General features: G+C 44.4%; 1 protein-coding gene across 6 annotated transcripts; it reads right to left on the bottom strand.

The window, feature by feature from the left end:
* Window positions 1–57216: 57216 nt before the first annotated feature.
* On the bottom strand, window positions 57217–141390 carry SGSM3 (small G protein signaling modulator 3). Of its 6 annotated transcripts, none has more exons than XM_073549602.1 (22): window positions 141233–141390; window positions 109284–109462; window positions 102958–103043; window positions 99374–99440; window positions 99055–99263; window positions 96911–97018; window positions 95411–95554; window positions 95127–95322; window positions 94522–94667; window positions 92961–93188; window positions 91285–91339; window positions 90882–91009; window positions 87898–88053; window positions 87742–87796; window positions 87604–87653; window positions 81805–81957; window positions 78191–78261; window positions 77773–77821; window positions 77071–77156; window positions 72410–72532; window positions 70333–70393; window positions 57217–59947 (listed from the first exon to the last, which is right to left on the bottom strand). In XM_073549602.1, exons 2-22 carry the CDS (start codon window positions 109288–109290, stop codon window positions 59864–59866), a joined length of 2262 nt encoding a protein of 753 aa, XP_073405703.1. In that variant the 5' UTR covers window positions 109291–109462; window positions 141233–141390; the 3' UTR covers window positions 57217–59863. The 6 variants fall into 6 exon arrangements, with proteins under 6 accessions (XP_073405703.1, XP_073405705.1, XP_073405704.1 ...); XM_073549604.1 differs by lacking the exon at window positions 141233–141390 and adding an exon at window positions 141039–141222; XM_073549603.1 differs by lacking the exon at window positions 141233–141390 and adding an exon at window positions 141055–141222.
* Window positions 141391–144179: the final 2789 nt, after the last annotated feature.

Here is a 144179-nt window from a genome sequence, read left to right as displayed (position 1 = left end):
GTTCTCGGTCTAAACCCTGTTCTCGTTCTAGTGGGTTGCTGATGCCCTGGCCGGTGCCCAAGAGGCCATGGATCCATATCTCAATGTATTTTATTTCTGATCTTCCTGTCTCTCAGAGAATGACTGTTATCTGGGTGATTTGTGATTGATTTTCTGAAGATGGTCCATCTTGTACCACTCCCAAAGTTGCCATCTTCCGCTGAGTTGGTGCCCTTGTTTTTACAACAGGTGGTTCGGTTACACGTGATTCCTGAGAACATTGTGTCCAATAGAGGGGTCCAGTTTGTTTCCAGATTCTGGAAAGCCTTTTGTTCCAATCTGGGAATTCAGTTATCCTTCTCCTCCGCGTTTCATCCCCAGACCAATGGGCAGACTGAGAGAACAAACCAGACCCTGGAGTCTTATTTAAGATGTTTTATATCTGCTGAACAAGATGATTGGGTCTCATTTTTGCCCTTGGTCGAATTTGCACTGAACAATAGAGCTAGTTCTGCCAATCTGATGTCACCCTTTTTCTGTAATTTTGGGTTTCATCCACGATTCTCTTCAGGGCAAGTGGAATCTTTGTCCTGCCCAGGTGTGGACACTGTGGTTGTGAGAATGCAGCAGATATGGGACCAAGTGGTGGATAAGTTGTCACTCTCTCAGGAAAAGGCCCAGCGTTTTTCCAACCGGCGTAGGACCATTGGTCCCCGGTTTAAAGTGGGTGATATGGTTTGGCTGTCGTCTAAGAATATTCCTATGAAGGTTGCATCTCCAAAATTTAAGCCAAGATTTATTGGACCTTATAAGATTTTGGAGATTCTTAATCCTGTTTCTTTTCGATTGGCTCTTCCAGTTACGTTCAAAATCCATAATGTATTTCACAAGTCACTGTTGAAGAGGTTTGTTGAGCCAGTAGTTCCTGTGGCGGGCACCTCCTGATCCTGTATTGGTTAAAGGCAATGTGGAATATGAGGTAGAGAAAATATTGGATTCTCATTTGGTTAGACGGAGACTCCAGTATTTGGTCAAATGGAAGGGTTATGGCCAGGAGTAAAATTCTTGGGTTTCTGCCTCTGATATTCATGCCAATAAATTGGTTTATGCTTTTCACCGGGCCCATTCTGATCGGCCTGGTGGCGTGGATGAGGGTTCGGTGACCCTCCTCAAGGGGGGGTACTTTCATGAACTCATTTTCTGCTCCACCAGTTGAGAGTTCCCCTTCCGTTCTCCCTCTGGTGGTGACAGGAGGTAGTGCGGTTGGTTTAAGTGGTAGTGATCTGCAACCTGATGAGGAAGATAACGATCGGATCTCTGGAGTATCAGATTGGATATAAGACAGCCGACGTCCTATCCTGGTGCTGGTGATTCAGTCTGCTTCTCAGGTCTTGGACTCAGCTCTGTTCAGTCTTCTCAAGTTAAGTTTGTTTTTGCTAATGTTCACACTTGCTCTTGTTGGTCAATTCAGTTTTTTGTGTGGTCAGCCAGCCCAGCTGGGCTGTGCTGAATATCCACTCTTATTTATCTGTATTTGCCAATTTGCTTTTTTTTGTCCCTTATTAGATTGGCCTCTTTTTGCTCTGTTTCAGAGTGCTGATATAGTGGGAGAAGTCTAGTGACTTCAGTTAATTTTGCTTTCAGATGTGTTGGACATTATTTTTGGTAGGGGTTTTGGCAGATTGCAGACAGTGTCTTTCCTTTCCTGTCCTTTGTAGTTAGTTTGGCCCCATCGTTTGCTCAGTCTATTTTCCTGCCTTTGTATGTGTTTTCATCTTGTTTCACCGTCAATACATGTGGCGGGCTGTCTTTCCTTTGGGGTCTGCTCTGGGGCAGTTAGTTTTCCTCTTTTCCTGCTTTAGGCTTATTTAGCTCTCCGGTTGTGACGAGGCGTCTAGGACCAACGTAGGAACGCTCCACAACTGCTGCTAGTTGCGTGGTTAGAATCAGGGACCTGCAGTCTGCATAGTTACCAACCTCTCTGGTTTTCTGAGACTTAGCTTGTGTTTTTTTCCTCGGCAACCCATTCATAACAGGGTCCATTATACTATACAGAGGACTATGGAATGCATTATGCTGTATGAAGTATGGGATGCATTATACTATACAGAGGACTTTGGGGTGCATTATACTGTATAGAGTATGGGGTGCATTATACTATACATAGGACTATGGAATGCATTATGCTGTATGACATATGGGGTGCATTATACTATACAGAGGATTATGGAATGCATTATGCTGTATGAAGTATGGGATGCATTATACTATACAGAGTACTTTGGGGTGCATTATACTATACATAGGACTATAGAATGCATTATGCTGTATGGAGTATGGGGTCATTATACTATACAGAGGACTATGGAATGCATTATGCTGTATGGAGTCCATTATACTATACAGAGGACTACGGAATGCATTATGCTGTATGAAGTATGGGATGCATTATACTATACAGAGGACTTTGGGGTGCATTATACTATACATAGGACTATAGAATGCATTATGCTATATGAAGTATGGGGTACATTATACTATACAGAGGACTATGGGGTGCATTATACTCTAGGGAGCATGTGGTGCATTCTATTATGAAGAGGACAAAGCGATGCATTATACTGTATGGATCGTTGTGTGAGGGTCACAGTTAGGTGATCATACAATGTAGGGGACATCCATACTTTTCTGGGTGAGTTGTAGGGTGGGTTACAGTAGGGTCATCATACTGTGCATGTGGAGGGTACTGTGAAGGAATTCACTGTGGTGGTATCTTACTGTGTCTGTGGGGCCCTTTTTTGACATCATACTTTGAGTGCAATGATATGGCTCCATTTAGAGTAATATTAGAGGACACACAGTACCAAACAGGTGCAGAAATAGGGACACATACGGCAGCAGTGGCTCAGCATTGGGTTATCAGCAGGATAAGGAGTTTGTGCAGGTCCGGGTTAGATGTGGATGGTGGGTGCCAGAAATGTGAGAAATCATATGTATTTTTGTTGTAATCTCTGCAGCCGAGTCCTGGCTGGAGCAGTTGTTATGTTGGTCTGAGCCTGATGGAAAAGACGGGAAAAGTAAATGACTCCAGCAGAAAGACCGTCAGCTGTAACTCAGCATCAATAACTGTACTGTAATCCCTTATATGTTCTGCAGGACTGGTAGTGGTATCTACCACTATATACAGTGGGCGAAATCACATTGTATAATTTATATAATTTTATTTGCATTTTGCAACGAGAAATAAGTATTTGATACCCTACCAACCATTAAGAGTTCTGGCTCTTACAGACCTGTTAGACGCTCCAAATCAACTCGTTACTTGCATTAAAGACATAAAAGACTCCTGTCCACAGACTCAATAAGTCAGACTTAACCTTACAACATGGGCAATACTAAAGAGCTTTATAAGGATGTCAGGGACAAGATCATAGGCCTGAAAAAGCTGGAATGGGCTAAAAAACCATAAGTAAGACGCTGGGTGAGAAGGAGACAACTGTTGGTGCAATAGTAAGAAAATGGAAAAAATACAAAATAACCGTCAATCGACATCGATCTGGGACACCATGCAAAATCTTACCTTGTGGGGTATCCTTAATCATGAGGAAGGTGAGAGATCAGCCTAAAACTACATGAGGGGAACTTGTTATTGATCTCAAGGCAGCTGGGACCACAGTCATCAAGAAAACCATTGGTAACACATTACACCGTAAAGGTTTCAAATCCTGCTGTGCTGGCAATCTCCCCCTGCTCAAGAAGGCACATGTGCAGGCCTGTCTGAAGTTTGCCAGCGAACACCTGGATGATTCTGTGAGTGACTGGGAGAAGGTGCTGTGGTCAGATGAGACAAAAACTGAGGTCTTTGGCATTAACTCAACTCGCCATATTTGGAGAAAGAGAAACGGAGCCTATGACTCAAAGAACACACTGTCAAGTATGGAGGTTGAAACATTGTGTTTTGGGGGTGTTTCTCTGCTAAGGGCACAGGACTACTTCACCGCATCAATGGGAGAATGGATGAAGCCATGTACCGTAAAATCCTGAGTGACAACCTCCTTCCCTCTGCCAGGACATTAAAAATGCGTCGTGGCTGGGTCTTCCAGCAAGACAATGACCCAAAACAAACAGCCAAGGCAACAAAGGAGTGGCTCAAAAAGAAGAACATTAAGGTCATGGAGTGGCCTAGCCAGTCTCCAGACCTTAATCCCATAGAAAACTTATGGAGGGAGATGAAGCTCTGAGTTGTCAAGCGACAGCCTCAAAATCTTAATGATTTAGAGATGATCTGCAAAGAGGAGTGGACCAAAATTCCTCCTGACATGTGCGCAAACCTCATCATCAACTAAAAAAAGTCTGACTGCTGCGCTTGCCAACTAGGATTTTGCCACCAAGTATTAAGTCTTGTTTGCCAGAGGGATCAAATACTTATTTCTCACTGCAAATTGCAAATACATTTATATAATTTATACAATGTGATTTTCTGGATTTCATTTTTGATATTCTGTCTCTCAGTGTTAAAATTAACTGACCCTTAAAAATACAGACTGTTCATGTCTTTGTCAGTGGGCAAACTTACTAAATCAGCAAGGGATCAAATACTTATTTCCCCCACTGTAGTCATCATATGGCGGTATTATCCGTGTTGGTCTTTGTATATAGTTTTTTTAGTAGTAGTAGGGTCATCTACTGAGGTTCTCCTACATCCACTATTAGTGTACGCCACCATAGTTGTAATTTGGGTTACCTGGTTAGGGGCAACCTCCGAAGTTTCTCCCCCCATGAACCAAACCCCTAGCTACGCCTCTGGTTTATGCTGATAGTATTCCTTTATTCCTTTGAGTACTAGTATAACTTGCATAAAAGGCAAAACAAAAGCTGTTTAGTAGCTGTTTGATAATTAAATACTGATCCCTTGGTTGATCCATTGGTTGTTGGTCAGTCCCAGTCTGGCACCAGCCTTCCCAATGGCCCGGCAGAGGTTGGCATTTCCTTTCCTTTACGGCAATAAAAGAACTAAAAGAAAAAATATCAAGGCCATCATGTGATATCAATAATAGTACACTGTTCTACAGCCAAATTGGTTCAGAGAAAACAATAGGTGAACCTAATTTAGAACTGCTGAAAACGAATATGATGCTTAAATGTACTGATTGCCGCTAATTTCCAAGATCCAGAGGAGATTGTAATTACTTATGACATCTTTCATGCAGGCTTATTGAACAATTGTGTCTTTATTCTTTCATCATCATTATTGCATTGCTAGTAACTCGTCTATCACATCATCTACTTAGTCTATTGCGCATTCAATATTCTATCATCTTAGGGTGACCTATCAAAAAACGCCAACTCAGCTCTGATGACATATTCCTAATCACAGTTCCATCACCTACTTTTATAAATGCTCTCTGTGTAAGGTATACAGTTTTATGATTTCTTAGCTCAGTTTCTTAGCACATTGACATGTTTCTATGTGTTTTTTTTCAGATATGCCTTGTTCTTGGATTAACAAAGCAGATAGTCTTTGCTACATATGGGGAGAAATCACTTTTGTGTCACAAAGAAACTTGACTGCCATGATATGGCTGCCGAATTGATTTAGACAAGTGTTGGGCTCCACACATATGCTGCGATAGATGTGTATGGGAAGAGGCAATCTAGGTCTTTTGCAATCCTAAGGATCTGGAGAGAGCCAACCAATCACACTACCAATTGTTATTTCTGCTTGGCGTCCCCCATTAGGAAATCAGTTTCATGGAAGAAGACATGGACTCCACAGTATAATGGCAATGCACTAGGTCCAATTCCAGTTGGTTGTGCAGTCCATATGAAATAAACCTATGACAACATGAAACAGCTGATGAGGTGCCTGAACTATGGCCAACATTTGTGGCTCCTCACTTTAGCCAGGGAGTAAAAATGTCCTGCATTTGACCCACATGAGATTTTGTTACCACCGTTGCATATCAAGTTGGGTTTAATGAAGAACTTTGTAAAGGCAATGGATAAAAATGCAAAAGCATTCAAGTGTCTCACTGATAAATTTCCAAGGTTGAATGAAGCAACGATAAAGGAGGGAGTCTTTATTGGAGCTCAGATTCATAAGCTTCTTCAAGCTGAGGAGTTTCTCCATTTGTTGTAGGAAAGAACGCATGGGTAGCATTCACATTAGTGGCAGGCCCGGACTGCTAATCTGCCCTTCCGGGCACTTGCCCAGTGAGCCGTGGTGTGGCACTGTTTCGGGGGCCGCCAGTCAGCTTTTATGGTTGCCAGGCCCTTTAATTTGTCGGGTGCCTGCTTTGGCATAAACGGGGGCGGCACGGCGCACGTGTGTCTGGAGCCAGGAACGCACTGATTCTGTTGTGACAGCGCATTCTGTGGGCAGGGAGCGCACACTCTGCTGTCCTGCCCCCGACCTTGGTGACGCTGCAACCACGGCCCTGGTGACTCTGCAGCCACGGCCCTGATGATGCTGCAGCCACAGCCCTGGTGATGCTGCAGCCACGGCCCTGGTGACGCTGCAGCCAAAGCCCTGGTGATGCTGCAGCCACGGCCCTGGTGACGCTGCAGCCATGGCCCGGGTGACGCTGCAGCCATGGCCCGGGTGACGCTACAGCCGCGGCCCTGGTGATGCTGCAGCCACAGCCCTGGTGAAGCTGCAGCCACAGCCCTGGTGAAGCTGCAGCCGCGGCCCTGGTAATGCTGCAGCCACGGCCCTTGTATCGCTGCAGCTGCGGCCCTGGTGACGCTGCAGCCATGGCCCTGGTTACGCTGCAGCCGTGGCCGAGCCAGAGCAGCAGGGAACAAGGTGAGTGTCTTCTTTTTATTCTTTTTTTTATAAATCAAACAGTATTATGTAGGGGACCAAATGTGGGGCTAGTGTACTGTATGGGGGATAACATGTGGGGCCAGTGTACTGTATGGGGGATGACATGTGGGGCCAGTGTACTGTATGGGGCATGACATGTGGGGCCAGTGTACTGTACGGGGGATGACATGTGGAGCCAGTGTATTGTATGGGGGATGACATGCGGGGCCAGTGTACTGTATGGGGCATGACATGTGGGGTCAGTGTACTGTATGGGGGATGACATGTGGGGCCAGTGTACTGTATGGACGATGACATATGGGGCCAGTCTACTATATGGGGGACTACATCAGGATCCATCATACTATATGGGGAATGACACAGGTTGGGCTAGTGTACTACATGGGGTACAACACAGGTGGGGCCAGTGTACTATATGGGGGATGACACAGGTGGGGCCAGTGTACTACATTGGATGACACAGGTGGGGCCAGTGTACTATATGGGGGATGACACAGGTGGGGCCAGTGTACTATATGGGGGACTACACAGGTGGGGCCAGTGTACTTTTTTCGGGATGACAGGTGGGACCATCGTACTATATGGGGGACTACAGGTGGGACCAGCGAACTATATGGTGGATGACATAGGTGGGGCCAGCGTACTATATGGGGGATGACACAGGTGGGGCCAGTGTACTTTATGAGGGATGACAGGTGGCTCCAGCATACTATATTGGTGACTACAGGTGGGGCCAGCTTACTATATGGGGTATTACAGGTGGGGCCAGTATACTATTTGGGAGAATACAGGTGTGGCCAGTGTACTGTATGTGATGCCATTATATGTGGGGCCATCGTACTGTATGTGATGCCATTATATTTGGGGCTCTCACAGTATTTGCAGGGCTATTAGGACTTTTGCTTTGGGACCCCATGTAGCTCCAGACCATCAGTCAGCCGCAGTATGTTGTCGTTCCTGCCCCAATCTGCAGCAATCTGGGTCACTGGATGAGTTAGGATTCTATCCCATCCCAGAGACAAATTTAGTAAATTTAAAGAGAATGTCCACTATTTTAACATTGATGACCTATCCTTATCTCATCAATGTCTGATCTGTGTGGGTGTGACACCTGGCATCCCTGCCGATTGGCTGTTCTCGGTGATGGCAGGAACTGCTCATTTACGGCACAGCTCTCTACTGTATACGGCCACGACTGCGTACTGCACATTCGTGACCTATTCAAATCAATAAGGGGCGGATGTGCAGAACCCGGTTGTGGCCACTTTACAGTAGATTGAGCTTTGCTGTGCAGTTCTGTAACTGAGCAGTTCCCGCCGGCACTGAGAACAGCTGATCTGCCAATGGTGCCAAGTGTCGCAGCAACGCCGCCGGTCAGACATTGATCACCTGTCCTAAGGATAGGTCATGAGTGTTAAAGTAGTGGGCAACTCGCAAAAATACTTATGTTTCCCTCCTCTAGTACAAACCTGGCTCGTCGCTAACTTTTGGTGCTGATGATAATTACGCTTTCTCCCTACTAAAATGGCCAATCCTCCAACCGGTTTTGCACCAGGAGCTTATTTGGCCAAGAACATATGATTTCTATCAGTGCTGGACAATCAGTCTCTATATAAATCAGATCTTTTAGGCCAAATAAGCTCCTGGTGGAGGTCTGGCTGGAGGACTGTTCGTTTTAGTAGGGCAACAACTGCTTTAATTTTTTTGTGGTGATATGGGTCGCCCTCCCAGGGCTGTGGGGTACTCGGTACTGGGCCGGTATCAGTGGGATGTGTCACAGCAGCAGTGACCCGGACCGTGGCCCTGGGCGCCCAAGTAATGGGGAAATGTAATGGAGTTTTAAATGAATAGTTCGTGACGCCACCTGTGGTGCTCGGCAAGTGAGGTGTTAGGCCGACGCTGCTTGCAGATCCTCTGGGGCTGGTGGTATGTTGCAGCAGAGATGGTGAAACTCCCCACAGGTGGAGCTGTAGCCCCAGGGCAGTGTAGGTGTAATGGATGAGGAGAGGCACAGGCAGTGTACAAGCTGGTACCCAGATGTAGCGGTGCTGAGGGTGTTGGCGCAATAATGAATGGAGGACACCGGGGCTTGTAGTTCCAAAGCTTTACTCACAGTCTGTGGTACACACAGGTGCGTGCCTCCGGGCCGTGTCCTACGGGTCCGAGACTCAGTCAACCTCCAGGCAAGATGGAAGGCTCCCCTCCAACACTCCGCCAATGTGTACCTTTCTGAACGTCTCCTCTATAGCGCCTTTAATTGTGAAGATCTCAGTACTGAGTTACACTGGAGTTCCTCCTGACAGATGTTCCCAAGAACTCTACTTGTATGGCAGACAGCTGTAGCCTGCTTCGGGGACTCCCATCTCCTGAGTCCCGGCTCTCTATCCAAATGCTGTTGTGCCCCAAGTCTTAGACGGGAGTAGTGCATTTACAGCCAACTACTCCACCGGTGTCTGCTGCAGAACCATATGTGTCCATACAACCTCGGGGACCAGGCCCCGGCCTCGCGCTAAGAACCTTTAGGCAGGGTGCTCCCTTCCAACCCACATCCTCTCTGTTCTCTTATACTCCTTCGTTCCGTACTATTCTCTCTCTTATGGATGCTTAGGTTACAGCTCAATGTCCTTCTTCCTTCCTTTCCTGTGCCAGCTGGATCAGATCACTGAGGCAGCTGCAGCACTCCTTCCTCCATCCCTTCTTCTAGGGATCCCCACTCCTCTCCGAGTGGCTCTCCTCCTCAGACTACCCATCTGACTGCTCTCGCAGACTGACTGACCTGACCTCTCATTCTAAACCTCCCTGTCTTTTATATGTTCTCACTCCACCCACCTCCCAGCACATCTAGTGTTCCAAGCAGGGAACCACCAAAGGTGCTCTGCCACCCTCTGAGCATGGAGCCGCAATGTGGTTTTTACTCTGTTGTGTGAGTGTTGGAGCGTGGAAAGGAGTTCCCACCTTACCTGGATGGTGGGGCACCGCACCTTAGGAGAAGGTGCAGTACCTCTGTGGCGACTGAGCCTTAGGGGCGCCACATACCCCCCAATAAATACAGCACGTCCGCGGGATTCAAGGTAAACAAAATTGACAGTACAGGAACATGCAAAATTTTATAATGCTGAATAAACATTTCCTATACTAAACTTCCCAATATGAGAGGCACTCATTCTTGAACGTTGCAGCAATTCTTAATTATCTAATCTAAAATTCTATGTCGAAAAGTGCAAAAAAAAATTTTTTTAATACTATGCGTAATTCAAAGTGCTTTTATCTGTTACTCACTATCACTTCAGTATTCTGCATCAGCACACTTCTTTCTACCTTCTCTTACTTTTCACTGTCTTTTCTAGACCTAAGACGACAACTGTAAATACCTGGTCTGTATTCAAATCTCTCATCTCTTTATTAAAACATTCTTTATTCTATATTAAAGCCATTTACTCTCATAAGACACATCATTAAATACTTCACATTAAAACATCAATAATTCTTGTAAATGCTGGACACCGCTCCCAGCCGGGATCTCTTGCAGTGTCCTTTGATTGGAGTCTCGCTCCAACCGAGGTAGACGGTATCTTCAAAAAGTGTCCTATGTAAAACCAAGAGAGGTTGCAGTTCTGGATCATACAGCGTCCATGATCTCCTCAGTTCAAATGTAGAAACACTGCCAAATAAACAGGGCAACACTGGAAAAACAAACTGGACCATGATGTAATACAAAAACAAAAAGGCATAACGGTGCAAAATACCCTCCTGGTTAATGAGAGTTGTTATCAGAAGCATCTTTACTAATGGTGGCCCCTTCCTGGGGTTCTTGAAGCTGGTGAACTGCTACCAGATGAAAAGAACGCATTTGCAGTCTTTAAGTATTCTGCCTCCAGCGGGGTGAAACCTGAAGTCTTCGATACCTTGGGTACATCTTGGCACTTAGGGGTAGTGGACGGTCTCTGCCTGCGGGTTTGGATGAGATCCTCCGGGACTCGCCTAATATTCATGGCATACCAGCCCCTCAGTCCTTCGTGACTGGTGAAGGTCACGTTATCTCCCGGTTTCAGGTTCCTTGAAGGGTGTCCCTTTCTCAGATGTGGCTCTACATCCCGCCGGTTGAAGAATAGATCGGAGATTCGGCTAGGGTCATGGATGAAGCCGAACCCTCTCTCATGGTTTATGTTTAGGACATGGCCCCAACCTGCTGCATCTCTGGGACCGTAATGACCGGCTCTGACCTGCTCCTTCCGGTCCAAATCTGGGCCTAGTACCGCTTGCCGGTGCTGCTCCCTCTCCCGGTGTTCAGCTGCCAATTGCCGGATGGTAGCCTGACAACTAGCCCAGTTCTCCTCATCCTCATGTTCCTCCCGGGACCGCTCCAAGCTGGTTTTGTACCACGGTGCCACCTTCAGGGGTTCCGGTGTTCCCCCTGGGGGCAGATATCCCGGTCCCAGACCAGATCCAGCACGCCCTTGCCAGCTGCTGCAACTGTGGTACACCCCAGGGCCCTCCCAGGTGTAGGGGCATCAGACGTACCTGGGGCATCCTGGCAGTGTGGTCTCTGCTCCGGTGCAGGTGTCATGGCAGTGGAGTTAGCAGCGGCTCCGGGTCCGCCGGGGTCTCTGTAGGGACCTGCGCAGCCGCATCAGGTCTAGGCGGGAGCTCCTCTTCCTCCGCTTCGGCTCCCGGGCTCTCCGGTGACTCCTCCAGGCAGGTCGTGGCCAGCTGTATGGACAGTGTTGAAGTGTAGACTGGCAAAGCCCGAGGACCGCCCGGATCAGCGGTGACAGGTACCGGGTCGAGAGGCGCCGGTGGTGTAGGCTCCTCCTGGGCGTGCGGCCTGCTCAACCTCCATAAGGCTTCATGCCTCAGTCGCAGACGGCACATTAGCTGGGCGATCTCGTCCTCCAGCTGCTGGCGGTTCATCTCGGAGAGGGGGTCGGAGCCTTCAGCCATGGTGCCGGGGAGATCCGACTCAACCTCTGCACGCTCTCCAGGGCTCCTTCCTTCTCCTTCCAAAATGGCGTTCTTCTTCCTGCCTCGGCCCCTTTCCCGCCAGTGGCTTCTTCTGCCCCTCCTTCCGGGGGCGGCGTCTTCTTCCAGTGCCTCCATAACAAACCAGTATACAAACCACTTGGGGGGTGTGCCATGTTGCTGTCACATAGTAATTCAGGCAGGGGAGGCCCAAGACTCTTCGCGGCCTTTTCCTAGGACCTCCCATCTCTTCACGCCCTTCTCCACACTAGCGGCCTTTTTTAATGTTCCTCTCACAGTCTATTAAATTGGGTCTTCTGCACATTTTCAAAAGTTCAAAGTCCAATAAATCTTAGGCACACAGAACCCGACGGCATCGGGTCTCGTCATCCTGTTCGTGATGCCAAATTGGGTCGCCCTCCCAGGGCTGTGGGGTACTCGGTACCGGGCCGGTATCAGTGGGATGTGTCACAGCAGCAGTGACCCGGACTGTGGCCCTGGGCGCCCAAGTAATGGGGAAATGTAATGGAGTTTTAAATGAATAGTTCATGACGCCACCTGTGGTGCTCGGCAAGTGAGGTGTTAGGCCGACGCTGCTTGCAGATCCTCTGGGGCTGGTGGGATGTTGCAGCAAAGATGGTGAAGCTCCTCACAGGTGGAGCTGTAGCCCCAGGGCAGTGTAGGTGTAATGGATGAGGAGAGGCACAGGCAGTGTACAAGCTGGTACCCAGATGTAGCGGTGCTGAGGGTGTTGGCGCAATAATGAATGGAGGACACCGGGGCTTGTAGTTCCAAAGCTTTACTCACAGTCTGTGGTACACACAGGTGCCTGCCTCCGGGCCGTGTCCTACGGGTCCGAGACTCAGTCAACCTCCAGGCAAGATGGAAGGCTCCCCTCCCACACTCCGCCAACATGTACCTTTCTGAACGTCTCCTCTTTAGCGCCTTTAATTGTGAAGATCTCAGTACTGAGTTACACTGGAGTTCCTCCTGACAGATGTTCCCAAGAACTCTACTTGTATGGCAGACAGCTGTAGCCTACTTCGGGGACTCCCTTCTCCTGATACCCGGCTCTCTATCCAAGTGCTGTTGTGCCCCAAGTCTTAGATGGGAGTAGTGCATTTACAGCCAACTACTCCACCGGTGTCTGCTGCAGAACCATAAGTGTCCATACAACCTCGGGGACCAGGCCCCGGCCTTGCGCTTAGAACCTATAGGCAGGGTGCTTCCTTCCAACCCACGTCCTCTCTGTTCTCTTATACTCCTTCGTTCCGTACTATTCTCTCTCTTATGGATGCTTAGGTTACAGCTCAATGTCCTTCTTCCTTCATTCCTTTCCTGTGCCAGCTGGCTCAGATCACTGAAGCAGCTACAGCACTCCTTCCTCCATCCCTTCTTCCAGGGATCCCCACTCCTCTCCGAGTGGCTCTCCTCCTCAGACTCCCCATCTGACTGCTCTCACAGACTGACTGACCTGACCTCTCATTCTAAACCGCCCCATCTTTTATATGTTCTCACTCCACCCACCTCCCAGCACGTCTAGTTTCCAAGCAGGGAACCACCAAAGGTGCTCTGCTACCCTCTGAGCATGGAACCGCAATGTGGTTTTGCTAAACTAGTCTGTTGTGTGGGGTGTAAGTGTTGGAGCGTGGAAAGGAGTTCCCACCTTACCTGGATGGCGGGGCACCGCACCATAGGAGAAGGTGCAGTACCTCTGTGGCGACTGAGCCTCAGGGGCACCACAGATAACATTAAGGGCTTGTTCACATGATTGCTGATTTCCAGAAAATCGGATTGATTATGGTAATGACTTTGGTCACACTCTGATCCGCGTCTGATCAGTGTCAGGTTACTGTGATCTGCTTCTCTCGCATGAGAGTATGGTATCACAGGTGTGGAGGAGACGGAGAACTTAATGTCGCCACATTCTCCATTGTCTACGTCAGCTTAAATCAGACTGTAGCTGAATGATGTTAGAGTGAAGTCCAATGTGTCACATGCACCCATAGACTTGTACGGGTGATCCAAATTCCGAAGTCACTCGCAGCATGCTGCAAATTTCAGACCTATTTGGACTGAAGAAAATAACGCAGATCTGCTCTGGCCCATAGTGTAACATTGGGATGAGTACTATCTGATAAAACATCACACAGCACTCCGCCGTATTATACGCCAGTGTGAGCGAGCCCTCGCTGCGCCAAACAAGTTCTCATCTGCCTCCATCAATAGAAAAGTAAGAGAATTGGAGGAGAAGTAATGAGAATGTGTTTGGCAAATCACAAAGTTATGGTTACGTAACAACTGCCTGCACCACCAGGTGAAGCCGAATCCCAACATTACACTCTGTTAGTATTCAGCAAGCTGCACTGCTAACAACGTGCACTGGGTGGAAAACCCCTTTAACAATATTGGAGTATGGGCTGAGTGTATAAATAATATGTAGTGACGTTAGGTCCTCCTGCACCTAGGGAAGGCATTGAGGACGTTTTAATTATGATTCCCCCTTCCAAAACCAAAAATTGCCAGCGGGGTCACGGGGCACAGGCACGGTCACAGAATGCTGTATCTCCCAACTTTTAAAGAAAAAGTCATTTTTCACCTATTGAACTTCCTTGGGCCTGTTTCACACGTCAGTTGTTTGACATCAGTTGCAAACCCCCAAAGTGTGAAAAAACGGATCAGTTTCCGCTATGCAAAAAAAAATGCACGGGAAGAGAGCGAACAGAGAGGTTCGCCACTGCCAGGGCTGATTTTCAGTCCCAGTCCGGCCCTGCTGATGCCTGTAGTGACCGCTGTGGACACTGATTGACAGCAGCAGTCCCAGGCTTAGCATTTGCAAATAAAGATCAAACGACCATTGGAGTGCCAACGCTGGATTAGTAGACGAAAGAAGCGGTGAGTAGCTTTAAATTTTTACAAATACAAAAATCAAAATATCTCCACCCCACCGCCTTCCTCGGACACATCATCTTCCCCATCCCTCCACAGACTCCTTATATAGGATCTATGGCCATGTTTTGAGGGCCAACGGGGTTATAGCTTAACACTTCAAATAGTTTTGCTATTAATGGGTTGTTCTCAGGTTTTTTAATGGATAAAATTGCAAACTGCTTGGAAAAATAACCAAGTTTACTATTTACTTTTTATTAAAGAAATGACGTGGAAGTGCAATAAGGACTGCGCTTGCTTCTGGTAGAGTAAAGGGTTCTTTATTCAGCCAACGCGTTTCCTGAGCCTGCTGGCTCACTTCATCAGGGCAGATTACATTGGAAGACAGTGAAACATACTTATAGACAAAAAAGGCGCCAATACAGGGTCAAACAGAAACAGCAAAGGTCAAAAAAACCCCAAAAAAAACAAACAAACAATGAAACTTTATAACAAGCATAAAAAACACAACAATAAGAGTATATATAGAAAAGAAAGAATAAAAATATGTAAAAGTACAAAAAATTAAAATATAAAACAGAGTGCTATGGATCACGGGGTTAAAACATGGCTATAGTTAAAAAAGGTGAGTCCTCAAGGGGTATTAGAACCTGGCTCATAAAAAGCAAATGGAAGGTATTAGTCCACTAGACCATAAAGCTTGACTGTGGTGGTGTGAAGAATAAATTGAGGGGTTGTTTGTCACTTTATTTAGAAAAAAAAAAAACAATATAAGCAAAGGTCAAAAATGGTAAAGAATAAAAACAATGAAATTACAAACATAGAAAACACAACAATAAGAGTCTATATAGAAAAGAAAAAATAAAATTATGTAAAAGTACAAAAAATATGAAACAGAGTGCTAAGGATCACGAGGTTGAAACATGGCTATAGTTAAAAAAGGTGAGTCCTCAAGGGGTATTAGAACCTGGCTCATGAAGTGCAAGTACAGACTATAAAGTGCAGATGTAAGGTATTAGTCCACTAGACCATTAAGCTTGACTGTAGTGGTGTGAAGAATAAATCTTTTCCCCCTCTTCTATCAAATAAAAGCTTCATTGATAATATTGAGGCCATAGGGACCAATTGTCTTTAATTTATAAATCCAATAGACCTCTTTTCTATTCAGTGCTTGGGTTCTATTGGAAACGTGTTCAGGGATGTGTTCTATAGGAAAAATGATAGCTTTAGAAAAATCTCTTTGGTGAAATAAATCAAAGTGACGTGACAAACCGTGTTTTTGATACCCAGTTTTAGTGTTGTGTCTATGAGAGTTCATTCTACAGTGAAGGGGTTGTGTGGTTCTGCCAACATACAATTTAGGACAAGGACAAAGGATGACATAGATGACAAAGGAAGACACACAGGACAGGTGGTTAGTGATGGTGAATTTTTCTGAGGTGAATGGATGTGAAAAGATGAATGTATTATGAGCAATATTACTGCATAGGCTGCACCTGGGTTTCAGGCATCTGAAAATGCCTGGTGTCAAGCCAGTGCAGTTATCAGGAGTACACTGGGTCAATCTGCTAGGGGCCAGATGGTTTTTTAGTGATCTGGCCTTCCTAAAAGTGACAGTAGGTCTATCAGACAGAACTTTATTGAGTATTGGATCTTTTTTGATAATATACCAGAGGTCACCTAACATATTTTTTATCTCTTTATGTTGGGAGTTATAAGTAGTGATGAAGTTGGCCTGATAGTTATCATGTGCATCCTTTTCTTTAGATCTCTCACTTAAAAGAGTTTGCTGATTAAAATTTTTAAAAACATTATTAAAAGTAGAATGAACCAATTGGGAGGGGTATTTTTGAGCAAGGAATCTTCCCTTGAGGACCTCAGCTTGATTATTAAAATCCTCGTCCTCTGTGCAATTCTTTCCTATTCTCTGAAATTGATTATGAGGGATGTTAAAAAGCCATTTGGAATAGTGGCTACTCTTAAAATGGACATAACTATTGGAGTCAACTTTCTTAAAAAAGGTTTTGGTATGAATTTTGGAATTTTTTATAAAAAAAGTGATATCAAGAAAGTCCATCTGGGTATTACTAATGTGGGGGGTAAATTCCAAACCCCATGTGTTATTTTGTATAGAAGAAATAAAAGCATCAACTGAAACGTGACTGGTGTCCAGGATTAAGAATAAATCATCAATGTATCTTCTATATAAAACAATACCCTCTAAAAATGAATCAATAGTAATAAAAGCATTCTCAAAGACCCCCATAAAAAGATTAGCATAAGTTGGCGCGACCCGTGATCCCATAGCGGTGCCTCTGATCTGATGATAAAAATCCCCCAAGAAAGTAAAAAAATTATTATGTAAAATAAAATCCATCCCATTAAAAATAAATTCCTTTTGAGGGTCAGACAGTCGACTGTCAGTTAAAAGAAATTTTTTAAAACAGCTCAAACCCAGTTGGTGATCAATGTTGGAATACAAAGCAGATACGTCAAAAGAAATAAAAACATAAGAATCTTTCCAAGGTGTGTTATTAGTTAAATTGATCAGTTGTGTAGAATCCTTTAAAAAACTAGGGAGCTGTGAGACATGAGGCTGCATGATTCTATCTATGTAAAATGATAGATTACTGGTGAGGGAGTCAATACCCGAAATAATGGGTCTTCCTGGTGGATTAATAGTATTCTTGTGTATTTTGGGTAAATGGTACAGGAAGGGAGTGGAGGGGTTCTTGACTGTTAAAAACTTTTTTCATGGTCATTAAGAACCCCAGAATTAAGCGCCTTTTTAATAAAATCATTGTAAAAAACAGTGGCTTGGGGGATGGGGTCCTGGGGGATGGGTGAATAAAATTTTTTGTCAGATAAAATTCTAAAAGCCTCGTTCACATAGTCAGTTTTATCTTGAATCACTATCCCTCCACCTTTGTCTGCAGATTTGATCACGATATTAGTGTTTTTCTCTAATTTTTCCAGTGCCACACGTTCTTTTGAGGACAAATTTTGTTTTACTGGTATATTTTGGGTGGGTAGTGCATTTAGACGATCCAATAGGAGGTCAGAGCATGTTTCTATATGATGTCCTCTGCTTTCTAGTGGGTAGAATGAGGATTTCCCTCTGACATCAAGGTGGAAGGAAGAGACAACTGTAGTGTTTGAAGTGTCAGGGTTAGAGTGAACTTTTTTGAGTTCAAAATGTCTCAGTAAGGTAAGTTTCCTAATGTATTTCTGGGCATCAAGAAATAATTCAAAACCACTGCTTTTATTTGTCGGGCAAAAAGAAAGTCCCTTGCTTAGCAACCCTTCCTCCTCTGGGGACAGGGGGTGAGAAGATAAATTAAAAACATTCGATTTTATTGGCATGAGTTGTCGCTTTTCCCTTTTTTTCTTTGCTCCTTGGCCTCTGGCTCCTCTATAGGGTTTTTTCTTTTTAGTGTGACCTTCTGAAAAAAAGAAGTGATATCTTTTTTTGCTTGGGGAATGGGATTGCATGCAGCTGGTAGAAAAGAAACTGCTGCTGATGAACCAGCAGCAGAGTTGTCAACAATGACCTGGTCATTAATGATCAACCTCTTTTCTGTGGAGACAGCAGGGAGTTTATCCATGTAGGAGGTGGTAGGGTTGTCAGCATTAAGGACAATAAGATCAGTGGTGACAGGAGGGTCAAAATCAGAGACCTCAGTGGTGTCTGATTTTGCTGGGGTGAGTGGGGGATCAAAAAAAGGTAGGGGGAAGGAAGAAGATCTCCTTCTATCAATGATTAGTGATGCCATGTCATTGGCAGGATTAGGAGTAACATTATCAGTGGGTATAGTAGTAGGGATTCCCCCACTAGACTTGAAAGAATTGATGTTGGAGTCCATCAATTCTGAAAGGGTGCGTGTGGGCACAATAGTAGTGGAAAGAGTAGGTGTAATAGGTCCAGCTGGCCTAGGGGGATCCCTCGGATAGCTTCTCAGATGTTGCTTTCTCCCTCTGTTACTGTTAATGAAGACTCTCCCTGAGTTAGTGTTCATAGGGGAATGAGTCTGAGTGTTAGAAGAAGCAGGGGGGTGTTTTTTGATATGAGAAAAATTTTTGGGAAGTGCAGAGCTTTCCTCTGGACCAGGTGCCTCAGGGATAGGAGAGGAAGGGTCCTCTCTATCCCTGCTCAATTTTTTTGATTTTTTTATAATTGTGTCATGATCCAAATTTAGAGCTGCAATAGAGATGCTAGAATTAATTTTTTTAAAAAGAGGGTGATCAGAGTAATTAGATAACATGGCATTAGTTTCAAGTACCTTTTCTGCAGCAATCTGAGCAAGAATAGTCCTTTTCTTATGCAAGCAACTTAACAGTCTCTGCATGCAATCATGCTGAATATCTTCCCATTCATCTGAGAAGACAGGATCTTCTGAAAAAGGTGTCTGTAATGGGGAAAAGCGACAACTCATGCCAATAAAATCGAATGTTTTTAATTTATCTTCTCACCCCCTGTCCCCAGAGGAGGAAGGGTTGCTAAGCAAGGGACTTTCTTTTTGCCCGACAAATAAAAGCAGTGGTTTTGAATTATTTCTTGATGCCCAGAAATACATTAGGAAACTTACCTTACTGAGACATTTTGAACTCAAAAAAGTTCACTCTAACCCTGACACTTCAAACACTACAGTTGTCTCTTCCTTCCACCTTGATGTCAGAGGGAAATCCTCATTCTACCCACTAGAAAGCAGAGGACATCATATAGAAACATGCTCTGACCTCCTATTGGATCGTCTAAATGCACTACCCACCCAAAATATACCAGTAAAACAAAATTTGTCCTCAAAAGAACGTGTGGCACTGGAAAAATTAGAGAAAAACACTAATATCGTGACCAAATCTGCAGACAAAGGTGGAGGGATAGTGATTCAAGATAAAACTGACTATGTGAACGAGGCTTTTAGAATTTTATCTGACAAAAAATTTTATTCACCCATCCCCCAGGACCCCATCCCCCAAGCCACTGTTTTTTTACAATGATTTTATTAAAAAGGCGCATGATTCTGGGGTTCTTAATGACATGAAAAAAAGTTTTTAACAGTCAAGAACCCCTCCACTCCCTTCCTGTACCATTTACCCAAAATACACAAGAATACTATTAATCCACCAGGAAGACCCATTATTTCGGGTATTGACTCCCTCACCAGTAATCTATCATTTTACATAGATAGAATCATGCAGCCTCATGTCTCACAGCTCCCTAGTTTTTTAAAGGATTCTACACAACTGATCAATTTAACTAATAACACACCTTGGAAAGATTCTTATGTTTTTATTTCTTTTGACGTATCTGCTTTGTATTCCAACATTGATCACCAACTGGGTTTGAGCTGTTTTAAAAAATTTCTTTTAACTGACAGTCGACTGTCTGACCCTCAAAAGGAATTTATTTTTAATGGGATGGATTTTATTTTACATAATAATTTTTTTACTTTCTTGGGGGATTTTTATCATCAGATCAGAGGCACCGCTATGGGATCACGGGTCGCGCCAACTTATGCTAATCTTTTTATGGGGGTCTTTGAGAATGCTTTTATTACTATTGATTCATTTTTAGAGGGTATTGTTTTATATAGAAGATACATTGATGATTTATTCTTAATCCTGGACACCAGTCACGTTTCAGTTGATGCTTTTATTTCTTCTATACAAAATAACACATGGGGTTTGGAATTTACCCCCCACATTAGTAATACCCAGATGGACTTTCTTGATATCACTTTTTTTATAAAAAATTCCAAAATTCATACCAAAACCTTTTTTAAGAAAGTTGACTCCAATAGTTATGTCCATTTTAAGAGTAGCCACTATTCCAAATGGCTTTTTAACATCCCTCATAATCAATTTCAGAGAATCCGAAAGAATTGCACAGAGGACGAGGATTTTAATAATCAAGCTGAGGTCCTCAAGGGAAGATTCCTTGCTCAAAAATACCCCTCCCAATTGTTCATTCTACTTTTAATAATGTTTTTAAAAATTGTAATCAGCAAACTCTTTTAAGTGAGAGATCTAAAGAAAAGGATGCACATGATAACTATCAGGCCAACTTTATCACTACTTATAACTCCCAACATAAAGAGATAAAAAATATGTTAGGTGACCTCTGGTATATTATCAAAAAAGATCCAATACTCAATAAAGTTCTGCCTGATAGACCTACTGTCACTTTTAGGAAGGCCAGATCACTAAAAAACCATCTGGCCCCTAGCAGATTGACCCAGTGTACTCCTGATAACTGCACTGGCTTGACACCAGGCATTTTCAGATGCCTGAAACCCAGGTGCAGCCTATGCAGTAATATTGCTCATAATACATTCATCTTTTCACATCCATTCACCTCAGAAAAATTCACCATCACTAACCACCTGTCCTGTGTGTCTTCCTTTGTCATCTATGTCATCCTTTGTCCTTGTCCTAAATTGTATGTTGGCAGAACCACACAACCCCTTCACTGTAGAATGAATTCTCATAGACACAACACTAAAACTGGGTATCAAAAACACGGTTTGTCACGTCACTTTGATTTATTTCACCAAAGAGATTTTTCTAAAGCTATCATTTTTCCTATAGAACACATCCCTGAACACGTTTCCAATAGAACCCAAGCACTGAATAGAAAAGAGGTCTATTGGATTTATAAATTAAAGACAATTGGTCCCTATGGCCTCAATATTATCAATGATGCTTTTATTTGATAGAAGAGGGGGAAAAGATTTATTCTTCACACCACTACAGTCAAGCTTAATGGTCTAGTGGACTAATACCTTACGTCTGCACTTGCACTTCATGAGCCAGGTTCTAATACCCCTTGAGGACTCACCTTTTTAACTATAGCCATGTTTCAACCTCGTGATCCTTAGCACTCTGTTTCATATTTTTTGTACTTTTACATAATTTTATTTTTTCTTTTCTATATAGACTCTTATTGTTGTGTTTTCTATGTTTGTAATTTCATTGTTTTTATTCTTTACCATTTTTGACCTTTGCTAATATTGTTTTTTTTGTTTTTTTTTTTGTTTTTTTTTTTCTAAATAAAGTGACAAACAACCCCTCAATTTATTCTGCACACCACCACAGTCAAGCTTTATGGTCTAGTGGACTAATACCTTCCATTTGCATTTTATGAGCCAGGTTCTAATACCCCTTGAGGACTCACCTTTTTTAACTATAGCCATGTTTTAACCCCGTGATCCATAGCACTCTGTTCTATATTTTAATTTTTTGTACTTTTACATATTTTTATTCTTTCTTTTCTATATATACTCTTATTGTTGTGTTTTTTATGCTTGTAATAAAGTTTCATTGTTTGGTTTTTTTTTGTTTTTTGTTTTTTTTTTACCTTTGCTGATTCTGTTTGACCCTGTATTGGCGCCTTTTTTGTCTATAAGTATGTTTCACTGTCTTCCAATGTAATCTGCCCTGATGAAGTGAGCCAGCAGGCTCAGGAAACGCGTTGGCTGAATAAAGAACCCTTTACTCTACCAGAAGCAAGCGCAGTCCTTATTGCACTTCCACGTCATTTCTGCAATTCTGTCCTAGGACCCTGTGCAGACTTGCTGCTGCTTCTTAAGCGTTCATGGGTGTTGTGACTTCCTCACAACCCCAATAGGTGAGCACCTTCCTTACTGTTCCACAATTTTAATTGTTTTATACGGATTTCACACAGTGGATGCGCCCTGTATCTCTCCTTTTACTTTTTATTAAAGAGATTTTCTTGACATGCAAATTTTTAAAGCCTGTCAGAAATTTAAAAACTTCATAATTGACTTCCTATTAAAATTCTGCCCAGTTCCTGAGCAGTAACATTTGGTGATGTGACCTCGAGCTCCTTACTTCCTGCTCCATTCAAAGCACAAAATAGAGAGAATTCCTGTCTGTGCTTTGGTGATGCCATTGTGGGTGTGACCTGTGATCTTGATCAAGTTTACAGTGACTGGGGATGTGCACAGGGAGGGATTGAGAGGTAAAGTCATAGGGAGTATGGCCTATGATCCTGAGTAAGTTTACAGTGACTTGGGGATGTGTACAGGGAGGAAGAGAGAATGTAGAGCACACTGCATGCTCCGCACAGAACAAGTAATCATATTAGGTTGTGAATTTAGACCGGTGAGATGAACATTCCATAGGTTTAAGAAAGACGGGTCCATCAAGTTCAGTTTCTCTCAACCAAATAATTACACATTATACCGCTAGATCATTTATAACCCTCAATGTCATTGGCTATTAGGAAAGCATCCATACCTTTTCTAAATACTATTAAAGTGTCTGCCGCTACTACCACTATAGTACGGCATTCCATAGTCTGAAACTGTAAAATTATTCTAGAGTTCTTGGTTACATCAGAATGAATGATTCCATTATGCAATTACACACATTAGCTGAAGTGGGAGCAATGTTAGGAAGAAAAATCTGTGTGTGCAATGCTATATCCATCTTGAGACTTTATAGGAGTCTCAGTATGGTGCTCTGTAGGTAGATGTACCTTTGGGAATAGTAGTCTAGAAGAACAAAGGAAGAACTGTCAAGTTGAGGACATATACAATAACAGACCACAATGATGTCTGCTAGAGGCTCAATAGGAGACAAAAAATTGTAGGTGTGAGGCTGAGTCACTTCTCGCGGACAAGCCATGAGTCAGTGAAGTCAAGGAGTCTGGGGTCAAGAGCCAGAAGGGTACAACATGAACAAAAGGAAGAGACAAAGGCATAGTCAGGTTACAGTCCCAGGTCAAAACTCCAATGTCAAGTGCGTCAAAACAAAAGACGTAATACAAAGAGATAGACAAAAGGCACATCCAAGGTCCGGCAAGAAAGATCACAAAATGAGAGTTCAGAGCACAGAGAAACACAACTCTGATCTGAAAGCTACGGCTGGCAATAGTCCTAGCATAAGCCAGCCAGTTAAAAGTCCAAGCAATCACCCTGAAAGAGCGACACTTGGATGATTTCCAGCAGATCCAGCCTTATCGGGCTGAAGGAAATCCCATACACAAAACTGACAGCCCAGCACCCCTCTGCATACTATAGGAGGCCAATCTATCACTCACAATGCTGACAGCTCGGCACGCCCCTGCAATCCCTAGGACACCGTGAGCGATGGGATTGTGACAGCAAGGACAGCCCTGCAAAATTACAGGGACAGCCAGATAAATTAGTTTTTTTGTTCCTGGAAAAGCCTTTTATAAATCATTTGCCCTCAAGAACAGTTGTTTTTTTTATTTAATAGTTTACAGCTGCGTAGGAAACGAGGCAGTGCTGCAGCAATGGCTGGTCTCCTAGGTAAAAAGCATAGTGACTACAAGCTCTTTGCTGTAAGGATTGTAAGCGCTGCTCCAAAGCTGGCTGGAAGCGACTAGCATCGCTGACTTTGTGTTCCTCTGTTCCTGCAGAGTCTAAGCTGCTTCTGTTTGCAGCATCTGAGAAATCACCGTTCCGATTAGCTGTGCAGCCACGCCGCTAGTCCAAACTGTTAATCATTCAGTAGCGCACCGCCCCTGGACAAGCAGTAAACCTGGAGGTTTAGAAATGGTGTGTTCCTTAATTATAGCACATAAACCACTGACTTCTCACAGTAGCACACATTTCTTAGCGGTTTCACACCATGGTAAGTAATGTCATATCATTAGGATACGTTGTGACTTATTGATCAGCGGGGGTGCACGTTAGGTCCAGCTCTTTTCCAGTGTATCCATGCACAGCAGTGTCCCTTTGCCTTCTTTATTTTCATGAGACTTGCCATATTCCATATTAATGTTCAGTTAGAATAACCAAAGGACATCTTTGTACAAGAAATTTGGAAAAACATTTGCTGTAGTTCATATGAACATTACCACAACTCAGAGCAGGAATCAAGACTTTTGCCTTTTTCATCTATGTCGTACAGTTTTTGGTTTGTAGTGTCTCCAGTTTCTTTATGGAGAAACTTTGCACTGTGGTTACTGAGAGGTCCTGCGTCCTCGACTCTATCTGTAACTGTTTTTCTGCTATAGATGTAGCAGTGCTCAAATGGTGAGCCCTGTATAACCCCGCCCATACCACTGATTGGCAGCTTCTTGTGTACACTGTCAGCGAACAGCCAATCAACAGTGGGGGCCGGGTTACACAGATTAGCTGGACTGTCTGGCATGTGACACCTAGTCCTGCAATGTTAATCTCCTGCTGTTACTGATTGTATTGAAACTACAGCACACAGATCAGTAAGTGACACATCGTGGGAATCAGGGTCTCAGCCCCTACATTATGCTGCTCTCTGTTTAAATAGAAAGAAATCTGCTGATGCATTCATATTAAGGTCATGAGAACATCCAAAAGCCACAAAAATAAAAGTTGACAGCACACCATACTCCCACAAGCTTCATTACCACCATAGACTATAAATGTGCTGCTTTAACCCTATCCAAAGAGATCTCGTGTTAGCTAACAAGATCCCACAGTTACGGAATAAAAAAAAGCACTGTTTTTAATATTTTGCTGACAATTGCTGAAATCGAGAAGTGGAAGTGCTCACAATCTACCAAAAGTTGGTCTGCTCCACAAAATATTGCCATACTGCAAAAGTTCTGGAAGGGGAAAGAGGAGGTATTTGTAAAATTTACGGAATGCCTTTTCAATCAGTATTGAACTAAAAATGTAAAGACTAGTCCAAAAATATTAAGTTATTCGACATCCAGCCACCTGAAGAATGAACATGTCACTTGTTTTATCTGCTCCAGGATGTTGAACTCTTTAGCAACAAAATTTGAACGTGTGGACAGCAATTTGTCCATATTTTGATACACTGTATGCACCTGAAAAATACGTCGGGTAGATAGCCAAAGAGCGGAAACTCAAAAATTTGGAGGAGTTTTGAGATTTATAGGATAATTTGGAGAATCTCTGCATAGATTCTGCCCCAAAAATTCAGCACAAAAGACTCAGTGTGCACATACCCCTAGTGCTGTAGGGATTTACGCTTTCAGGTATGCACTAGGTAGTGTTCACACAGGCATTGCAGTTTGGTCCAAACAGGTGCAGTTTTATTGCTTTCATAAAACTCCAAGTGATTCCAAACCAAAAACATCCTCTTCTAGGCATAAAGGCATCGCAGCAAATAAACCCTTCATTTAGTAGACCCATATGTCAGTGCGGGCTCACCCAAATTGATTACAGTCCTTTCTCCCGAAGCACCTTTCATACACAGATGAGGCCCAATCCCACCAGTCTCAGTATGTCCTTCAGCCCGAGCACCAGCAGCTTCCAGCGCCAAACAGAAGTGTTCAACTTTGGGCACACGTCACAATGAACAAGCTGCAGCTTCCACACATTACTCTGCAGCTCCAACACACAGACTGTTCAGATTTCATAGCTGACCCATGCAGTCTCCATTCACAGAAAGACACTGGCTTGTCTCTCTCACCGCTACAGCTCACATTTTGGCTGGACGCTCACCAGCTTCAGCACACTCGATTCTGCTTCATTCAGCAGAATGACATACTCAGTGAACACAGGCCCTGGTTCTTAGAAAGAGATATCCAGGAGCATTTACTCAGGACCTGCAGTGCTAGGATTTCACCCTGTCCTATATACAAGGTGTGTATATAGGTATTGGGGAGAATTTGAATCTCCCTATAGATTTTAGGAGGCTGAACTATTATCTCAGGCCCAATATAGATTACACCTCAATTTAACAGGCTGAAATTGGCTGGTGTATGACAAGGTACAAGGTGTGTATATAGTATTGGAGAGAATTGGAAGCTCCCTAGAGATTTTAGGTGGCTGGCAATGATGCTCTCAGTCCAAGTATGGCAGCAGGCAGCCTAATAAGCAGGACTGCTGCACACAAAAGTGTGGAAAAATGAACGCTTGGTAACTGTGCAGAAAAGAGGAAGAAAAGTATTTTTGCTTTTAAAAAGAAAGTTTGCACAGCAGTGTGCAAACAGCAATGCAGCTATCAGGGAGCCTTAAAAGGCAAAAAAAAGACAAAAATTGAGCTTGGCTTGAGTTGGTACACATGCAGCATATAAATGCATGTTCACATGGCCAAAAAAAGCATACAAAACCTACAAAAGACAAAATGAAAAAACCCCTGCTATAATAAAATAAGTAAAAAGCATAAGTGCATTTAAATCATACAGAGTTCTTAGTAATACTGTATTTGATCAAGCATAGCATAAAAGCCATCCCACCATCAACAAGGTGACTCTGTGGTCGGGGCGGTCCTACACTGTCTAGTATTAATAACCTTATCTTGTGTCAAAGTTGACGTCTGTGTGAATAAGGGCAGACAAGGACCGGGTCACAACCAGTGGACACCAGTCAGGGGAAGCTTCTAAATACAATTTCCAGCTCAGGAGAGGGTTACTAATAGGTTATTAATACTAGACAGTGTAGGACCGCCCCAACCACAGAGTTACCTTGTCGATGGTAGGACGGCTTTTATGCTATGCTTGATCAAATACAGCATTACTAAGAACTCTGTATGATTTAAATGCACTTTTGCTTTTTACTTATTTTATTATAGCAGGGTGTTTTTCATTTTGTGTTTTGTATGCTTTTTTGGCCATGTGAACATGCATTTATATGCTGCATGTGTACCAATTCAAACCAAGCTCAATTTTTGTGTTTTTTCTTTGTATTTTTGCATTCTGTGCAAGCTGGGGTGTGGCCTCCCTCTCCTGAGCTGGAAATTGTATTTAGAAGCTTCCCCTGACTGGTGTCCACTGGTTGTGACCCGGTCCTTGTCTGCCCTTATTCACACAGACGTCAACTTTGACACATGATAAGGTCATTAATACTAGACAGTGTAGGACCGCCCCGACCACAGAGTCACCTTGTCGATGGTGGGACGGCTTTTATGCTATGCTTGATCAAATACAGTATTACTAAGAACTCTGTATGATTGAAATACACTTTTGCTTTTTACTTATTTTATTATAGCAAGGTTTTTTTTAATTTTGTCTTTTGTAGGTTTTGTAAGCCTTATAAGGCAGCCCAATAACCAACAGAGCTGATGCACAAAAGTATAGCCTCCCCTGTCACTGCACACAAACTGTTGTGTTTTACAGTGGAAATCGCTACCAGCAGAAGCAGTTTTTTTGTTCTTTTTCCCTGCCTAACGCTCTCCCTTATTCAGAATCAGCAGCAGCAACCTCTACCTAATGCTAATATCAGCAGAAGTAAGATGGCGGTCAGCGTGCACGCCCTTTTATAGCCACTTTGATGCCACACAAAGCAAGCCAATCACTTGCATGCCCTTCTCAAAGATGGTGGTGACCGATGCCCATGTCATCGCGTTGCCCACAGTGTGCATCCTCCATCATTGGCTGAAAAAGGGCACTGGAAGCATCATTTGAAACGTGACTTTGGCGCTCTGGTCGCCGACCTCGTGGCCGACCTCACGCTATGGTCGGATTTCGTTTCATGAAACCCGACTTCAGCGAAAGTCGGCAACTTATGAATTTGACCGACCCGTTTTGCTCAACTCTAAATTGAAATTAATCCCGCTAGACAGCAAATGCTGATCCTGTAACAAAGGTGTTGACCTCCCCATTAATGTGATTATATTGGTGAGGACACGGCACCGTATGACTGGGACAATGTGAAAATTTTAACAAAAAGTGTATGTAAGGAACAAAAAAAAATACATTCAATTCTGAGTTCAGTCATACATTGGCAGAGCTGTGCCCTTCCATTATTACCGTACTTACCTTCCTTGGTTATCATGGCTGAGTGCTGATGCCCAGGGCCGGACTGGCCATCTGGCAATTCTGGCAAAAGCCAGATGTGCCTGTCTGGTCATGGGACGCTTGTCTGCTATGTTGTTAACAGAATCGGTGTTCTCAAGACACCCATACTGTTAAGAGCTGTTACGAACCACACAGCAGCTGACTTCATCACTTACTTATCATTAGAAATATTGGGCTTGTAGTAAAACTTGCTTTCCTGCATCCAGGGTAATATATTCTAACTGGTGCTGGGGGATGGAGGCAGAATGGGCCTGAGTGATTTCAAATGCCAGGGCTGAATTTCAGCCCCAGACCGTACCTGGTTGAGTGTATAAATAATATGTAGTGATGTTAGGTCCTCCTGCAACTAGGGAAGTCATTGAAGACGTTTTAATTATGATTCCCCCTTCCAAAACCAAAAATTGCCAGCGGGGTCATGGGGTATAGGCGCAGTCACAGAATGCTGTATCTCCCAACTTTTACAGAAAAAGTCATTTTTCACCTATTGACCTCCCTTACTGTTCTCACCTACAAGCTGTACAGAAAAGGTTGCATGGAAGATACCGTATATACTCGAGTATAAGCCGACCCCCTAATTTTGCCACAAAAAAACTGGGAAAACTTATTGACTCGAGTATAAGCCTAGGGTGGGAAATGCTCCATAGATTATTCCCCCATATGGTGTCCCCAGAAGAAGCTCCATAGATTGTTCCCCCATATACTGCCCCCATAAGAAGCTCCATAGATTGTTCCCCCATATGCTGCCCCCATTAGAAGCTCCATAGATTATTTCCCCATATGCTGCCCCCATTAGAAGCTCCATATTGTTCCCCCATGTACTGCCCCCATAAGCAGCTCCATAGATTATTCCCCCATATACTGCCCCCATAAGAAGCTCCATAGATTATTCCCCCATATGCTGCCCCCATAAGAAGCTCCATATTGTTCCCCCATAAACAGCTCCATAGATTATTCCCCTATATACTGCCCCCATAAGAAGCTCCATAGATTGTTCCCCATATACTGCCCCCATTAGAAGCTCCATATTGTTCCCCCATATACTGCCCCCATTAGAAGCTCCTTAAGATTATTCCCCCATGTGCTGCTGCCGCAGCATGGAAAAATAAAAAAAATGACATACTCACCTCTCCGTTGCTGGGTGTCAGATACTCACCTGTCCTGAGTCCATGGCTGCTCACCGCTATCTGCCACGTCATCAGTCAGTGACGTTCAGACTGCAGGGGGCGCGGCGCGCACTACTCACGTCACCGCGCCCTCTGCTGTCTCAAGTCACTGACCGATGACAGACAGCAGCAAGCAGCCATGGACGCAGGACAGGTGAGTATCGCTATACTTACCCGTCCTGACGCTGTCGCTTGAGCCCCCAGCTTCTCCACGCTCTCTCTTCCTGCGTTTAGCGGTCATGTGATACCGCTCATTAAAACTCATGAATATGCGCATATTCATGAGTTTTAATGAGCGGTACCACGTGACCACTGAAGGCAGGAACAGAGAGCACGGAGAAGCTGGGGGCTCAAGAGACAGTGTCAGGACGGGTAAGTATGACCTGACACCCCCCGCCCCCTCTCCCCCTCCGACCCCCCGGTGTATATGACTCGAATATAAGCCGAGAGGGGGACTTTCAGCCCAAAAAAAGGGGCTGAAAATCTCGGCTTATATTCGAGTATATACGGTACATTTATTTACTATGTAAGAATAGCGATTTGCATGTGGGCTGCTTTGGTTTGTGTGCCAGGGATGATTTTCAGTCCCAGTCCGGCCCTGATTAGTGGTAACTAATTTTTTGGGAATTACAAGAACAGATAACTGTGAAAAATTGTTAGAAAACACATAAGGATCTTGGCTGTAACATGTCCTTAAAGATTATTTTCTTACTTAACCACCTAGACTTTTTCCACCAAGCAGTGAGCGATGAGCACAGTAACAGATTTCACCAAGATATCGCAGCTATGGAGAAAAGATGTCAAGGAAAATGAGATGATCTGCTGCAGGAGTACAAGAGACAAGCAAAAAATTGTCACTAAATGAAGACTAAATTTGTAGTGCAATTTCTGTAACTGCTTAGGCTACTTTCACACATCAGTTTTTTGCCGTCAGGCAGGATCCGGCTATTTTTAGAAAAAACGGATCCGGCATAAATTTTGGAGAACTGTAGAAACGGATCCGTTTTTTTGCTGGATCCGTCTAGCAGGTTATATCTGTTCCTGGGGGCTGGCCAATTGGATCTGAGCATGCGCAGACTTAAAAAAACCGGATCCGGTGGCTGGATCCGTCTTTTTCTGGATCCGGCGCATTCCGGCGCCCATAGACTTTCATTGTAGCAAAAAGCTGGAAGCGCCGGATCCGGCGCTTCCGGCTTTTTCGCCGGAGACAGAAACCGTTACAGTAGCCGTTTTTTCCAGACGCCGGAATGAGACAAGTTGCCGGATCCGGCAAAAAACGGATGAAACGCAATGCCATCCGGCACGATCCGGCGCTAATGCAAGTCAATGGGGAAAAACTGGATCCGGCATTGCATTTTGCCGGATCCGGTTTTACAAAAAAAAGCCGGATCGCGCCTGAAGGCAAAAAACTGATGTGTGAAAGAGGCCTTATAATTCGCAGCAGGGTTTAGTAATTTGAAATGTTGCCGAGTTTCCGCAGAATAAATAACACAAAAATGGCATAACAATCTTTATATTTGCAAAAATAATAATGTTTCAAAGTAATTAAAGTTTTGTGCATTAATGATATGTAGCAGTAAAAGGAAAATTCTTTGATACAGAAAAAAAGCCAACTAAAAATTTTCATAGTCAGATTTTGATTCAGGAAGTCAAAATTATTAAGAAATGGCTCATCTCATCACTGAACCTGACAAGTTTTGAAAATATGTAGAACATAATCAATGGGGCCTCTGCGCAAATGATGAAAATGTAGACTTGAATTCTGTTTCTTTCTCTAAATGTGACAGGCAAATGGAATATACAGAAATGTGAACATGGCCTTACTTTAATAAATCAATATTTTCTTAAAATACAACCCATGTTCATAGGGACTAAGGGTTTTAAATGTTGGATTCGTGGAAGGGATACGAGACAGGTTAGGGGTGCAGAATACTTGCCTAGCCCCATGCGCTAGCAGCCCACACTAGGTCACTGATGTCATCTACCTATTATCTATGGACCTTACACAAGCCTGACCTTATTACAAATATCTCCAGTCCAACCTTCCCTGAAGTGGCGGCCATCGTTATATCACTGTACAGTTTATATCTATCTTGGCTCAATAGCTTGTGATAAGTTAATTTAGTGTTATATATAATCCTCTTGCCTTCACAAGTGGATGCTCCTTTGGTCGTTTAGAACTGAACCATGCACCTACTGGATGTACCACGTTCTTTTGTCTCATTGTTTGGTAATTTGTTTCTATGGCTCGTCATTTCACTTACATTTTATCTCCTCAATTATAAAGCACTACTGTATATAAAAGTGCAATATAGATTAAAATCGCATCTCATTGATACAATATCCACATTAGAGATGAGCGAATATGTTAGGAAAACGATCACCAAACATAAATTTGGCACGAATATGGTACATTCGGATTGGTGATCGGTAACTCGAGCATTTCTCTTAAAATCGAAAAAAGTCGGTAACAGCGTAGGAAAATAATTGTGCTGACAATAAAGTAATTTAAAGTAGAGGATAGATAGAGAGAGAGAGATAGAATAAAAGCTGTAAATTCAGCAGCCGCGTAGTGTGAAATCACAGCAGGAGCCGACAGGATATAAGGGATGGATTACATACAGTAAATACACAAAGAATAGGTAGATATACAGTGTGTAAGGAAAGTATTCAGACCCCTTTACATTTTTCACTCTTTGTTTCATTTCAGCCATTTAGTAAATTCAAAAAAGTCATATTTTTTCTCATTAATGTACACTCTGCATGCCATCTTGACTGAAAAAAAAGACAAATGTAGGAATTTTTGCAAATTTATCAAAAAAGAAAAACTGAAATATCACATGGTCATAAGTATTCAGACCCATGGCTCAGTATTGAGTAGAAGCAGCCTTTTGAGCTAGTACAGCCATGAGCCTTCTTGGGAATGATGTTTTTCACACCTGGATTTGAGGATCCTCTGCCATTCTTCCTTGCAGATCCTCTCCAGTTCTGTCAGGTTGGATGGTGAGCGTTGGTGGACAGCCATTTTTAGGTCTCTCCATAGATGCTCAATTGGGTTTAGGTCAGGGTTCTGGCTGGGCCAGTCAAGAGTTCTTCTGAAGTCACTACTTTGTTATTTTAGCTGTGTGCTTAGGGTCATTGTCTTGTTGTAAGGGGACCCTTTGGCCAAGTCTATGGTCCAGAGTAGTGATAAGCGAATGTGTTCGCCACTACTCGGTACTCGCCTGGGTATCACTGTACTTAGTGTACTCGGCGAGCACCGAGCATTTCCGGGATTACTCGGTGGGAACTCGGGTCTCCATCCAGCTTTTGTGGCGGACTTTACAGAACCAATCACAATGCAAGGATTGTCTGCCATGCAATGAAACACCGCAGCCATCTTTGTTGTGGTCGTGCAGTGATTGGCTGGCCACACAGCATCATCAGGAGTATTAGAGACTGGACGATGCCCTGCTCACCGCATTCAGCTCCGGATTGAGATAGTGTAGGGAGAGCTGCTGCCGAGACAGGGTCAGAATTGGGGATTTATTAGTGAGAGTGGGGTCTACCATCCTAAACAACTCAAATCCAGCTAAACCAACAGTCCTTCTAAGGACTCCTTCCGGAGTATATTTCCAGTGTTAGGCAGGCAGGGTAGTGCACGTTGCTGTATACACATCAGTGCAAGGCCTGCAGGCACTGTATGTGTGTACATGCATATCATTGCATATATCAAGAGGGTCCTGTGTTCTAGTGCTGCTGCTGCTACCTATGGGATATATTAGCCCTATACACCTAGCCCCAGGTGTAATTGGCTTTGAAAATTTGTTGGGCCAGGGCTAATAGAGCATTTTTTATTGCAAAGCAATCCAGAGCCCTTTTTTTTCCCCCATTTGTTTTTTGACAGTGCACAATACAGCCAGATCCTTTTCCTAGCACAGAGTGAAAATCCAGCAATTTCAAAGGGGTCCCAAACATCCCTTTTGAGTGTGCAGAGAAATATTTATTGTTTATGTGGTACGGTCGAATAGGTTTTTTTTGACTGTCTTACACAATTTCTTGCAAGAACATCCGTTGAGACGGTCTGTGGGAGTGCCAGCTAGGCGTGGGTGTAAGTAAACAGATGGGGGCCCGATGCTGCTCCAGCCGGGTGCCTCAAAAGAGGAACAATTGTAGGAATGTTGCTGAAAGACCCGGTCTGCAGGGCGCAAAGGACAGGATTCTATTGATGCAAAAAATTCTTCATTTATTAAAAAAACAATAGTTATATAAAAGAGTCCACAACGCATTTCAACGGAGTATATTTGTCTTCCTCAGTTGGCATCTGAGGAAGACGGATATACTCAGATGAAATGCGTTGTTGAAGAATTTTTTGCATCAATAGAATCCTGTCCTTTGCGCCCTGCAGACTGGGTCTTTCAGCAACATTCTTACACAATTTCTTGACACTATTTTTCTGAACACCCCAAAAAATACAGACAGGCCACATATTTTACAGTGTGGTACATCTGTGACATGCCTCATACATCCGTGTCTCAAAAATTGAGGCATTTTTGGCCTAAATTCCTTTTTTTTTGCCAGTCTGTCACTCTCGTTATATCCAGCACTCTTTTCCATCCAATAAATATATATATATATATATATTTTTTTTTTTTACAGTGTGGTATATCTGTGACACGCGTCATACGTCCATGTAATTAAAATTTGGGATTTTAGGCCGGTATTCCAATGTTTTCCTGTTGGTTACTCCAGTTATATACAACACTCTGTTGCTTTTGTTTAAAAAACAGGACACATTTTACAGTGGGGATGTCGGTAAAAAGAATTCGGTTTAAAGTTGTTATAGAAGCTTCATGACTATGTTAAATGCTCCATCTACTACCACCATCATCATCTTCTGCCTAGAGGCAGTCACTGTGCAGATAGAAAGTCTGAGGAGCAGAGGGTGAATGCTTAGGCGCTGTTGTACTCTGTCTTTGTATTACGAAGGCTAAATCTTCGTGATGAAATCATGCCTGGAAGAGCCAGAGCAAGATTACGTGGAAGTGAGCAAAAGCACAAGAGGGGGCCTCAGACTGAGTCTAGGCTCCCTCTCTTGTGCTTCTGCTCACTGGGTCCCTCACAACAGTGAGGGCAGTAATGCTCTGATGGCGGTCCTGTCCACGCATAAAAGTATAAAATAAAGACTCAGACACATCATGGAAAGTTTAAATAGTGGGAAGTTTATTATATGCTTTATTATATATTATTTATTATATTATATTTATATATTATATATTTATTATATTATATATATTAATGTATTATATATTTAACATTATATTTATATTTTACATTTATTATATTATATTTATATATTTATTATATTATATATTTATTTAGTATTTATTAATATATTATATATTTAACATATTATATTGATATTATATATTTATTATATTATGTATTTATTATATTATATATTTAATATATGTATTAATATATTATATATTTAACATATTATATTTATAATATATATTTATTATATTATATTACATATTTATTATATTAAACTATATTATTATTATTTATCATTTATTATATGCTGGTTACCTTCCATCACTCACAAAGAGCATACAGAAACACTCAGGACAGGAAAAACCCCAGTGGTGGAAACCTGTAGGGAAACCATGGCTGCTGTACTACTGCCCTTCCTCTGGGCATACTAAGGGAGGTCACCACTATAAAATACACGTGTGAAAAAATAACAATTATGTGTCTAGTATATAGTGTGCTTTTGAGTACAGTATATGGGGTGTCTGTATGTTGCCTATGTACAGTGGGATGGGCTTTTTCTGTGTGTGACTATTATGCATAGTAGCTTAGTAACATAGTATTTAAGGTTGAAGGGAGACTTTAAGTCCATCTAGTTCAACCTATAGTCTAAAATGTTGATCCAGAGGAAGGCAAAAAAAAACCCATGCGGCAAGCAGTGCCACATTGGGGAAAAAAATTCCTTCCTGACTGCACATACGGCAATCAGACTAGTTCCCTGGATCAACGCCCTATCAAGGAATCTAGTGTATATCCCCTGTACACCATACCAGCATACTTCTCTACTTTCTCCAGTTCTTCATCCGTCACGTCTTCTATCTGTTCTTCTAGGACCGGCAGCCATGTTCCTCTTCCAGCCATGTTCTTCTCCTTGTAGGTCCTGCAGCTCGGTTTCCAGGCGTTAGTGGATATTCCTCTCTCTCTTCCATGCCCAGTGGTCAGGGTCTTCTGCCATGATCTAGAATAAAATAAGTGATTCTAATCAGAGTGTAAAGGGCATATGTCACCATTAATCATAATCCAATTTGCATATATTTTAGACCTGATGATACTGGTGTGATGACTGAAAATCCATGACAGAATGATGTTATAATCACTTATTAAATTTTTCTTGCTTGACATTACAACAAGCATGTCATGAGTCCAGCTATGGCTGCAGTCATAATATGCTCTGCCTAATATCAGGATTACACAACCATTTTGACATGGCTTTTCAGAGTAAGTACAAGCGCCTCATCAGGTCTAAGGGATTTACTTAAGCATACTGTTTATATTGTGATCTCTATTTACAGATCAGCTTTATATTATTATTGTCTATATTACTAACCAGATCACACGTGTCCCGAACCACCCAAGCCCGGAATCCCATCCTGGTGAGCAGAACATTGCGGCATTGTAGCAGTCGGTCCTTCTTCATCCTCCACTTCCATCCAAGGGCCCAGCGGTAGATCTCCTGTCGATATCGCACATCTTCTTCCTCAAACTGGTTGGCTAAAAAGCTTGGAGGGAAGAGAAATGAAACCAAATAAATTACAATCCACTTCAGAAGAAAATACAGACAACAACAACAAATGCCATTATCATGTATTTAGCCGAGTGGCAGAAAAGAGATTTTGGTTTTATAATAAAATAAACAATTATAGACGTGAATGTGTAATAATAAAAGAGACTCACAGAGCTGGAAAGAAGAAGGTTCCATATTCTGAAGATCGCAGTCCTGCTCTACTGAAGTAAGCAACGACCATGGCGAGGAGATACTGGAGGGAGGAGAAGCCGAGTTAGAGGGATATATAACACAGCACATATCTGTCAGTAGATTCCTAGGTTTGGTCATATCTGGCCTCTATTACATAAGAATAAGCCCTTTATTTCCCTATGATGGATCTTCTCACATCTGGAGGATTTCTTATCCTTCACTACAATAATACCTTGTCCGAAATCTTAAGACAGCTGTCCCTGGCTAGAAAACAGCTGATGTATTCTTCTTCTACAAAAATGAGGAAAAAAGAATTATGTCACTGTGAACTTTGTAATAAAATCCTTTTTAATGCTATTAATTCTAAATTAATGGGGTTGTAGGGCTCCTCATCAATGATGGATTATCCTCAGGATCGCTCATCAGTGTCAGATTGGTGGAGATTTGGCGCCTGACACCCACTGATCAGATACTGAAGAATTGTCCTAAACACATGCCATCAGTATTGAGGAGACACCAAAGCCCCGACACTGCTCACCACATAGTGTCTGCTGTATCATACTAGGTGTGACTATAAGAGGAGGAGGGAGAACACTTCCCTACATGTTTCTCCACCATAATACACATACAATAGATTAATATAGAAATACATGTCATATAATCTAACACTTTGTATCTGGAAACCTTGGAAGGTGCAATGAGTCTTACCAAGGAGTGCGGTGAAAGCTGCCCGCTCTTCCGGCTGGGGGATGTCAACTTCTGTCTTCCTCCTCTTGGCCTCTTCCTGGGCGGCAAACCGTGAGCTGTAATAGAAGAGGTAGATATTATAGTATTAGGCCTCACGCTCATGGCCGTACTGTGGCTGCACATAAGTCACATCCTGATGGGTGTTCTCCTCATGGGGATCTGACATTAGTTTGGAGCTGTACATGGGATAAATATGTGTAGTGGTGGTGTGTAATGGTCACTATGGACTTTCCGGTGTAAGTGTATGGATTGTGATGACCGCAGTGATGGAACCTCATCTACTTACCACTCCTCTTCATACAGGGCGATCAGTTCTCTCTTCCGCTTCCTCATGGCCATTCTTACTCTTCTTCCTGGAAACTACCATACAGAAAAAGGAAAACCTGAGTATGCAGAGGATGGCGCTTTCTATAGGATCTCTAGTAGAGTAATGCTATCAACCTAATGTGTAACCAAAAACGTAACTACCAAGGCCTGCATTACATGTGTTGCAGTATTGCAGCTTTATTGACTTGATTGGTATTTAGTTGTAATACCCAACATGACCCACTGACAGAAGTGGCGCTGTAGCTCGTAAACAAAGCAAACCCTATTTTCTTCTTAAAGCACCACTCCAGCGTTTTGTTTGTACAGCTGGAGTAGTACTTTAAATGTAAACCCACTGACCACGTTCTTATACCGACGGTGCTCCGCTCCTGTGGTGCCATCTTGTGCCCGTAACTTCTGACTGGCTGCAAGTGAGAAGTTACGTCACAAGATCTCAGTGCAAGTCTATGAGCGCCAGAACTAGACTCTCATACAGATGTATTGAAAAGTGACCTCTGCGCCGCTCCATGAAACACTGGCGCTGATGGTAGGTCACTTTTCATCAAGAGACTGATAGGAACAACACTGGAAAAGGATTAAAGTAGTGACAGATGAGGACGAGGCAGGGGCCCGGAGAATCACATATAAGGCACCACTCCTGCGGTGCACTAACGAGAAAGAGAACCGCTGGAGTGGAGCTTTAAAAAATATATATATATATATATATATATATAATCGGTCATCTGTGTCTAACCAGATTGATTTTATGCCCTATGGTAAGAGAAGACTACACATATCTACACTATACTGACTGCACTGTGACCCGCCATATAAACCTCTGCATATATCCGCTACCTCCCTGTATAGTAACTGATGAGCCAGTAACATATTCCTCATATCTCCACTATATGTATTATATAACTATTATATACAGGCTAATAATGGCCATGCACTTCTAAATATTAGATCTGGGAATTTCTAGGAGAAATATGTGGCCCCGTATTTTTCAGATTAATCTTTACACATCATTATCCACATTGTAAATATTTACTCAGAATCCCCATATTTTATCCATTTATCCGTTATCACCCCGTTATCTATATTTGGGTCTTTATGGTGAAATCATTTCCTTTTTTCTATGTGTTGCTTCCAGTATAGATCCCAACTGTCAGTATCCGGGATGAGATAAGTCGGCAGTTTACTCCTCACACAATGATTCTCACCTCTGTAGAGCGGCCGGTGGCGGCTGTCTCTCCCAATCAGCAGGTAACGATCCGGTATAAATGCAAAAAGTGTCGCTTCTAGGAATCAATAAGGAGCCGGTCTCTTCTCTAATAGAGCAATCGCAGACTGGCACCAACTGACGGTTTTTTTCTTTCTTTGAATTCAAATCCTGCGATGTGTTTGGTTGATGGCTGAGACACATGATGCATGCGGCGCTAAATTTAAAGGGACAGCGCATTCTAGTAATGTTATAAGGAGATGCAGTGCATGACTTTTATCTCTATCTTTGTAGTTTCCCTCTTTACTCCAATGAGTGTTATTTGGGGAAGTTGTCATGTTATTCCATTTATTAACTGATGTTTGGGAAATGGCAGCAGTGAAAGCCCCATGTAATAATGATGATACTAAAGTCATGTGATGAGAGAAGTGTGATGTGTAACATGTTCACTAGATCGTCCAGTGTAAGAGCGTAATTGTCATCTGCTTTCTTGCTCCCTGTAAAGTCATTATTCAATCTCCTTAATGACAAGATAAATTTTCATTTTTGCGTCTTTGTTTCTTCCTCCACTTTTCCAAAACTCACAACTTTTTATATTTTTCTGTCCACATAGCCATATGATTGCTTCTTTTTTGGGAGGCGGAAGTTGTACTTTTGAATGATACCATTCATTTCACCACATAGTGTACAAGAAAACATAAAAAAAAAAAAAAAAAAAAAAAATTCCAAGCAAGAAGAAATTGTAAAAGCAAAAAAGTAATTCCCACATTGCTTTTAGAACTGTAGGATGCATTATACTGTATGGACTGTAGGGTGCATTATATTGTGTGGATGACTATGTGGTGAATTATACTATAGAAAAGACAACAGGCTGCATTATACTGCATGGATTATTGGGTGCATTATGCTGTATGGACTATCTGGTGCATTATGCTGTATGGATTATGGGGTGCATTATACTGTATGGATGACTGTGGGGTGCATTATACTGTATGGACTGTAGGGTGCATTATATTGTGTGGACTATAGGGTCCATTATATTGTGTGGATGACTATGTGGTGAATTATACTATAGAAAAGACAACAGGCTGCATTATACTGCATGGATTATTGGGTGCATTATGCTGTATGGACCATCTGGTGCATTAAGCTGTATGGACTACCTGGTGCATTATGCTGTATGGATTATGGGGTGCATTATACTGTATGGATGACTGTGGGGTGCACTATACTATGCAGAGGACAATGGGGTACATTATACTGTATGGATTAATTGGTGCATTATATTGTATAGACTATGGGATGCATTATACTTTGTGGACTATGGGGTGCATTATAATATACAGAGGACTATGGGGGCATCATACTATACAGAGGACTATGGACGCATTATGCTGTATAAACTATGGGGTTCATTATGCTGTATGGACCATGTATTGTATTATGTTGTATGGACTATGGGGTGCATTATGCTGTATAGACTATGAGATGCATTATACTATACAGAGGACTTTGGGGTGCATTATACTGTTTAGAGTATGGGGAGCATTATACTATACATAGGACTATAGAATGCATTATGCTGTATGGAGTATGGAGTCCATTATACTATACAGAGGACTATGGAATGCATTATGCTGTATGAAGTATGGGATGCATTATACTATACATAGGACTATGGAATGCATTATGCTGTATGAAGTATGGGGTGCATTATACTATGCAGAGGACTATAGAATGCATTATGCTACATGAAGTATGGGGTACATTATACTATACAGAGGACTATGGGGTGCATTATACTCTAGGGAGCATGTGGTGCATTCTATTATGAAGAGGACAAAGCGATGCTTTATACTGTATGGATCGTATTGTGAGGGTCATAGTTAGGTGATCATACAATGTAGGGGACATCCATACTTTTCTGGGTGAGTTGTAGGGTGGGGTACAGTAGGGTCATCATACTGTGCATGTAGAGGGTACTGTGGAGGAATTCACTATGATGGTATCTTACAGTGTCTTTGGGGCCCTTTTTTGACATCATACTTTAAGTGCAATGATAGGACTAGACTTGGAGTAATATTAGAGGACACACAGTACCAAACAGGTGCAGAAATAGGGACACATACGGCAGCAGTGGCTCAGCATTGGGTTATCAGCAGGATAAGGAGTTTGTGCAGGTCCGGGTTAGATGTGGATAGTGGGTGCCAGAAATGTGAGAAATCATATGTATTTTTGTTGTAATCTCGGCAGCCGAGTCCTGGCTGGAGCAGTTGTTATGTTGGTCTGGGCCCGATGGAAAAGACGGGAAAAGTAAATGACTCCAGTAGAAAGAACGTCAGCTGTAACTCAGCATCAATAACTGTATTGTAATCCCTTATATGTTCTGCAGGACTTGTACTGGTATCTACCACTGTATACAGTGGGGGAAATAAGTATTTGATCCCTTGCTGATTTTGTAAGTTTGCCCACTGACAGACATGAACAGTCTGTGTTTTTAAGGGTCAGTTAATTTTAACACTGAGAGACAGAATATCAAAAATAAAATCAAGAAAATGACATTGTATAAATTGTATAATTTAATTTGCATTTTGCAGTGAGAAATAAGTATTTGATACCCTACCAATGATTAAGAGTTCTGGCTCTTACAGACCTGTTAGATGCTCCAAATCAACTCGTTACTTGCATTAAAGACAGCTGTCTTACATAGTCACCTTTATAAAAGACTCCTGTCCACAGACTCAGTCAGACTTTAACCTCTACAACATGGGCAATACCAAAGAGCTTTATAAGGTTGTCAGGGACAAGATCATAGGCCTGAAAAAGCTGGAATGAGCTAAGAAACCATAAGTAAGACGCTGGGTGAGAAGGAGACAACTGTTGGTGCAATAGTAAGAAAATGGAAGAAATACAAAATAACCGTCAATCGACATCGATCTGAGGCGCCATGCAAAATCTCACCTCGTGGGGTATCCTTAATCATGAGGAAGGTGAGAGATCAGCCTAAAACTACATGGGGGGAACTTGTTATTGATCTCAAGGCAGCTGGGTCCACAGTCACCAAGAAAACCATTGGTAACACATTACACCGTAAAGGTTTCAAATCCTGCAGTGCTAGCAATGTCCCCCTGCGCAAGAAGGCACATGTGCAGGCCTGTCTGAAGTCTGCCAACGAACACCTGGATGATTCTGTGAGTGACTGGGAGAAGGTGCTGTGGTCAGTTGAGACAAAAAATGAGGTCTTTGGCATTAACTCAACTCGCCATGTTTGGAGAAAGAGAAACGCAGCCTATGACTCAAAGAACACACTGTCAAGTATGGAGGTGGAAACATTATGTTTTGGGGGTGTTTCTCTGCTAAGGGCACAGGATTACTTCACCGCATCAATGGGAGAATGGATGAAGCCATGTACCGTAAAATCCTGAGTGACAACCTCCTTCCCTCCACCAGGACATTAAAAATGCGTCGTGGCTGGGTCTTCCAGCAAGACAATGACCCAAAACAAACAGCCAAGGCAACAAAGGAGTGGCTCAAAAAGAAGAACATTAAGGTCATGGAGTGGCCTAGCCAGTCTCCAGACCTTAATCCCATAGAAAACTTATGGAGGGAGATGAAGCTCCGAGTTGTCAAGCGACTGCCTCAAAATCTTAATGATTTAGAGATGATCTGCAAAGAGGAGTGGACCAAAATTCCTCCTGACATGTGCGCAAGCCTCATCATCAACTACAGAAACGTCTGACTGCTGTGCTTGCCAAGTAGGGTTTTGCCACCAAGTATTAAGTCTTGTTTGCCAGAGGGATCAAATACTTATTTCTTACTTCAAATTGCAAATACATTTATATAATTTTTACAATGTAATTTTCTGGATTTTATTTTTGATATTCTATCTCTCAATGCTAAAATTAACCTACCCTTAAAATTATAGTCCGTTCATGTCTTTGTGAGTAGACAAACTTACAAAATCAGCAAGGGATCAAATACTTATTTTCCCCACTGTAGTCATCATGCGGCGGTATTATCCGTGTTGGTCTTTGTATATAGTTTTTTTTAGTAGTAGTAGGGTCATCTACTGAGGTTCTCCTACATCCACTATTAGGGTGCACCACCATAGTTGTAATTTGGGTTACCTGGTTAGGGGCAACCTCCGAAGTTTCTCCCCCCATGAACCAAACCCCTAGCTACGCCTCTGGTTTAAACTGATAGTATTACTTAGAGTGCTAGTATAACTTGCTTAAAAGGCAAAACAAAAGCTGTTTAGTAGCTGTTTGATAATACTGATCCCTTGGTTGATCCATTGGTTGTTGTTCAGTCCCAGTCTGGCACCAGCCCTCCCAATGGCCCGGCAGAGGTTGGCATTTCCTTTCCTTTACACCAATAAAAGAACTAAAAGAAAAAATATCAAGGCCATCATGTGATATCAATAATAGTACACTGTTCTACAGCCAAATTGGTTCAGAGACAACAATAGGTGACCCTAATTTTGTACTGCTGAAAACGAATATGATGCTTAAATGTACTGATTGCCGCTAATTTCCAAGATCCTGAGGAGATTGTAATTACTTAGCACTTACCCTGGAGTTGGAGGCTTTTTATAGGGCTTCTTATTTTAAAATCAACTCCCAAAAATCTAAATTTCTGCCCCTTAACATGACAGACTTGGAAATGGGGAATTGAGGAATAGTACAGAATTTACCTGGGAAGCAGAGGGGATTGTATACCTCGGGAATACCATAACTAATTCAATTCAAGTCACCGTTAAAGCAAATTTAAATGGTATACTTAAGATCATCTCCTGGCATCTTTCCTTCTCAAAGATAGATCTTTCCATGTTTGGAAAAATAATGACTGTTAAGTCTATCATCTTACCCAAGATTCTTTATCTTTTTAGGACCCTCCCACTTAATATTCCATTTGTCTATATACAATATGCAGAATATTATAAACTCATTTATATGGAATGGTAGGAAGCCTAGAGTGTCAGCAGAAATTCTGTATAGACACAAATATAGAGCAGGGGCAAGCCTTCCCAATTTACATGCCTACTATATGGCTCTCCTAATTAAACAGAGCTGGAGCTGGCTCAACAATAAATCCCGCCTGGCTTCACCTGGAGAGGGAATCCAGCAATCCGGGAAGTCCTCGGGAATTACTTTTTCATTTTATGTTTCAAATGCCTCGAGGAAAATCTTCACATCCCATCTTCCAACCTATTATCTCTGCTTGGAGAACAATGATTAAGCCATACAAGGATTTCAATAAAAAAAGAACGAGCTTTGAAATTCCCTTTACAACTTGTGGCTGTGATCTTCAGTCTCCCTCTTTCTGACAATTGGCATAGCTTGGGCATCAAAAGAATGTGTGATATACATAATGGGACTAAATTTTTTACCTTAAGTGAATTGAAATCTAAAACTAAATTACCATCCTCTGAAATGATTCCTTTTTTATGCTAAAAGATATTGTACAAAAATACTGATGGGTAGAGCTTCGAATTTTGAAATTATATCTTCAATGCTGTGCAACCTAAATAATAAACGCATCTGGAGCTTGCGGAATATATATTCCTACTTTAATAAGGAGAATACCTGTTATAAAACTGCATATATGAGGCGGTGGGAATCTGAACTTGGGATGGTCTTATTGGATGACAAATGGGATAGCGCTATAAAAAATACTTATAATTCAATGACTCTCCACAAGTCTTTTTTTAAACTATCTAATAGGTGGTATTACACGCCCATAAGACTCTCTCATATTAATCAGGATCATTCCCCCCTTTGTTGGAGAGGCTGTGGACAACAGGGAAATCTTTATCACATCTTTGGGTGTTGTGCGAAACTGAAAGGTCTATGGCTCCAAGTCTCACATCATATCAATTCTTTTTCAGATAAACTTATTCTCACTCCCCAGAAAACATCACTTTCCATAGATTTAGACTGTCTGGACTTATCGGTGAGACAGGTTGTCATACATATTCTCTTAGGCTACTTTCAAAAAGCATACCAGCGCACGGACAGCGTACCCAACGTTAAATATAGGGTATGCCGGTCGCATGCAGTGTCATGCGCCCATAGGAGGCGCTGACCAGAGGAGGCATGGCCGGGGGCGGAGCTTAGCGGTGGCCCTGCGCTGCGCCTCATAGCACAAGTCTGAAAGTAGCCTTAGTTGTAAAAAAACAACATAGCATTTTGTTGAAAGAAACCTGACCCGCCTAAATTTTCCGACATCCTGGACAAAATTCACATACACAATGCCCTCGAATGGAGGTTTGCGATCAGTAACAATATTATTCACAAATATAACAGGAAGCGGATGATCTGGAATAATAAGTTTAGATAAATCTACTCTTCTTCTTGTTGACTCTAGTTAATGGCTGGTTGGTATTGCCATTTTGTACCTCTCTTCAGGAAACTGAGTTTGTATATATTTTATCTCTGGTTATAAATTACTTACTATATGATATGACCCTTCAATTGAAGATAGTTATAAGGGTTCTCTAATTTTATTACGCTTACCCTATGTATATATTCCTTTCCTTCCTTTCCCTCCCCTACTCCCCTATTTTTGGTTATAAAATTTCAATAAAAATATTTAAACAATACCCTGTGTATAATTATAACAATAATATTTATTAAATGCCCACTTAATATTTAATAATGTTTCGAGAGTCTCCCCATGTACATATTCCCTATCTACTGTATGTTGGGCCCACAGCTATACTATACACAGTTTGATGGGAACACTGCTCCATCTAAACAGTTTAAGGGTCCACACAGTAGCCCCCACACTGTATAATGACCTCAACAGTAGCACCCACAAAGCAGACCCCAAACTGTACATGGGCTCCCACATTGTATAATTACCCCAACAATAGTTCCCCACCGTATAATGGCTCCACATTAGCTCTCATTCTGTGTAATGAACCCACAGTAGCTCCCTCCCTGTATAATGGCCCATGTATTAGATTCCATGCTGTATAATGGCCCCACATTGGCTCCCATGCTGTATAATGGACCCACTATGGGTCCCATGCTGTATAATGGCTCCACATAGGCTCCCATCCTGTATAATGGCTCCACAATAGCTCTCATTCTGTGTAATGAACCCACAGTAGCTCCCTCCCTGTATAATGGCCCATGTATTAGATTCCATGCTGTATAATGGCCCCACATTGGCTCCCATGCTGTATAATGGACCCACTATGGGTCCCATGCTGTATAATGGCTCCACATAGGCTCCCATCCTGTATAATGGCTCCACAATAGCTCTCATTCTGTGTAATGAACCCACAGTAGCTCCCTCCCTGTATAATGGCCCATGTGTTAGATTCCATGCTGTATAATGGACCCACTATTGGTCCCATGCTGTATAATGGACCCACATTGGCTCCCATGCTGTATAATGGCTCCACATAGGCTCCCATCCTGTATAATGGCTCCACAATAGCTCTCATTCTGTGTAATGAACCCACAGTAGATCCCTCCCTGTATAATGGCCCATGTATTAGATTCCATGCTGTATAATGGACCCACTATTGGTCCCATGCTGTATAATGGTTCCACATTGGCTCCCATGCTGTATAATGGCTCCACATAGGCTCCCATCCTGTATAATGGCCCCACATTGGCTCTGATGCTGTATAATGAACCCACATTGGCATCTGCAAAATGGCTCCATTATCTCCGACTGTGCAATGGCCCCCACGCTGTGTAATGTCCCCAACATAAGCTCCCACACTGCGTAATGGCCCCCACATTAGCTCCCATGTTGTCTGATGGACCCTTCTATAGTTCCTATAATATATGACACCCTAGGGACCGATTTAAAGGTGGCAAGTGGCAACGTATACATACAATACATGCACATATTGAATTCATAGGTGTATACATACAGTATATACACTGCTCAAAAAAATAAAGGGAACACTCAAATAACATCCTAGATCTAAATGAATGAAATATTCTCATTGAATACTTTGTTCTGTACAAAGTTGAATGTGCTGTCCACAAAATCACACAAAAATCATCAATGGAAATCAAATTTTTGAACCAATGGAGGCCTGGATTTGGAGAGACCCCCAAAATGAAAGTGGAAACAAGTCAAAATGAAAATCAAAACAAGATAAAATTAAAGTGGAAACAAGTCAAAATGATACTCAGTATTGTTTGTGGCCTCCACGTGCCTGTATGACCTCCCTACAACGCCTGGGCATGCTCCTGATGAGGTTGCGGATGTTCTCCTGAGGGATCTCCTCCTAGACCTGGGCTAAAGCATCCGTTAACTCTTGGACAGTCTGTGGTGCAACGTGACGTTCGTGTATGGAGCGAGACATGATGTCCCAGATGTGCTCAATCGGATTCAGGTCTGGGGAATGGGCGGGCCAGTCCATAGCTTCAATGCCTTCATCTTGCATGAACTGCTGACACACTCCAGCCACATGAGGTCTGGCATTGTTCTGCATTAGGAGGAACCCAGGGCCAACTGCACCAGCATATGGTCTCACAAGGGGTCTGAGGATCTCATCTCGGTACCTAATGGCAGTCAGGCTACCACTGGTGACCACATAGAGGGCTGTGTGGCCCTCCAAAGAAATGCCACCCCACACCATTACTGACCCACAGTCAAACCGGTCATGCTGAAGGATGTTGCAGGCAGATCGCTCTCCATGGCATCTCCAGACTCTGTCAAGTCTGTCACATGTGCTGAGTGTGAACCTGCTGCCTGCAACATCCTTCAGCATGACCGGTTTGGCAGTGGGTCAGTAATGGTGTGGGGGTGGCATTTCTTTGGAGGGTCGCACAGCCCTCTATGTGCTCACCAGAGGTAGCCTGACTGCCATTAGGTACCGAGATGAGATCCTCAGACCCCTTGTGAGACCATATGCTGGTGCGGTTGACCCTGGGTTCCTCCTAATGCAGGACAATGAAAGACCTCATGTGGCTGGAGTGTGTCAGCAGTTTCTACAAGATGAAGGCATTGAAGCTATGGACTGGCCCACCCATTCCCCAGACCTGAATCCGATTGAGCACATCTGGGACATCATGTCTCGCTCCATCCACCAATGTCACGTTGCACCACAGACTGTCCAGGAGTTGAAGGATGCTTTAGTCCAGGTGTGGGAGGAGATCCCTCAGGAGAACATCCACCGCCTCATCAGGAGCATGCCCAGGAGTTGTAGGGAGGCCATACAGGCACGTGGAGGCCATACACAATACTGAGCATCATTTTGACTTGTTTCCACTTTAATTTTGTCTTGTTTTGATTTTCATTTTGACTTGTTTCCACTTTCATTTTGGGGGTCTCTCCAAATCCAGGCCTCCATTGGTTCAAAAATTTGATTTCCATTGATGATTTTTGTGTCATTATGTTGACAGCACATTCAACTTTGTACAGAACAAAGTATTCAATGAGAATATTTCATTCATTTAGATCTAGGATGTTATTTGAGTGTTCCCTTTATTTTTTTGAGCAGTGTACTTCCTACCTGAACTAATATGGACCAATAAGAAAGTATCTTAAGTGCCGGATATATTCCGAAGTCAGTTATTTGGTTAAAGCATAAAAAAAGACGCAGTTTAGGCCACATACGGCCTTGATACTGCTCCAACTTATGGCTTTTTGTGACCTAAACGTTATGCTGTTTTAAGAATATATCTGGTGCCTTGGATACTTGTTGCTGGATTGCACAGCTTTGTATAATGTGTACCAGCGTGCCTAGGAATTGTTCTACCGGGCCTCCACCGATCTGATATTGAGGCGTAGGTCAATAAAATTACATGCCCAGACATATCCTTTAACAAAAACAGTAGGGTGGTGAAACCACCTGCTCGTTAGAATAGACCGAGGTTTGACACAGTGCCATACACATGAGAAAGCAAATGTGAGCGCCCTCTACTGACCGATTACATTTTCTTAGTAAATTTATATGATGTGGTCTGAGCACCCTCTGCTGGTTAATGTTATTTCTGGTGGCTCACTTGTCATCTCAGCTTGTGTGTGCATGCAATCTGGTGGTAGGCAATGGGAAAGCCTCTATTTATTCCTCTCAGGGCAAATCATGATGTATCCGCCATTAAATCTGCAAATGTTAGGCTTTGTGCCCATGTTGCGTTTTCGCCACAGCGGAACCGCTTAAAAACGCTATTTAAATGCATGCTCATGGAACCCTATGGGATTCCGCAGTTTCTGTGCCCATGCTGCTCATTTTACCGCTGCGGAATCGCATAGCGGTAAAATCCGCAGCATGTCCATTATTTCTGCGGAATCGCTGCCATAGGATTGCATTGAAACGCTCACTTTACGCATGTGGCTATGCCTACCATGCGTGAAGTGAGCACTTCATGTGCGGATACCCAGAGTCTGGAGGAGAGGAGGCTCTCCTCCATGTCCTGGGTACCATATACCTGTAAAAAATAGAATTAAAATAAAAACATGGATTTTTGTGAGTACTCACCGTAAAATCCTTTTCTCCGAGACGCTCATTGGGGGGACACAGGTACTGTGGGTGTATACTACCGCCATCTGGAGGCTGACACTAGGCAACAACACAAGGTTAGCTCCTCCCCCGCCATATACACCCTTGCCCTGATTGCGGGCAGAAGCCAGTTTAGTATAAAAGCAGTAAGAGAACAATAACAATCAGCCTTAATGACAAAAACAATATGTCTAGCAAAGAAAAAACCACCCTGATATTCACAAAAGAAATACACATTAATTAAATAAACTAGAGACAACTTGGCTAATAGGGTGGGTGCTGTGTCCCCCCAATGAGCGTCTCGGAGAAAAGGATTTTACGGTGAGTACTCACAAAAATCTATGTTTCTCCTTCGTCTCAATGGGGTACATAGGTACTGTGGGACGTCCTAAAGCAGTCCCTGGGTGGGAGATTGACTCACCGATCCAAGCTGCATGCACCTCTTCGTTCAAAGGTGCGCCACTGCTGCTTGGAGAATCCTTCTACCCAGGCTCGCATCCGCCGAAGCCTGAGTATGGATACTGTAATGTTTAGTAAATGTGTGCAGGCTAGACCAGGTCGCTGCCTTGCATACCTGTTCCGCTGAGGCCTGATGCCGAAGCGCCCAAGAGGCGCCCATTGCCCGAGTAGAGTGCACTTTGCTCCCTGATGGAACTGGCGCGCCTATGATGCTATAGGCCTCCTGAATAGTTAAACGGATCCATCTGGCTATGGTCGCTTTTGAGGCCGCGAGTCCCCTCCTGCGCCCCTCAGGGAGCATGAACAGCGTATCCGTCTGGCGAAAAGGTGCCGTCCGCGACACGTACCTCCTGAGTGCTCTCACCAGGTCTAAGGTGTGAAGAGCTTTCTCCACACGATGCACCGGTGCCGGACAGAACGAAGGCAAGACAAAATCCTCATTGATGTGAAAAGAGGACACCACCTTCGAAAGAAAGGGGGGAGCTGGTCTAAGCACCACCTTATCCTTGTGGAAAGCGAGAAAAGGTGCTCGGCAAGACAGAGCCGCCAACTCCGAGATTCGCCTAACGGAGGTAATGGCTACCAAGAATACCACCTTCCAAGAGAGGAACGATAAGGAAATATCCTGTAGCGGCTCAAAAGGCGCTTCTTGCAGAACACTCAGGACCAGGTTAAAGTCCCAGGTGCCCATCGGCACCTTATAGGGAGGTACTAGATGAGAGACTCCCTGGATGAAAGTCTTTACCTGCATATTAGTAGCAATCTTTCGCTGGAAAAGGATGGACAACGCCGATATCTGTCTCCTAAGGGAGCTCGCGGGCAGCCCCTAGTCTAGTCCTGATTGAAGAAAGGCCAAGATGTTGGGAATAGAGAATGTCAGGGGCGAACGACCCCGCTCTCGACACCAAGTGAAGAAAACTTTCCAGGTGTGGTGGAAATTCTCGCCGAGGTCGGTTTCCTGGCGCTAACCATTGTAGCGACCACCTTATGCTCAAAACCGGCTTGAGTTGGAATCCAAGATTCAACGGCCTTGCCGTCAAACACAGGGCCCCTGAGTTCGGGTGGAAGATCGGTCTCTGGTGCAGTAGATCTGGGCGCTCTGGCAGTTGCCATGGGACATCGGTGAGCAGCCACACAAGATCTGCGTACCACGCCCGTCGGGGCCAGTCTGGTGCCAGCTTTGATCTTTCTGATGACCCTTGAAAGCAATGGCAACGGGGGAAACAGGTATGGAAGGCGAAACTGGTTCCATGGTAGGACCAACGCATCCACCCCGAACGCTCGTGGGTCTCGTGACCGAGCAACGAACACAGGCACCTTGGCGTTCATCCTGGACGCCATCAGATCCACATCCGGTGTACCCCACCATTGGCAAATTTGCTGGAAGACCTCGGGGTGCAGGGTCCATTCCCCAGCCACGACCTCTTGTCGGCTGAGGAAGTCCGCTGCCCAATTTTCTATGCCTGGGATTTAGACTGCCAAAATTACCGACTGGTTCTTCTCTGCCCAATGAAGGACATGTGCTATCTCGCGCATGGTTGCCCTGCTGCACGTGCCCCCTTGATGATTTACATAAGACTCGTCCTGCTAGGAGGTGCTGGAAATGCTGCAGCGCCTGCCAGATCGCTCGTATTTCCAACAAGTTGATCGGGAGACGAGCTTCCTGTTGCGACCACCGGCTCTGGGCCGTGTGGTGGCGAAAAACTGCTCCCCAGCCGAGCAGAAGGGAGGATCTGGTCGTCCACCACTCTAGTGATTGCCTGACCTGAGAGGATAGCCGGCACCGCTGATCGAGAGTGAACGGGTTCTTGTCCCATGCTAACAAGAGAGCGTGCAGTAGGGGTTGAAGATGAAATTGCGCAAACGGAATTGCTTCCATTGCTGCCACCATCTTCCCTAGTATCCTCATACCAAACCGAATGGTGTGAGGGACCGGCTGCTGGAGCTTCTGGACTCCTTATCGGAGCGCTAGGGCTTTGTTTTGAGGGAGAATTACCAACCCTTGGGAGGTATCGCAGACCATTCCTAGAAAAGCAATCCTCCGAACTGGGACCAGAGATGATTTCTTCCTGTTGACCAACCAACCTAAGCGGGAGAGTGTATCCAGTGTAATGCTGACATTCACCTTGCACGCCCGAAATGAGGGACCCTTCACCAAGAGGTTGTCTAAGTATGGCAAGACAACTATGCCCCGCGAGTGTAAGACGGCCATCACGACTGCCATTACCTTTGTGAACACTCTGGGTGCGGTGGCTATCCCGAATGGGAGTGCTGCGAATTGAAAGTGTCGACCACTGATGGCGAACCGAAGAAACTTTTGATGCGGAGGAAAAATGGGAACGTGCAGGTAGGCATCCTGGATGTCGATCGAGGCTAAGTACGCTCCCTGCTCCATGGCTGATATAACAGAACGGAGAGATTCCATCCTGAAATGTTTGACTCTGATGAACCTGTTTAGGAGCTTCAGGTCCAAAACCGGTCTGACTGTCCCGTCCTTTTTGGGGACCGCGAACAGATTGGAATAAAAACCCTGAGCATTTTCGTGCTCTGGTACGGGAACAATGACTCCGCTGTTTTGGAGTGAATTGATGGCTCCTAGCAGCGCTTTCGCCCGGGGCTCCACCTTGGGAAGTCGGGAGAGAAAAAACCGTGTTGGAGGGTACCTGATGAACTCTATTTTGTACCCTGAAGTCACCAGTTCTACCACTCATAAGTCGTGTGCTACCTCGGCCCAGATATGGCGAAAAAGGAGCAGGCGGCCGCCCACCCTGCTGCTGTCGCCTACCAAGGGATCCGAGTCATTTGGCAGAGGGTCTCTGGGCCCTGGCTCCTCTCGACCTGGGCTGGCGAGCGCGCATCCTTCCCACCAGAATGGGTCTATATGAGACCTGTCGCTCCCCATCCTGGTTGGAGCGAGGTGGGCCAGCCGAACTGGCTGCTGCCATCCATCCGGTGCTGCGGAAGGCTCGAAAACGTGTCGGGACCTGGCGAAAAGGCTGTTTCGCCTTTTGCTGCGGGAGGAAGCTGCTTTTCCCTCCTGTCGCATCGGAGATGAGCCGATCAAACTTCTCCCCAAACAGGCGGCCTCCCTGATAGGGCAAGGAAGTCAAGGACTTCTTGGAAATTGAATCGGCTCGCCAAGTTCTCAACCAGAGGGCTCTCCTAATGGCTACCGCGTTAGCGGCTGCAAATGCCGCACAATTAGCCGCATCCAAAGAAGCATTAAGTAGTCTCCAGCCATAGCAATCTGACTTGCGACCTCAGACACCTCCGCAGGTAGGCCTCTATCCTGCAAGGCGTTATTCAAAGACTCTGACCATGACATCATGGCCCTGGCTACCCACGTCACCGCGAACGAAGGGGCGAGCGCCGAACCTGATGCCTCAAAAACTGATCTCGCCAAGCCCTCTGAGCCGATCCGTGGGGACCTTAATGGTTGAGCCGCTAGGCACCGACAACAAGGACTTCGAGGCCAGGCGCGACACTGACGGGTCCACCACTGGGGATTCCGCCCATTTCTTATAGAGTTCCGGGGCAAATGGGTATCTTGCCTCTATAGACTTCTGGCCCGAGAAGCGCTTGTCTGGGCGTTCTCTGTGGCACTGCACTATATCCTCAAATTCTGGGTGAGTGCCAAATACTCTATGCGGGTGTTTGGCCCGCTTAAAGGCTACCTTAAGGCTCGCGGCCAAGGTAGCATCATCTTCAATCCCCAGGGTTTGATTGACAGCTTCAATGAGGCTGTCCACCGTCTCCCGACATCCCGGGGTATCTAGATCAAGTGGCTCGTCTAAGTCACGATCTAAACTCTGCCCGCTCCCTGGTGATGCTGAACTCCCCGATGCCGAGACACCGGATAGGCCAGGAGACCTCGCATGGGTTCGTTTACTTCGCCTCTGTCTGGCATGGGAACGGCCACTGCAGGCCAAAGGTTTCTGTGAGGTGGAGGACCCTTCCCAGATAAGCGAGCCACTATCCTTGCCTCCCTTTGGGGCGTGAAGGGACTCGATCGCCTTTGTAAGCGAGGCCATAGACTGTGACAATGATAGCGCCCATTCCGGAGGATTCGGCTCTCTGGATTCAGTCGCCGAGGGGGGCTTCTTTGCGCGTTTGGAGTCGCAGGCCTCGCACACTTTGGCGCTTTGTGCTCGCGGAAACGGGGCCTTACAAGAAGTGCATGCAGCGTAGAGAAAAGTGTGCGTCTTCCCTTTTTCGGTCATATTGTGCCTGACAGGCGTTTTCTACATCCAAAAAAAAATTTTTTTTTTTCTGCCTCAACGCGAGGGAGGGGTGCGGGAGGGGAGCCTCCGCAGCGAAGCTGCACTCATCCGACCTGCGTCCCCCGACTGCGCGCCCGACCTCCTGCACCTCCGTGGGGCAAACCGACCTCTTTCCTGGTCGCGGCCTACCCCGCACTGAAGACGGTGCCTGGATTTATCCGGCGGCCCGCCCCTTGAAACTTGAGGGCGGTACTTCCGCCGCGGCCTAACACGGCCAAAAGCCGGGGGCTAAATTTTTCTCCACCGCCTGCGGCGCCGCACAACACAGCGACGACGGTGGCGCGCCGCGGCCTAACACCGGCCAAAAGCCAGGGGCTCAATTTTTCTCCACTGCCAGCTGCGATGGCGCGCCACGGCCTAACACTGGCCAAAAGCCGTGGGCTAAATTTTTTCTCCACCGCACGACGCATCGGCGACGGTGGCACGCCGCGGCCTAACACCGGCCAAAGGCCGGGGGCTCAATTTTTATCCGTCTGCGGCGCCACGACGGCGAGAGTGCCGCGCCGCGGTGGTGGTGACGGCAAAAAAACACTGCTACTCTTCCTACTATGGACACGAGGAGAGCCTTAGGGGGACACACACCGCTGCCTGCCGCTGCTGCCCAGGAGCCCCCCGCACGCCCGTACCTTAAATGCGGCTGTCCAGATCACCTCCAGGTAGGCCTTTCAGGGCGAACAACAAACCAGGGAGCGGGGGGTGGTGTGGGGATCCTGGATGGTGCAGGCACCCTAACTCCGTCCCGTCCAGCTTCAGCCGAGGAGAGGGACCGTCCGCCTCCTTGCAGCACCTTCGTCTTGCGTTGGTGGAGCAGTGGGGGCCGCTCGGACTGTCTTGTGCCTCTGAATAGCTCATGGTTTCTCTACCTAGGGATGGTCAGGGCTAGGTCCGGCATCATGTCCCATGTCGCGGGAAAGGATACGTGGAGGGACACTCGCACATGCTCGAACGTTGTTGGTTTGGGGAAATCGGACCCTTTCAATAGGATCCGTTGCTCCTGTCTCATCTTCTTAGAAAAAATAAAGAAAAGAAAAAAACTAAAATAAAAAATTCTGGGGAAATTGCCCAGATTTGTCCCACGGTGCGGGAAAGGATACGTGGAGATGATACTCGACACGTTCTCGCCCGTTGATGGTTTGGGAAAATCGGACCCTTTCAATAGGATCCATTGCCCCTGTCTAATCTTCATGGACAAAAAAGTCTGGAGAAAAAAGGACCAGACGTGTGCCTCCATAGACACTAAGCAAAAAACTGACTTCCGCCCGCAATCAGGGCGAGGGTGTATATGGCGGGGGAGTAGCTAACCTTGTGTTGTTGCCTAGTGTCAGCCTCCAGATGGCGGTAGCATACACCCACAGTACCTGTGTCCCCCAATGAGACGAAGGAGAAAATAGGGATATTCTCACCTTCTGATGTCCCCGGAGTCCTTCCCGCCTTCAGTCACGCTGCCAGCATCTTCCGGTCCCAGAGATGCATTGCGCGAATCACCTGAGATGACGTCGCGGTCTAACGAGCGTGACGTGTCAAAGGTCCTTCACGCAAAGCATCTCTGGGAACGGAACGTACCAGGAGCGCCGCTGAGGAGATCGGGGGCCGTTAGGTGAAAATAACCATATTTTTAAAAAAATTTTTTTTACATTCTATCTTTTACTATTGATGCTGCATAGGCAGTATCAATAGTAAAAAGGTGGTCACACTTGTCAAGCACTATGCTTGACAAGTGTGACGAACCTGTCAATCACCTTTTCAAGCGATGCTTCAAGTCGTTTGGAAAGCGCAAGCATTCTGCAAGCTAAAAACACTTGCAAAACGCTTGTGTTTTGCGGGAATTCCGCATGCGTTTTACCCGCGGCGGGGAGTTGCGGAAATGCTACGGACATTTCCGCAGCATTTCTGCAACGCGGGCACTTAGCCTTACACATGGATATTTGTTGCAAATCTCACCCTAATACATTGCAAAGGGTGAAATGTGGGTGAAAATTGACACGGGTTACAAAATCCACACTACTGGTCGATTCTAATGCAGAATGTAGAAAATTGTAATCAGTGCGGAGAAAATGGATGGCTTTCATTGGAAAGGCTACTTATCCTTATGTCTCCTCTAGCAAATTTTACAATAGGCTTTACGCTTTCCACTAGGTACCTTTTTTTTTCTTTTTAGGCATCAACCAACCCAAAATTCATGAAACCGTTATTTAATGTAACATGATTCGTCACACCATATAGGACATCTTTCCAGTAGCAGACTTGGACTGAAGGCCCCTGTGCAAGAGCATTATAGAGGCTCATTCCAGTCTAATAACTCATCATAATGCACAATGTCACCTACTTTAGAGGTGGTAGTGGCCCCCTTACCTCTCAGGCCCCTGTGTGTTGCTGCTGCAGAGTGAAGTGGTGGCTCATTACAGCCTACGCTTGGCATTGCACATGGTGGTCTTGGGACTACGGTGCAGTTGTGCAACCAGGAATGCCTGATTCGTGAAGCTCACATCTTATAATGATGTCAATGACAAAGACAGTTTAGACTACAAGTCCCAGACTGACTGTTGTATGGTTGAGTATCATAGAAATCTATGATGCCATTAGGCCGCTTTCACAAGCCCGTGAAACAAGGATCCTACTCGGAAGGTAAGACCCAGCTCCAATGCCTGGTCTCCTAGACTGAGCTAATTGCCATGCCTATATGAAGCAGATAGGTCAGGTCGGAAGAGTCAGATCTTCTGCTCCAAGCACAGCCCATGTTTAACAACGTGTAAAATTAGCCGATCAGGCCAAGACATGCAGCATAATAACGGTACGTTCACACGAGTGGTTCGATTTTCATCCAGAAATCAAAACCGGAAGGATTTTCCATTTGTATGCCATCCATTATTATACATCAGCACTTAATAAATTTTACAAGATCACCGACCGTTTTCTATGCTAATTGGAAAGTATCCGCAAAAATCAGATGATACACAGAAGATCCGATTTCTTTTGTGCACCCATAGACTTGAATAGGCGAATCCCATCCGAAATTACGATGAGACCAACACATGCAAGCAAATTTTTTTTTCTTCACGCAGACATTACGTCCATGAACTGAAAAAGTGGTCCAAAAAAACCAGAACAACCTTACTGAATAACATTAGCCCGTGTGAGTTTGTTGTAAAGAATTTGTCCTGGATGAAGAAGTCATAACTGGTATAGACACTGTATGGCAGGTTTATTTAGGCACTGTATTTCATTAAAACAGGAGTGGTTTTGAGAGCGAAAGAGTCGCCACACATGCTTCATTTTCACATACAGAAGTAACCCCGTTTTTTTCTATATTTGGACGCTAGGACATGGGTGGCACTTCCATTACTTTCCTGTCTCAATTTTTCACAAATGAGGCCCAATGCAGTCAGATTTTTTAGTTATACATTTTTAAAAGAATAGCACTTCCACAAGTACTCGATATAAAAGGTGCAGAAAGCCAACGTCCATTTTGAATTTTGGGTTTGGAAGTCGGCTTTAGAGAATTAATATTCACAAATTACATTCACATATTACAAGAAGAGCGCAGCACCTGGGCGTACAAGTGATGCGACATTTCACCTGGCTTTCACGTTATGGAGACTTTGTAGAGAACGTTCACAAAACTAACATTTTAGATTTTGGAATTCGGATCGGATTTTGTATTTCGAATATTTAAAAAAATAGAAATGACAAAATACTGCAATATTTGAGCAATTAATTTACAAAGGGTATTTAGGTCACAGCCAACTGGTCCTTTAATACGCTACCCCAAAGTCATGGAAAGCATAAAGTTACCGACAGAGGGAACCTTTTAGCAGGGTCTTTGGGGTCTAAGTAACGTCATCACACTAAAGGACCTGTATTGATGATTACTTCCATACCTTTTCATTATAAACCCCTGTCTCCGTTGTCTTGCAATCCATTGGCAAATTCTTTTGCAAATGACTCTGTGAGTGTAGAGGCCTGATCTGCACTTATAGCTCTCCGGCCCTTTTCTCCTCTTGGCACCGGCCTCCTGCCAGTGATTGACAAGTCTCTCTTTTGTGTGACTTGTTTTCCCTGACATCTCGCTCAGGTGTCATAATTCTGGGGGCAGCACATGCAAAGTAACGCCCTGATGACATTGCAAGAGAGCTGGAATACCCATATGCGCATGTGCCGCGCCCCGGGAGTGATGGTGCCTGCAAAAAATCTCTGGCTTGCAAGCAAGTGACAAAGACAGACATATTGTGCAGGTGCTAGGAGGCGCATGAGGTCGGAGAAACCTGGAAGCTTTAAGTGCACACCAAGCACCTCCACTTCTGACCTCATTTCTCTAACAATTCCCCGATGACAAGAAAACGGTGACATGGATCTTTAATATGAAAGGTATGGAAGTAATTATCATTACAGGTACTTTACCGTGATGATTATTTAGGGTTCTAAAAACCTGACAACATGTTCCATTTAATGCTTTCATGTACGGTAATACAATTCATTGAGAGTCACAATCTCATGTTATTCAGGTCAAACTCACATTCATATATCATAGTCCGAGTACATATCGTCATTTCCAAACTAAGATGAGGCTGTTGAGTTCAGATCAGAAGAACCGCAGTCAGTTCTGAAATAAGTGACCCGTACTTGGGCCACGATAAATGGAAGCATGAATTCAGCCTTCTTCATAAATCTACGCCCCAGAACTTATACGTTAATAGCGTTTTCCTACATTGTAGTCCCTCAGGTTCACAGATGACAGGTGCGATTCGGGTCCACAGTCCTCCATATATCATTCTCATAACCAAGCAGCCTATGCAAGAACGTACATCATATGCAGCACCATTTGGGCCCTCTAGAAAGTTAGCCGGTCACTACACCATCGCGTGCGTACCAATGCATGAGCAGAATTCTTTTGTCTAACGGTTTAAGCAATCAGAAGGGGTCTGAACACCCGCAGTGCATTAGAGCAGCTGCAATAGTTCAAACCTTTTTTTTTCCGACTACTCTGACAACCCCTTCTCAATCTCTATTTTTCCCCCCAGTAAAATAATAGCACTCATACTCGCCTCCGGTGACAGTGCCATTCCAGTGGTGTCGTAACTGGCTCTAAAGGGGCTCTCGTAACAGATTGTTGCGGCCAAACAGCAGCCGCTTCACTGTCCCCCTCCTTCTGACATAGCTCTCACTATCTTCCAGAAGCCTGATTTATCCAAAGGAGAGAGTTGATAAGCCGCAGAGATCATGTGACAATTTCACACAAGCCCTGGAAAAGCCAGTGCCGACACCGCTGGAATGGTGCCCGCATCGGAGGGGAGTATAAGTGTTATTATTTTACTGGGGGGAACATAGGGATGGTCCTAGTACTGGACAACCCCTTTAAATTTTTCTGAACCGTTATGAGGTTCAGTAGTGAAAGGAAAATGAGAGGAGGTAGGAAATGTGTTGATAAAAGAAAAGTCTACATGTCCGTTTCAAAATATACACTCATATATATTTCTCTATATTTTATATGTACACAGCTATAGACTTTCAGGAGCTTGACCCGTCCACCACAGCAAACCAGACACAATTGGACTTGTCATGGGGATGAGATGACCAGACTGGTCCGGTGCATGGTAGTTCTGAAATGTGGCACAATGTCATCCCAAGTTTTCTGGTCAATGCCTAGTTCCTCCAGTGCCATTATGGTACATTCGAGGTTGCGGTCACATCCAGAGATCTTTTATACTAACAAGAGATTTTTGAAGAGAGTTCTTGGCAGTAGAGCAGTAATAGAAAAAGTGCATTGCTGGAGTGAAGTTCTGTAAGACTCCATAGGGTCAGACACTTGTTGAGTGAGAGAAGATGAACACCATCAGCCATCAATATCCCAGCTGAAGAGGTGATGTTTAACTAACATGTCTTGCACCCCTTCCTTCAACGGCTTCTTCTCCTTGTCCTGCAATATAGTAAATATGAAAAATTGAGTATTATATTTTATTAGGTTCTAGAGATGATTGAATCTTTTGAAAATTGAATTTGCCTTGTTTGGTGAATTTTTCAAAAATATTTGATTTGTGGCTAATGAAATTGCAGCAATCTGAAGGCACTCGAAACATGGATTTTTGTGAGTACTCACCGTAAAATCCTTTTCTCCGAGACGCTCATTGGGGGACACAGAGACTGTGGGTGTATGCTACTGCCGTCTGGAGGCTGACAATAGGTATACAAAAAACAAGTTAGCTCCTCCTCCGCCGCATACACCCTCGCCCCGATAGCGGGTGGAAACCAGTTTAGTGCAAAAGCAGTAGGAGAACATAACAATAAATTAGCCTTAACGCGGAAAATCATATGTCTAAAGAAGGACCACCCTACATTAAAAAAGGAATTTATAGTAATTAAATAAACAAGAGCCAACTGGCTATCAGGGTGGGTGCTGTGTCCCCCAATGAGCGTCTCGGAGAAAAGGATTTTACGGTGAGTACTCACAAAAATCCATGTTTCTCCTTCGTCTCATTGGGGGACACAGAGACTGTGGGACGTCCTAAAGCAGTCCCTGGGTGGGAGGACAACTCACCGATCCAAGCCACAAGCCCTCCGGTCTAAAGGTGTGCCACTGCTGCTTGGAGAATTTTTCTACCCAGGCTCGCATCCGACGAGGCCTGAGTATGCACATTGTAATGCTTACAAAAAGTGTGCAGGCTGGACCAGGTTGCTGCTTTGCATACCTGCTCTGCCGAAGCCTGGTGCCAAAGCGCCCAAGAGGCGCCCACTGCTCGAGTAGAGTGCGCCCCTATCCCTGTTGGAACCGATGCGCCTCTAATCCGGTAAGCCTCCTGAATAGTTAGGCTAATCCATCTGGCTATGGTCGATCGTGAGGCTGCGAGCGCCTTCCTGCGCCCTTCGGGAATCACAAACAACGAGTCCGTCTGGCGAAAAGGTGCTGTCCTTGACACGTACCTCCTGAGAGCTCTTATCAGATCTAAAGAGTGGAGCGCCCTTTCCACTCTGTGTACTGGCGCTGGACAAAACGAAGGCAGAACAATGTCCTCATTAATATGGAAAGAGGACACGACCTTCGGCAGAAAAGGCGGCGGTGGTCTAAGGACAACTTTATCCTTAAAAAAAAAAAAAAGTCAGAAAAGGAGGTCTGCAAGATAATGCTCCTAACTACGAGACCCGCCTAACGGAAGTTATGGCTACCAAGAATACAACCTTCCTGGAGAGATATGACAATGAAATTTCCTGTAACGGTTCAAACGGGGCTTCCTGCAGGACACTCAGGACCAGGTTAAGGTCCCAGGCGTCTATGGGTGCTCTATAGGGGGGGAACTAAATGAGAGACCCCTTGAATAAACGTCTTGACATGCATATTAGTAGCGATCTTTCGCTGAAAAAGGACCGACAAGGCCGATATCTGCCTCCTAAGGGAACTCGGTGCCAACCCTGCGTCTAGTCCGGACTGCAGAAAAGCCAGGATGTTGGGGACCGAAAAGGATAATGGCGCCACCCCGTGTTCTCAACACCAATGAAAGAAAACTTTCCAAGTGTTATGATAAATTCTCGCAGAGGCCGGCTTCCGGGCGCTAACCATTGTAGCAACCACTTCACGCCCAAACCCCGCCTTGGTCAGAATCCAAGATTCAATGGCCATGCCGTCAAAGCCAGGGCCCCTAAGTTCGGGTGGCAGATCGGCCCCTGAGACAGTAAGTCTGGTCGTTCCGGTAGACGCCAAGGCACGTCTGCGAGGAGCTGCACTAGATCCGCGTACCATACTCGACGGGGTCAGTCTGGGGCCAGCAGAATTGCCAGGACCCCCTCTGTCTTGATCTTTCTGATGACCCTCGAGAGAAGTGGCAGTGGGGGAAAAAGGTATGGGAGCCGAAACTGGTTCCACGGTAGGACCAACGCATCCACTGCGATTGCTCGCGGGTCCTGAGACTGAGTGACAAACGTGCCCACTTTGGCGTTCTCCCTGGACGCCATCAGATCCACGTCTGGAGTCCCCCACCGTTGGCAAATCTGCTGGAAGACCTCGGGGTGAAGGGACCATTCCCCGGCTGCGACACCTTGCCGGCTTAGGAAATCTGCTGCCCAATTTTCCACGCCTGGTATGTGAACTGCTGAGATTATCGAGTGGTGCCTCTCGGCCCAACGGAGTACATGCTCTATCTCGCGCATGGTTGCCCTGCTGCACGTGCCTCCCTGGTGATTCACGTACGCCACTGCCGTGGCGTTCTCTGACTGAACCCGGACTGGGCGTCCTGCTAGCAAGTGCTGAAAATGCTGCAGTGCCAATCGCACCGCTCGAATCTCCAACAGGTTGATCGGGAGACGAGCCTCCTGAGGCGACCATTGCCCCTGGGCCGTGTGATGGCGGAAGATTGCCCCCCAACCGAAAAGACTCGCATCGGTCGTGATCACCAACCATTGATCTGGGGGAAAGGGCTTCCCCTGACGAAGAGAGGAGTCGCGCGTCCACCATTGAAGTGCCCGTCGAACCTGAGAGGACAACCTGCACTGATGATCGAGGCAGAACGGACTCCTGTCCCAAGCTGCTAAGAGAGCATGCTGCAGGGGACGGAGATGAAATTGAGCAAACGGAATTGCTTCCATCGCCGCCACCATCCTTCCTAGAACCCTCATCCCGAACCGGATAGTGTGAGGGCCCGGTTGTTGAAGACTTTGAACTCCCTGCCGGAGCACCCGAGCCTTGTCCTGAGGGAGAATTACCAAGCCTCGGGAAGTGTTGAAAATCATCCCTAGGAATAAGATCTTCTGAGCTGGGGTAATGGATGACTTCTTCCCGTTGACCAACCATCCTAGGCGAGATAGGGTATCCAGTGTGATGCCGACATTCTCCTCGCATGCCCAAAAGGACGGCCCCTTTACTAAGAGGTCGTCAAAACCACTATGCCCTGAGAATGTAGAATGGCCATAACGACAGCCATCACCTTCGTGAATATCCTGGGGGCCGTGGCCAACCCGAAAGGTAGGGCCAAAAATTGGAAATGTCGACCCATCGATTGCAAACCGAAGGAACCTTTGATGCGGGGGAAAAATCGGGATGTGCAGGTAGGCATCCTGGACATCGATCGAGGCCAAATATTCTCCGTGCTCCATGGACGATATGACCGACCGGAGAGATTCCATGCGAAAACGCCTGACCCTGATGAACCTGTTCAGGAGCTTTAGGTCGAGAACCGGCCTTACTGTTCCGTCCTTCTTGGGGACTGCAAACAGGTTGGAATAAAATCCTTGGGTTCTTTCGCACTCTGGTACAGGGACAATGACCCCGTTGCGCTGCAGCACCTCGATGGCCCCTAGCAATGCCTCTGCCCGGGATTCCGTTTTGGTAAGCCGAGAAAGAAAAAATCGTTTTGGCGGATCTTTGACAAATTCTATTTTGTACCCGGAACACACTAATTCTGCCACCCATGCGTCGCGCGCCACCGCGACCCAGACGCGGCAGAATCTGAGCAGACGTCCGCCTACTCTGTTGTCCTCGGGTACCGGATGCCTAGAGTCATTTCGCTGAGGGCCTCTGGGACCTGGCCCGCCTTGACCTGGGCGGGAGGGCCCGCATCCTACCCAGCGGGTTGGTTTTATATGTGACCTGACGCTCTCTGTCTTGGCCATAGCGAGCTGGGGCGGAGGTACTGGCCGCTGCCATCCACCCGGGGGTGCGAAATGCTCGAAAGCGCGCCTGAGGTTGACGAAATGGCAGCCTAATCTTCTGTTGTGGAAGAAAGCTGCTTTTTCCCCCTGTAGCATCTGAAATGAGCTTGTCTAATTTCTCCCCAAATAGCCGATTACCCTGAAACGGCAGGGAAGTCAAAGACTTCTTAGAAATCGAATCAGCCCACCATAACCTTAACCACAAGGCTCTCCTAATGGCGATTGCATTTGCTGCCGCTAGTGCCGCGCCGTTAGCCACATCCAAAGATGCATTAAATAGTCACCCGCCATCGCGATCTGACTTGCTACCTCAGCCACTTCTGTCGGCAATTCTCTATCCTATAGGACCTTATTCAAGCAATCTGACCATGACATCATGGCTTTGGCTACCCACGTTGCCGCAAAAGAATGAAAGAGCGCTGATCCCGATGCCTCATACACCGAGCGAGCTAAACCTTCTATGAGCCGATCCGTGGGGTCCTTAATGGAAGAACCACTAGGTACTGACAACAAGGATCTTGAGGCCAGGCGTGACACTGGGGGATCCACCACCGAAGATTCCGCCCATTTCTTACAGAGCTCTGATGCGAACGGATATCTCGTTTCTAGCGTTTTTTGTCCTGAAAAACGTTTGTCTGGACGTTCTCTGTGCCGCTGCACTATGTCCTCGAACTCAGGATGAGTGCTAAACACTCTATGTGGTCTCCTGGCCTTCTTAAAGGATACCTTATGACCTGCGGTTAGGGAGACATCATCCTCAATACCCAGAGTCTGATTGACCGCTTCAATAAGACTGTCTACCGTCTCCCGATACCCCGGGGTATCCAGGTCCAAGGATTCCTCCCAGTCATCACCTGAACTCTGCTCGCTCCCAGAAAATGGTGACAGTGAGCGAGACGCCACACTCGCTGATGCTGAGGCACCGGAGGGGCCTGGAGACGCAGTATGGGCTCTTTTCCTATGCGTCTGCCTAGAGAGTGCGGTCCCTGCGGGCCGGAGGCTCTTGTGAGGTGGATGACCCCTCCCAAACAGGCAAGCCGTCGTCTCTACCCCTATCCGGGGCCTGAAGGGTCTCAATCGCCTTCGTGAGCGAAACCATGGACCGAGAGAGTGATAACGCCCATTCGGATCCAGACCCCTAGGCTCTGTCGCAGGGGAGGGCTCCTGGGCGCATTTGGAGTCGCAGGCTTCACATAACTTAACAGTCTGCGCTCGTGGGAACATAACTCCACAGGAAACGCATGCGGCATAAAGGAACGTGTGCGTTTTTCCTTTTCCACACATACTGCTGGCGTAGGCAAAAAAAAAATAAAGAATTTCTTTTAAGGTTCGAGGGGAGAGGAGGAGGAGGAGGAGGGTAACCCTGTAGCGCCTTAGTGTGGCTCCGGGACGGGGTCGCACTTAGCCGCTCCTGCGTGTCTCTCCCCGTGCTCCTGTAGTCCGCCTGCTGTCTCGCTCCTGGGTAAGCTGTGAATCTTCTCCTGATCGCGGTCTACCCTGTTTTGCAGCCGGGGCCTCAATTTTATCCGGCACCCGCCCTGGTCATGGGGGGCAGCGCCGGAAATGACGTCGCACCCAGGGCGGAACTTTTGCCCGCAGCCCTGCTTGCTCCCCCGAAGCCGCGGGCTAAATTAGAGATGGTCCGCCCGCCTGATATGCTGGCGGACCGCTAACCCGGCCATCCGACTCCCCATGCCCGCCCTGGTCATGGGGGGCAGCGCCGGAAATGACGTCGCACCCAGGGCGGAACTTTTGCCCGCAGCCCTGCTTGCTCCCCCGAAGCCGCGGGCTAAATTAGAGACGGTCCGCCCGCCTGGTATGCCGGCGGACCGCTACCCCGCCATGCCGCTCCGTCTGCTGGCTGTTCCCCGGCCCACTGAGTCTCCCGGACCGCCCCGGTACCAGGAGGGAGGAGAAGTTACGGCGCGAGGAAGGCTAGAGGAGCGGAGGGAGGGAGGAAAAGAGGAAAGGAAGCTATTGAAAATCTGTCCCCCCCCCCCCCTCCAGCCGGACGGCCGCCTGACTCCAGCAGCGGCCTCTCCACCCGGGGGTAAGCCTGGCCACTATCCCCGGCTCCGAAAAAAAACGCTGCCCAGGGCCCTCTCCAGCTCATACCTGAGGTATTTCCGCTTAGGACGGTGCAGGCACCCTAGCTCCGACCGCCTTGCAGGGGCGAGGAGAGGGACCGTCCGCCGCCATGCAGCACCGCCGTCATGCGTTGGTGGAGCAGTGGGGGCCGCACAGACTAGTCTTGTGCCTCTGTGCAAGCCCATGGTTTCAATACCAAGGGGTGGACAGGGCAAAGTCTGGCATAATGTCCCAAGTCGCGGGAAAGGAAACGTGGAGGGACACTCGCACGTGGTCGCCCGTTGTTGGTTTGGGGAAATCGGATCCTTTCAATAGGATGCGTTGCCCCTCTCATCTTCAAAAATAACAAACAAGGAAAAAATAGATGTCTGGGGAAAAGTCCCATAGATGTCCTTCGGTGCGGGAAAGGATACGCGGAGTCGATACTCAACGCGTGCTCGCCCGTTGTTGGTTTGGGGAGATCGGACCCTTTCTATAGGATCCGTCGCCCCTGTCTCATCTTCATGGTAAACTAGAAAAAAAATAGCCTGGAGAGATCCAGACTGCGTGTGCCTCCATAAGACACTAAGCAAAAACTGGTTTCCACCCGCTATTGGGGCGAGGGTGTATGCGGCGGAGGAGGAGCTAACTTGTTTTTTGTATACCTAGTGTCAGCCTCCAGACGGCAGTAGCATACACCCACAGTCTCTGTGTCCCCCAATGAGACGAAGGAGAAATGTTCTGAGGTGTAAAACACTCTGAGGTCTCTTAAAACTATATCCAACCCCTTTCAAGCCTTTAAATGCAAACACCGTCATAGTAATTACAAAGTTCATGAGAATATGTAGACTTAAGGGCACTACAAATGGTCTATAGGGGACTGCAGCCCACACACTTGGAAAAAGAGTGCAAAAATGGGAAAGGAAGTGTGCAAAATGGACGCGATCAACCCAAAATCAATACAAAATATTTACTATAATAAATTATGAGTTTTTATTGTTAGCAAATAGAAGAAACACACAAGTGACAAAAAATACAATTAAAAACAATTAAATAGGCCAAGAACAATTTGGCCATAAGTAACACTCCAAGAGGTTCTTAGGTAGGAACCTGATGTGTACCCCTCCAGTAAATTGGGCAAGGAATTATAAGGTTATACTGCATACCCATAAATTATTCTGGGAACTGCAAACCATGTATTGGGTTCACACCTCTAGCAATTTTACAATTAGGGTCCCTTATATTTATGGTAATCATTTTTGATCTTTTGATTATCTGATATTAGGGTCTTTTTGGCATACACTGCATTTGACTGGTGTGTTTTTATGCCCTTCAGTACATTTATTATAAGGTTGACACAGGTCTTTATTACATGCTTGCATGCACTTGGGTATGCAGTATAACCTTGTAAGTCCTTGCCCAATTTACTGGAGGGGGTACACATCAGGTTCCTACCTAAGAACCTGTTTTCGAGGAGTGTTACTTATGGCCAAATTGTTCTTGGCCTTTTTAATTGTATTTTTTGTCACTTGTGTGTTTCTTCTATTTGCTAACAATAAAAACTGATAATTTATTATAGTAAATATTTTGTATTGATTTTGGGTTGATCGCGTCCGTTTTGCACACTTCCTTTCCAATTTTTGCAGTAATTACAAAGTTAACTCCTCATAGAAGTGGATGGTGAGCAGTTAGTAACCAAAAGCCCATTTGCGAAGACAGTTTACTGACAGTTTGTTCATTTTTTTTTTTTTATGGAAAAAAATAGTGAGGAAATGATCCCTCTTAACTAATTTGTGATAAGGCAGACCATTCTATTCAGAGCAGTGACTCAAACGGATGGTGTAGCTGTCAGAAGTAACATCATCCTGCTGTGAGACCAGTGATATGCCATATATTCCATAACGCTTCCTCCCCAATGATACACTGCATTAAGAATGAAGAAAAAGTGTGCAATTGTAATTTATAAGAAACAGGACAGATGCCAACTACATTATATCACTGATCAATCACACCGTTTGGCACTGCTGCTGGCTCATTCGCTATCGCTGTCCCCCAATCAATTCAATCCCTGTATTAGGTCTCGCTAACACGTCGCGGTAACGTCATTAAGGTTACCACAGGTCATGGTAGCCTCTGTGTGATCCGGCAGATGTGAACTGCAGTGAACTCTGTAAAGTTACCACAGTTCACAGCTGGCCGGCTCGCGTGCTGTCATCTGCAGCTTACACACAGGCAACCGTGAGAACGGCCGGCTGTGACTTGTTTTACCCCCTTAATGACGTTATCGCTCGCCACTGCCGCAAGTTCTCACACTACTCTGTGTGTTCCAGTCGCCGTGGCGAGTTGTAATGTTACTGATGTCACCTTTCCTCACAGCCTCCAGATGTAGCAGCGCTGGGGATTGCCGTGGGACCTACCTCTCCATATTATGGACTTCGGTGGACCCTGTGGATTATTTTTTATGCTAATAAATGGATAAAATTGTCGGGGAATGATTTTTACAATTAAAGGGCTTTTGTATGTGTGCGTGTTAATTTATTTTGACAATGGGGTTAGTAATGGGGGTGTCTGAAAGACATCTCTCTATTACTATCCCATGGCCTTGATTTCAGCAGACATTACCACAGCTGACATCAACCCCCTAAACCATTACCCTGATTGCCAGCACACCAGGACAATCGGGAAGAGCCAAGGCTAAGCGTCAGAACTGGTGCATCTAATTTCTGGGTGGCTGAGGTCTGGTGTTATTGGTCTGGGAAGGATCCAATATCCATCGTCCTGCCCAGCCTATTAATATCAGCCTGCAGCTGTTTGCTTACCCTTTGCTGGTTATTAAAAATAGGGGGGACCCCACTTCACGATTTTTTGGGTACCCACTTTTTAATAACCAGTAAAGGCTGAGCAGACAGCTGTGATCTGATAATAGGCTGGGAAGCTCCATGGTTATTGGCCCCTTCCCAGACTTATAACACCACTTACAGCTGTCTGCTTTCCCTCAGCTGGTTATTAAAAATAAGGGGGACCCAACGCCATTTTTTCATTTATTTAATTATTCACTAAATAAAAGTACAGAAAACTACAAATGCAAAGCACTGATTATATATCTCACTGACAGATCTCTATTTTATTTTGACAGTTCGAATGTGAATTTACTGAACTTGGCTGATGAAATGTCGGGTTTAATTTGAGATGTGTGCGTAAAAATCACAGTCATTGACATGCATTGGCGAATGCGATCTGATTCTCACAGACAATCACAGCGTTCTTAGATTTTTTTCTTAGTATGATCCGAGCTGAGAACAAACTCACAGTTGAGCATGGACTCATTTACTAGCATTCGTCAGAGTGCAATGCGATATTTTCTCGCATTGCACGCCTCCATATTATACACTAACATGAGCAAGCCCTTATCCCCAGACTACTACTCTTATCTTCTTCAGTATGGCAGTTATAAAACACATTATTGTCTGGAGTATTTGTCTACTGTTTTAGAGCCTTCTCTCCCCCTTTGTATTGCTGATCTCTGATGTCCTCTATTCTAAATCACACTAAAGTGGTGACTGCATTTCCTGCCTCAGCTTTTATACAGATTATGATAGCCCTTTCCGACTGGCTGATAAATATAATATGATACAATATATATACAAGGCATTAAGTGGCCCACATGTTCTTGACTGAGGTCATGTCAGCCTTCTGTGACGGATGCAATCTTCTGAAATGTGTAAATAGCTGGTTGAAATTTTTTTTTTTTTTTAGCAACTAGCGCAAATCAAATTACAAATTGTTTTAACCTCCGAATTTCATGAGATTCAACTCGATTTCGATGCAATCATCTCTACTAGGTTCACGTTTGCACTTTGATGAACGTATACACCAACTTTGCAAAAAAAAACTATTCTGACCTAGTTTCAATCCCACTAACAACTTATAATTTGCAAACTGTAGTCAAGATTTTTAATTTTAAAAAGACCCTTCCATATGTGACAAATGTAACAGTTTTCTCTATTAAAAAAAAAAAAAAAACAGCTGCAAAAGTGTTTTCTTTAGCAGTAACAGGACCAAGACAAGAGAGGCAGCTGCAATGACAGTCTTGGGTGGGGGGCATTTGACGGTGCACCCCCCCAAGCTTGATCATCAGTAGCACTGATGCAGCACAAGTGTTGGCAGTCGCGATCTATCATTCACACACTGACAAAGATCAGTGGCTCGGCCCTGTTTTTCGAACAAAGAAAGAGCATATTTTTACTCTTGCAGCACCCTCTAACAATTTTTTGCTATTATTTGTCCCATGGCACTGTTATCAGGCACTATGGCACAGCATTGCTATGTGGGCACTATGGCTGAAACACTAATGGGGATGTTGAGATACTGCAGAGAGGGACTTTTATTGGGCAACTAACTTACAATATGGTGGGTACTGTTGTGAGGGGGTGCCTCGGGGAGCCAAAAAAAACAAAACACCTTATAGAGATGGTTTTTCTTTAAAACTCGGCCCCACACTTAAGATTTATTCGCTCTTGCAGGGTAATTATTTTTGGAAGGTGATTCGTAATGTTCACCTAACATGGTCATTCCCCTGAAAAAGCCAACAAGATTTACCTCTTTTTTCACAGGCAATTCCCAGTCTGGGGACAAACTGAAGGCGAACTTTGAAAGGACCCTGCAAAAATAAGAAACAAAAGGCTTGAGGTTTTATAGGAAAACACCTAATAGAGAACACAGCCTGCACCAGAAAATACCCATAACAACCCCCTCTTCCCTTTACAAAGTTAGGGTTAAAGGGAATCTGTCAGTAGGATCTAACCCCCCAGCCATCTATATGGGCATGCAGGTCATAGAAAGCTGAAAAAAATGATACCTTGATATCTGTGATCTGATGTCTAAAGGGGGTTTTACACTAAGCGATATCGCTAGCAATATCGCTAAAACGTCACTGGTTTTGTGACGTTATAGTGATATTGCTAGCGATATCGCTATATGTGATACTTACCAGCGACCGGCTCCCCCGCTGTCCATCGCTGATCGCGCGAGAATGTCCGGCTCCATTTCTCGTCGGGCGCTTCCTGCTGGGCTTCCTGCTGTGACGACGAGCGACGCTGGACGCGGGCGGGAGGAGGTCAGGATCGCTGTGTGTGAATGGTAAGTATCGTGCGCTGCGTCGCTGCTGCATCGCTGTGAGGTCTTTCTGTATGAAAGCTCACTAGCGATCATTTAGCGATGCACCAGCGATCCTGACCGGGTCGGATCGCTGGTCGGATCGCTGGTGCATCGCTAAATGTAAAAGGGCCTTTATTCCAGAGAAATCCATGCTTATCTTAATATGTGAATGAGCTGTTAAGAGCTATGAGTTGGACATAGATCTCCCTGAGAACCAACCTCCAGAGATTATTTTACATGACAGGGGTAAATTAACAGTGTGAGACATGCAATGACTGACTCCTTATCTCCATATCTAAGGGCCCACATCACACATAGCGATTCACCAGCGATCCCGACAACAATATGAACTTGTCAGGATCGCTGGTGTGTCGCTACATGATCGCTGGTGAGCTGTCAAACAGGCAGATTCACCAGCGATCACCACCAGCGACGATGAGCGCGCGTGTAGCTGTGTACCTTAGATACCAGCACGCTGGTGCAGGGAGCTGGTAACCAAGGTAAACAGCGGGTTTCTAAGCGCCGCGCGGCACTTAGAAACCCGCTGTTTACCTTGGATACGAGCTGGGAGCTCGCTGATCTCCCGCCTGTCACATGCAGCAATGCGTGCTGGCCAGCGGGAGACCAACGATCAAAAAAAAGTCCAGGCCATTCGAGCACGATCAGCGATACCCGGCAGGGGGACGGTCGCTGATGGGTGTCACACACAGCGATCTCGCTGGTGAGATCGCTGTTGCGTCACAAAACTTGTGACTCAGCAGCAATCTCGCTGTGTGTGACGGGGGCTTAACGCAAAAGTAACACCCTTTAAAATAATTTCTGAAGATTTTTGTCTGGCCCATAAATCTTAACAGCTCATTTACATATTAAGAAAAACATGGATATCTCTAGAATAAGACATTAAATTGCATATATCAAGGTATCAATTTATTCAACCTTCTAAGACTTATATGCACATATAGATGACATAGAAAATGACAGCTGGTGCACTTAAAATTCTATGGAAAATGGAGGAGCAGGAGGCAGACACAGACATTCTGCGGCAAGTTCTCAAGAAGCGACAGTGACATTTCTCCATAGGACTTTATAAGCACCAACTGTCACCTCTTATCTCAGTAACAGAAATAGCTATATTCACTGAAGACAGAATTTAACCGAGAATAGAATAGAAAAAAGCAGATTATGTTGATAAGATATCTTACAAAGTTGCTTATTTTAACGTATACTATTGATTTATGACAAAAAAATAAATGTAAATGGCAGTTACTATTAGAAGGATCTTTATACATTACAAGGTATGGCTACAAAAATATCTCCACATATATTAAACTAGAAAAAGGACATCCATCAATTTTCATGTGCATTAATTTTCCATGAGGTGGCGCTCCAGGGTAGTTGAACACTGGCTGTAGGATTCCCCTATAAGTTACAGTGGATCACTGAGGATCAGTTTACCAATAGGGTGACCTGATAATAAAATGGATTTTTCCTTTAAAACAGTAAAAAGCCCTGTGCTCACCTTAGTTCACACTTTATTTGGACCCAACCTGGGCTCCTCAGGAAAGACCATGGCTGGTACCACTTCTCAACAGTCTGCAGGCTGGAGCAGAGCACTTCAAGCCACAAATGGATGACCTGCTCACTGTGAGTGAAAAACAGAAGGAATAAAAAATAATGAAAATGCCATTATAGTTTTTTTTTTCTTTTTAACCCCTTCATGACCAAGCCTATTTTGACCTTAATGACCAGGCCATTTTTTGCAATTCTGACCAGTGTCCCTTTATGAGGTAATAACTCAGGAACGCTTCAACGGATCCTAGCGATTCTGAGATTGTTTTTTCGTGACATATTGGGCTTCATGTTAGTGGTAAATTTAGGTTGATAATTTTTGCGTTTATTTGTCAAAAAATCAGAAATTTGGTGAAAATTTAGAAAATTTTGCAATTTTCAAATTTTGAATTTTTATTCTGTTAAACCAGAGAGTTATGTGACACAAAATAGTTAATAAATAACATTTCCCATATGTCTACTTTACATCAGCACAATTTTGGAAACAAAATATTTTTTTGTTAGGAAGTTATAAGGGTTAAAAGTTGACCAGCGATTTCTCATTTTTACAATAAAATTTACAAAACCATTTTTTTAGGGACCACCTCACATTTGAAGTCACTTTGAGGGGTCTATATGGCAGAAAATACCCAAAAGTTACACCATTCTAAAAACTGCACCCCTCAAGATACTCAAAACTACATTCAAGAAGATTATTAACCCTTCAGGTGTTTCACAGGAACTAAAGCAATGTGGAAAGAAAAAATGGACATTTTAATTTTTCCAACAAAAATTTTCTTTTAGCATCAATTTTTTCATTTTCACATGGGAAACAGGATAAAATGGATGCTAAAATTTGTTGGGCAATTTCTCCGGAGTACAACGATACCTCATATGTGGTCATAAACCACTGTTTGGGCGCACGGCACGGCTCAGAAGGGAAGGAGCGCCATTTGACTTTTTGAATGGAAAATATGCTGGATTATTTAGCGGTTGCCATGTCGTGTTTGGAGAGCCCCTGTGTGCATAAACATTGGAGCTCCTCCACAAGTGACCCCATTTTGGAAACTAGACCCCCCAAGGAACTTATCTAGATGCATAGTGATCACTTTGAACCCCCAGGTACTTCACAAATTGATCTGTAAAAAAAAAAAATACTTTTTTTTCACAAAAAATTTATTTTAGCCTCAGTTTTTTCATTTTCACATGGGCAACAGGATAAAATGGATCCTAAAATTTGTTGAGCAATTTCTCCTGAGTGCACAGATACCTCATATGTGGTCATAAACCACCGTTTGGGTGCACGGCATGGCCCGGAAGGCAAGGAGCACCATTTGACTTTTTGAATGGAAAATTAGCTCCAATCGTTATCGGACACCATGTCGCATTTGGAGAGCCCCTGTGCACCTAAACATTGGAGCTCCCCCACAAGTGACCCCATTTTGGAAACTAGACCCCCTAAGGAACTTATCTAGACGTGTAGGGAGCACTTTGAACCCCCAAGTGCTTCACAAAAGTTTATAACACAGAGCAGTGAAAATAAAAAATAATATTTTTTCCTCAAAAATGATTTTTAGCACACTATTTTTAATTTTCACAAGGCTAACAGGAGAAATTGGACCACAAATCTTGTTGTCCAGTTTGTCCTGAGTACGCTGGTACCCCATATGTGGGGGGGAACCACTGTTTGGGCACACGGCAGGGCTCAGAAGGGAAGGAGCGCCATTTGACTTTTTGAAATGCAAATTACTTCCAATCGTTAGCGGACACCATGTTGTGTTTGGAGAGCCCCTGTGTGCCTAAACATTGGAGCTGCCCCACAAATGACCCCATTTTGGAAACTAGACCCCCTAAGGAACTTATCTAGATGTGTAGTGAGCACCTTGAACCCTCAAGTGCTTCACAAAAGTTTATGACGCAGAGCCGTGAAAATAAAAAAAAAAATTTTCCCTCAAAAAATTATTTTTTAGTGCGCAATTTTTTATTTTCACAAGGGTACCAGGATAAATTAGACCCCAAAATTTGTTGTCCAGTTTGTCCTGAGTACGCTGGTACCCCACATGTGGGGGGGAACCACTGTTTGGGCACACGTCGGGGCTCGGAAGGGAAGTAGTGACATTTTGAAATGCTGACTTTGATGGAATGGTCTGCGGGTGTCATGTTACATTTGCAGAGCCCCTGATGTACCTAAACTGTGGAACCCCCCCACAAGTGACCCCATTTTGGAGACTAAACCCCCCAAGGAACTTATCTAGATGTGTGGTGAGCACCTTGAACCCCCAAGTGCTTCACAGAAGTTTATAACGCAGAGCCGTGAAAATAAAAAATATATTTTTTTCCACAAAAAAAAAATGATTTTTAGCCAGCAATTTTTTTTTCACAGGGGTAGCAGGATAAATTGGCCCCAAAAGTTGTTGTCCAGTTTGTCCTGAGTACGCTGATACCTCATATGTGGGTGGGGACCACTGTTTGGGTACACGTCGGGGCTCGGAAGGGAAGTAGTGACATTATGAAATGCTGACTTTGATGGAATGGTCTGCGGGCATCATGTTACATTTGCAGAACCCCTGATGTACCTAAACTGTGGAACCCCCCACAAGTGACCCCATTTTGGAAACTAGACCCCCTAAGGAACTTATCTAGATGTGTGGTAAGCACCTTGAACCCCCAAGTGCTTCACAGAAGTTTATAACGCAGAGCAGTGAAAATAAAAAATATTTTTTTTTCCTCAAAAAAAATGATTTTTAGCCAGCAATTTTTTTTTTCACAAGGGTAGCAGGATAAATTGGACCCCAAAAGTTGTTGTACAGTTTGTCCTGAGTACGCTGGTGCCCCATATATGGGGGGGAACTATTGTTTGGGCACACGTAAGGGCTCGGAATGGAAGTAGTGGCGTTTTGAAATGCAGACTTTGATGGAATGGTCTGCGGTCGTCATTACGTTTGCAGAGCCCCTGATGTGCCTAAACAATAGAAACCCCCCACAAGTGACCCCATATTGGAAACTAGACCTCCCAAGTAACTTATCTAGATGCCTGGTGAGCACTTTGGACCCCCAAGTGCTTCACAGAAGTTTATAACGCAGAGACGTGAAAATTAAAAAAAAAATTTTTTACACAAAAATATTTTTTTAGCCCCCAATTTTTTATTTTCCCAAGGGTACCAGGAGAAATTAGACCTCCAAAGTTGTTGTGCAATTTTTCCTGAGTACGCTGATACCCCATATGTTGGGGTAAACCACTGTTTGGGCACACGTCGGGGCTTGGAAGGGAGGAAGCACCGTTTAACTTTTTGAACGCAAAATTGGCTGGAATCAATGGTTGCACCATGTCGCGTTTGGTGACCCCCTGATGTGCCTAAACAGTGGAAACCCCTCAATTCTAACTCCAGCCCTAACCCCAACACACCCCTAACCACAGCCCTAACCCCAACACATCCCTAACCCTAATTCCAACCCTAACCATAACCCTAACCCCAACAGACCCCGAACCCTAATCCCAACCCTAACCATAACCCTAACCACAAGCCTAACCCTAATTCCAACCCTAACCCTAATTCCAACCCTAGCCCTTTCCAACCCTAACCCTTTCCAACCCTAACCCTCTTTCCAACCCTAACCCTCTTTCCAACCCTAACCCTCTTTCCAACCCTAACCCTCTTTCCAACCCTAACCCTAACCCTCTTTCCAACCCCAACCCTCTTTCCAACCCTAACCCTAACCCTCTTTTCAACCCTAACCCTCTTTTCAACCCTAACCCTAACCCTCTTTTTAACCCTAACCCTCTTTACAACCCTAACCCTCTTTTCATAACCCTAACCCTAACCCTAATGGAAAAAAATAAATAAAAATATTATCTTTATTTTATTAGTTCTGCCTACCTATGGGGGTGATAATCGGGGGGTTTATTTACTTTTTCTTTCATTTTGATCACTGTGAGAGTGATCAAAATGAAAGAATGGAATCTGCAGTCGGCAGATTCGGGCGGGCGCACTGCGCATGCGCCCGCCATTTTCAAAGATGGCGGCGCCCATCATCCGGACCCGAGGGACACCGGGAGGGACGGGGGAACACCGGAGGTACCGGGGGGGGGTGAGGGGGGGATCGGAGGCTGGCGGGGAGCAGAGGGAATGGGAGGGGGGCAAATGATGACAGCGGCGGCAGATCGCCGCTGTCATTCAGTTGCGGGGGGGCGATCGCCGGTGGGGGGGGGTGGAATTGGTGTCTCCAGCCATGTCCGATGCTACAGCAGCGTCGGACATGGCTGGATTGTAATATTTCATCAATTTTCATTGAAGAAATATTACTATCGCTCTGATTGGCTGTTTCACTTTTAACAGCCAATCAGAGCGATCGTAGCCACGTGGGGGCGAAGCCACGCCCCCTGTGGTGAATTACAAAGCCCCCTGTATCTGCGGGTCGGGTGACCTTTCAGTGACCCCGGTCACCCGACCCGCAGGGGGGCTTTGAAGTCATGACGCCACATAGGCGTCACTGGTCAGATTTGAACCAGGTTTCATGACGCCTATGTGGCGTCATTGGTCGTGAAGGGGTTAAAGCCAATACTGAATAAAACATGCAAATATGAGAATTTGGCTACCGATATTTATAATGGTGGCCATCCAGCTGACTTACTTGAGGCCAATGCAAATAAGTGACCGGAGCTTGACGTCCATCTGTGTGTGAGCAGCGTCATGGCTTACATTCACAGACTGTACTCCCTGGGGACAAAAAGCACATTTTTATGTTCTATGTTAGAAAGATTTATATAGAAATAATTAAGATATCTAAGGAGACTATAAAAAGTGATAAATGACAACACACACATTTCCCATCTTTGCAATGTTTAGAGTGCTGCGACTCGGCGAACATGCCCAATGAATATATTGATGTTGTGTGAAACCAACAGAAACCAAGTGAGAAAAATGAAGATTTTTGGTACTCGCCTTAAAATCTCGTTCTCATAATCTTCATTGGAGAACACAGGAACCATCGGTTGGTGGCAGCAGAGTAACCAATGGTTCCTGTGTCCCCCTAATGAAGCAACCAAGAAGCCCAATATTCTGTTCACACCACACAATATGCTCACAACCTGTACGATGATATGTCATATACATGTAACGCATTTGTTGCAGAAAAGAAAAAATAAATACCATGCGCATACACTATTGTGGTGGCTAACTGCAAAGAAATTCGACATCGCAAATTCCCACTCCTTATAATTCACCATCCTTATATTTCCAAGACTTTCCGGTAACAGGACATCATGTGCAGAACAAGGTCTTGTCCCTTTAATAACATTATGCCAATGACCTTGAACTAGTAAAAATCACTTACCCTGTACAATAGTTCTTCTGGAGTTAACACTTTGCCATCTTCATCTAATCTGTAAACCAAACCACAGATATTTAGCTACTAGAATAGCGTTTTTTTAAAAGGTTACTCCCATAATTGAATTTTTTTTGTACAAAGCACAGTATCCACACAACTATTGTTAATATACAATACAAGCACAACATAATTTTTGTTTTTGCATCTTTTTCAGCATTATCTGCCCCTCTATGCATCCCACTACACATAGCTGAATGGGCAATCCTATTACCTGCTTAAACTACATTTCCAGCAGCACCTTGCTTCTACACAGTGCTGCAGGCCCTTCTCTCTGCTCTCCTGTGTATAACCCCATAAAGTCATTTTTCGATTTTGATCGCTTTGCTCCATCTTTTACTAAATATTGCAGTCTTGATCATATTACCTGTAGGTTTTGCAGAGAACAAGGCGTGAATATACTGAATCAAAGTCTCTCTCCACTTCCCGACTGGCAGCCTTCAGGAAAAGAATGATGAAGACACTAATAAACACCAACTAATAATTCCAATGGTGTTAAAATAAATAAGCTTAAAAAGTACAAACAGTTTATATTACTAAGTAAAGGACTTTATTATCAATAACTAATCCTCAGGATAGATCGGCAGTATCGGATTGGTGCGGATCTGACTTCCATCACCCCCACTGATTACGGTAACTGGCCGAAAGTACTGTGGTGCACTGGAGGCGGCACTGCTTCTTACATTGTGTAGTGGTCGTAATTTGTACTAAATGCTCTGTCTTATTCACTTCTATGGGAGACAAATAAGTTCCCTTCATTATACAGCTCTGGCAAAAATTAAGAGACAGCTGCAAAATTTTCAGTTTGCCTGATTTTTCTCTTTATAGGTATATTTTTGAGTAAAATGCTCTTTTATTCTATAAACTACTGACAACATGTCTTCGAATTTCCAAGCAATAAATTTTGTATTTATTTTCAGAAAATGAGAAAAGGTTAAAATAACAAAAAAAAGCAGTGCTTGCAGACCTCAAATAATGCTAAGAAAACAAATTCATAATCATTTAGAAACAACAATACTAATGTTTTAACTCAGTAAGAGTTCAGAAATCAATATTTTGTGGCATAACCATGATTTTTAATCACAGCTTTCATGCGTCTTGGCATGCTTTCCACCAGTCTTTCACACTGCTTTTGGGTGACCTTATGCCACTCCTGGTACAGAAATTTAAGCAGTTCTTTTTTTGAAGGCTTGTGACTATCCATCTTCCTCTTGATTACATTCCAGAGGTTTTCATTGGGGTTCAGGTCTGGAGATTGGGCTGGCCATGACAGGGATTTGATGTGGTGGTCCTTCATCCACACATTGATTGACCTAGCTGTGTTGCATGGCACATTGTCCTGCTGGAAAAAAACATTCCTCAGAGTTGGGAAACAATGCCTGAACAGAAGGAATCAACTGTTTTTCCAGGATAACCTTGTATGCGGCTTGATTCATCCATCCTTCGCAAAGATAAACCTGCCCAATTCCAGCGTTGCTGAAGCATCCCAAGATCATCACTGATCGATCCTCCACCAAATTTCACAGTGGGTGCAAGACACTGCAGCTTGTACGCCGCCTCTCCAGGTCTCCGTCTAACCATTAGATGACCAGGTGTAGGGCAAAGATGAAAATTAGACTCATCAGAGAAGATTACCTTACTCCAGTCCTCTATGGTCCAATCCTTATGGTCTTTGGCAAACTTCAGCCTGGCTCTCCTTTGCTTCTCATTGATGAAAGACTCTTTTCTACCTTTACATGACTTGAGCCCTGCCTCTAGGAGCCTGTTACGAACTGTTCTTGCCGTGCACTTCACCCCAGCTGCCATTTGTCATTCCTTTTATATGTCACTTGATGTCATCCTGCAGTTGCTGAGTAACATTTGAATAAGATGACGGTCATTCCGGTCAGTGGAGAGTCGTTTTTGCCCTCTGCCGGTCTGTGGCTTTGTTGTCCCCAATGTCTGCTGCTTGACCTTGTAATGGACTGACGTCTTAGAAATTTTAAGGATGAAGGCAACATGACGCTCACTGTATCCCTCTGCTAGTAAAGCAGAATTGAGCCCTTCTTTTCCTCACTCAAGACTTTTCTTTTCAACTCCTTTGGCATGATTAAAAGTTATTGTTTCATTCCTATTACTTTTGGGATATTACTAGCACTGCCATCCAGCTTGTCCTATTGCAAGAGGATTGTGAACACCACAGCAGGGTTTTTATACTTTCCTTTGTTAAATAAGATTTGGTTCAGGTGATCACCTAATAAGAAGCACATTAAGTAGAATGAGGTGTACTCTGGTCAGAATTCAATTGACACTGGAATGGAATGGCTGTCAGACATGTAGATAAGCTGATTTTTATATTACTGTGCAGTGGTCTCTTAATTTTTTCCAGAGCTGTATTAGACCTGACAGCAGCCCTAGCCCCCTAAACCATCACCCTTTATTATACTGTTTTGTTACATTCTAATAAGCCCCTTTGTGTTGCTCTACGAATGCTAAATAAAAGGAAAAAATATCTTTAAACCCTGAATATGGGCGGTACAATCTGTGAGTGACTATTTCAGGTAGATGGGAGGCATTGATTTCCCAAAAGTAATCCTCACTCAAATCAAATTATCTCTACCCTGTGACAGTGATTGACATGATTTGCATGAGCGACATCACCACCAGCTTCTTGCACATCTCCTATATGCTTACGATGTTCTGACTCCTTGGGAAGTTGGGTTTTCCTGGTTTTCTCAGTGCACTACACATGTTCAAAATGGCGGAGGCGATTCGGTCAGCCATTAGATAAATAGTCAACGATGATGTTGCTGTTCATAGGGGGTGAGCTCACAAAATGATAGGGAGAACCAGTCAGGGAAATCAACACCCACCACACACTAGTCACCCACTGACTTACATAGAGTGAGCGCAGGGATTAAAATTAATTTTTCATTTACTTACTGGTCACCAAGCAACAAAAAGCGGCTTACTAGATTGTAGGAAGAGGGTGCAATACACTAGTGGTGGAGGTGTAGGGATTTGGGGCAGCGTTCAGGTTCCCTTTCCTTTAAAATCCCAGAAAGCCCCTGTAATGCACATATACAGTGTAGATTAAGAAATGTAACTTGTAAGGCTAGAGTCCAGTGAATATTATATAATATATATACATACACATATATGTGTGTATATTGTATGTAGAGTGTTTGTGTGCGCGCATGTATATATATATATATATATATATATAAAACAATTTTCCCACTGAACCACATGGCAAAAATAACTTATTTTAAAAAAAAATTAAAAAAACATAACCTGTCACCAGGTCAAAAGTGGCCAGTGTGCTTCTTACTTTATTCCCGCTGCCCTCCTGAGTATTCTGATCTTTGTAATTTTCAGATCCGCCATACCTGTTCCAGAAATTCAGGCCTTTTTATTTAGCGCTCCTTTCTATATTCTTTTCCAAGAAGGTGTGGCTTACAGGGAGGAAGTGTAGAGCAGGGTTCCCCAATTCCAGTCCTCAAGGCCCACCAACAAGTCATGTTTTCAGGATTTCCCTTGTATTGTACAGGTGATGCAATTATCACCTGAGCAATACTAAGGAAATCCTGAAAACATGACCTGTTGGTGGGCCTTGAGGACTGGAGTTGGGGAACCCTGGTGTAGAGCATCCTAAAGACACACCCCAGAGAATCCTGTGAGCCACACCTCCTTGGAAAGACCATAACAACTAGTACTAAATAAAAAGCGTCCATATATTTGGAACTGTATGGTGGATTTACACAAAAAATAGGAATATTTAGGGGTGGGGAGAAGGAATAAATTAAAATAAAAAACTGGACACTTTAGACTTGGTGACAGGTCCTCTTTAAATCGCTTCCAAAGAACACATACAAGCAGATTAACATTAAACTTTCATTACATTTAATAATAATAAATGATTGACAAGCGCCTTGGCAGTGTTCCACTCTTGTTACCTATAACTGCAATATATGTACTACAGGTTGTGTGACAACCTCTTACCTCCTCAATAAAAAGCCAAGGATGACAAGGACCTCCTAACAGAGATGGTTTCTTCAGTCCGTGTTCAAATATTGCCTTAATACTAGGACATAGAGTTCCTCGAACCAAGTCAGTGATCCCCTCTGTGACCGAATCATCACCAGCAATAGAATACTGCGTCAGAACAAAAATAGAGATATAACAAACAATCTCAGTGACCAGTTCCTCTACTAGGGGCTTAGTATTACTGCAGAGTGATATATTGTTAATTAAATTTAAAAGATAGCATCACAAAACATTTTAAAAACTACTAGTAATGGATAACACTGCCGATAATGCTGGATAGGCAATGGCCATTCATCCAACGGGGGGGGCTCATCTAAATGGTGGGATGATCATCTGATTACCTGGGTTGTGGCACCTCTTGCAAACAGCCATTTCTGGAGGGAAAGAGATGGAATCTAATGGTGGATAAGTACCACAATTATGTGGAACCTTCCTTTTATGGCTACTGATGATTATGTACCCATTTATTTGCCGGAGAGAGTAAATTACTAAGATTACCATTGTGTGGGATTTTTCTGCATGGCTACCTGATATTGTTGCCCTATGGCTAAAAGGACAGTAGGTTTTTGGAATAAGGCAATAAGAAATAATTCAAATGGAGATTCAGTGGCGCTTGTGTATGAGTATAATTCCAGCAGCAAACACTAAGACACCTGTCACAAGGGTGTCAAAGATATAAGGTAAAATAAGTCATAATATTAGTGTGCGCTTGGAACACTCATAAAGAAGAGGGAAATCTACACTCACTGGCCACTTTATTAGGTACACCATGCTAGTAACGGGTTGGACCCCCTTTTGCCTTCAGAACTGCCTCAATTCTTCGTGGCAGAGATTCAACAAGGTGCTGGAAGCATTCCTCAGAGATTTTGGACCATATTGACATGATGGCATCACACAGTTGGCGCAGATTTGTCGGCTGCACATCCCTGATGCGAATCTCCCGTTCCACCACATCCCAAAGATGCTCTATTGGATTGAGATCTGGTGACTGAGGAGGCCATTTGAGTACAGTGAACTCATTGTCATGTTCAAGAAACCAATCTGAGATGATTTGAGCTTTATGACATGGCGCATTATCCTGCTGAAAGTAGCCATCAGATGTTGGGTACATTGTGGTCATAAAGGGATGGACATGGTCAGCAACAATACTCAGGTAGGCTGTGGCATTGCAACGATGCTCAATTGGTACCAAGGGGCCCAAAGAGTGCCAAGAAAAAATTCCCCACACCATGACACCACCACCACCAGCCTGAACCGTTGATACAAGGCAGGATGGATCCATGCTTTCATGTTGTTTACGCCAAATTCTGACCCTACCATCCGAATGTCGCAGCAGAAATCGAGACTCATCAGACCAGGCAACGTTTTTCCAATCTTCTACTGGCCAATTTCGATGAGCTTGTGCAAATTGTAGCCTCAGTTTCCTGTTCTTAGCTGAGAGGAGTGGTACCCAGTGTGGTCTTCTGCTGCTGTAGCCCATCTGCCTCAAAGTTCGACGCACTGTGCGTTCAGAGATGCTCTTCTGCCTACCTTGGTTGTAACGGGTGGCAATTTGAGTCACTGTTGCCTTTCTATCAGCTGGAACCAGTCTGCCCATTCTCCTCTGACCTCTGGCATCAACAAGGCATTTCCGGCCACAGAACTGCCGCTCACTGGATTTTTTTTCTTTTTCGGACCATTCTCTGTAAACCCTAGAGATGGTTGTGCGTGAAAATCCCAGTAGATCAGCAGTTTCTGAAATACTCAGACCAGCCCTTCTGGCACCAACAATCATGCCACGTTCAAAGGCACTCAAATCACCTTTCTTCCCCATACTGATGCTCGGTTTGAACTGCAGGAGATTGTCTTGACCATGTCTACATGCCTAAATGCACTGAGTTGCCGCCATGTGATTGGCTGATTAGAAATTAAGTCTTAACACACAGTTGGACAGGTGTACCTAATAAAGTGGCCAGTGAGTGTATATTAGGTAGTTATAGAAAAATAAAAAATAAAAAAAACCTCTTATAAGTGCTCTTTATGTAGCTGGATAATAGCAAGAAAATAGCAATTAGAAATAGACAATCGTAAGACCTCAGAAGAAGTGCTTAAGGGAAAAAAAATAAAAATAAAATATATATATATATATATATATATATATATATATATATATATATATATATATATATATATATATATATACACACACACACACTGGTGGCAATCTTAGTTCCAACCTGGACAATCATTAAAAACTAAAAAGGCATGAGTGAGGGTAAAGACCTGAAATCACTGAACAGGTTATATACTGCAGGGTACTTCTTCCTGATAGCAGCTTAAAAAAAAGTCAAAGTCAAATTGCAGCCTGTGAACGGCTGAGCAGAGTAGCCGCAATAGTAAATGGACAAGTCAGAGAGCGGTACCTGTAAAGATAATGCGATGCAGGTTAAAATAGCGCTTTTTGCTCCAGCGCTTGGAAAAAGAGGGGGGGGGGGTTGTACACAGGGGTATAGACGAGTTACAGGGGCTGCCCCGGCCGGTGGCAGCCTCCTATCAGTGTACCTCCAGCTGTGGAGAAGACGTGAGCGGCCTCTCATGCTCCCGGCGTCTGTGAGCTGCTCCAGTTATACAGGACCTTCATGATGTGAGTCAGCACATGACCACGTCGGTTTCACTTGCTGGTGGTTGCGGCGGGGACCAATGGACTTTCCAAGTCCCCGCCGCAACCACCAGCAAGTGAAACCGACGTGGTCATGTGCTGACTCACATCACGAAGGTCCTGTATACCTGGAGCAGCTCACAGATGCCGGGAGCACGAGAGGCCGCTCACGTCTGCTCCACAGCTGGAGGTACACTGATAGGAGGCTGCCACCGGCCTGGGCAGCCCCTGTAACTCATCTATACCCCTGTGTACAAACCTCCCCCCCTCTTTTTCCAAGCGCTGGAGCAAAAAGCGCTATTTTAACCTGCATCGCATTATCTTTACAGGTACCGCTCTCTGACTTGTGCATTTACTATTGCGGCTACTCTGCACAGCCGTTCACAGGCTGCAATTTGACTTTGACTTGATTTTAAGCTGCTATCAGGAAGAAGTAGCCTGCAGTATATAACCTGTTCAGTGATTTTAGGTTTTTACCCTCACTCATGCCTTTTTAGTTTTTAATGATTGTTCAAGGTTGGAACTAAGATTGCCACCAGCATTATATATATATATATTTTTTTTTTTCCCTTAAGCACTTTTTCTGAAGTCTTAAGGGCATGTCACACTAAGAGATATCGCTAGCAATATCGCTATAACTAGTGACGTTATAGCGATATTGCTAGCGATATCTCTGTGTCTGATACTTACCTACGACCGGCTCCCCCGCTGGTTATCGCTGATCGCGCGAGAACGTTCAGGACTGTTTCTCGTCGTCAGCTTCCTGCGGCGCTTCCTGCTGTGAAGACGAGCGACGCGTGGAGCCGGGCGGGAGGACGCAGGATCGCCTGGTGTGACAGGTAAGTAGCGATCCCCGTCCCCAGCGATGTCGCTAGTGAGATCTGCCTATGTGGCAGCTCACTAGCGACCACTTAGCGATGTACCAGCGATCCTGACCGCGTCATATCGCTGGTCGGGATCGCTGGTACATCACTAAGTGTGACAGTACCTTTAGAATTGTCTATCTCTAATTACTATTTTCTCGCTATTGTCCAGCTACATAAAGAGCTCTTATAAGAGGGTTTTTTTTTTTTTTTTTCTATAACTACCTAATTTAGATTTCCCTCTTCTTTATGAGTGTTCCAAGCGCACACTAATATTATGAGTTAAATAAGAAATAATTGTCTATAAGTAACAATACTTTTTTTGAACTCCTTTTTTCTACTATATACCCATGTGGTTCTGTAAGGAGCAGAGGTTCTGATATTATGGGACTGTATGGGTATTGTGCAATAATTTTTCTGATAAACTGCAGCCAGGAAAGGCTGAAGTACCATTAATATGATTATATACGCTGCTCTATCTGTGGTTCTGTAGGGAGTAAGAATACCTACACTATGGGATTGTGTGGGCATTGAGTAATAGTTTATGACACATTATTTTGCTAATCTGCAGCCAGAAATGGCCGAAGTACCATTGATGTGATTATACACTTTGGTCTCCCCCCCTCCCTTTTTTTAATTTTGGGTTTATTGATGTCATTACACATGTTGACTGAACATCTCTTTGAACATAAAGCATTACCTAGGAGATATTCATCTTTTCACCAGACCTTCCATTGGTCTGCAATTCTGGGGTACTTCCTCGAATTGCTTCTGTACGTGTATGTTTTTGTGTATTTTTCAGTGTGTAGTATTGTTAAGGGTACACTAGGGTCTTTAGGGCTACCAATGTTGAGCAGGGGCGCCATCACGGTTACAACCAGGGAGCCAACCTCCGCTGGCAGGTAGGGCGATTTTGCAGGGCTTCTCCTGGGAGAGATTGGTCCTTGATAGGTTATTGTACTATCTTTGGTCCTCACTTTTTTGCACCTTTTTTTAATCTTTTATGTAAACTAATAAAGGTTACTTTTTAGAAGTCTAATATTTCTTTTTGGTATGCAACACCTCTTGCAAACAGCCATTTTTGGTGGAAATGTTCTACTACATGGCAGCTATTCAGATTAATGGCCATCCACTTAATACAATGATGTCTTAAGTTTGGCAAAAAAGGAGCCCCTGTATAATATCTAGATGGCCAAATAGATATTATAGACATGGGGTTGTCACTCCTGATTATCCATTTATACTGTCAGTTTTTTTTCTGTAGTTGTATGAATTTGATGTCTCAAATTCAAAAAGTATTCCCAAATAGTTAGAGCATCACCTATACAAATTTAGGCAGGTACCTGCTGCATGTGACAACCCCTTTAACCAGTTCAAGACCGGGCCATTTACCCCTATTAAAAAGCTATAAAAATGTTTCTTGTTTGGATAATCAAGCAGTTTCGGCATCTTTTTTCACTTTCAGATCACTGTTATGTTTATTTCTTTTATTGATATCCGTGGAAAAATAAGGAAAATAAAGGTCTGCTTTTCCCATTTCTTAATAACTAGAAAGGACCATTAAAATACATTTAGAAATTTGTTCTCCATTCTGTAACAAATGTTTTTACAGAATTGACAGTAGGATTTTCCTTACTATTATTTTTTTCTTCACCTGTTATTTCTTATTTTCATTTATTTTACATTTTGTGTCCCCTGTAAGGTCATAAAAAAAACTTTTAGCGGGCATTTAAATACTGAAATATTTTTATTTCCATTGTCACTGGGGCCCCAGTAACAGTGGAAATGCAGCCTCCTGGCTGAATAGCAGAGCGGACATGGGTCTTTTATGACCCAGTAGGCTCCTGATCCCTCCTTATACACATGACAGGACTGCAGTGTATGGAGGAGGAAGCGGTGTCAGTGCTTCCTATTATTGTGCACATAGTGCTGGTTTTGTGCTGTGTATACAACGATTGAGAAGGCAGAGACTTTAATAAATCATCTGTGCCTTCTCTATGGGTACTGTCAGGGACAGCGGGATCCCCTCTCCTGCAGCTACATGAAGTGCAGTGACATTTTAGAACATTATTGCAGAGTTGGATCTGGCCAGCTTGGATGACTAAAGTATATGGGCGGTCCGGAAGCCATTAAGATGTTCTGTAACAAGCAGTACAATACGACTGTACTCTATCCCGTCCATCTAGATTATTTTTTATACATACATTCAACTTTGTCTCCATTCTGGCTGCTATCAGGATGCAGTGCACTAACCTCTTTACTCCTTTCGTCAAGAATCTCCACAAACTTTGCTGGGAACCAGCCTAAAAGATTTCATTAGTGAAGAAAACCCAGTTACGATGATGAATACTATAGATCAAAAAGCCATTATATGCTTTGAGGTATGCTCACCTCGGAGTCCATTTAATTCTCCAACCCAACAGTGTTCATCTTTCTGGGAAATTATCTGAAATAATACGGTAATTAAATTAATGCAATCACTGACTTTATTCATGTTACTTGTAAACGCCCTATACGTGCGCCCCCTCATCTTCCCAATAGTTATACCGTGATGATGTCATTCTTGCGAAAGCCAAGCTCATCATCATCGTGACGCTCGAAGTCTAGGAGAGCCTTTGCTCTACGGCGCCTGCTTCGTGAGCACGACACGTAATTCTCGTGGTCCCTCTGGTGGCTCTCCATGCTGTAATCAGGTGTCAGGTCCTAAAATGATAGGGGCTCATTAGTGATGATGCTGCAAAGCTGACATGTACATGTGACATTCATGCTGCATTGTATTCTTTTCTTTCAACCAGATTTGTATAGTAGTAGTAATGGGTCTCAGCAATAGTGGGGGTCCCAGAGGTTATCATGCGGCCAGAACATGTCTAATTCATGGATCTCATAAACAGACAAAACCAAAAAGGAATATAATATTTAAAGGGCACGATCAAGAGAAAAGAATTCATTATTGCCGGATTTTTCCTTCTGATACCATTTGAAGGTTCAGGTGTACAGTAACAAGCCACGAACACAATAGACCTCCAAAAGAACATACCGCGAGAAATTCAGGCTATGACCCCATACATCCAAAAGTATACAATCAGGCGTGCTTGGATGTGAACGGTGGACATTTTCAACACCTGCTTTAAAACATCAGTTTCTCATGAACCAAGATATGTACAATCCAAATTTCAGTATGGCCGACCGTCTTTTAGAAGTTACAGCAATTTTTCCAGGTAAAGTAGCAAATTACCCTGTATATTGCCAATATTCTCCTACAGCCTGTAATATACTCCAGAGCTGCTACACTATTCTACAAGCCTCAGAGTGGAAATCTCTCAGCAGTCCTTGATCACTGTAGGGGTTTTCATTATGGGAATTATTGTCTTTCCACAAGGCCTGGTACATATATACAAGCCAACTTTCTCATTGCATTACAACGGATCAAGTAAGGGATAATTCCAAGAATTATACGTTAACCTCTATCTGAAGGATAGTGAATAACTTGCTGATTACTGAGAGTTTGCAAGCTTATCAATATGTTAACCCTTTCAGTTATCAGTAAGTTACTATGGATAAAGCATAATTTACGATTTTGGGAATAGGTCTGTGCATAATAACTAGTGTGCGCGAATCACTACGCATAACCCTCCAAATTTGGTTGCAGTATTCTCATAAAACAAAAACCTGTCACCAGTCCTGTCCTCTATCTCTGTGAAATATCAATCCTGGATAGTCTTTTCGTGTGACTCTACATTATGTTATTCCTGTTTTTTTTCCTCCTATAATTGTATTAACAAATTGACAACTGGGTGTTATTAGTTGGGGGTGTGACCATACATTGGCTGACAATGTCCAATCAGAGCTTCCAGTGACAAAACATGTGTGGGGACACACCCCTTCTATGGAATGGTAACGCCCAATTGTTGATTTAGTCCTAATTATTAGAGCTCCTGCACTTTTATAAATCTTTTCACAACACATATATATGTCAGAAGTTTTGTTTAGTAGGGATCTGCTACCAATGGGTGCAGGGAAGGAGCATAAGCACCAAGCCAGGCGCTGCTCTCCTTGGAAACTAAAGATGTAATTGATAGTCTATCTAGTAAGTCGGTCTTCTGTATCAGAGATGAATAGCACTTGGCAGAGCACTGCTGCTGCTTCATGTTAGCAACTTATGTGTTTTTCAGGAAACCAACCACCCAATTAATTAAAATAACAGTGGAACTGCAAAATGAAGGCGGTTTAAGAAAATATGCTCCAGAAGTGTTATATTTTGGGCAGCACGGTGGCTCAGTGGTTAGTCCTGGGTTCGAATCCCACCAAGGACAACATCTGCAAGGAGTTTGTATGTTCTCCCCGTGTTTGCGTGGGTTTCCTCCGGGCACTCCGGTTTCCTCCCACACTCCAAAGACATACTGATAGGGAATATAGATTGTGAGCCCCACCGGGGACAGTGATGAAAATGTGTGCAATCTGTAAAGCGCTGCGGAATATGTTAGCGCTATATAAAAATAAAGATTTATTTATTTATTTTTATTTATTTCATTGTGAATCTAAATACTTAGTAAAACAGACATGCTGTGAGTTGTACCAATGTAGGTTAAAAGAAGGTTTCCAAGATTACGAAACAGAGAATTTTCTGAATGGTGATGTCACTAAAGCTCAGAAACAATTATTTTTTTTACATTGAATATCTTGTACAGGTGATCTGTTTAATGCCGCCACAGCTCTCTGTAGGTGAGATTACCATGTATTATGATTTTTCCTTTAAGCAGACATTGCCTTAATATAGCTGACTGGATGCCCTTCTAGTACAAGAGTTATCTAATGCTGTAATTTCTCACCTATCCTCACACAGATCTTCTACTGAGAGACTGCTCTACAAGCTCACTAGATTGTGGACACTACTGCTGCCCAGCATGAGAATCACAATCCCATCGCAAACAGGAAAAGCTTGAGGACGATGTAGATAACCACATGTTCAGTATATGGGATGCCACACAAGAAGGACATTAACACAGGAGCATTGGAAAATGACTGTATAAGAAGCTGGCATATACTGACGTTTCAGCTACCGCATGTAAACTATTTGCACACAATTTAAGAGTTTGGAAGACATTTTTTTACCAAGTAATGTTATAATAATTATTTAAAGGGGATTTGCATACCTTTTTATTAAAATATGTTATGAATGTGCTTTTAAAAAAAATTAAATTGGGCATACTCATCAATGGATACCCTTCCACTCGTTTGGCCAGCTTCCCTTCCCAATGTCCACCTTTTTTTGGCCTGGTTGCCTCATGATCGCTATGTGCCACTCACTGCTGTAGCCACTGATTAGCTGCTGTCTACACATGGTAATCAGACTGGATGAGAAGAGGAAACATGAGGGTGCACCAGCGAGTGAGACGTAACAGCATGGTCGGATACAGGTTTGTCTATGTACTATTTTTTTGGGCTATATGTTAATTAAAAGAAAGGGGTGTGAAAACCCATTTAATAGAAATTTCACAAGAAGGCATGATAATTAGGATAATTAGACTCACAATATTACAGTTTTTAGGGTCAGAGCATTGGAAGTGACGAGCAACTTGCAGGATAGCCTCTCTCAAATCTGCCACCAGTGCTGTCTGCTTGATATTCTTGGCTTTTAGGGCCTCAAAGTCATCGTCACCTGTGAAAAAAAGTATATGGCGCATTCGTACATTGGATCATCATAGTCCCTTCAGACTGCAGCCTGTCCTGACACGTGACTAGGACGGGCTGCCGATTGAATAATGTGACGGGAGAATTCGAGGAAAATAGAATAAAAGAGAGATGGAAATTCATTGGGGACGAGAAGAATCATGGAGGAGCTCCCAGTGGCAACTATAGATCATCCAGATGGATGGAGACCTAAAGACACTGGCTGCATGAATAATCTCAGTTATATGTGAAAAAAATACCTACCAAATAAAAGGGTTGTGATCCCAGACTTCCTGCGCTGACTTTGCCTTCTCATAATCTGAAGACAAAGAAAGAAGTCATTATTTTCTGACCACTCTAAAAAGACATTGTATCAAATGTAGCCACCTACTACACATGGTCCAGGCGGCCAATGATACTGCATGAGCAATGAGCGGAACAAATATGTTCCTGCCACTCCTGTATACATCATACTGCAAGGAGAGGAATAACAAATGACCTCAGGGTAAAACTGAACAATGTCATATATTGTGTTACACAACCTGTGTGCAGCCAAGAACATAAAAGTATTTATCCGTAAGGTAACAACAAATGGGAAAGTATAATTAACTGTTCATTAGCGATTTTACTAATGAGGTATAAATAAAAAAATATAAGTAGCCTCCAGCCTTTAGAAAACATATCACAAGGTGCTAGCAAAATGCCGTATTGCACACCCTTGGCAATAAGGATATTCTACATGTAATTTACTTTTTTCCAAGTCTCATTCTAAAATCATCGGTGATAAAGGGTCGGTGTAACAGGATTACCCTTCTAAAAAAAAAAAGGCATTTTTATTTATTGCTACTTTTTATGGTCTTTATAAGGAGGCGTGTCTCACTGGATAATAATGCAGAGCATCATAATGACCCGCCCCTGAGGATCCTGTGAGCCATGCCTCATTGGAAAAAGACCATAAAAATTAGCACTAAATGAAAGGTCTAACAATATCTCTGGAACAGTATGGTGGATTTCAAAATAGCAGCAACCGGACTAGCCATAAGAGCAGTGACAATAAAATAAGAGCAGAATCTGGCTACTTTTCGCCTGCTAACGGGTCTTCTTTAAATGACCAGGTGTTGTTCACAGGGTTGCCAACTTGACTTTTTATTCTTTTCTGGACAACTTATTAAAAAACACAGAATGAGAATATTTTTCATGGACACATTGGAAAAATCAGAGTTTATCATTATCATAAGTGACGTATGTCTACAGCCCACAATTCTGATATGAAAACATCAGCTGCATTCACTGTAAAATGATGATAACTACAGGAAAAATAATCTGTATAAGTTTCTTCAGCATGAAAAAAAAAAAAATCACAGAAGCCTTTCACGGACAAAACAAAAATGTGCCCTCTTTTCACAGACTGTCCTGGAATATCGGGTAGGTCGTCAATCTTGATTGTCAATTTGAAACAACTCTAGGTACAGCGGTATTTCAGTCTCCACTGTCTAGGCGTTGGGACCCCCGACTTGCCACTGATTGATCGTCCGTGGTTCTGATGAAGATATCTGAGCTATACTATTGTTATTCTCACGGACAATGAATAAAGCTGCAGCGTGAATGCACAACCTGTTATTCAACTTCTCCTGGCAGTGGTCTAACTGCCAATGAACAAGAAAAGCGAAGCAGCCCCCAAATCTGGAAATCGGTGGGACACCCAGAGAACATACAAATTTCCCCTGTCACTGGATAAATGATAAGTTTGGGAATTTGAAATTCCCCTTTAAAAATGGACTTTGCCTCCACTTTTGATTAAGATTTTCCAAATTAAAAACAGACCACTTTGTATCCCCCACCCAACATTATTGTCATTGTGCACTATAAAATTTTCCATCTAAACATTTCTATTCCACAAAACCTGCATAATATAATTTGCACAGCATCTCGCCCCACACCTTAGAGAGGTTGGTCACAGCCGCGGTGGAATTAAGCAGCTGGCCTTGGTCTGCAATGAGATAAGCCAAATGTTTGCGTCTCTGAGCCTCAATCATAACTTCCGTGAGAGTTCCTGCAATCATCATGGCTTCCCGCAGCAGAACATCTGCATCCTCAATATGGGTAGGAATGTCCGACAGAGTGTTAAAGATCGCAGCAGAGTTTTCAGACTGGATGAGCTCTTCCTCCTGCAGGCAGAAACAAATAATGACATTACAGTATTTCTATCTTGTATACTTAAAAAGGAGACTATAACATGGCTATTAACTTAAGAAAGGTTGGTGTATGCGGCTTGGTTTCCATTCTGCAATCAATACAACAGCAGAAATAACAAGCAATTAGTATGAGAATATGGTGTTTAAAGAAAACCAGTAACCCGGTCAAGAGTCTTATTTTAGTCTCACTGCTCCTGTTGTGTTTTTTCTTTCTTTTTTTTTTTTTAAATCCGCCACACGGCTTCAGATGAGTTTTTTTTCCTTTAATTTAGTGCAATTTTTTATGGTCTATACAAGGGGTGTGGCTAACAGGATAATAATGCAGAGTAACCTAAAGCCACGCCCCAAAATTCCCCGTGAGCTACGACACCCCTCGCCCACCCCACCAAGGTTCTTGGAGACCCAAATCCCTCCCTGATGACCCACTTTCCCCACCCCACGGTTCCTGGTGAGCAACGACCCCACCAAAGTTTCCGATGAGCCATGCACCCCCCCTTCCTTAAGGACTCCTGTGAGCCACGACCCCCGCCCCAAGGATCCCGGTGAGGCACGACACCTCCCGCCCACCCTACCAAGGTTCCCGGAGATCGAAAGCCCTACCTGGTGAGCCCGACCACATCGCCAAGGTTCCTGGTGAGCTATGACACCCGCCTTCCCTAAGGACCCCTGTGACCCACGATCCCTCCAAGGATTCCGGTGAGCCACAATGTCCCTCTCCAAGGGTCCCAGTGAACAACCACCCCCCCTTCACCTCCCCCAAGGATCCCGGTGAGCCCCAACACTCCAAGGACCCGCTGAGCTACACACCCTTGGAAAAGACCATAAAATATGTACTAATTAAAAAGGCAGATTAAAAAAAATAGAATAGTCAGGAGAGCAGCAGTAATAGAATAAGAACAATCACTGGTCTCTTTTGACCTGGTGAAAGGTCCTCTTTAATAATTACAATTATTGCCTATCCCTATTATAGACGAACAATGTCTGATCACTAGGGGCCCCCAGTGCTTGGACGGGTTGTTGGTATCAGTCCAATAGTCAATGCTTGCTGCATGTTTGAACTTATTGCTCTGCTTATTACAGGAGGAAGTGAGCAAGAACAGGGGATCAGGACCCCATTCTAATGATCGGTGGGGTCCCAGTGGTGGAACTCCTAGCAATTAAGACATTAATAACCTATGCTCAAAATGCTTTAATGCTACACGCACATCCTCTACAACAAAGTATATGTTAGCCACTTTTCCACACCATCCCACTAAAGTGTAACACAGAAGAAGTAGCCAAAATAATTTTCACAAGCCAGCTTTACCTTAAGTTTCAGCATGCCGAGGGTGCTTTGGAACAGGACAAGAGAACCTTGGTAGAAAAAGACATCCCAGATCCGTAACAGCAATTTGATGTGGACCACGCTGGCAAATGCAGTGAGGAACCAGTGCAAAGTGATAAGAGACAACTCTGCAGGCAGGGAGACAGAGACACAATGGAGGTAATTCATGCACAAGAGTAAGCACATGCCGCAATAAAGGAGCAGGAAAATGTGTATAATGAATGCATACGTAAAAATGCCTAATATGGGTCAGCACCTGAAATAAAAAGTAGTAGTTGAACCAATAATAGCATTAGACAGACATTGTGCTAATCCAGCTCTCCATCACATCAGAATGGTGCAAGGACATGATTTGTGACGCCGAAAAGTAGAATCTGCAGCAGAAATCCAAAGGTGATCCATGGATTTCTGCTGTGGATTTGTGCGCGGTCTTGGTTCATTCATTGGGGCTAATCTGTGCGAGGCTCCCCATCGTCGAAATAGCTCAAGAAATGACAATACTATTCTTGTTTTCTTACGAGCCACATACAGTACAGTGCTGATTCCCATTGATAACAATGGGACACAGAGTCCATTCAGACACTCACCAATGTCGTGCTCCTGTAGCAGCTTGTCCAGTCGTGGAAGGTATTGCACAATGAGGTGCCTTAATACCCGCTGATCCGTTTGAACACCAATCAGGGTAGTGCTGAAATAAGAAGCCGGCACCAAGTCTTCTACGATGGCACTCATCATCCAGAAAGCATCTTCTTCCTCTAGGAAGAGCAGTAAGCATGCAGCCACCTGAACAAAAGGGGGCAGAAAGTCAGAAGGAACACATCTCCCCTTCAAGGATGTAGGCAGTAAACCTAAACTCTCGTGTCAAGCTCACCATGCCTGTGCCTTGGCAATACCCAATATCTGGGTACAACCACGCCAAGCCACGCAGCACTCTTCGGAGGCGAGGCACACCAACACTTTGTAGATTGGAGAAACAAGCATTGCTGGGCATTGTGCGGAGCAAATCCTTCTCAATCTGTAGACAAGGCAAGAACATTTATTAGTTTTTAGACCTTTGCTGGGTCAATGAATTACAACCAGGAGGACAGAAAATAGAAAATTGAATCACAGACTATACACAATTGTACAATACTGGCCTGCGCTTGCACTGAACGGGTCTCTAGGAGTGTGAAATATGCAACCGGATTGTCTCACAGCATAATAGAATATGTGATTTTTTGGGGGGGAATGTATACAGGCAGCTCTTCTCTGCAACTATAGGTTCTGGTATGCAGAGATAAGTGTTCACAGCCAACATAGGGGTTGTCCACCTTTGGGGACATTTTTTGGTTTGTAACTTAGATACACGTATTGGGTCTAAAAATCATTTTTGGAATTCGACTTCATTCAAAATTTGGCACAGTTTGGCTTTTACCGGATATTTGCTTCACTGCACATTCAACTTTGGGTCTCTGGTCATAAATCAGCTGAGAGTAGTTCAGAAAAAAAAAAAAAAAGGATGAAAACGTTAGAAATTCTCCCACTGGAGCGTCAGAATGAGCTCACAGACCAAATCTCAGTTAACTCATTCTGCAGCTAGCATTAGACAATATAATACAGAGGTCATATAGAAAGCAAATGGTGTAAAAAAAAAAAAAAAAAATTTAGGAATCCAGATTCCCGAAAGTTAAATTTGGCCAAAAATACAACCATTTAAGTAAGAAAAAAACGGACAATCCCTTTAACATTTCAAAACATTTTCACAGAGAAATTATTGCAATGCTAATGGCTCTGTGCAGCACAGAAATATGTGGGTGTCTGTGCAGATGATGATTTGCATTACGGCATGCTGTGCAGTAATTTGCCAACATTGACAAAGGAAGAAACGCTCAGTAACGCTATCAATGAGTAAAGAAACATGTGGGATAAAGCAGATTACAGCCAAGGACGCCCATGAACGCTGCACTCGGAAACCTTACATCTGTGCACATCAGTATTGAAGGCTGAGGAGCATCTCGCACAGATCCTGCCAAGACCAGACATGTTGGAGCAACATTTTGCATCAATGTGTCTTTTTGTCCATCATTTTGCTGGATCCCATTATAGTCAATCGGGTTCATCAGGTGCGCTGGTTGTCCATCATAAGAGAACACACCCATAATTGAGAGCATCAAATTAATATATCAAGGATCGAACCAGAGATGCAAAATGTAAACCTTCTAACTTTTTTATAGTCTTTGCACCACCCTGGTCTGTTATTATGGGGTTAACAAGTCTTCGGTAACATTATTGGGTCATATTATTAAAAATTGAAGATGGATACTTTGCAACTATAAAGCCTATAAACAAATGTCTACAAACCGTCAATTCAATGATTTAATGTCGCCCATACCTGTTTAGCAGCTAGAGTCTCATCATTGGAGCTGTTCCGCACGATATCTCTGTACGTCATCTCTGAGTTCCTCTTTTTCTGTAAGGCACCCGAGAGTCGCATCCAGAGCTGCACAATTACAGAATGCTTTCAATGTATGGAATATGTTAAAATAAGTCCCCAACATTTTTTTAAATAAAAACATTAATGCCAAAAAGGAAAAAAAATCTATACAAATGCTGCATATGCATTAAATGGGAGTATACTCAGGACTACAGAACAGGAGAAGGACTTGGGTAATCTGGTTACAAGTACTCTGAGCACCAATGCTCAATGTCAGGCAGCAGCTGCAAAAGCTAACAAGATTTTGGGATGTATAAAAATAGATAAAATGCTGTGACCCCAATGTATTGTTACCCATTTATAAATCACTGGTGAGGCCACATCTAGAATACAGGATCCAGTTTTGGGCTCCACAGTTTAAAAAAGGCTATTCAGAAATTAGAGTCAGTTCAATGGCGGAAAATAGAATATTACAAGGGATGGAGGCCGCTCATATGATGAGAGGTTGGAAAAGTTGAGCTTAAAAGACGTCTCAGAGGGGATCTCATTTATATGTATAAATACACGTGTGGTACAGTACAGAAGACGGCACATGACGTATTCCTTCCAAAGGCCATACTAAAAACCAGGGGGCACTCATTAGGGATAGAAAAAGAAAATTCCGGCAGCTAAGTAGGAAAGGGTTCTTTACAGTTAGTGTGTGGAATGCCGGACTGCAAGAGGCAGTAATGTCAGACACTATGACAGCTTTTTAAAAAGAGCTGGATGATTTTGCAGGTTATAAATAATTACACAGCAGAAAAAAGGGCAGCACCGCTTACCTGCCCAGATCTAGGAACAAATGCACTGCAGGCTGCAGCCAGCCCATATAGCAAGATGTTAGCAATACAGGTGCGAAATAGTAGATAAACAGTCACTCTCCTCAACCTACCCATTCCTGGAGGGGGCGACTGCTCAGTATACATTTGCCCAATAAAAGCCCGCATAGGGCGCTGTTCACATAAGGGTACTGCAAAGTGCCTGGTTCACAGCCTACTAGTCACACCCCTGCTATTCGATTAGGCGGGCTGGCCAGCACACCCTCAATGCATCCCAGTATGAACACCCCTCATACGAGACCAGACGTGTTTGTGCTTGGCTGCACCCTGAAAAATATAGTGCACAAAATACACAAAAATAGTGAGGTATTGGTTGATATTTTGGCCAAAATACACAAGCTCGCAATCCGCGTCAAGGATCCCCACACTCGCGAGTCCCTACACTATAATAGCAAAGCCACAAAAGAAGACTAAAACCTCCAAAAATTCAAATTACACAGCAGTGCATTTGTTCTAAGATCTGGGCAGGTAAGCGGTGCTGCCCTTTTTTCTGCTGTGTAATTTGAGCACAACCCCCATCTGTGGACGTCAGGCACTCAGACCATCCTCATGGAGTCGGTTTCTAACCGTTTGTGCAGACACATGCACATTTGTGGCCTGCTGGAGGTCATTTTGCAGGGCTCTGGCAGTGCTCCTCCTTGCACAAAGGCTGAGGTAGCGGTCCTGCTGCTGGGTTGTTGCCCTCCTATGGCTCCCTCCACGTCCCCTGGTGTACTGGCCTGTCTCCTGGTAGCGCCTCCAGCCTCTGGGCACTACGCTGACAGACACAGCAGACCTCCTTGCCACAGCCCACATTGATGTGCCATCCTGGATGAGCTGCACTACCTGAGCCACTTGTGTGGGTTGTAGAGTCCGTCTCATGCTACCATGAGTGTGAAAGTACAACCAACATTCAAAAGTGACCAAAACATCAGCCAGAAAGCATTGGTACTGAGATGTGGTCTGTGGTCCCCACCTGCAGAACCACTCCTTTATTGATTGTGTCTTAATAATTGCCAATAATTTCCATCTGTTGTCTATTCCATTTGCACAACAGCATGTGAAATTCATTTTCAATCAGTGTTGCTTCCTAAGTGGAATGTTTGATTTCACAGAAGTTTGGAGTTAGATTCTGTTGTTTAAGTGTTCCCTTTATATTTTTGAGCAGTGTATATAATATTCATTGCCTAGAAGAGATTTATGCTTTCAGTGTAAGCTATGTGTCTACGTCTGTACATGGATTACCTGTGGTCTCATACTGTGGGGGATTCCAGCCAGCACAAGGAAGCGCAACTTATCAGAATGGGGGAGAGTTACATCGATCTTATCCCAGGTTAGGTCTCCTACGTCGTGGTTGTGGGTGAACTCTAGATGGGCCTGCCACTTTAATCTCTGCTGGGGATCTTCTGTAAGTGGAATTCCCAATAATTTACTTGAATTCGGTTCTGCCCCATCTGCAACGCATAAAAACAAAGAAAAACATGAGTAATGCAAAAGTAAAAATCAAAGTTCCTATACAGTATAGAAAGATTTATGCCAAGTTTTTTTTTTTTTACATTCTCACCTTCTTTATCTACTCTGAATCCAAACTCATCGTAGCGAAACTCTGGCTGATCTACAGTCTGCTCCTTCTGAAAAGGATACATGAAATGTTCACAGAAAAATACTTTGATACTGTCCAATTTGTTTCCTGGCACAAAGCACTTTAATAAATCGAGACGTAGATGTTTCGGCTTTCTAGTCCAATGCGGTCTCCCTGCTCCAGCTGATTGATAGGTCTCCGCTTTGGGGAAAAAAACCTGTCAATCATGTGGAGTAGGGTAGAGATAAGCCGTGCTGGGGAGAGCCTCGGACTAGTCAGCCAAAGAAATAGCCCACAGATGACTTTTCATTATCAAAGCAGCGTTTCAGAGTAAAACAAAAAAGGCAGCAACCATTTTGATGACAGATTGCTTTTTAACATCTAACTAGAATAGAAGTAATACAGGCAGATGTCATATTGCTCAGCAGTATTGACAACTCTCATTGCAATGAATGGAGAGAAATAGTCCATGTACAACCACCTCTACTGTCACTGCAGGTTAGACACCACGTTCTCAGATACCTTGTCCTGGAGATGGTACTCGCATCCAGAGGCGTAAGACATCAGCCGGCAGGGGATCCCGCGGTCGGGCTGCTTTATGCTGTGGTCTGAGGTGTCTCCCCCGGCGCCTGCGTTTTGCCGTCCCCCAGACAGTCGGCCGTTCTCTGAGCCGGCTGTCAAACACCCAGCTCAGAGACAGTGCAGAGCGCCAGCTCCCTCTTTCATATGCGAGTACAATTGAAGCCAGGTCAGGGCGACATCAACAACATGATATCATTCGCCGATGCTGCAGAGGCACGGGTCGGTGGCAAATGCTTCGGTGGAGCTGAAGACACCTAAGATTTAGTGTAATGGAGAGGACATTTAGTGTGGAGAGATGGGAAGATTAAGTGTAACAAGGGTGGGGAAGATTTGAGGAAGTTTGGGTGGCATGGAAGGGACATGTGCAGGCATATTATGGGAAGCGGGAGAAATTTCAAGGCACAGCATGAGGAGCAAGGGGTTAAATGGGGGCATGGATGCAAACAGTATACTGAGTGAGGAATGGGTGCAGACACAGTATGATAAGTGGGGTGATGTGTGTGGACAGTATGAGAGAGGGTGGGGCAATGAATAAGGGGGGATGGGTGAAGACAATATGGTGAGTGAGGGGATTGGTGCGGATACAGAATGAGGTGGATGGGTGCATGCGCAGCATGGCGAGCAAAGGAGGAGAAAAATGTTTGCGGACATAATATGGGGATTGAGAGTGATGGGATGCGTGCAGATACAGAATGGGGAACTGGGGGCACGTGTGAGGAAGCAGTGTGGAGAGTGAGGGGATAAATATATGAAGAGATAGTATGGTTAGCTGGGGGAATGCTTGAGGAGACTATTGAGGGGAATAGTACGAGGAGACCGTATGGGGGGAGAAAAGTGTGAGTGGGCACAGCATAGAGACTGAGTAGAGAGAGGGGGTAGCATGGGGGACAGTGTAATGGCACAGGTAGGTGGGCACAGTAAGCCAAGGAAGTGGGAGTGTGATGAGGGGGCATAGTATAGAGACTGGGCCCTATAGGGGGGGACACAGTGTGAGAGGATAGTGTGAGAGGGGGCCCCAGTATGGAAAGGAGAGGGCATGCACTATAAGAGGGACAGTGTGTGGGTCTTATGTGCAGGGAATATAGTGTATGTCAATTATTTATTCAGGAGCATTAAAATGACATTGCTAGCTTTAAGGACATCATGTAGGGATGTGCTGTGGAAGACCAGAGAAGGTGGAAGCCTGCAGAGACAAGCTGAGGATGAGAAAAGTCATTTTGGTGTCTGGACAAGATGAAGAAGAAAAGAAAGAGAATGACTCCAATCAGAGACAACGTCATTTATCAGTCACTTGGATGTAACGGATTTTTGTTACACTGACTAATTCTCTTAGAAGCATTAAAGGGGTTGTCCAAGATTGTGATGAGCCTGCAGTTATTCTATGTGACTGCAGTCTTCTGAATTCTCACAGTGTGCATTGCACGCTGTCAGGATTCTCTAGTGCCAGCGATTTGCCTACATGCAATCACGTGCCAACTAGACATGTGTGGCCTCACTCAATGAAAATTAATTGACAGGAGCCGGACACGTCTAATCGGAATGCGGCAGGAAGTATACAAATCGCATACTTGTGCTCACACAACCATCCACTCTTGCCACCAGCAAGGGAGAATCCTAAAACTGTGCAGTACATGCACTGTGAGAATTCAGAAGCTTATGGTCACCTAGAGTGATTGCAAACTTTCATCTCAAACGTAGACAAGCCCTATAATTATAAAATGAAGCCGTGTTGCCAATCCCAGCGTAATATACCCACTGTCAGGATTCAGCTATGCAGGTTCCAGCAGTCATCACATGGACACTTCAATCATATGCGACTTTCAATCTTACGGTCACGTGACAATGCGCTCCTCTTCCCCTTCCTCTCTCAGTTTTTCACTGAACATTGAGAGAATTAGTAGCAGCAGCTCGTCGGCACGACTGTAAGGCTGGAGTCACACTAGCGTATAGCACCGGATGCGAGAGAATTGGAAGCAATATGCTAATGACCCTCGGCTCCAGCTCTGCTGCGAGCGGGAGCAGAGTATTAGTCCTCTGCACTCCTCCGATCCTCTTGCATGAGATAATCGGAGCACAAGCGTAGAATAGACGGAGAAATTAATTTTCCTATCTCCTCCATTGCCGGCGTTGGCAGAAATTGCACTGCACTTGGGTTACATACGAGTGCAGTGCAATGTTTTATATCGGCAAGAGAAAATAATCGCAGATGTGCACTGAATAAAAGTAGGCCGAGCGCAATCCGATTTTTTATCCGTTTGTTCCTGTCCAATTTATTTGTACGAGTGAGAAAGCCCTATGTAAGCAAATTGCATATGTGCTTGAGGGGAGAGGAGGGGCACCAAACTGAAATCTTGCCTTGGGTGCCGGAAAACCTAGATACACCTCTGCTCGCATCTATTACACATCCCTTGGACATGCTGTAAATGTCTCGTGAGACAGCCCCGCCAAGGTTGGGAAGAAGCGAGTACTTGGTTAGAAGGGTGTTATCGCTGTAGGAAAAAGGGCTGTGGAGTCGGAGAGTCGGAGCCCATTTTGATGAAGTCGGAATCATGGAAATTGAGGAGTCGGAGGTTCGGCTTACTGACTCCACAGCCCTGGTAGGAAGTTATGGCATTATCCATGTGACAAACGTCTGATATCTGGAGATTTAGCGGCCGTATGTAAGAGGTGGCCGCACACAGCCAAGCAATCCTGTGGATACATTAGAAGTGTCTGCAGCAGGAATATATTTCCTTACATGATTACTGACTGCAAAATAAGTGAATTCTGAAGGTCACTTTTAGACCACACAGAGGTTCATATCTCCAGACAGACAGCTTAGTTCTGAGACATCTGGCTTGGAAAATATCTAAGCACAAGAATCCACAATATGGTAACTTTTGGCATTAACCGTCATATATGCCATATCTCAGATTTTCACGTACACAGTGTAGCCATCTAGTAACGTAAATTACAAATCACGCTAAGTTTTCTTTCACACTTACTTGTGTATATTTTGCAAGGATGTCCTGTGGCCACATGCTTGCTGTGAGGGCCGAGAAGGGACCGCCTGGAGACGGGGTATAACTCCCTATAAATTAGTATTAAAGCAAGTCAACAACAGTAGAAAATGTTTTATTAACAATACAATGGTGTTAAAGGAGTTGCAAAAGGTCTCTCACTGCCTCAATAGGAGGTGAAGGCGCTGATGATGTGCCATCTATTTGCCACCAAGCTGGATGATATCTGCCAGGCTACCGACAAACACCAAATCAGCTGCTACTCTGACTTCACAATGCAGGGGTGAGGGCACAGTCTGGGGAAGGCCCTTTTCTATTACCCATGACTGTGTCCAGTGCACAAAGCAAGGTCCATAAACCCATGGTTTATTTTGGGAGAACTTGACTAGTCACACAGAGCCCTGACCTCAAATCCATCAAAAACCACGAGGTGAACTAAAACGGAGATCATGAGCCACAGCTCCTTAACCTACATCAGTGTCTGACCTCACAAATTCTGGATGATCGGGAGAAAATTCCTAAAGATGCCTCCAAAATCTTGCACAAAACCTTCGATGAAGTTTAGAAGATGTTATATCTACTAGAATTGCCAATTCTTTATTAAAGAAGCTCTGCCATGAAACGTTTTGTGCCCTAAACTTGTGTAAATGTAATGAAATGAATAATGAAGTGCAATTGCATTAATACTCCCATCGAATACCACCTTCTCCAGTTTCCAGCGCTGCTCCACTCCTCTTCTCACTCACGTGACTTCTATTCCCACTCTCCGGATCACACTGGGGTCTATGTGAAAGTTGGAAGTAAATCTCTTACACAAAGTAAGTTTATGAATCCTCATTCTGATTCTCCATAGACTTATAATGCAGAACAGTCCTCTGTCTCACACAAAGACCCCAGTGTGATCCGGAGAGTCAGAATTGCAGTACGTGACTAAGAGGAGGAGCGGATTGGAGCTGCTATCCGGGGAGGATGGCGATCAATGAATATATTAATGCAGTTACATTACATTTATACAGGTTCAGCCAATTAAAAGTTTCAAAGGCAAAATTCTTTAATAACCATGGAATGTCACCAGGTCCTATAGGTGTACTGTGTAGGTGCCCTAATAACCATACAATGTCACCAGGTTCTGTAGGGGTACTGTGTAGGTGTCCTAATAACCATGGGATATCACCAGGTTCTGTAGGAGTACTGTGTAGGTGCCCTAATAACCATGCAATGTCACCAGGTTCTGTAGGGGTACTGTGTAGGTGTCCTAATAACCATGGGATGTCACCAGGTTCTCTAGGGGTACTGTGTAGGTGTCCTAATAACCATGGGATGTCACCAGGTTCTGTAGGAGTACTGTGTAGGTGCCCTAATAACCATACAATGTCATTAGGTTCTGTAGGAGTACTGTGTAGGTGCCCTAATAACCATACAATGTCATCAGGTTCTCTAGGGGTACTGTGTAGGTGTCCTAATAACCATGGGATGTCACCAGGTTCTGTAGGAGTACTGTGTAGGTGCCCTAATAACCATACAATGTCATTAGGTTCTGTAGGAGTACTGTGTAGGTGCCCTAATAACCATACAATGTCATCAGAAGAAGTTTCCAAGCTCCTCGCTTCTGCTCGGCCTACAACCTGCAACAGTGACCCTATTCCTTCACAGCTCCTGCAGTCTCTCTCACCAGTGGTCACCACTCACCTGACTAAAATATTTAACCTCTCTCTTTCTTCAGGTATATTTCCCTCCTCATTTAAACATGCCATCATAACCCCTTTACTTAAAAAGCCATCCCTGGACCAGAACTGCACTGCTAACTACAGACCTGTCTCTAACCTTCCCTTCATCTCTAAACTCCTGGAACGCCTGGTCCACTCCCGTCTAATCCGCTATCTCTCGGATAACTCTCTTCTCGACCCCTTACAATCTGGTTTTCGCTCTTTACACTCTACTGAAACTGCCCTCACTAAAGTCTCTAATGATTTAATAACAGCTAAATCGAAAGGTCATTGCTCCCTGCTGATTCTCCTGGATCTCTCTGCCGCATTTGACACTGTGGATCACCAGCTCCTCCTCACTATGCTCCGCTCTATAGGCCTCAAGGACACAGCCCTCTCCTGGTTCTCCTCCTACCTCTCTGACCGCTCCTTCACTGTATCTTTTTCCGGCTCCTCTTCCTCTTCTCGTCCCCTTACTATCAGGGTCCCGCAGGGCTCAGTCCTAGGCCCCCTCCTCTTCTCTTTATACACTGCCCCTATTGGACAAACAATCAGCAGATTTGGGTTCCAGTATCATCTCTATGCTGATGACACCCAATTATACACTTCTTCCCCTGACATCACCCCTACCCTAATTCAAAATACCAAGGATTGTCTGTCTGCTGTCTCTAGCATCATGTCCTCCCTCTATCTGAAACTAAATCTCTCTAAAACTGAACTTCTTGTGTTTCTCCCCTCTACTAACCTCACTCTACCTAACATCGAAATAACCCTGGAGGGTTCAACCATAACTCCCAAGCAGCATGCCCGCTGTCTTGGGGTCATATTCGACACTGAACTTTCCTTTACTCCGTACATCCGATCACTCAGTCGCTCTTGTCACCTGCATCTTAAAAACATCTCCAGAATCCGACCTTTTCTCACCTTTGAAACTGCTAAGACTCTTACTGTCGCTCTTATTCATTCTCGTCTGGACTACTGCAACTCTCTTCTGATCGGTCTCCCTCTTACCAAACTTTCTCCTCTCCAATCCATCTTGAATGCGGCAGCCAGGGTCATATTTCTGTCCAGCCGCTTCACCGATGCCTCCATCTTGTGCCAGTCATTACACTGGCTACCTATTCGCTACAGGGTCCAGTATAAACTCATCTCTCTCACCCACAAAGCTCTCCACTGTTCTGCACCGCCTTATATCTCCTCTCTCATCTCTGTCTATCGCCCTACACGTGCCCTCCGTTCTACAAATGACCTAAGACTAACATCCCCCGTAATCCGAACCTCGCACTTCCGTCTCCAAGACTTCTCTCGTGCTGCTCCAGCTCTCTGGAATGCACTTCCCCAGACGATCAGACTGATACCTAGCCCTGACCTATTCAAGCGCGCTTTGAAAACCCATCTCTTCAAACAAGCCTACCACATCAACTACTCAGCAAGCTAACTTTGCCCTGTTCCCTCCTTCCAAATATTATTCTGAATCTGCACCCTACTATTCATCGGTCTCCACACCCTTCATGTACATGATAACTGCACTTGATACTTGTCTATTGCACTTAAAACACACGGGCTGATGACCGGATCATGCAGCTTTATATGAAAATCCCTATTATAATTGCCAGACCTGAATTAACAAGCATTTCTCACCTACTGTGTCCCCCCATTTCCTTGTAGATTGTAAGCTTGTGAGCAGGGACCTCACTCCTAATGTCACTGTTTGAATTGTCTTAACTTGTATTGAATTTATTGTCTGTACATGTCCCCACTTAATTGTAAAGTGCTGCGGAATATGTTGGCGCTATATAAATAAAAATTATTATAAAAATTATTATCAGGTTCTGTAGGGGTACTGTGTAGGTGTCCTAATAACCATGGGATGTCACCAGGTTCTGTAGGTGTACTGTGTAGGTGCCCTAATAACCATATGATGTCATCAGGTTCTGTAGGAGTACTGTGTAGGTGCCTTAATAACCATGGGATGTCACCAGATTCTGTAGGAGTACTGTGTAGGTGCCCTAATAACCATGGGATGTCACCAGGTTCTGTAGTACTGTGTAGGTGCCCTAATAACCATGGGATGTCACCAGGTTCTGTAGATGTACTGTGTACGTGCCCTAATAACAATGGGATGTCACCAGGTTCTGTAGGTGTACTGTGTAGGTGCCCTAATAACCATACAATGTCATCAGGTTATGTAGGAGTACTGTGTATGTGCCCTAATAACCATGGGATGTCACCAGATTCTGTAGGAGTACTGTGTAGGTGCCCTAATAACCTTGGGATGTCACCAGGTTCTGTAGATGTACGGTGTACGTGCCCTAATAACCATGGGATGTCACCAGGTTCTTTAGGAGTACTGTGTAGGTGCCCTAATAACCATACAATGTCACCAGGTTCTGTAGATGTACTGTGCAGATTGCTAAGATTATGGGCGTCATCAATAGGCTGCTGGGACACTTTGAATCACACTTATCAGTGTGACTTATGTCTCATGCAAGCCTTATTAGTGTGCATTTTTTTTCTACTGGGCAGCCGGACCATATTGGGTTACTGGCTGTCCTCATCAGTGGAATGCACCTGTGCTGCCCCAGCCTTTATTAATGGGGCTCTGCTGCATCCTGCCAGTGCATTAGTCAGGGTTTGGAGAGTTACCTTTCAAATGATGTTTAGGAGCCCTAATAACCATGGGATATCACCAGGTTTTGTAAGTGTACTGTGTAGGTGCCCATGTAACCATGGGATATAACCAGGTTCTGTAGGTGTACTGTGTAGGTGCCCTAATAACCATGGGATTTAACCAGGTTTTGAAGGTGTACTGTGTAGGTGCCCTTGTAACCATGGAAAATTATAACCAGGTTCTGTAGGGGTACTGTGTAGATGCCCTAATAATCATGGGATGTCACCAGGTTCTGTAGGAGTACTGTGTAGGTGCCCTAATAACCATGGGATGTCACCAGGTTCTGTGGGAGTACTGTGTAGGTGCCCCAATAAACATGGGATGTCACCAGGTTCTGTAGGAGTACTGTGTAGGTGCCCTAATAACCATGGTATGTCAGCAGGTTTTGTAAGTGTACTGTGTAGGTGTCCTAATAACCATGGGATATAACCAGGATTTGTAGGGGTACTGTGTAGGTGCCCTAATACTTTTGTCCATATAGTGTATCTCATAACATCTCTACATTTCCTGCAGGTGTCCACTACCAATCTGCTCAGAATTTGCCTTCTCGCTCTTGCCTACAGCGATCCTATATTTGTCTTATGTAAGACATTGACATTAGTGTTCAGTCACCCAACTAGATGTCACACAGGTCAAGTATTCTTTATCTATAAAGCCAACAATGGGTGGTAGCTCTTATAGTGTCCAGCAGATCTTGACCCCTGAGATAAGAAATGAAGGGAATTCAAGATGAAGACCAACTTTTGTAGATAATTTCTTAACTCCCTGAGCTCACACCAGGTCGCTTCTCTAAAGGCCCCGTCTCACTAAGCAATCTCGGTAGCGAGATCGCTGCTGAGTCACAACTTTTGTGACGTAACAGCGATCTCACCAGCGAGATTGCTGTGTGAGACAGCGATCAGCGAGCGGCCCCCCTGCCGGTATCGCTGATCGCTGCAAGAAATCTCTGGACATTTCTTTGGTCGCTGGTCTCCCGCTGGCCAGCACGCATCGCTGTGTGTGACAGCAGGAGACCAGCGATCAGGTGTAAAAAATAATAAAAAAAATAAAAAATATAGTTATTCTCACCTTCCGATGTCCCGTACAGCCATCCCGCCTCTCTCCACGCTCCGGTCCCAGTGATCCTTTGCACGATTGACCGCGAGACTTTGTTATCCCGCGAGACCGTGACATCTCGTGGTCATTCATGCAAAGGATCACTGGGACCGGAGCGTGGAGAGAGGCCGGAAGACTGCGCGGGACATCGGATGGTGAGAATAACTATATTTTTTATTTTGATTCTATTTTTTACAGGATGGCCAGCGATGCCGGGTGCTCGGCATCGCTGTGCTGATCGCTGGTGAAGCTGTCTGTGTGACAGCTCACCAGCAATCACATAGCGACTTACCAGCGATCCTGACACCTTGATATCGGTGTCGGCATCGCTGGTAAGTCGCTTAGTGAGACGGGGCCTTTACAGAGGTTTTCTATTACAAGGACATTGATGACCAATTCTTAGCAAAGATCAACAATATCAGATCAAGGAGGCCCATCACCTGGCCCCACCTATCCACTGTTCCAAGTCCTGGTAGCGGGCAGATGTAAGCAGTGGATGGAGAAGGACAGCACAGCCCTATTCGCTATGTAGTAGCCGTTCCAGGGTACTGCGGCATAGCTCTTATTCGAGTAACAGGAGCTGATCTGCAGAACCACCTGTGATGACCCACTGCTGCCAGCGCTTGTAACAGTCGATTGGTGCCGATGACAAGTGACGGGCCCCAATGATCTGATATCCGTGATCTATCCAAAGGATGGGTCATCAATAACCTTGTAATGGAAAACCCCTTTAACAACTGTGTGCATGTGTAGGGTATGGACTACAATCTACATCTCATCATACAAAAAAAATCTAACAGAGTTGAATATAATAGGGACTGTACCTGCACCTCCCTTACCTGACATGGTGCCAGAGTAGATTCTGCGGGCACAGACTGTATTGTTGCCTCAGGTGCTGTATAAAGACGCAGTTCTCAGAAAACGGTGAGATACATAGGAGAGGATCTGGTGGTGATCACAAGGTGTGGATGTGGCATCAGTACTTCTTGGGAGGAAGGATTCTGGCAGCAGATGTTCTCTGTAGGAAACCACACAATGGCGTTGTAAAGAAGGGATTTTTACGTTCCTTGTTCCTGCCAAGCCTGAGGGTTGAGGTTCTGTTTCCATTCCATGCGCCCTCAGGGCTAGCCTAGCGCACACAACCGTGGCAATGAATCAGTCTGAGTCACTGCACAGCAGATCTGTGCACACGGGCACATGAATAATACATGCACGGTCCCAAATGCTACACGGCATCTGGCACAAGACAACTTAAAGACCCATAAAGGGTTAATCGAATGAGGGTTAAGAAGTGCTGCTACACACTGCAGAAAACGCATACAAGGCTTCCAGCTGAAACGGACACAGGTCATGTGTGTCAGCCGCTCTGAGCCAATCGGCATTTGGCTGACAAAAAAAATCTCATGAAGCCCCTCCCATGTCCTTTCCAGCTGGATGCCAGGCTCAGTATACATCCCCCTAGAGCTGTATAGTTTCGGGTAAAAGCACCCGCTGAGTTAACCCTCTATGTGCAACTACTACTCGGATGATAATCACATTTTTTTTGTTTGCGTTCTGTGTGTGCGACAGGAATGCTCCTGCCCTAAATTTAACCATAGGGCTCCGCTGTCAGACAGCCGCATCTATCACAGTAATACGACATGAGCTTTTTAATAGCTTTTCATTAAGTATTTGGTAAACAGATGCCATTATATTCTAGGGGGGGACGGATGTCTAACAATGAGACCTGTAAACCGTGGGCTATAATGGCATGAGTTTAATGAGTGAGCCAAGAGAAGCCATTGACAAGCTTGTGACATATATAGTAAATGGAAGCCATTAAGGTCTGTTGGTGATGGATGCCATTTTTCAGCATCCATCACAGCCTTTAACAGATAAATTGAATGGAGACCAAAAATGTAATGTGCAATGGGACCAGGCAGAAGTTTGCTTCACCTGTCTATAATCATGGGAACCTGACAAATAATAATACTAAGCAGAGCAGCTGCCTGTAAACCCGAAGGCTCTGTATCACACAGAAAATACAACACACACAATTATTTATATAGTGATACTAAAATAACCAGTGAGAACAGGGGATTCCTAAAAATGTATCTGCAGGTGTCGGACCCCTAGTGATCAGTAAGTTATTGGAGAGCAGGAAATTCTCCTGTTGTCACATAGACAGTTAATAGAGCGGAGATCGAGCAGCACACCTTCACTCCATTCAGGATGGGGATCTGCAGAACCCTGTTTGCAGGTTCGGGAGTTCAGTTCTCAGGATTGGTGGAAATCTCAGCGGTCGGGCCTACAGTGATCAGTAAGCTATCCCCTGTGGATAGAGGCTATCTTACTGTTTTGCAAATGACACTTCTCTAACACTAAAAATGAGATAAAATACTGTGTGGGTGCATTAAGTTAAAGATGCAACTAGCCTCTTCAGAGAAGAAGAAAATGCTAGCGCCACCAATTGATGTAGCAAGCCTTCGGCCGGGATCACACATGCGAGAAACCCGGCCGAGTCTGGCATGTTAATACCCGGCACTCGGATTGGAGCGTGCGGCTGCATGTATTGCTATGAGGCAGCACGCTCCGATCCGAGTGCCATGTATTAACATGCGAGACTTGGCCGTGTTTCTCGCATGTGTGATCCGGGCCTTAAAGTCAATATGGACCCTTTAATATGCCTTGACACATAACTTCGGCTAAGAAGCCAAACCGGAAACTCCATTTGAAGACCAAGTTTTGGGGTGTCTGCCCCTCCTCAGTGCAAAGCAAGAGATCTAAGTCTTCTTACATCGGCTGGGCACTCTCCACAAGGAGAAACATTCCCTCTAGATCTTAAATTAAAGAGACATTTTTAACCATATGGAGGTCTGTTTGTCTTTCTCACATCCGGTTTTTAGATACACAATTAAAAGAACCTTTGTTTAATCTCTGCCATAGGTTAACAGATGTGTCCGTATGGCGTGTGTTATTCTCCCCAAACTCGCAGAAATCTAAGGGCAAGTCTCAAACATTATTTGGATGAGACTAGCACCAGCTGCATTTTTTTTTTCGACACAGACTGTCAGTCGGTGCAGAAAAACAATCATGTGAACTATCATATTGAAATAAAATAATGTTTGTGTGACCTTAGCCTAAGGCCATGTTCATATGCTCAATATTCGTAAGCAAAAACCAGGAGAGGAACAACTAGAGGAAAAGTGTAATAGCAACCCGTCACCACTTCTGTATTTATCACCCACTCCTGGTCTTGGGTTACAAATACTGATGTAAAATACTGACCAAATACTGATGGTGTGAACGTGGCCTAACACTGATTGGACAGTAAGCCAAAAACTTCAGGACCTGCAATATAAAGCTAAAACTTTGACTTTATTATCAAACTCTTTGGAACAAACACAAATGTATGAAAACTATGAAACTCAGCAAATTGATACTATGTAGCTACTTACAAGTACGGATAAACATCAGAGGCCAGATAGGAACCAACTGAACATTTCTAGATGGCTTCTTAAAGCAGATCTGGCACCAGATTTCAGAACAGAAACTATACATTATTAAATAAATCTCTTAGACCTGATGAAGCTAGTGTATTTACTGTAAAACCTAAGTCAGAATGCCTAAAACATCCTATTTTAATCTGTCATCAGGTTTTTGACACCTAACTTGAGAGCGGCATGATATAGGGGCAGAGAACCTCATCTTACGATTTGTCAATTATTGGGCTGCTTGCTGTATTTTTGGTAAAAATTAAAATTTAATCAGAAAGAGATTATCGATAGAGGACTAATAAACTTACTGCCTTGTAGTCCTTCATATTCATGAGTTTTGCAAAAATCCCACCACTGATTGTCTGTGCATAGGCAGAAAGCTGCCAATCAGTGATGGAGGCAGGGTTATACACAGCTCAGCATTCAGAGTATCGCTAGATCTGCAGAAGAGAAAATGGTGATTTTCTTAAACTTGCACAAAGCAGCCCAGTAAGTGACACGTCGCTGGAATCAGAGTCTGAGCCCCTACATCATGCTGCTCTCAAATGGGTTACCAAAAACCTGTTGACAGGTTCCCTTTAACACTCTATGACGTACAAATAAATCATGGAGCGAGTCAGTAAGTCTGGAGCAGGTTCAGAAACAGAACCCACTCCACAGAATGCAGATGGCGGCTATATTATCTAGCCAACATCTGCCTCTAACAGCAGCAATTGGCACACCCGCCAATGGCTGTGTTAACATCTGAAATGGCACCATCAATCACTGATAGCGGCACGATCAACCCGGTCGTCAGTTTGGGTGCCAATCGGCTTCTCTGGGATGTAATCACCGGGAGCCGATTGGTTGCTAGTTCAGCCGGGGGCCGTCTGAATTCCCCCAGTGCCGGTCATGTGATCCCTTCCGTGATGTTCAGCCTGTGGCTGGGTATCGTCAAAGACTCAGATTTTCACTATATACTATGGTATCGCTGTATATACTACAGGCGATCCAAGGTTCAAGTCCCCTAAGGGGATTAACAAATTTAAAAAAAAAAAAAAATGGAAAAAAGTTTAATAAAAGAAAAATCTAAGTATATATAAAACTTCATAAAGTAGAAAAAAAAAATAAAAAATTTTGTTTTTTCGGTCTTATGATTAATGTTAAAAAATGCAAAAAGAAGCGATCGAAGCATAGGATGTACCCAAAATTGTATTAAAAAAAAAAAAACAAACATCAGCCCACCACGCAAAAACACGGGTATTACATACCTGGTAATGTGTTTTTTCATGAGACATGACGGCACCACGAGAGAGGGGATCCGCCCAATGAGGACAGGAAACCTTCAAGATAAAAGGGGCGGCTCCTCTCTCCGCATCAGTTGTTTTACAGAGCACGAGAGGAATTACGCAGGTTAGTGTACATATAAATAATACATCCTTTACACTACTAAATTTCTGACACCCAAGGGAGTGTATAATGCTAATAATGCACCCAACTAATGATGTGATCAATAGGGAGGGAATATAAGGGTGCCGTCATGTCTCATGAAAAAACACATTACCAGGTATGTAATACCCGTGTTTTTCCATTCTACATGACGGCACCACGAGAGAGTTACAGAGATTTGTATTCTCTTAGGGAGGGATCACTGCTTGTAACACTCTTCTCCCAAATGTGAGATCAGAGGTAGCAAATAGGTTTAACCTATAATGCCGGAGCGGACCAAGAGGCCGCCTCACAGGTTTGGTCTATGGGAGCGTCTGCTCTCTCCATCCCGGGCATCATCATGGCCCTCCTGGAGTGGGCTTTATACCTTCTGGAATAGCCCTGCCTACACTGCTATATGTTAGCATAATGGCCTTTTTCACTCATCTAGCTATAGTCTGTTTAGAGGCTTTTAAGGCTCTTCCTTGCCCCTTGGAATGAGACAAATAAGGATCTCTGTATTCTCCAAGGACTCGTTACCTCTAAATACTGCAGGAGATATCTCCTCATATCTAGGCAATGAAGCCTCTCCTCCTTCTGGTAGTTAGTATCATGACAAAATAGATGATAAGATTATCTCCTGAGCCCTATGATATTTTGACATCACCTTGGGAAGGTATGCTGGATCTAATTTTAACACAACTCTATCGTCTATGGCCTGAGTGTAGGGAGGGTCTTATTGATAATGCGAGTGAATGCTCAACCTACTGGCCGACGTGCGTGCCATTAATAAGGCTGTTTAATGTTAGAATCCTTAGCTAATGTTGTGCTTTGATGGTTCAAACAGACTCTGTCCGAGATGACAGGAGTAAATTTAGATCCCAAGGAGGAGTAGGAGGAGTAGAGGACATGACAGAATCAGCTTTAGTACAGGCCTGGATAAACCTGGCCACCCACCTATTGTTTGCCTGGTCGCAGTTGAATAAGGCTGCCAGGGCTGAGACGTGTACTTTGAGGGTACTGACAGTTAACCCCAATCCTAAACCTTTCTGCAGAAATTCCAGTATTGCCCCTATCGGGACTTTCCCTTCCCGTATTGGGTCTGAGGAGATAAGAATTTTTTACATATCCTCTTAAAAAATTTTTGTAGTCACTAGTTTTCTGCTAATGAGTAAGGTGGATATTAACGCTGCTGAGAATCCCTTTTCCTCTAGTAGCGACCTTCTAAATTTCAGGTTGTCAACTGCAGCCTGGATCTCTGAGGGTGATTGAAGGGACGCTGTGTTGGAAGGTCCTAGACCTCTGTTACTGATATCACTCTTTTTGGCCAAAAAGGGAGCTATTATGAACACTCTGGCTCTGACCTCCCTGATCTTCCTCAAAACCACTGGTATGAGGCATATTGGAGGGAAGGCGTACAGGAGACCTGATGTCCACATTATCCTGAAGGTGTCTACTGTCCATGGTCTGTCTGCTGGACTTAGGGCGCAGAATTTATGAACCTTCCTGTTGGCTTTTTTGAGGTGGAGAGATCTATACTGGGTTTTTCCCAAATGTGCACTATCCATTGAGAAATGGATTCTTTTAGGTACCCTTCTCCTTGCCTCAAGTGGTTCCTGCTCAGACAGTCTGCCTTCAGGTTGTCTATACTTCGGATATGCAGGGCCGGTAATGAGAGGGACTGGTGTTCTGCCAGAGTCATGATCTGGTCTCAAGCTGCTTAGTGGAGGCCCTTTGACAATAGCAGTCACCTTCAGCCTAAAAAGGGCCGGTGACTATCTGCATCAAGGACTGAGGACGGGTGTCTCCCTGGTGGTTTACATATGCAACCACCGCTTGGTTGTCTGATAGGACTCTCACGTGGTGTCCTCTTTAAGTGTGGTAACAACTCCTCTGAATTTTTTCGATTGTTAGTTCTCAATTGTTTGAGGATAGATTTCTTTCCTCCTGGGCCCAGGGATCCTGGAGCCATAATGTGTTTACTTTTGGAAGCAGTCACGCTCACCCAAGAAGGGCCGGTGGCCTAGGTTGGCGCCCCATCCCCAAGGACTAGCGCCCATTGTGACCACCTTGGAGGCAGTGTGTGTGTGTGTGTGTGTGTGTGTGTGTGTGTGTGCAGGGTACTCCTCTCGGGGAGGACTATCTGTAACCACCACCTGAGTGACTGGAGTACAGAGTCCAGGAGGGTGAGCTTTTGCTCTAACCGTTCCTGAAGTTCCCGGTTGTTCTGTATCACACACCCTTACCGTTCCCTTGTGTGGAACTAGGCCATTTCACTGCTGGTATGTCAGAGGTGAGGGACCCCAACATCAACATGGTCCTTCTCAGAACTATTTCTGCTTTTTTTTTTTTTTTTTTTTATATCTCCCTTGTCTTCCTCTGGGAGGTGATACTCCTGCTCCACCGAGTCCACTGTTAACCTCAAGAATTTCTAGATCATTGCTGGTTCCATTTTTTTTTTTTTGAGGTCCAGCTGCCATCCTAGCGTCTATAGTGTTTTCATCACTATTCTGACTTGATCCTGACAGTAAGGAAGATCTCTTCTCACTATTAAGACGTTGTCCCGATAGGGTATCACCAAAGTATCTTTCCCTCTGAGGTGCGCTGTGATTTTTGCGATTAGCCTTATGAAAAACTTGAGGGCTATCACTACTCCACAGGGCAGGGCCCTGTATTGGAAGTGACGCTACTGAGACCCATCTGGACTGTCACTCTGAGACATATATGGCCTTATTGCCGGATCTGGTGATAAGTATTCTTGAGGTCTCGGAATTGTTATATAACATTTGAGGAAGGAGGAGTTCTACTGCTGGCCTTATCGTCTCCATCTCGGAAGACGGGATTATTAGATACCTATTGAGGTCTTTCCAGAATTATGATTGTCCTCCAGGAATCTATCTGGGGAGTTTTTTTTTTTTTTTTTTTTTTTAAACAGGGGGGAGTAAAACTCTATCCTATCGAAATTTCTTCCAAGACATGTTTGTCTAGGAGTGAGGTTGCTTCCCCTTCCAGACTGTCTTTCTTTGAGAGGACTGCCTATGCCCTCGTGGAAGCCAGTGGTGGAATCTTAACTCCAGACCTGATCCCACAATTTTCCGGATCCAGGTGCTGAACGAGAACTTCTCCCAAGCTGGAAGGAAGTGCACCTGAGAAGGCCTGTCACTGGAAGGGTTTTTTGGTGTCTTTGGAGGGCATGCTAAAGTAAAAGCCTCTCCCACCTTTGGATCGTTTGTCAGAGTGGTTTGTCTCGATCCTTATACTCTTTGCCTGTGTGTCCCCCAGCCAGCATTTAAGCCATCCTGAACGGCGTCGCACCTTAGCCAAAGCTGCTAATTTTCCTGCTAGCCTTGCTGAATCCTGCTGAAGTCTCAGCTAGGAATACTGCTGCTGCTCTTATGGCCGGTGTTGCCTCTAGGATAGTCTCCCTGAGGATTCTTTGCTCTAGCTGATCCTCCAGGTTCTTAAGGGATCTAACCACACCAGTGGCCGCGATGGCCGATCTAAGTGTTTCAGCTGAGGGCACCAAGGCTGTTTTAAGACAACTATCTGTCTTTCTGTTGGAAGTTCTTTCAGGGAACCTAAATCCTTAAGGAGCGGGAAGGACTTTCTGGCAACCTTTGAGATCGCTACGTCAATTTTGAAGCCTCATCCCAGGATGAGGCTGTCTCTTCCTCAAAAGGGCACTTCCTTTACAGGGATTTGATTATCTGGAACTTCCTCACTGGTTTTTCCCATTCCCTTTTAATGAGTCCTTGCAACTGTTAGTTAATAGGGAAGGCTCTACGTTTTCCTTATAGCAAGGTCGAACATGAGTTCTTGGCTTTCGCATCTACAAGCCCCATGGTAGGTTGGACTGCTTTAATAAGCTTGTCCGTACTGTATCCTCTTCTAGGAATGTATCTTTTCCATCTGAGCTACTTTCTCAGTAGCGAGTTTTAATAGAGCTCTCCTATGGTCTTCCTGAGAGACCAATGAGGGGCTGGTCTATCCATTGCTTTGCTATCCATGTTTGTTGACTGCAAAGCCCTTCCTGATTGTAGACTTCTTACAATCAGGGATCTCCAGCTCTCAGCAGAGCGGGTGTTTCTTCCTCTACTGTTCTAACAGTACAGGTCTGACACAACCCCTTATTCCTAAGGGACTTTTCTCTTTTTTTTTTTTTTTTTTTTTTTTTACATAAGGAATATTCCTTATTCCTAGCATTTAATTTACCCCCTTTTTAGGGACCTCCAATGCTCTACCCCACCAATGTATGTAAGAAGAGGGGAGAGAGGAGACAAGAGAGAGAGAAAGAGAACAGACATTATTGTACTGGACTTTCTCGAAGCTCACTCACCACTCGGACGCTTCACAAGACGGGTACCGGATCTGGAGGCTGACTGGTCTGTACACATGACTCCCATAGGGACTGTGGACCCCCCCATGACGATCCTCCCGTACGCTGTCCGAGCGGCTTCCACTGTAGTTATGGTGCGTCTGGCTCCTCTCATCTGAGCGAGACCGCCACTCCTGCACCTCCTAGCGGGGCTGTAAGTGCTCTGGCAAAAAAGGCTCTCAATCTTAACAAGTTAGCTGCTGCTGCTTTCAGATGAGAACAGTCACATTCAACCTAGAATGTTGGTGACCCCTGCCAGCACTTCTGACAGCATTACCCCATTTTTTTTTTTTTAATTAACTGATCACCTGGTTGATCCTGCACATGCCGGTCACCTGCGCACTACATCCGACTTGTTTGCACCCCCAGTAACCACTACTGGTGTGTGCTGATCTCCTCCCCGTGCATACCCCGGAGCGCGTCAGCCTTTCCCTCGTGTGCGCGCCCCCTTTCTACACTCGGGGAGCCTTTCCGGCCAGTTCCTGGTGAGCGTCTCTGTCCTGCCACTATCGGGCACGTCAGTTCCGGTGCGCGCCCGTGTCACTTCCGGTGCGCGCCTCCCGGCGTTCTTCTGTCGCCCGGCCACCATGACACCCGGCACCACCGCCCCCTCCCTACCTGGACCTGCCCGGAGGGGGCGATAACGCTGCAAAACCACTGGCTACCAAGACGCCCGGTCACCTCCACCTCCTCCATACCTGTGCTGGGTTTTACCTGGAGGGAGCGATCACCCCGCTGGCCAAACTGATTCCTGCAGGTACTGCTTCTTCTTTATGGCCCAAATGGTGACCGGCGTCCTGGGCTCAACAAGGAGGGATTCCGAGAGGGTCCTCCGAGGAGTCTTACCTCTGCCCGTGCACCGATGTGCCTCACGGGCTGCATGGCCACCACACGTCAACAGAGAGGGAGCACAAAAGTGGCCTCTGTGGACTTCTATGGGGTATGTCGGCATCAGGGAGGGTGCACCCAATGTGGTCTCCGAGGCATCAAACTTCACCTGGGCAATTGCCTCACAGGCTGTGGCCATGCACTCGCTCAGGGGGGGCATAGGAATATATGGCCCCCGAGGCGACTACCGGTACCTGGTGACGGGTGTAGCAGACCGGTGCCTGCCAGTAATCACCCGACCAAGGCCCAGGCATCCTCTTCTTTCTTCCTTCTTCCAGAATCTTCAAGAGGTTTTCATCTTGAGGGTTTCCCATCGAGGACAGGAAACCAACTGATGCGGAGAGAGGAGCCGCCCCTTTTATCTTGAAGGTTTCCTGTCCTCATTGGGCGGATCCCCTCTCTCGTGGTGCCGTCATGTAGAATGGAAAAAACAAGTTCTGACACAGTTCCATTGACGGGGATATAAAAAAGTTATGGCTTTAGGATAATGGCAACACAAAACAATTTTTTTCACTTTTTTTTCTTTACAAAATTCTGAATTTTTTTAAAACAAATAGTTAAAAAAATATATATGTTTGGTATCTCCATAAATCGGACTGATCTTGAGAATCACGTTTCTAGGTCATTTTTCTGTATAATGAAAATAAACCCCGCCAAAACAATGGAAAAATAGTGTGTGTGTGTGTGTGTGTGTCTGTGTGTGGGGGGGGGGGGTTGTTTATTTTTTTTTTACCATGTCACTGCACTTGGAATTTTTTTTGCCATTTCCCTTATTCTATATGGTAAAATAACCGGTGTTGCTCAAAAACGGTACATCTTGTTCCACAAGAACAAGTCCTTGTATGTCTGATAGTGAAAAAGTGAAAAAAGAAGTTCTCTATTTAAAAAGGGAGAGGAAAAAATAAAAATGGAAAAAAGAAGGAAGGGGTTAAAGTGTGACGTATTCATAAAATGCTAATTTTAATATTAAAGGGATCCAGACGACAAGATTTCACCCCAAAAACTATTCATATGCGAATGTAGCTCTTTCAAAGACAAGTCCTGCAGTACCTTTACATGGCCAGTCCATTCCCCCCGAATACCGAGAAATAAGAGTTGGAATTGATATGCAAATATTGCTGAAGAGCTATAGTATATCCGAAGCCTTTGTCTCTCCGATCCTATTCCCCTCCCAGTGCTGCCGCCTCCTGCTTGATTGGAAGGAACAGTTAGTCAAGCAGGAGAAGGCGGCCCTGGGTGGGGAAAGGAGCTGGAGTCACAGAGGTTTCAGATCTACCATAGCTCTTCGGCCTCATTTGCATATCAATTTAAATGTTGATTTCTTCATAACAGAGGACTGGACTGGCCGTGTAAAGGTATGGCTGGGCTTGTCTTTGAATGCACATATAGATAGTTTGGGCGTGTAAAATCCACCTGACATGTTCCCCTTAAGCAATATCCACAATAAATACACCAGCCTCATCAGGTGTATAAAATCCATTTTTTTATTTTAAAGATTGGCTTTAACCCCTTAATGACTGCCCTTTTTTCATCTTTGCCTCTGTACATTTATTGCAGTTGGCAAACTACAACTCCGATCAGACCCTTATACCCCTGGATTGTCAGGGCAATATGGGACTTGCAGTGCTGCAAAAGCTAGGATGGGAAAGACTGATGCGGACAATAGAGGGTGCATACACATAACTTTACACCTACGTTAGATGCTACAAATCCACAATTAAACCCGCATGCAAGAGATGCAAAGTGTCAGAGGCATAAAACTATCGGCTCTTGTGAATCCCACGAGAGATGAAGATTATATCAGTCCATGGTGCTGACGCCATTCACTAACCTATTAAAACACTCCACATTCCAAATATAGCTTGTACCTGTATATTTTTCTTATGCACATTAACCTGGCATCACCAAATTCCATAAGGGACCTCATATTGGCACACTATGTCAGTAACACCACTGTATAGATACACAGGTAGATAAGACGTAGGTGCCATTTTACCTTTAATATTAGATATTTCTAATGTACTAACACCTTAAAGGGAAGATGTCATCAAAAAATGACCTTTTGTATAAAAAAAAAATATTTCTGCTACATAGCATTTTCAAACTAAAAACAAAAATTCTATATATCACAATCTTTATTTAAAAAAAAAAAAAAATCCTTTCAGGAAGAGTTTTCAGCAGGCGCCACTCTTATCATCAGAGGCAGGTGACACCTCTATACACAGCTGATAACACAGGATCCAATAATGACAATAGGCAATGTCACAGCTGACCCTCTTTCCTTCACAATGACTTGTGCACATGCTCATTAGATGCATTAGTACAAAAGATAAGGTTCATTTTTTGTCATTTGTGGCTATGTGCATGTGTTGTTTCCTGAAACAACAAAAAGTTCAAGACTACAAACTCCCCAGTGGCCAGTGTAAAAGCTGAAAGATTTATATTTTTTTAATTTTTAATACACACATTGTAATATGGGTAAAAAAAACACACATTACAAAATACAGAAACCTGATTTAAACAATAGGTCATTTTGATAATCGATTGAGATTAAGGTACAATCGTAAAGAGTTAAAGGGAACCTGACATCCGATTCATGCTGTCTGAACTACAAGCAATATAGATCAGACTCTGGCTACGGCGTTTCAAAGAAAACTACTACTATAAAACTGACCCCTTGTCAGGGAGGGACCGGTTATTCTAAGGGAGCAGCCGCCAGGAAAAGGCAATTGACTAGGCACTGAAAAGCCGGTCGGGGACTGTGCGTCTTGGATGACTAGTTTCCAATAAAACACACCCGGCTGCAGTAAGGCAGTCACTGATCATGTTGCCTGTGGATCGGGCAGTATGAAACAGATATTAGATTCATTTTAAGCAATATTCTGCTATAAATTACAAAAATGCATCTGGGAAGGGGTCAGGCTGTTTTTCTTGCCGGTCTGCCATCTCCTTGGAAACCCATCAGAAAATGTACAGGAAGGGAGGTGTGGGAGATATAAAGCAGAGGATAATCATTCCTCATTTATCTGCCACTGCCTGTAAATCCCCAGGCCCGTCTCACTGGCGGCAACGTCCTGAGCTCGCCGATTAGAGGACACGCAGGGCACGGAGCGTTGGCATTTACTGACGTAGCTATCTGCATGGAGATCAGCCAGAGCCTTCCATTGTGGGCACAGCCATAGATAGGCTCTCTTATTTATTTTGCAGGTATTACAACAAAACCGGTCAGTGTAATGTAAAGTGAACATATATTGGAGACAGGGCGGATATACTGCACCTTCAGAACCAGTTTGACCACTCCAGGGGCCAGTTTCACTGTTGCGTGTTTTTTTTCCCTTTTTAACTAGATAGGCAATAAAATCCTCCATAGATATAATAAGAGACCACTAGGTCTTATTTAAAAGGGGGTTTTCCTGTTTTGGAAAACCCTTAGAAATGGACGCAGTTTATTTAAAAAACAAACAACCTGAGCTTTATTCACCCTCCCCGGGTCCAGAGCTTAGTCTCCACCGTTGCTCCTGGGGAGTGCTGTTGTCTGCAGCATTGACCTCACGCCGACAGCGCTGCAGCCAATCAATGAGCTCAGTGGCTTTGGCCCAGTCAACAGCACGAGCTGCTGATCTCAGTTTTATTAAACTGCTGCTGGGGCACAGGGCTCTTCCAAAACTGGAATACCCCTTTATTAAAGGGAACCTTTTAAAGGGAATCTGTCACCCCTTTTTTGAGATATCATATAATGATATCATTCAAGTGCATGTAGCAAATCATAGAAGTTACCGTAATTTTCTGCTAAATTGCTTCGTACATGCCAAAAATCGCTAACTCCAAACTGTGCATAGTATTGAAACATCATGGTCAACTAATCTTGAGATTGCTGCTGGGACATAATGTGGAGCTCTTTAAAGGGAATCTGTCACCCCTTTTTTGAGATATCATATAATATCATTCGTGTGTCACATAAGGATTCTCTTAGTGCTTTTGCTTCCCCATGACCCCGCACCTTTCATGCATAAATACCTTTTTTATATCGGTTCAGATGTATGTAAACTGCCACGTTCCGGTCCGCTGGGCGGGGCTTATTCACCTGCTCCCCCCCTCCCTGTCTTGCTCTATGCATTTCTTCTTGTGTAGAGCAAGACAGGGAGGGGGGAGCAGGTGAATAAGCCCCGCCCAGCGGACCAGAACGTGGCAGTTTACATACATCTGAACCGATATAAAAAAGGTATTTATGCATGAAAGGTGCAGGGTAAGGGGGAAGCAAAAGTACTAAGAGAATCCTTATGTGACACACGAATGATATTATATGATATCTCAAAAAAGGGGTGACAGATTCCCTTTAAAGAGCTCCACATTATGTCCCAGCAGCAATCTCAAGATTAGTTGACCATGATGTTTCAATACTATGCACAGTTTGGAGTTAGCGATTTTTGGCATGTACGAAGCAATTTAGCAGAAAATTACGGTAACTTCTATGATTTGCTACATGCACTTGAATGATATCATTATATGATATCTCAAAAAAGGGGTGACAGATTCCCTTTAAAGAGCTCCACATTATGTCCCAGCAGCAATCTCAAGATTAGTTGACCATGATGTTTCAATACTATGCACAGTTTGGAGTTAGCGATTTTTGGCATGTACGAAGCAATTTAGCAGAAAATTACGGTAACTTCTATGATTTGCTACATGCACTAGGGAAGAAACTTCAGCCTCAATCTTCGCGGCCAATTTTGCTGCAATCTGCCATATAAAAAAGAAAAAGTAGGTAAAATCTGCAGCAAAAATTGACACGACAGACTGAAAAATCTGAGTAATCTGCACTGTTTTTCAAGTTCTGCCATATTTAGAATATACTTAGATGATCCGGTCTTACCCTGCAGATTACCTGCGCAGAAGATCCACTGTGTCTGCACTTACCCATACTGCATATTATTTGCAATTTCCCTGTGAAGCAGAGGAACCCACACCTATCTCCACCCTTATAAAACATTCACCATCTCCGGGATTGGGACATAATTCCTGTAAGGAGAGGGTGTTCCTGCACCTGTAAAGCTGGAGTGACGCCGGTGTAGACAACCAGCGAGACGCCAATGACTAGTCTCATCTGTCCCAGCTGTGGCACGAGACGGGCCATTCTGGGGCCGTACTCTCTCCGGCAGCTGTGTGCAGTCACTGACGTGTCACTAGTAAGCTGTATACAGGACAGGTGCGGCTTTGGACGACGGCTGCGGGATCCCATTTACAGCACTTATGCATCGCATAAACTGCAGCTATCCCTATAGAAAAGGAGTATTAAGAACGAAAACACTGAAAAAAAAACCAACAGGATTACAGCGGAAACAAACGACACAAAGAGGAGTAACAGGTGCATGGGAAGGAACAGCTGGAGGTTGTACCTGCATGTATGGGAAGAAGCAGCACTTTGCCTCAAGGCTCCTTATGGCTTCAGATCCCCACTCTTCTCTGTCAGTGGGGGCTTCACTTCCACCATAGATGCTTCTCGTCTCCCTCCCCTTCCTTCTCAGTTGTTCATGCATTAATACAGGAAAGCATTCCCTGAGCTGCACATCCTGCTTCTGCGCTCCTAATATTTACTCTCCTTGTTCTCCACCCTCCCCCCCTCGCTGTGCACTACCTGCAGCGCATTCACTACGCCTGTCTGGTGGAAGGAGCTTATTATACCATGCTGTGTGCCATGCCCATGGTGGAATTACCAGGTTTACAATCCTCCATTCAATTAAAAGTGGCCGGAACGTCCGAGGGGGTTCATTTATTTTTTAATGAAGGAGATAAGTGAGTTATCATATCACCGTATAAGCTGTGATTAAATGCCACTGTCATAAGACTAGAACACGGGAACGCAGAATCGTAGCGACACTTCCTTACAGTCAAGAGGACCGGCGAGACCTGCGGGGGCGTCTTATAGGCGCCCCCGCTATAATCACCACTGTCTCATTAAATCCGGTCCCTGAAGACAAATGTCAAGGTCTGATGCAGAGAGGGGATTGCTCATGATACAGACCTTCTCTACAGCCGCATCCCTAAACACAGGCTAGATACAAGGACGTCAAACTCAAATACACAGAGGGACACAATTAAAAGCTTGGACAAAGTCGTGGGCCAACCTTGATATTTAGTAAAAAAAAATTCTACAATTGAGGGCGTTTTCCCTGATCATCAAATATAACAATTAACTTTTACAATACGGAAACAAACTTGAAGGGGGATGTCCCACAAAGTGCATTTTATTTAGAAGATCACAATAAAATATTGACATATAATATGATATGTAAAAAGCATATGGTCCAATGGGCTAATGTAAATATGTAATAAACCTTGCATAGTACAGATAATAAAGTATGATGCCAACAAACACAGTAAGATACCCCCCACAGGAAATACCTCCACACACACGGTATTATGACCCCATTGTACTCCCCCCCCCCCCCCCCCACACACACACAAAGAATGGTGATCCATCACAGTAGGATTCAACTGTAATCCCCACCCAGCCCAAAATATAGTATAGTGGGCCCCACACAGTGCGCCATACGGTATAGTGGGCCCCACACAGTGCGCCATACGGTATAGTGGGCCCCACACAGTGCGCCATACGGTATAGTGGGCCCCACACAGTGCGCCATACGGTATAGTGGGCCCCACACAGTGCGCCATACGGTATAGTGGGCCCCACACAGTGCGCCATACGGTATAGTGGGCCCCACACAGTGCGCCATACGGTATAGTGGGCCCCACACAGTGCTCCATACGGTATAGTGGGCCCCACACAGTGCTCCATACGGTATAGTGGGCCCCACACAGTGCTCCATACGGTATAGTGGGCCCCACACAGTGCTCCATACGGTATAGTGGGCCCCACACAGTGCTCCATACGGTATAGTGGGCCCCACACAGTGCTCCATACGGTATAGTGGGCCCCACACAGTGCTCCATACGGTATAGTGGGCCCCACACAGTGCTCCATACGGTATAGTGGGCCCCACACAGTGCTCCATACGGTATAGTGGGCCCCACACAGTGCTCCATACGGTATAGTGGGCCCCACACATTGCTCCATACGGTATAGTGGGCCCCACACAGTGCTCCATACGGTATAGTGGGCCCCACACAGTGCTCCATACGGTATAGTGGGCCCCACACAGTGCTCCATACGGTATAGTGGGCCCCACACAGTGCTCCATACGGTATAGTGGGCCCCACACAGTGCTCCATATGGTATAGTGGGCCCCACACAGTGCTCCATACGGTATAGTGGGCTCCACACAGTGCTCCATACGGTATAGTGGGCCCCACACAGTGCGCCATACGGTATAGTGGGCCCCACACAGTGCTCCATATGGTATAGTGGGCCCCACACAGTGCTCCATACGGTATAGTGGGCTCCACACAGTGCTCCATACGGTATAGTGGGCCCCACACAGTGCTCCTGTCAGAGACACCGCACTGAACTTGCTCACTGAGACAGTGCACGTGTCCTGAGTAAAGCGAACAGTGCTCAAAGCTACCTGTGGAGCGGGCAGCAACCGAAGAGATGCGTACTTCAGAGCTGCAGGACCTGAAGCACGTGACTGCTGGGGGCGTGGCCTAAACTCCACAGAGCTAGGAGCTGCAAGACAATTCCTAGCAGAGTAACTGCGAGACAAAGTTACCAAGGGGAATAGACAGTGAGAATAGTCAGGACGTAGCCAATGAGTCACACACAGAGATAGCTGTAGGGTACCAAAGGGGGCGAGCGGAGAGTAGTCGGGTCACATGCAATGAGTCATACACAGATAGTTGCAAGGTACAAGAGGGGCGAGCAGAGAGTAATCAGGTCACATGCAATGAGTCATACACAGATAATAACGCAGTACAAAATCAACAGGCAAACTCACAACGGGAAACAGAATCGGGTCAGAACCATATAAACAAGCTATAGCAACAAACAGGCACACGGGGGTCAGCACACTAGGCCAATGGCAAAAGTATAACTGGCAGGGATTGAAGCTACCCAGGGGTTTATGAAGCTCTCCCAGAACCAGAAAGAGGCCACAATCATTAACCCCCGGTGTGCAGCTCAAAAACCCGCACTGGGATCATGACAGTACTCCCCTCTCAACGGGGGGCCTCCGGACCCCCAGGCTTCCCCGGGTACTTGGCATGGAACGCCTGAACCAGGCGATCTGCATGTACCGAGCGAGCAGGGACCCATGAGCGCTCTTCTGGTCCATATCCCTTCCAGTGGACCAGGTACTGCAAAGAGCGGCGCACCCGCCGAGAGTCCACAATATGTCCGACCTCATACTCCAATTGACCCTCCACCAGCACTGGAGGAACAACAGTCTCAGAGTTCTCTTTGACAGATCCTGCTGGTTTCAACAGAGACTTATGGAACACAGATATTTTTAAGGAGGCGGGGAGACGCAACCTATATGCCACTGGGTTGACTATCTCCATAATCACGTACGGACCAATGAACTTTGGTCCCAACTTAACTGATGGTACCTTTAAGTTGATGTTACGCGTGGAGAGCCAAACCTTCTCTCCCACCTGAAACATGTCTCCCGAGGCTCTCTTTTTGTCCGCAAAATATTTGTATCTCCCCTGGGCTCGAGAGATATTACGCTGGACCTCAGCCCAGAGGTCTTTTAACCGTTGAACGGACCCCTCTGCTCCTGGACAACCGGAATCCACCCGAGAAAACTCCCCAAAATGTGGATTAAAGCCATAGTTAATCAGGAATGGGGACATGTTGGTGGACTGACTCACCCGGTTGTTAAAAGCAAATTCAGCCAACGGTAAAGCATCACACCAATCCTCCTGTCTGGCGGAGGTCAGACACCTGAGAATTTGTTCCAGGGATTGATTGGTGCGTTCTGTCTGACCATTACTCTCCGGGTGATATGCCGACGAGAAGGAGAGTGAGATGCCCAATTTCATACAGAACGCCCTCCAAAATTTGGCCACAAACTGCACACCTCTGTCAGACACAACATTCAGGGGTACCCCATGCAATCGGACCACATGCTGCACAAACAATCTTGACAACGTTTCTGCTGAAGGTAATGCTGCCAAGGGAATAAAATGGGCCTGTTTAGAAAACCTATCCACCACCACCCAGATCACGGTATTGCCCCTGGAAGGTGGAAGGCCGGTAATAAAATCCATGGAAAGATGAGTCCATGGCCTATCAGGAACCGGTAAAGGTATGAGTTCCCCAGCCGGTCGGTTATGCGAGCTTTTGGAACGGGCACATATGCCACAAGCAGAAACAAATTCCTTGACATCGGACCTTAATGAAGGCCACCAAAAACCCCTGGCTACTGCCTCTCTAGTGGCCATGATACCTGGATGAGCACTCAGCCTAGAATCATGAAACTCCTGCACAAGTCTAGGCCGCAATGAATCTGAAACAAACAGTTTATCGCTTGGCCTGGTTGCCGGAGCTAGGGCCTGAGCCCTTAGGATTTCTTGTTCCAACTCAGTTGAGACCCCCGTCACTACCACCCCTGGGGGAAGAATGGAGGACGGCGGCTCAGGGGGGGACACTGGATCAAAACTTCTGGACAGGGCATCCGCTTTAACATTTTTGGACCCCGGTCGAAAAGTAATTGAGAACTGAAATCGTGAAAAAAAAAGTGACCAACGGGCCTGTCTAGGAGTAAGCCTCTTAGCAGATTCAAGGTATGCCAAATTTTTGTGATCCGTGACAACCGTGATAGGGTGAGTCGCCCCTTCCAAAAAGTGCCTCCATTCCTCAAACGCCAGCTTGACCGCAAGAAGTTCTCTATTGCCTACATCAGTTTTTCTCAGCTGAAGAGAACTTCTTGGAGAAGAAGGCACAGGGTTTGAGATTGGTAAGGGTGGCTGGACCCTGGGACAGCACAGCCCCCACCCCCACTTCAGAAGCATCCACCTCCACAATGAATGGTTTGGACGGGTCAGGTTGCACCAACACCGGGGCAGACATAAAACATTTCTTAATCGCTGAGAAGGATTCCTTAGCGAGTACAGACCAATTTTTTACATCAGCTCCCTTCTGGGTAAGATCCGTGAGTGGTTTCACCACTTGTGAGAAACCTTTAATGAATCTACGGTAATAGTTCGCAAATCCTAAGAAGCGCTGGAGCCCCTTGAGATCTCGAGGCTGAACCCAGTCAGCGATCGCCAGCACCTTCTTAGGATCCATACGAAACCCCTCACAGGACACAATCAACCCCAAAAAAGGCAGCTCCTGTACAAAAAACGAACATTTTTCCAATTTGGCGAACAATTGGTTCTCCCTGAGTCTCTGGAGAACTGTCTTTAGATGTTGCAAGTGAGATTGACTGTCCGGGGAATACACCAAAATATCATCCAAATAAATAATAACAAAACGGCCTATCAGATCAGAAAACACAACATTGATGAAATTTTGGAAAATAGCGGGTGCATTAGTTAACCCAAATGGCATTACCAGGTTCTCAAAGAGTCCTTCTGATGTGAGGAATGCAGTTTTCCACTCGTCCCCTTCCCGAACCCTTATCAGATTGTAGGCCCCCCGCAGATCTAACTTGGAGAACCATTGGGCCCCAGCTAACTGGTTACATAAGTCTGGGATGAGGGGAAGCGGGTAAGAGTTCCTTACCGTTATCTTGTTCAGTTCCCGAAAGTCGAGGCACGGCCGCAAACCACCATCTTTTTTCTTCACAAAGAAGAACCCTGCTGCCACAGGTGACACAGAAGGCCTGATATGCCCTTTGCGGAGACTCTCAGCTATGTACTCCTTCATGGCTTGGCGCTCAGGCCAAGACAAATTGAACTATCGAGCCTTAGGTAACATGGCTCCGGGTACTAAATCAATGGCACAATCATAGGGTCTATGCGGTGGCAGCGCCTCAGCCTCAGTTTCGGAAAACACGTCTTCGAAATCTTTCAGGTACTCCGGAATACCTTCCAGATCGACAGACGACACATACACGGATTTAACAGCGTTAACAAGATGTCCCCGGTTACCACATTTATTATTGCATCTCCATTGAGTGATTTCCCCTGTAACCCAATCAATGGTAGGATTATGGCGTTGAAGCCAAGGCATCCCCAGTACCAGTCCTGCAGGCAAGTTATCTAGCACCAGACAACTTAGTTTCTCCACATGAGTGGAACCCACTTTCAGAGAAAAAAGTTCAGACCTGCAACAGATACCGTCTTGGTTAAGAGATGAGTCAATTGCCACAAGTTTAACAGGATCATGAAGCCTGACTGTCCCTATCTTATTAAGAGTCATAACCTTGGTATCAATCAGGTTCACAGCCGAACCGCAGTCAATAAAAGCAGTAGTCTGAACAGGACCATAACCAAGTTCCAGTTCCACCTGCAGCACCATTTTTGCACATGAGGAAAATTGTATCTGAAGGTCTGGGTAGCCTCCTCGATTACTACCCAGACCTAGTCGTTTCCCGCCATCTTGGAGGATGACGGACAGGAGGGGCAGTCCTTCTTCCAATGTCCAGATTTCCCACAATAGAAGCACAACTGCTTTTCCCAGCGGCGTCTTCTTTCCTTTCCCTCACAGGTGACAGCGCTCACCTCCATAGCCATAGGAAGAGTCTGGGTCTCATCTCCACTGAAGAATAAGGGCGTTTCCTGTTGCATAATGCCTCTAGCCCGCAGCCTGCGATCCTTGCGAACCGCTTGGACCATGGCATCCTCCAGGGAGTCAGGCGGAGGATGGAGTGCCAAAGCATCCTTCAGACGTTCACACAGGCCTCTGTGGAACAGCCCCTGAAGGGCGGCATCACTCCAGGAAATCTCCGCTGCCCAACGTCTGAATTCAGTACAGAACCATTCGGCCGAGTGCTCCCCCTGACAGACACTCATTACTTTGTCCTCAGCCAACCGCACTCTATCAGGCTCATCATAAATAAGCCCTAAGGCTTCAAAAAATGCATCCACAGACATTCTCTCAGGGGCAGAAGAGGAAAGCGAGAACGCCCAGGCTTGTGGGGACCCCCTAAGCAGGGACATCACCACCCCCACCCTCTGTTTCTCATCCCCAGAGGAGCGGGGTCTCAAAGAAAAAAAAAAGCTTACAGCCCTCCTTAAATGCCCTGAACTCATCCTTGTTACCAGAAAATATATCTGGCAATTTAACCGGGGATTCAGGTGGGATTAAAATGACATCTCTATTCCCCACCTGCTGGAAGCCAGCGGAAAGCACCCCCTGAACGGAGTCCTCAACCCGCCGTTGGGACTGGGCCAGAGCTTGGTGTTCCAAACTAAGCTTCTGCAGTGACTGAGTCAGGCTTTTCACCTGCTCAGATAAAGCACACATTGGGTCCATGCTGCAGAAGTGAGGAGAGAAAAAAAAATTGTAGGCCAGTTATAATGTCAGAGACACCGCACTGAACTTGCTCACTGAGACAGTGCACGTGTCCTGAGTAAAGCGAACAGTGCTCAAAGCTACCTGTGGAACGGGCAGCAACCGAAGAGATGCGTACTTCAGAGCTGCAGGACCTGAAGCACGTGACTGCTGGGGGCGTGGCCTAAACTCCACAGAGCTAGGAGCTGCAAGACAATTCCTAGCAGAGTAACTGCGAGACAAAGTTACCAAGGGGAATAGACAGTGAGAATAGTCAGGACGTAGCCAATGAGTCACACGCAGAGATAGCTGTAGGGTACCAAAGGGGGCGAGCGGAGAGTAGTCAGGTCACATGCAATGAGTCATACACAGATAGTTGCAAGGTACAAGAGGGGCGAGCAGAGAGTAATCAGGTCACATGCAATGAGTCATACACAGATAATAACGCAGTACAAAATCAACAGGCAAACTCACAACGGGAAACAGAATCGGGTCAGAACCATATAAACAAGCTATAGCAACAAACAGGCACACGGGGGTCAGCACACTAGGCCAAAGGCAAAAGTATAACTGGCAGGGATTGAAGCTACCCAGGGGTTTATGAAGCTCTCCCAGAACCAGAAAGAGGCCACAATCATTAACCCCAAGTGTGCAGCTCAAAAACCAGCACTGGGATCATGACAGCTCCATACGGTATAGTGGGCCCCACACAGTGCTCCATACGGTATAGTGGGCCCCACACAGTGCTCCATACGGTATAGTGGGCCCCACACAGTGCTCCATACGGTATAGTGGGCCCCACACAGTGCTCCATACGGTATAGTGGGCCCCACACAGTGCTCCATACGGTATAGTGGGCCCCACACAGTGCTCCATACGGTATAGTGGGCCCCACACAGTGCTCCATACGGTATAGTGGGCCCCACACAGTGCTCCATACGGTATAGTGGGCCCCACACAGTGCTCCATACGGTATAGTGGGCCCCACACAGTGCTCCATACGGTATAGTGGGCCCCACACAGTGCTCCATACGGTATAGTGGGCCCCACACAGTGCTCCATACGGTATAGTGGGCCCCACACAGTGCTCCATACGGTATAGTGGGCCCCACACAGTGCTCCATACGGTATAGTGGGCCCCACACAGTGCTCCATACGGTATAGTGGGCCCCACATAGTGCTCCATACCGTATAATGGCCCCACATAGTGCTCCATACCGTATAATGGCCCCACATAGTGCTCCATACCGTATAATGGCCCCACATAGTGCTCCATACCGTATAATGGCCCCACATAGTGCTCCATACCGTATAATGGCCCCACATAGTGCTCCATACGGTATAATGGCCCCACATAGTGCTCCATACGGTATAATGGCCCCACATAGTGCTCCATACGGTATAATGGCCCCACACAGTGCTCCATACCGTATAATGGCCTCACACAGTGCTCCATACGGTATAATGGCCCCACATAGTGCTCCATACCGTATAATGGCCCCACATAGTGCTCCATACCATATAATGGCCCCACATAGTGCTCCATACCGTATAATGGCCCCACATAGTGCTCCATACCGTATAATGGCCCCACATACTGCTCCATACCGTATAATGGCCCCACATAGTGCTCCATACAGTATAATGGCCCCACATAGTGCTCCATACAGTATAATGGCCCCACATAGTGCTCCACACAGTATAATGGCCCCACATAGTGCTCCATACAGTATAATGGCCCCGCATAGTCCTCCATACAGTATAATGGCTCCTCATAGTCCTCCATACAGTATAATAGCTCCTCATAGTCCTCCATACAGTATAATGGGCCTCACATAGTGACATAGTGTTCCATACAGTATAATGGGCTCCAAACAGTATAATGGCTCCACACAGTGCCCCATACAGTATAATGGACCCACACAGTGCTTATGACAGCTACATGCAGGGCACACCCATAAAGGATAGAAATTCAGCTGCATGACCTCGATTTTGCTACAGATTTGCCAAGGATTATACCCCAGGCATTATAAAGGGTGACATTTGCAGCAGATATTCACAAACTACAGATTTAAAATCCAGACTGATTACATAGCATAATATGTTGCGGGAATTCTACCTAGAAAATCCACTAAACATCTGCCTGGTGTGAACACGCTTTTAAAAGTGGTTGTCCTCTGAATTTTTTTTTCTTATAAACTCAGATAGGGAAAAACAAACTTTGTTGTACTTCCCCCTCCTCAAGTTCAGCTCCAAGTTTCCTGTGACTGTTACTGTCAACAGCACTGCAGCCAATCAGTGAGCTCAACTGCTCTGCCAATGTAGAGGACACGAGCCACTGAGCTCAGTAATTAGCTGCAGCGCTCTTGATGTGACATCAGTGCTTTAGACAACAAGAGACCAGGGTAGCGGCCGAGACTCAGCAGAGGACCCCGTGAGGGTGTTAGAGAAAAATTAAAATCCATAAGACGTCTCCCGAGAGGGGACAGATCACCCCCACATTGAACATATGGGATTAATTATAGCTGGGGAAGAGAGAAACTAATAACTAGGGAAGTGAGAGAGAACAGACACTTCAACTTCCACTGAAGTAGGGACCTCCTGCAGTGACCAGTTTATTACCACAGGAGATTTGCTCTGAGACCCAGACACTAAGATTGGGATTCGTTGACGCTGAGGCGGGGGAAGTCCATTTCCCATGCATAGAGCTTCCTCTGTTCAAGGCACTGTTCTGCAATGTATTGGAGCAAGTGGTCAGTGATGAATATTGGGGTTTGCATTGATCTGAAATTTATGGAAGATATATTTTCGACACTGTAGCAAAGGGACGGACATAACACATTCATTCACATCACCATAAGGCCATTCTAACCCCTGCAACTTATTAACAGTCCAATGGGTGATGCTATCTAGGTCATGTTTTTATTTCTACATAAAGGTAAAATCGCAATACGAAACATGATGACAACATCTACCGCCTGGTATCTCTGAAGATATCCTGAAGGTTGGTGATCTTATAAAATTCTAAAAGACCTAGCACATCCCACAGGCAGCCTCCACATGAGCTCACCAACGGGAGGTATGTGGGCGTAACCTTGATCTAATAAAGAGAAGAATCTGCATTTGTGTATTTGGTCAGTCCTGGAAGGTACAGCTTGCTGTGCTTCTGTAATACTATATTCCACAAGCTGGAAACGGAGGTGTAAATACCATACGCTCACTGTGAGCTCCCCAATAAACGGCCTAGTAGTGCAAGCAGCTGTGGCCTCATCCATCACTCGTCAGTCAATTGCGTAATTGTCCAGAGGTTTGGAGGCAGCAGAGTTGCGTCACATGAAAAACTTTTGGCAGCGGTGGGTTCTGAGTGAAACACCCGCCCCCCTGTCATCCTTGACAGAGGGTACATAAAACCTAGTTTTGTTTTTTGTTTTTTTTAATACTGATGGATCTTATAAGTGAAAAACTTTTAAAAAAGGAGACAACCCCCTTTAAGCATTGCCTTGTTCCCAGAATCCCAGCATGACTGCCATATCTTTATAGACAGATGGAAACATGAGCGTCACAATCCCGTCATCACCCCAAGTGGGTGATAACATGTAGACAACAGCTTTTATCAATAAGATACATAACATATAAGCTGCCACACACTATACAAACACAGAAAACACCACGGCTGCCCTGGAGACATCACTGATGCGGAGCTACAGCTCATCAAGGGTCAGTACTACTCTCTTGTAAGTCTCAATAGGATCACTATATAGCAAGTAAGGTGCTGGAAAATACTTTGCCATTTTTCATGATCTCTAATGTAAACACAAAGAGGAAATTAAATTGTGACTGGTTTGTATAACACCTGCCAGACAGGACCAGGTATCAGCCCAGAGCAGCGTCTCCAGTCAGACCTGTTGGAAACATGAGACGTACGGTACACGTGATTATACCCAACACGGCCCCTAAATAGCACAGAGCCGCTCAGAAATGCTGCAGATAAAAAGATCCTAGCTATGCTGGATCTAGACTGCTAATCATAGAAACGGACAATGATCGACCAATTCACAGTATATGGACTAGAGTATGCAGTGGCCGACAAGTAGAACACAGTGGACTGATAAGCGGCAGCGTCCGCACCGGACCTTGCGCCGGATCAGCGGCAGCGTCCGCACCGGACCTTGCGCCGGATCAGCGGCAGCGTCCGCACCGGACCTTGCGCCGGATCAGCGGCAGCGTCCGCACCGGACCTTGCGCCGGATCAGCGGCAGCGTCCGCACCGGACCTTGCGCCGGATCAGCGGCAGCGTCCGCACCGGACCTTGCGCCGGATCAGCGGCAGCGTCCGCACCGGATCAGCGGCAGCGTCCGCACCGGATCAGCGGCAGCGTCCGCACCGGACCTTGTGCCGGATCAGCGGCAGCGTCTGCACTGGACCTTGTGCCGGATCAGCGGCAGCGTCTGCACTGGACCTTGTGCCGGATCAGCAGCAGCGTCTGCACTGGACCTTGTGCCGGATCAGCGGCAGCGTCTGCACTAGTCCTTGTACCGATCAGTGGCAGCGTCCGCACTGGACCCTGTATTGATCAGTGGAAGCGTCTACACTGTACAGTAGACTGCAAAAAATAATGACAGAAAGCAGTATGTTGTGACAACCTGTGCTGGGCTGACCTGTCTCCAGCAGAGCCTCGGCTGTCACACCACAATGTGTCATCAGTCCGGGCTCACCTGTAGCTTGTGCGGCAGAAAGTACCCAGATTTCTGGCCTATGGTGCGCGCCCCCTGACCGATGGTGTGCAGGAGATGTGAATGACACGAAGCAGATGGCTGCGCAGCTCAGCCACCGTAATACACTGCACAGTAATACACCGCAATGTGCGCAGGGAAAGGAGACCAGGGACAATGTGATTAAGCTGTGAGTCACAGGCGCACGTCAGAGCCAGCGCTGCTCCATCACCGGGGTCCCCATTAACCCGTCCACTGCCACAGATTTATCAATCACCTCAAACATCCAGAATATTCTGCCATTCCCGCAAACTTTGGCTGAATACTAATTAGTGATATTCATATATAATGATGTCCTCTGTCTTACTGACAGACAGCACGGCCATAAAGATCAGCGAGGATGCCGCTATAAACAATGGACAGATTATTACTATTATTATAATTGCCATTATTAGGACGGGTCTCTATTAATATTAGTGTTACGTCTCCTGCTATTAGGACATATTATCTCTATCATTATTGTGTCTATTATTATTTCTAATATTAGTAGGACGTATCTATCTATTGCTATTAGAACATTTATATTATTAGACTAGCTTTATATTATTACTATGCGCTGCCCGGGTATAGTAACTAACTGTGGTTAGTTATAGCAAATTATAATTATCTTCCATCCCATAGTCCCATGCCCATATACCCATCATACATATCCACCATCCCATAGGCCCGTGCCCATATACCCATCATACATATCCTCCATCCCATAGTCCAGTGCCCATATACCCGTCACACATCCTCCCATCCCATAGTCCCATGCCCATATACCCATCACACATCCTCCCATCCCATAGTCCCATGCCCATATAACCATCACACGTCCTCCATCCCATAGTCCCGTGCCCATATACCCATCACACGTCCTCTATCCCATAGTCCCGTGCCCATATACCCATCACACGTCCTCTATCCCATAGTCCCATGCCCATATACCCATCATACATATCCACCATCCCATAATCCCATGCCCATATACCCATCATACATATCCACCATCCCATAGTCCCATGCCCATATACCCGTCATACATATCCTCCATCCCATAGTCCCATGCCCATATACCCATCACACATCCTCCATCCCATAGTCAACCATTATGACATCATAATGAGGGGCGGGGCTTGATACACACACACACTTTTTCCCCATTATGTAGATAGGGGCAAAATTGTTTGGAGAATTGGAACGCGCGGGGTTAAAATTTCGCCTCACGACATAGCTTAGGACACTCTCGGGGTCCAGACGTGGATTATTTATATTGTTATTATTAGGAGCTGTTATTTCTATATTAGTACCAGGATTATTTCAACTAGGACTTATCAGTAATATTAGAATATACTATTTTTACTATTATTAGGCCATTTTATGTCTATTATGTTCCAGACATTTTTCTATTATTTTAGTAGGACATATATTATCTCCATAATTAGTATACACTATATTATACAGACATATTTCTATTATTATGATATGTATATATTAGTATTAGGATTACTTCGATAATTAAGATATACCACTTTATTACTATCATTATTAGGACATATAATATGACTATTATTAGGATATAATGCATCACCATATTATTAATCTCTATTATTATTAGGATACTTCTATATTAGAATCAAGATTATTTCTATTACTATACATATCCATATTATTTTTTCATTATACATATTATCTCTATTATTGGGACATATTCTTTATATACGGTATTTGTTATTATTAGGATATTATTTCTATATCAGTATCAAAAGTATTTCTATTGCTAACCACACTATACCTATTATTACCCCTATTAGGATATATTATTATATCATCTATTAATGGGATCCATTACTTCTATTATTAGGACATTACCCCTATTATTAGGATATATTATAGATATTACCTGTATTATTAGGACATTACCCTATTATTAGGATATATTATAGATAGTACCTGTATTATTAGGACATTACCCCTATTATTAGGATATATTATAGATAGTACCTGTATTATTAGGACATTACCCCTATTATTAGGATATATTATAGATAGTACCTGTATTATTAGGACATTACCCCTATTATTAGGATATATTATAGATAGTACCTGTATTATTAGGACATTACCCCTATTATTAGGATATATTATAGATAGTACCTGCATTATTAGGACATTACCCCTATTATTAGGATATATTATAGATAGTACCTGTATTATTAGGACATTACCCCTATTATTAGGATACATTATAGATAGTACCTGCATTATTAGGACATTACCCCTATTATTAGGATATATTATAGATAGTACCTGTATTATTAGGACATTACCCCTATTATTAGGATATATTATAGATAGTACCTGTATTATTAGGACATTACTCCTATTATTAGGATATATTATAGATATTACCTATATTATTAGGACATTACCCCTATTATTAGGATATATTATAGATAGTACCTGTATTATTAGGACATTACCCTATTATTAGGATATATTATAGATAGTACCTGTATTATTAGGACATTACCCCTATTATTAGGATATATTATAGATATTACCTGTATTATTAGGACATTACCCCTATTATTAGGATATATTATAGATAGTACCTGCATTATTAGGACATTACCCTATTATTAGGATATATTATAGATAGTACCTGTATTATTAGGACATTACTCCTATTATTAGGATATATTATAGATATTACCTATATTATTAGGACATTACCCCTATTATTAGGATATATTATAGATAGTACCTGCATTATTAGGACATTACCCTATTATTAGGATATATTATAGATAGTACCTGTATTATTAGGACATTACCCCTATTATTAGGATATATTATAGATATTACCTGTATTATTAGGACATTACCCCTATTATTAGGATATATTATAGATAGTACCTGTATTATTAGGACATTACCCCTATTATTAGGATATATTATAGATAGTACCTGTATTATTAGGACATTACCCCTATTATTAGGATATATTATAGATAGTACCTGTATTATTAGGACATTACCCCTATTATTAGGATATATTATAGATAGTACCTGCATTATTAGGACATTACTCCTATTATTAGGATATATTATAGATATTACCTGTATTATTAGGACATTACCCCTATTATTAGGATATATTATAGATATTACCTGTATTATTAAGACATTACCCCTATTATTAGGATATATTATAGATAGTACCTGTATTATTAGGACATTACCCCTATTATTAGGATATATTATAGATAGTACCTGTATTATTAGGACATTACTCCTATTATTAGGATATATTATAGATATTACCTGTATTATTAGGACATTACCCCTATTATTAGGATATATTATAGATATTACCTGTATTATTAGGACATTACTCCTATTATTAGGATATATTATAGATATTACCTGTATTATTAGGACATTACCCCTATTATTAGGATATATTATAGATATTACCTGTATTATTAGGACATTACTCCTATTATTAGGATATATTATAGATATTACCTGTATTATTAGGACATTACCCCTATTATTAGGATATATTATAGATAGTACCTGCATTATTAGGACATTACCCTATTATTAGGATATATTATAGATATTACCTGTATTATTAGGACATTACCCTATTATTAGGATATATTATAGATAGTACCTGTATTATTAGGACATTACCCTATTATTAGGATATATTATAGATAGTACCTGTATTATTAGGACATTACCCCTATTATTAGGATATATTATAGATAGTACCTGTATTATTAGGACATTATTCCTATTATTAGGATATATTATAGATAGTACCTGTATTATTAGGACATTACCCCTATTATTAGGATATATTATAGATAGTACCTGTATTATTAGGACATTACCCTATTATTAGGATATATTATAGATATTACCTGCATTATTAGGACATTACCCCTATTATTAGGATATATTATAGATAGTACCTGTATTATTAGGACATTATTCCTATTATTAGGATATATTATAGATAGTACCTGTATTATTAGGACATTATTCCTATTATTAGGATATATTATAGATAGTACCTGTATTATTAGGACATTATTCCTATTATTAGGATACATTATAGATAGTACCTGTATTATTAGGACATTACCCTATTATTAGGATATATTATAGATAGTACCTGTATTATTAGGACATTACCCCTATTATTAGGATATATTATAGATAGTACCTGTATTATTAGGACATTACCCCTATTATTAGGATATATTATAGATAGTACCTGTATTATTAGGACATTACCCCTATTATTAGGATATATTATAGATAGTACCTGTATTATTAGGACATTATTCCTATTATTAGGATATATTATAGATAGTACCTGTATTATTAGGACATTACCCCTATTATTAGGATATATTATAGATAGTACCTGTATTATTAGGACATTATTCCTATTATTAGGATACATTATAGATAGTACCTGTATTATTAGGACATTACCCTATTATTAGGATATATTATAGATATTACCTGCATTATTAGGACATTACCCCTATTATTAGGATATATTATAGATAGTACCTGTATTATTAGGACATTATTCCTATTATTAGGATACATTATAGATAGTACCTGTATTATTAGGACATTACCCTATTATTAGGATATATTATAGATATTACCTGTATTATTAGGACATTATTCCTATTATTAGGATATATTATAGATATTACCTGCATTATTAGGACATTACCCCTATTATTAGGATATATTATAGATAGTACCTGTATTATTAGGACATTATTCCTATTATTAGGATACATTATAGATAGTACCTGTATTATTAGGACATTACCCTATTATTAGGATATATTATAGATATTACCTGCATTATTAGGACATTACCCCTATTATTAGGATATATTATAGATAGTACCTGTATTATTAGGACATTATTCCTATTATTAGGATACATTATAGATAGTACCTGTATTATTAGGACATTACCCTATTATTAGGATATATTATAGATATTACCTGTATTATTAGGACATTACCCCTATTATTAGGATATATTATAGATAGTACCTGTATTATTAGGACATTACCCCTATTATTAGGATATATTATAGATAGTACCTGTATTATTAGGACATTATTCCTATTATTAGGATATATTATAGATAGTACCTGTATTATTAGGACCTTATTACCCCTATTATTGGGGTGTGGTGGCAGCCCCCAGCCCCTGACACCTCGCCCCCCATTACTACGAGCTTCCTGATCCTGACAACCTGTCACCAGCTCTCTGGACGCCTCCCATGTCTTACCACCCTCACCATCCTCAGCTGTCACCTCAGCACTCAGTGTCAGGGTTTGCACACAGGACTGCCATGTCTGGATGCTGCCGGATCAGCCCGTCGTCCTCCTGCTGCAGCCGCTGCTCCGTGTCTCCCACCACAGCTCGGTGTTTGTCGCCCCTCGCACACACGCAGCAGATAGGAGTCCGCCCGGTGCGGCCGCCGCTTCTCACCTGTCTCTTTGAGGTCTCGGCTCCTCTCAGCCTCGGAGCTCAGCTGTCTACAGGCTCTAGCCAACTGCCTCACCAGTGCGCATGTGCAGTAACGACACCCGATAGAGCGAGCGAGCGAGCGGCTGCTGCCTGCGCTCACTGCGCCTGCGCCCTCTGCTCACTGCATTCATAGAGACAACCATAGGTTAGAAACGTGAGCCCAAAACAGCGAGCGACCAGATCAAGATCACACAAGTACATGGAATATTCTCTCTGAGGCTGTGTGCACACGCTGCGGATTAGGTGCGAATTCATCCGCGCGGATTTTGTAAAATCCGCAGGTGAAACCGCAGGTCAAAAGACCTGCGGTTTTACCTGCAGATTGCTCTGCGGTTTTACCTGTGGATTGCTCTGCGGTTTTTCATCTCCTCAATGGAGGAGATAGCAAACCGCAGCAGAATCCGCAGAAAGAATTGACATGTCAATTCTTTCTGCGGATTGAAAACCACAGATAATTCCGCACCGTCTGCACTGCGGTTTTTGATTCCCATAGGGAATCATGGTACTGTACACCGCAGCGGCCAAAACCACTGCGGAAACGCAGCAAAATCCGCAGCGTGTGCACACAGCCTGAACACACATACTGCAGCTAAACTGCTAGGGTTTATTCAGACGTAGCGATGGGGCCACTTTTTATTTATGTGGCTTTGTGAGCAGATTGTGCTCAAAAATCCATAAAGAAAAAATGCTTTAAATATTCCTTAAATAATCTACCTATATATTTCAATTAACAAAAAAACACCTGCAAAGGCTTCGTAAGCGTTTAGTAAGGTCCTTTAGTCTGTTTCAGTAAGCGCCACAATCATGGGGAAGACTGCTGACTTGACATGTCCAGGAGGCAGTCACTGCCACACTCCACAAGGAGGGTAAGCTACAAAAGGTCATTGCTAAAGAAGCTGGCTGTTGTATTGGATCATCAACAAAACTGAGGAAAAGAAAGGCATAATTTCACACAAAACTCCGAAAATGGACGGGTCAAAATTGTTGCCACTTGCCACCTTTCCAAAATTGTGGGTAAACATCTTTGTTTCAAGCATGTGATGCTCGTCCAAACTCACCCATATCAAGTAACAGGCGTGAGCAATATGAAAATCACACTTGAAACCAGATACAAAGGGGAGAAGCTGACTCAATCTTCGCATTGTGTGTCTGTGTGTGCCACGCTAAGCATGGAGAACAGAAAGAACAGAACTGTCTGAGGACTTAACAACCAAAATTGTTAAACAATATCAACACTCTCAAGGTTACAAGTCCATCTCCAGAGATCTTGATGTTCTTTTGTCCACGGTGTGCTCCATAATCAAGGAGTTTACAACTACAGCTAAGGCTAGTTTCACATTAGCGTTTAAACGACGCGCGCACGGCACCGCTAAGCCACGCCCCCTGCCGGCTCCCTGCCCGCCCCCTCCTGTTATCGCCTCCTCCGAGCGCAGAGGGCTGCATGCGTTATGCGCACCCTATCTTTAGCATAGGGTGCGCAGGCCGTGCGCAACTATGAATATAGCGTGCGCTGCGCATTTTTGGAGGTGCGCCGTGCGCGCCAAACGCAGCATGTTGCATTTTGGCGCGCACGGCGCACATTCAAAAATGCGCAGCGCACGCTATATTCATAGTTGCGCACGGCCTGCGCACCCTATGCTAAAGATAGGGTGCGCATAACGCATGCAGCCCTCTGTGCTCGGAGGAGGCGATAACAGGAAGGGGCGGGCAGGGAGCCGGCAGGGGGCGTGGCTTAGCGGCGCCGTGCGCGCGTCGTTTAAACGCTAATGTGAAACTAGCCTAATCTCCTTGGACGGTAGAGAAAAATTGATGAAAGGTTGTAACGCAGGGTAGTCTGGATGGTGGATAAGCAGCCCCAATCAAATTCAAGCTGTCCTGCAGGCTCAGGGTACAGTAGTGTCAGCATGAACTATCCGTCAACATTTAAATGAAAAGCCATGTCAGGAGACCCAGGAGGACCCCACTGCTGACACAGAGACATAAAAAAGCAAGAGTGCAGTGTGTCAAAATGTACATGGGTAAGCCAAAATCATTCTGGAAAAGTGTCTTGTGGACAGATGAGACCAAGGTAGAGCTTTTTGGTAAAGCACATCATTTTTTTGTTTACTGAAAATGGAATGTCACTTACATAGAAAAGAACACAGTACCTACAGTCAAATATAGTGGTGGTTCAAAGATGCTTTGGGGTTGTTTTGATGCCTCTGGCACTGGGTGACTTAACTGTGTACAAAGAAGGCATCATGAAATCTGAAGATTACCAATGTAGTGCCCTGTGTCAGAAAGCTGGGTTTGCGTCCTAGGTCATGAGTCTTCCAGTAAGACAATTACCCCAAACATACTTCAAGAAGCACCCAGAAATGGATGGAAACAAAGTGCTGGAGAGTTGTGAAGTGGGAGAGGAAAAATATGTGAGGTATTAGCTGATATTTTGGCCAAAATATGTGAGCCCGTAACCTACGCCAAAGGTCCCCACGTTTATGGGTCCCTAACACTAAATCCAAACACTGAATTAGCACAAAAAGAGGACTTAAAAATCCTCAAATAATACAAGAAAACAGCAAAATAGCAGAGATGCTTCCCATCCAGGCCTCCAGACAAATGGAGGATGCAGTGGACCCATATAATTAAGATGGCAACACAGGTGCAAGAATACTGATGAGACAACCGCTCACAGCCTACCAATACATGGAGGGGGCGGTTGCTGTTTTCTTGTATTATTGGAGGATTTTTAAGTCCTCTTTTTGTGCTGTTTCAGTGGTAGGATTTAGAGTTAGGGACCCGTAAACGCCTGATCTAATAGAAGGGTGTTACTACTAGGCTATTAACCTGGATGCTGTGCATGGCCATAGTGTGAACAGCGCCACATACAAGTTTTTGTTGTGCATCAATATACCAGGCAACCGCCTCC

The sequence above is a fragment of the Dendrobates tinctorius genome, unplaced genomic scaffold (genome assembly GCF_039654945.1).
Source record: "Dendrobates tinctorius isolate UK_male_01 unplaced genomic scaffold, ASM3965494v1 ptg000159l, whole genome shotgun sequence".
Taxonomy (NCBI): Eukaryota; Metazoa; Chordata; class Amphibia; order Anura; family Dendrobatidae; genus Dendrobates; species Dendrobates tinctorius.
Note: the sequence above shows the minus strand (reverse complement) of the source record. Positions and strands in the feature narration are given on the sequence as shown.

Bases quoted from the DNA above. Each gene is read 5' to 3' on its own strand.
- SGSM3 (XM_073549602.1), bottom strand. The intron at 87,654-87,741 runs GTGAGCATACCT...GAAATCTTTTAG, and splicing joins AGAATTAAATGGACTCCGAG to GCTGGTTCCCAGCAAAGTTT. The intron at 72,533-77,070 runs GTAAGTCAGCTG...TTTCACTCACAG, and splicing joins CTTATTTGCATTGGCCTCAA to TGAGCAGGTCATCCATTTGT.